Below are 144179 nucleotides of genomic sequence, written 5' to 3' on the forward strand. Positions count from 1 at the left end.
TCAACTCCTAAAATTTATGGTTTTTATCTAATATAAGCAACAATTTTTGCGAATGATTTCTCAACTTTGGAAACTGTTTTCAAATTTATATATTTCTGGACTATTAGTAATACTATTAAAGTTAACTTCTTAATTAGTATTTTTATTTTAAGCTAAAGGTTTTATAGGCTCATAAAAGTCTCAACACATAAAGAATTATAGGAGGTCAAGAGCACTACAAATTGCCTTGTATTCAGTTATTCATTATACTTCAACATTCAATTTATTTTTAAATTTTTAAGAAAACTGCACACTTTCTTAAAAATTTAAAAGAAGTTAAAACTACTCTACTCCCGTTATGACGTCATCACACTTTATTCTCGATTTTTTTTTGCAGATTCGTAACTTTTTTGAGCTAGCTACGTCCCTGAATCACAGTACTGAGAAGTTACAACTATCATATCACATTGGTGAGAAGTTACAACTATCACATCACAGTAGTGAGAATTTACAACTACATCACAGTAATGAGAAGTTACAACTATCACATCACAGTGATGAGAAGTTACAACTATCATATCACAGTGATGAGAAGTTACAACTATCATATCACAGTGATGAGAAATTACAACTATCATATCACAGTGATGAGAAGTTACAACTATCACATCACAGTGATGAAAAGTTACAACTATCACATCACAGTGATGAAAAGTTACAACTATCACATCACAGTGATGAGAAGTTACATCTATCACATCATAGTGATGAGAAGTTACAACATTCACATCACAGTGATGAGAAATTACAACTATCACAGTGATGAGAAATTACAACTATCACAGTGATGAGAAATTACAACTATCACAGTGATGAGAAATTACAATTATCACATCACAGTGATGAGAAGTTACAACTATCACATCACAGTGATAAAAAGTTACAACTATCACATCATAGTGATGAGAAGTTACATCTATCACATCATAGTGATGAGAAATTACAACTATAACATCACAGTGATGAGAAGTTATAACTATACATTACAGTGATGAGAAGTTACAACTATCATATAACAGTGATGAGAAGTTACAACTATCATATCACAGTGATGAGAAGTTACAACTATCACATCACAGTGATGAGAAGTTACAACTATTACATCACAATAATGAAGAGTTACAACTATCACATTATAGTGATGAGAAATTACAACTATCATATGACAGTAATGAGAAGTTACAACTATCACATCAAAGTGATGAAAAGTTACAACTATCACATCACAGTGATGAGAAGTTACAACTATCACATCACAGTGATGAAAAGTTACATCTATCACATCATAGTGATGAGAAGTTACAACATTCACATCACAGTGATGAGAAATTACAACTATCACAGTGATGAGAAGTTACAACTATCACATCACAGTGATGAAAAGTTACAACTATCACATCAAAGTGATGAAAAGTTACAACTATCACATCATAGTGATGAGAAGTTACATCTATCACATCACAGTGCTGAGAAGTTACAACTATCACATCATAGTGATGAGAAATTACAACTATAACATTACAGTGATGAGAAGTTATAACTATCATATCACAGTGATGAGAAGTTACAACTATAACATCACAGTGATGAAAAGTTACAACTATCATATCACAGTGATGAGAAGTTACAACTATCACATCACAGTGCTGAGAAGTTACAACTATCACATCACAGTGCTGAGAAGTTACAACTATCACATCACAGTGATGAAAAGTTACAACTATCACATCACAGTGATGAGAAGTTACATCTATCACATCACAGTGCTGAGAAGTTACAACTATCACATCACAGTGATGAGAAGTTATAACTATACATTACAGTGATGAGAAGTTATAACTATCATATCACAGTGATGAGAAGTTACAACTATAACATCACAGTGATGAAAAGTTACAACTATCATATCACAGTGATGAGAAGTTACAACTATCACATCACAGTGCTGAGAAGTTATAACTATCATATCACAGTGATGAGAAGTTACAACTATAACATCACAGTGATGAAAAGTTACAACTATCATATCACAGTGATGAGAAGTTACAACTATCACATCACAGTGCTGAGAAGTTACAACTATCACATCACAGTGCTGAGAAGTTACAACTATCACATCACAGTGATGAGAAGTTACATCTATCACATCACAGTGATGAGAAGTTACAACTATCACATCACAGTGATGAGAAGTTACAACTACTAAAAAAGTGGTGCTTCGTGTAATATTTTTATCATACAATAGTATCACCTCGTGCAAAAGTGACTCCGACCTTAGTTATTTATTTATCGGCAACAGATGAAAACATGACAAACTTTGTCGAAAGAAGTGTTAATAGCAATACTTAATTTTGAACTAATAGTAAACTGTTTACTGAACGACAAAAAGCGCTCAAAGAGTTTAGTACAAATATTTAGTGTATGAAAAATTATGTCACTTATCATATAATACAAAACAGATACAGTTTAACGTCTTGTCCAGGACAAAGAATATTTTATAAACTCAAAGATTAACTTCTTAATAAATTTTCGTTGGTTTTAAATTTTTTTTTTGTAAAAAATTTTAAGTTTTCATAAATAAACAAATTATACTTAAACTTTTTACAATAAATAATACTGTATAAAATCAACAGTGTTTGTCTGAAAATAAATAAAAATACTAAATAATTTCGAATATAAATTTAAATATTTTATTCTAAAAACATTTAAAACTAATTTTGTAGTTTTTTTGTATATCATACTATCACATCCAACTGCACTTCACATGCGGACTCTACTTTCGATTCAACTAATTAAAGTCTACTCAAAATTATCTAGTAACAATACTATAGTTTATAAATCTGTATATTACCAAACTAATAAATGAATGCAATTCAGTGGAGTTTTGTTTTTGTGTTAGCATATTTAGTAATAATCTTACTTTTGTAAATATATATAACTCTTAAACAATAATTTTATATGCACTCAGAATACTAAATCAATTTAGTACTTAATCTATGAAGGAACGACACAAAATTTATCAAATATCTAATAGTTTATTGTCATGTATAACGACTTTTTAAAAAACCTTTTCTAAATTTTCTACTTCCTAATACTTTTAAACAGTGTCGTTCATTTTGTTGGTTTCTTCATTTGAGTTGTCCAATTTGCTGTAAAGTTACATTAGTAGTTTCAAATTTATGAATAAATGAAAAATGTTTAATAAATTTTATTTGACTTGCTGTAGATTTTTTATTTTTGCATTAGATAAGCTAAATTTATAACAACTAAAATAACAAAACCAAACGGCAAAGTTGAGCAGATAATTTAGTTTTATACATTTTAAAATTGATTTTAAGTGTTTTATATTAAGCTACCATTTGTATATACTGTTGTTTTCATTATCTTGTAGCACAGAAAAAAAAAAAAAAAAGTTTTAAAAAGACAAAATCAGTTAATAAAATCTCAATTTTTATTCAAGCCAATAGTGTACAATTATAATATACACTTGATTATTGGGTAAGCTCTAAGTTATAATCTTTTGCTTGTATATTATTTAAAACATATCAAAAATATGAATACAATAAAAAGCCAAAACTCAAACAAACTTTTAGTAGGACAAACTGTATTTTTCGTGTATTTTCTTCAGGTATTTTACAATTGTACAAAGCATGTAGATGCAGAAAAATGATGCGGCTGCGATTGCATAACCTGCGTGTAAAACTTATAGCTTATAAATTTAGCTTGTGAATTAGAAAGTAGTAAAATCAAAACATAGCAAGTTGTAAGTCCAATGAAGTAAACTTATAAGAGAATGTATACCTAAACATAAGTTTAAAATAAAATTTATCAAGTCTAATTTATTTTTTAAGTTTTAGAACAACGCTGTTTAAAATATCATCAAACAGATAAAAACAATTTGTAAACGTACTTATTAGTTATCTTTAAAATCTTTAGTTTAACAAAAATGATTTTTTTTTAATTTACCTATAACGACCAATGTACAAATGTACGGTGAGATACTTTTACTTTCTTAATTTTTTGTATCAACAGCGTAATTTTTGAAACGAACGAAATTGTCAGCTGATCCGTCTTGGAGGTGTTTGGGCAAGTCCGAGGATTTAAAGCAAAGATGGCCTCTGTCATAGACGTCATTCACAGCAATGTCTTCATTGTATTCGACTTTCATGAAGGTAGGTGAATCTCCTTCATACTCGGTTCGGAAGTCTAAACTTTCAACTTTCTCGCCCGCGTCTTTTGAAACGTCAGATTTGTCACTCGTGTGGAAAACCTCATCAACATCAGTTTCAACATCAGTTTCAATATCAGTTTCAACATCAGTTTCAACATCAGTTTCAACATCAGTTTCAACATCAGTTTCGACATCAGTTTCAACATCAGTTTCAACGTTAGTTTCATAATCAGATTCATAATCAGATTCATAATCAGTCTCAGCGTCTGATCCAAAGTCAGATTCTTCTTCTTCAATTTCAGCATCTTGTTTGATTTTAATGGCATAAGCAAAAGCTTTGCTCAAAGTTATTTGTTTTTGATACATCTTTTCTAAACGAGAATTATTTTCTTTTAAGAGTTTTTTAGCTTGCTCTACACCGATTTGCTCAAGGTTATCATGTTGCGAGTTAGCTTGAGCTTCAGTTTCATAATCATATTCATAATCAGTTTCAATTTCAGACTTAGCATCAGACTCATAATCAGGTTCAATTTCAGTATCAGCATCAGATCCAAAATCAGATTCTTCTTCATCAATTTCAGCGTCTTGTTTGATTTTAATGGCATCAGCAAGAGCTTTGCTCGTATTTATTTGTTCTTGATACATATTTTCTAAACGAGAATTATTTTCTTTTAAGAGTTTTTTAGCTTGCTCTACACTTATTTGCTCAAGGTTATCATGTTGCGAGTTAGCTTGAGCTTCAGTTTCATTATCAGATTCATAATCAGTTTCACTATCAGATTTAACATCAGATTCATATTCAGATTCATAATCTTGTTCACAATCAGTTTCAATTTCAGACTTAGCATCAGACTCATAATCAGGTTCTTCTTCATCAATTTCAGCGTCTTGTTTGGTTTTAATGGCATCAGCAAGAGCTTTGCTCGTATTCATTTGTTCTTGATACAGCTTTTCTAAACGAGAATTATTTTTTTCTAAGAGTTTTTTAGCTTCCTCTGCACTGATTTGCTGAAGGTTATCATGTTGCGAGTTAGCTTGAGCTTTAGTTTCATGTTCAGATTCATAATTAGACTCATAATCAGATTCATAATCAGTTTCAATTTCAGTATCAGCATCAGACCTAAAATCAGATTCTTCTTCATCAATTTCAGCGTCTTGTTTGATTTTAATGGAATCAGCAAGAGGTTTGTTCATGGTTTTTTGTTTTTGGTGCTTAATTTCTATTTGAGAATTTAGTTCATTTACGAGTTTTTTATCTTTTTCTGCACTGTTTGGCTCAAAGTTTCCATTCAAATGTTGCGAATTTGCTGGAGATTCATCGTGAACATCCTTGTTTTTCTTGTTTGTTGCAGAAGAGTCATACTTTGTGTAGTGACTGTAATGAGGTTTAGGTTTTTCACATGTGTAAATTGGTTGGTACATTGTAAATTTATTGTTAATTCTGTAACAAATATTCAGTTAATAAGTTATAAACACTTATAATGATGCAATGAAAGACTTAATAAATTCTAGCATACTGATTACCTAAACTTATTTAAAATTTAAAATTAATCTATGATTTTCATTCATAAAAACGTAGGGTATAGAGCAGGGTTTCCTAAAGTAGACCAAGTGACCCCCTTGGGGCCATGTGCAGCAAAGGGGCCAAAGCGGGGAATGAGTTAAGTTGATAATAAAGCAAAAAAATCGTAAAAATAATTTCTTTAAGTTTAATTTAGATAAAATTTTGATTTAATTTAACCAGATAAAATGTAATTAAAATGCTGTTATAACAAAACATTTTAAACAAACTTATGTGCACGCAACGCACACTTTCACCAAAAGCTTAACATAAAGAATAATTTGGAGCTAAAAACAGTAATAAATTCTTCTAAAAAGTTTCTTTTGAATAGTTTAAGCACTTTTAAGAGATATATGTATGTAAGAAAAATTACTAGAGTGTTAAAAAACTTTTATCTATAGTCTCTTATAGGCTTCTGGTGATAACGTTAAATTACTGACAGGTTAATTTAATATATTCAAAATTAACAATATAATTCTAATGACTGGTTTAGAATTTTAGAAAAATTGCACTTAAAACAAAGTAAAACAACTTGCATAGAATAGACATATTTAAATACTTCAAAAATGTATTTAGTGTAAGTACTTTTAAATATCTGTAGGCTTTTTCTTAGGTGATATAAAATAAGTTAAGAATTTATATGAGTTTATAACAAAATTTAAAGTTACAGAAAAATTTTCAAGTCATTAGAATTTTTTATTTCCTATTAATTTAAAAAAAGATTCATTAGCTAGTTAAAATAGCGACAATCCTGAGCATCGATATGATAGTATCTTTATGACTAGTTTAATATAAAAATATCCCGTTTTTAGCTAATGTAACTTTCAAATGTTATTTTATGATAGTTCCTACAAAAAGATTTTCTTAATAAAACCCTCAAATACTTAACTTTTGTATAAATTAAGAATCTTTTGGAAAATATGACCAATCCTTTTCTATTAACTTGAGAAACCAATTAAGGGTAGCTAAGATAAAATTAATGAGTAACAGTTTAAACTGAAAGTTAAGAAAAGTTTTAATTCTTGTTTTTATTTTTAAAACTAAAACTACACTATATTACACCTGTCTACATATTGAAATTGTTGGCATGTTCTAAATAATGTCAATGCAGGAATTTAAAAGGTTTTTTGAAAAAACTTTCTAGGTTTTTTAAAGGATATTTTTAGGTCTATAGTAATATAAACTTAAATTTAAGTAAAAACTGCCTTAAACAGTAGAACAGCGTGGTACTGAAAGCTACTTTAAATAGGTATTTTAATAAAATGAATTAACGATACATAGTTATTTTTATCTTTATGATTTATTTTTCTTATTTGATCAAGTTTTAATTAATTTACATGTAAAAATTGTTTCAAACTCAAGTTTTCTCTTAGATTCCAGTTTTTTTAACAACTCTGTAAACAGAAGTTAAATTTGAAAATAATAATCATTAATAGTAAATTTTTTTTTATTCTACTATAAATTAAAAAACACAAGATAACCTCCTTTTTCTTGATTATGCTTCAGAAGTTCATGTACAGTGTTAAGTGTTAACCAAAAAGAATTAAACTGATATAAAAACTACTAAAATGGCCTTTTTTCAAAATATGTTAAACAGGACCAGTGAAGTTATTTGCTTAAACTCTGATTTTGATAAAATTCAAGCTCCTTTTTTAACATGATAACAAAACAGGATCATGATTAAAATTTTATAACTTATACAATAAATTAAATAGTATCATGATAATCTAGCTAATTCAAGTTTACAGGAGATTTCTTCTACTTTTAGAATTAGAAGCTAACTTTTTTTTTTCTATTTGAATATTATTAGTTAATTATAAACTTGAGTAGTGTAAGGACTTGTAAATATATTATCTAATATTTCAATAAAATAATATTTTGTAATCTTTGTAACTGATTAAACTTTTGAAACTAAGTTTATTGATGTTTACTTTTAAAAAGATGATAAAAAACTAAAATACAAAATATTTGTATTAGTCTTTAATTTACATTAGTAGTTAATAATATTGATATTATAAGATCTTGAAAAACTTAGTACCTGGATTTTTTAGTTAATGAGTTGATAGTTTTGCAAAATTTAGATACTCTACTTACGTTATTTCAGTTTGACAAAATAATGGTGACAAAAAATAGTTTTTAAATTTTCTGAAAACAAAAAAATAACAGAAAATTTAAATTGAAAAATTTTATTTCCACTTTCATTTCACAATTGATTCTAAAAATTTCTAAAACCTAAATTTTACAAAACTATTAAGTCAAAAAATGTAAACTAAAAATAATATTAAAATAATTTTAAATCTATGCTAGTAAAGGTATACTTATACAGTTCATTTTTAGAAAAGCCCTGAACTTTTTAATAATATTTAATTATTAGACATTTTACTTCACTTACTTATATAAAACAGAAGACTTTAAAATCCTCTAAAGTTATAAACTATCCTATTTTTTCAATTTAAAGACTTTAGAGGTAGATATAAGGTAATATAACCTTAAATTAAACCTTTAAAACTAGCAACTAACCTAACAATTTTCTACTTTGAAAATAATTCAGGTAGACGCAGTTGGTTACAACCTTAAGTAGTGTAAAGACTCCTAAAGAAGTTTCTGTAAGATTGTATAATTTTATTAAATGAATAAAAATATTTTATTTTTTAGTTTACTTTAATTTTAAAACAAAACTCTTAATGTTTATATGAACAAAGATTTGGAGAAAACTGAGGTACCTAAATTCATTAATAAAAATCTATATCAACAATAATGAATTAAATTTAGTTAATATTAATTAGGCAAACATAGTAGCAGAGTACTTTTAATTATGAATACTAAATATTTTTATTAAATTTAACCAATTATTTCTATTACTTTGTTTTTGTCCATATTTTAAGCTGAGTAGAGTATAAATATAAAGTAAGACTAGTATAACTTGAAAAACAAAAATTTTAAAGAAACAAATATATTTAGTTGAAAGTATAAATAACCTATTTAGAATAAACCACTTCTTTTCCAATGTGCTTCAAGTTTTTAAGTCCTTAATAGTTATATGTAAGTAATGTATGTAAGAGAAATGTGAAACAATAAATTCAACTAAAATGTACTTTAATTGAAAAGGCCATTTTAGATTCTAGACAGACCAGGGAAGCTTAGGTCAAAGTTGTTGTCTATTCAGAAAAATAAATATTCAGTTTATATTCAGTTTATTATTCAGTTATTCAGTTTATTACCAAACAGGTTTGCCACACACTCAATATAACTAAGACTAGTTGAAAAAATGAAAAAATTATAAGCTTATTTGGTTTTCTTTAGTAAAAAACAATTTAGTTTTGATAATTATCCTAAATATCCTAAGCAGTTTTTATTGAATATTTTATGTATTAAGTCCTGTTATATTGTACTAGAAAGCAGAATGCATCAGAAAAGTAGTAGCTTACCTATTTACTGAAGTACCTGTAAAAAATGTCTAAAATTTTATAAATTCATTGACTTTACAAGTTTTTTTTTCTTACATGTACTTGAGTTGTAATATTAGTTTCATCTTTAAACTTTAACATTAATTAGTTATAAACTTTATGTTATCTAAAAAGATAAAACTACAACACTTATTATTTAGGAAACGGAATGAGAAGTATCATATCAGCACAGCACCGGATAAACAGACCAGGATAGTGGACATATAAAACAAGTGAAAAAAAGACCAGAAAGTAGAACTTTCAATGGACTGAAATTTTTTAACTGCTTTTTTTTTCGTTTTTTTGTTTATATGGAATAAGAATTAACAAGAAAAAGTAAATAGAAATTAAATGAGTAGTAGTTAGTTAATTATGCATACTAAGATGACTAAGTACCAGTTGAATTGTTAAAATATTTGCAAAATAAATATTTAAGTTAAGTAATAACTATTTATTTTTTATTCAGCGGACCAGATGTTAAAAAATTTAATTATTGGTTTGTTAGAACATTTAAGTTTCACTTGTTAAACGAAAATAGGTAATTAATTTTTGCCAAAATGCCAATCTTGTATGACCATTTTTTAACTGCTTTAAACTATTTGAGAAAAACTTAAAAGTGTTTTATACTTTATTGCTCTCTAAAAGTTTTTTTTAATATTTATTAGTTGTTTTAAGTCTTTTTGAAAAAGATATAAACAGTTACCAGTTATTTAAGTGTTTTATAACTTACCGCATAAAAACTTGGTTTAATATTAAGTTGCACGTTTACTAAGTGACTTATAAAAGTTTTAACAGTAATTTGTATTTTTAAATATTGTGCAAGTACTTCTTTGTGGTTATTTTGTGTAATAGATACATCACTCCAAACTGTCTTGTCTGATTATATAAAGTTGTCTAGAATAGCTTTAAGTATTTATAGATAAAATCCACTGATAAGTATAAGTTAGCACAAAAGTATTTTATATCTATTATCTCCATTTTAAATAGTATAAACGAAAAGTTTCCTGCAGTGGGCCCTAAGCTAAAGCGTGTTAGAAAGTCACTCCGCCTGCAGGAAAAGTATAAACAAGAAGAACAAATTGACAATCTACCCACAGAAAGTCAACCTGACCCAACTGAGACTTTGGATGTTAATAAGTAAGATCCACCCGAATCAAAATCAACCTGGTCAAAATCCACCCGATCAAAATCTACCTGAGTAAAATCAACCCGATCAAACCCGATCGAACAAGTCAGAATCAACTTGAGTCAAAATCCACCCGATCAAAATTCACCAGCTTCAAAATCGACCCGCGTCGAAACAAACACCTCGCTTTATTTATTTCTTTTTGAATCAAATACCATTTAAGTAATTCCCCCAGCTCCTAATTATCAATCTCAAATAAATATCAATTGCAGGAGTAACAGGCACGTACTAAAATATTATGTTTCTGTCTTTTATAACACAGCTTAAAAATAAAGAATTCTAATACAGGTTATATTTATTATGCGATGTTTTTGGAGCTGTTATTTGCATTTTTGCTTGTTATATTGAATATTTGACAAAACTATTTTTGTTTTCTTGATTACTGAATATATTTTTGAACAATTAAAGCCGGCAAGCAGCTTTTTTAAAGAAGTCTAATTTTCAATATAAATATAACTACGAGAGCGAGTAAAAACTAAACAACGTCAGGTTATATATAATAACATTTTATTATCCAAGTATGATTATGTTAAAACTTTTAATTAACTAAAAAATGTCTAATAAAAAATAATTTTGTACGATCTCATTCACAATCGTACGACAATCAATTAAGTCTTACTCTTTTTTAATTATATTATTTAAGAATTAGGAAACTTTTTAAAGTAGTTTTTAAATAAATACGTCACACGATAAGATTTTATAAAAAACTGCGTATTACAAGTGAAAGCTACCATTTCTACTACAACTTAAGTCATTTTATCCAGGAGTGAGCAAACTGCGGCCCTTAAAATGTAAATCTGCGTCCCGCAAAGCATGTTTTTTGTTTAAATGGAATGCGGCCTCGAAAAAAAAAAAAGAAAGCTGCGGCCTGCGAGCATGTAAACTTGGCCTGCTAAACAAAACTATATTTTAAATTAATTTTTTTGACAAAAAGAAGTACTTTTATTAGATTTGTTTTTAAGTTCCTGGGTATAATTTGAAAACCATTTGTTATCTTCACTGCTAAAGCTTAAATATGTGAAAAAAGACATATAGTAGTTCTAGCAGTTATTTTAAGTTTAGATTTCGTTTTTCTTTTCAAATAACAGCATCTTGGAGTGTATACAAAACCTTACGTACTTGGATTGGAGTGTTTCTTTGATTCAGTAATATAACAATGTAATAAGTAATTTTATTTACCATAAAAGTGTTTATGTGTACAAACACTGTGCAAACATTACAGTGTTTTACTAACATGTCAAATCTTTATAGTTTAGGTCTTTGGTTTAACATGTGGTATTAAAAATGTTTGTTTTATAATTGTTTTGTCACTGTATTGAAGTTTGCGAATAAATATTTAAAATAAGTCAAAAAATTTTTACTAATTTTTTTTTGTAATTATTTTGTATAATTGGTATGCTTTTCAATCTTGGCTTTTATTAACTTTCTAACTTTTAAAAACGCTGACTAGTATGATGTAATAGTAACTTTTTTGTTTCAAAAAAGTTTAACCGAGAAAACAGATTAAATAGATTATTAAAGTTTTTAAAGGTTTTAAAAGAAAAATTTGCACTGTTTAAAATGATAATAATATTAATATATATTTTTTTTATAGTTTAGTTAACATAACAAACAACTGATACTTTAAATATGTACTGTGCAATGTATTGAATATATAAAGATTATTTTCTACAACTTAAAAGAAAATAATAACTAAATAAATAAAACTTGATTATATAAAGAATATACAAAGTGATTCAAATCTGTCTTTTGGGTTAAGTTTTTTTTTACAGATGTCGATGAGAGTTGCTTGTAAATAACTACGTAAATTGGCTTTCTACAAAATGCAAAAGGCTAAAAGAAAGAGAAAAAACAACACTTTATGAAATCGAACTAAAATAGAAAATGGAAATCAAATTTTATTAATTGTCTTGTTGCATCACTGTGTTTGTAGTTGATCTTTTATTGTTGTGTATCGTGTAATTTTTTTTTAACACAAATACTCTGACGAATTGCTTATTTCAAGGTTGAAGAGTTAAGAAGTAATGATAACAATGTTGTTATTTTATTTTAATAACATTATAAAAAATAATAAAAATAATGATAGGACATTCTAGTAGATCTAATTCTTAGATTCAAAATAATTAATCTTGTTTTATTGCTTTTATATTTACCTAAATTGTATAACGTATTCAGTCTCAGTCAACATCTTGAACTTAATCTTGCTTGAATTAAGTTGAGGTATTTTTTAGAATTTTAAATTGTGTAAAGTGATGGACTGTTACAGTTTTCAGAAAAAAATTAATAATTATAACATTTAAAACTTTTTTCTTTTAGTTTTTTTTCAGTTTCAGCATTTATTTTTTCTGTTTCTTATGACAATTTACTGTCGATATTACTAACGATGTCACGTTTTTTTTGTAGTTGAGTTGTTTGATGTTTTTGCATTTATTGAGTTTTTCATTTCAAAATTTTCAAATTTGCTGGTAAAATCTTTGTTTGTAATAAAAATTGAGACTTTTTATACTAACTTGAACTGAAGTCTTGTATATTAAAATTTTGTATCTGAAATTAAACTAATAGTTTAAAGTTGTTAGAGTTAATATACAAAACTTGTATGATGGATTCTATAAATAACTCAACTTTTAATAAAGTTAATTAAACCTTTATCTCCATATAAATAAAAATCATTTATGTTTATAGATTTTATATAGATAAAATTTTAACAGTTATTATAGCTTTTATTTGAATTAGATCAAAAGTAAAATAATCATACGTTAAAAGACAGCTTTTAATGTGAAAAAGTATAAGGTGTGAAAAATACATGACAATATAATTAAAAACAATTTTATATTTAATTTTAAGAAGTCATATTAGATTAACATATAATCAATGATATTTTCAAGTAGTAGTAATAAGCTTATACTTTAATATGATTAAACTTAAAGTTTTTATGAATTAAATACATTAAATTATTTTAATATATTTTATGTTTGATCAATAAAAAACATCTACTTGTTTTTTTTGCTATAAAACTGTCAAACTTGGAATATAATTGTTATAAGATGTTATGATCAATGATGCATTAAATGTAGTGGTGCTTTTATAAACTCAATTATCTAAAAGTTTACAAGTGGTCCGTTAGTCTAGTGGTTTGATTGCCTGGAAACCAACGTCTTTGGGTTCGGGTAATTCCGGGTTCGAAGCTCGTACGGGTCACATTTTTTGAAAATTTTTTAATTTTTATAAATGATTTTTTTTAATTTGCAATACTTAAATATTTTTAAAGATATTTATAAAATATTTAGTCTTCATTTTAGAATACATCTAAAGCCAAGCAAAAAAAAAAATTGCCTGTAGATACTAATAAGACTTACACAACTACTTTTTATATATTTTGAATAAATTTTACTTTTTGAGATATGATGTCTTTTCTGGGTGGTGTCACTTTTGCACAAGTGTCACTTTAGCACGAGGGGACACTTTTGCACAAGTGTCACTTTTGCACGGAGGGTCACTTTAGCACGAAGACACTTTTGCACAAGTTTGAAATTTTTTTTTTTTTTACTTTTAGCACTACCTCTAAACTTTATCTTCGGTCGGTAAACTTTAGTTTTAGTTTTTTAAACGTATTTTCTGTTTTTATTTTGATAATTTTTATTAGGTATTTATATTTTTTCTATTATTGTTATCGTTAACCCCTACCATTGGTCAAGTTTTTTTTTTCCTTTTTAGTTTTTTTATAAGTTTATTTTTTCTTTTGTCTATTTTTAATTTTATTTCGTAAGTTTTTCTGTTTTTTTTTTGTTTTTGTTATCAGTGTTACCACTAACCCATACCCTCGGTCGGTAACTTTGTTTTTAATTTATTCTATTATTTATTTTCTATCTTGTTTTTTTTTTTTGATAATTTAGTTTTCTTTCGGTTATAGCATTTATGTTTTTGTTTCTAATGAAAACTAGACTTTTTATAATAACTTGAACTGAAGTCTTGTATATTAAAATTTTGAATTTGAGATTAAATTAATAGTTTTAAGTTTTTAGAGTTAATATACAAAACTTGTATGATGGATTCTATATTTAGTTCAACTTTTAATAAAGTTAATTTCACCTTTATCTCCATATAAACACAAAACATTAATGTTAATAGATTTTATATAGATAAAAGTTTAACAGTTATTATAGCTTTTATTTGAATTAGATCAAAAGTAAAATAATCATACGTTAAATGACAGCTTTTAATTGAAAAAGTATTAGGTTTGAAAAATATATGATAATATAATTTAAATCAATTTTATATTTAATTTTAAAAAGTTATATTAGATTAAAATATAATCATTAATATATTAAAGAAGTATTATTAAACTTATACTTAAATATAATTAAACTTAAAGTTTTTATGAATTAAATATATTAAATTCTTTTAATATATTTTATGTCTAAACAATAAAAAACCTCTTTTTTTGCTCTAAAACTGTTAAACTTGGTCTATAGTTGTTCTAAATTGTTATGATCAATGATGCATTAAATGTAGTGGTGCTTTTATAAACTCAATTATCTAAAAGTTTACAAGTGGTCCGTTGGTCTAGTGGTTTGATTGCTTGGAAACCAACGTCTTTGGGTCCGGGTAATCCCGAGTTCGAAGCTCGTACGGGTCACATTTTTGAAAATTTTTTAATTGTTTAAATGAAAAACTTCTTTAATTTGCAATACTAGAAATATTTTTACATACATTAACAAAACACTTTGTCATCACTTTAGAATATATCTAAATATGTTGATTCAATTCAGCTAGACTTTATCATAAATAAATATATCTTTCTTGGTTAAGTTTATTCACCAACTAATTACAAGAATGATAAAGTTTGTACTAGAAACATAATGAAAGCTAGGTAAATACTTAAACAGTTACAATTTTTAGAAAAATTAATAATTATGACATGTAAAACTTTTTTCTTTTAGTTTTCTTTCAGTTTCGATACTTATTTTTTCTGTTTCTAATGACAATTTACTGTCGATGTTACTAACGATGTCACGATTTTTTGTAATTGAGTTATTTAATGTTTTTGTATATACTGAGTATTTCATTTCAAAATTCTTAGAAATTGCTATATTCTTTTTTTTTAAGAATATTGAGAATTTTTATACTAATTTATACTGTCTTGTACGTTAAAATTTTGTATTTGAGATTAAGTTAATAGTTTTAAGTTTTTAGAGTTAATATACAAAACTTGAATGATAGATTCTATATTTAGTTTAATTTTAATAAAGTTAATTTCACCTTTATCTCCTTTTCAATAGAAACCATTTATGTTAATAGATTTTATATAGATAAAAGTTTAACAGTTATTATAGCTTTTATTTGAATTAGATCAAAAGTAAAGTAATCATACGTTAAAAAACAGCTTTTAATGTGAAAAAGTATTAGGTGTGAAGAATACATGATAATATAATTAAAAACAATTTTGTATATAATTTTAAGAAGTCATATTAGACTAACATATTATAATAAATGATATTTTAAAGTAGTAGTAATAAACTTATACTTAAATATAATTAAACTTAAAGTTTTTATGAATTAAATACATTAAGTTCTTTTAATAAATTTTATGTCTAAACAATAAAAAACCTCTATTTCTTTTGTTTTGCTCTAAAACTGTTAAACTCGGTCTATATTTGTTATAAGATGTTATGATCAATGATGCATAAAATGTAGTGATGCCTTTATAAATTCAATTATTTATGAATTTACAAGTGGCCCGTTGGTCTAGTGGTTTGATTGCCTGGAAACCAACGCCTTTGGGTTCGGGTGATTCCGAGTTCGAAGCTCGTACGGGTCACATTTTTTAAGAAAATTTTAATTTTTTATAAATGATTAGCTTCTTTAATTTTCAATACTATAAATACTTTTACAGATGTTTACAAAACACTTAGTCATCACTTTAGAATACATGTTAGCCTAAGCAAACAAAAAAACAGCCTGTAGATATTAATAAGACTCATACAAATCCTTATTATATTTCAAATAAGTATTACTTTTTAATAGTAAATCTTTAGTTCATGAAAAACATTATAAAAGTTTTTTTGTTGAATTTCGTTTTTCTTTTTACTTAATTTTTTCACTCACATCCGAGATAAAACAAGTTTCTTACTTTTTTTTAACATTTTGTTTGTTTTTAACACTTTAGTTAGTTTTTTAAAACAGTAAATATAACTAAAAAGTTCAAACTATAAAAGGTAATTTAATTTTTTTTTACTTAAGCCTTCGTAAAAGTTTTTGGTTTTGTGACTTTAAGAAAATTGTTTAGCTTTATTTTACTGGTCTTTATAGATTATTTTTACGTTGTTTAGATTAAACAGGATTTTATTTTATTATAAGAATATGTGACTATGATAAAGAAATTTTGCTGTGCGAACAAATGATATGGTGGGGTTCAAATTCTATTCTATACTAATCATATTCCGTCAGTTCAGATTAGAAAAGACCGAAACGGATCACTTTTGCACGAGAGGAAACTTTTGCACAGCGACTCTTTTGCATGAAGGGTCATTTTTGCACGAGAGTTAAGAAAAGTAGAAAAAAAAGGAAACTAAATTATTAAAAAAACTAGATAAAAAATAAAACAGAATAAAATAAAAATAAAAAAAGTTACCGATCGACCGTAAGGGTTAGTGGTAACAGTGGTAACAAAAACAAAAAATAAAACAGAAAAAATTACAAAATAAAATAAAAACTAGACAAAAGAAAAAAATAAACTAATAAAAAAACAAAAAAGGAAAATAAAAACTGACCGATAGTATCGGTTATGGATAACAGAAAAAATATAAATACCTATAAGAGTTATCAAAATAAAAACAGAAAACATGTTAAAAAAATATAAATAAAGTTTACCGATCGGAGATAAAGGTTAGGGGTAGTGTTAAAAGTAAAAGAAAAATATCAATTAAAATTAACCATTTTTTTCTTCAACTTGTGCAAAAGTGTCTTCGTGCAAAAGTTACCCTCCGTGCAAAAGTGACGCCGTGCAAAAGTGTCCCTTCGTGCTAAAGTGACGCTCGTGCAAAAGTGACACCCACCCATCAAAGACATCCTATCTCAAAAAGTAATACTTATTTGAAATATAAAAAAGATTTGTATGAGTCTTATTAATATCTACAGGCTGTTTTTTTGTTTGCTTAGGCTAACATGTATTCTAAAGTGATGACTAAGTGTTTTGTAAACATCTGTAAAAATATTTATAGTATTGAAAATTAAAGAAGCTAATCATTTATAAAAAATTAAAATTTTCTCAAAAAATGTGACCCGTACGAGCTTCGAACTCGGAATTACCCGAACCCAAAGACATTGGTTTCCAGCCAATCAAACCACTAGACCAACGGGCCACTTGTAAACTCATAAATAACTGAGTTTATAAAGGCATCACTACATTTAATGCATTATTGATCATAACATTTTATAACAACTATAGAAGTTGTTATAGTTTAAAAAGTCAAACAAGTTTAAAAGCAAACTGGTTATTTTTATGAATTTTTTAATGTAAATCGGAGGCATTTAACTCAGGGGCGGGCAATTTACGAACAGTGAGCCGAATCCATCCCGCTGACCTAAGTCTACTGTTCATTAGCTCGAACTTATTTTTTAACATTAGTTTTAATATTTCTTTCAGTTTAACTTTTAGTATTGTTTGTTGTGTATTACTGTAACTAAACTTTAATCTTAAAAAAAATGATTAGTTTTTCTGAATTATAAACCGTAGATGACTTTTTTATGTAAATCTGGATAAAAAGGTTACCCATTTATACTCCTACAGGATGCCAAACAAATATGTGCAAATTTGATATTTTTTTCCGAAAATTACTAACATCCTCTTTTAAAATTTATGTTATTCAGACACATTAAAGGATGAAAAAGTAAAACAATTTTTGTGAAATTGAAACATAAAATTAGCAATGAAAAAGACGCACTGGTAAAGCCACTTTATACACCACCAGAAGCAAACACATTATAATATTTTAAAGTTATCTGTTCAAGCATAAAGTTACATATATTAATAAAAGTATAACATAGTAGTTATTTAAGGATTTTATTAATACTTTTTTATGAAGTAAGAAAAAACAGATTTAATTTGAATAAATGAAGAATGACCCCGATCAAAAAGTGTTGCAGCAATTTTGTACAACATTTAAACAGATCAAAACTAATGCGAGTTCTTAATGAATCAAGTTGAGATAAAAAAAAAGATGTGTTAACTTTAATTTAGTTGACTGTACATCAATATGATGAAAATTGAACGGTTTAGAAATTTAGTTCTGAAGTAATAATAAATGCTTGAAATCGGATGGGATGAAAAAAATCTGATATAAAATTGTGATGTGAGAGTATTTGATTTAAATAGGAATAATTGTAGTAGTATACGAACATGAGCTAATTTTACTTAAATTTTAATAAATAAACTGATTGAAAATAAAAATTTGTTAAGACTGTTATGAGTATATGCACTTTAAAAGAAAATGATCTGGTTAATATGAATACTTATTGAAAGCCATTTAAATAGAATTTATCGTATTTGAATTAAGTTTGCTGGAAGTTAATTTGAAAGATACTTAATCAAATTAGTAGCCAAGTTTAGTTTATTTGGTAAAAATTAAGTCGAATGGTAAATGAACGCGCGTTTAGCTAAGTGTGTCCTTATATTATTCCATAAGTGTTTTTTGAAGCCTCACTGAAACAATAAATATTAAAGGCAAAGAAGTTTTAGGTATGATACTTACGTTAAAAATTACGATGATTGACCAACTTGAATATTACGGATGAACAGGGATAAAATTGAACATAGAGAAATTAAAAATTCCAAATATTCCTTTATAAAACTTAGCACACTTAAAACTGTCATTCTCTTTTAAGTTTTATCCTTACTTACATATATATTTTATAACAGCAAGTAAATAAATTGAAGAGGCTTATATGTATAAATTGATTTATAGATAGAACTACATAAATTTGTGAATATATATATACATATTTATTAGCCTAGATAAGTTAACTTAATAGACTTAATGTATGGTCACAAACTTTTCTTTATAGTATTGATATTAACTAAATATTCTAAAGTAATCGACTAACAAAATACTAACTTTTAAAAAATATAATAAAACGTCAAGTATGTTTTTGATATTTATTTACATAAAAATTTAACATTTAAAAACAAAATGAAGTTGAGAACTCAGTTGTCTTGGTTCATCAGCCTGACTTGTTCCATCATAGCTTCCAATTAATAAATTTTAACTCATATTTAACTTAACTCATATTTTATATATACAAAATTATAGAATTTAGTAACTTTAATAGTGAGGGACAATAACAAAAATAAAACTTCATTAACATTGTTTTAATTTACATATACTTCTATAGAGTACAAAACTAAATTTAACTATTCGAAATTCTTTTTAAAGTTCTTAAGTATTCATATCAAAAAAAATAACTAAGGATATATAAAAAAAATTAAAGTAATTAAAAAAGAAAATTAATTATCTCTACTTTGTGACTTAAGTTGGTTTTAATGGCATTTATTAAACTCAAAGCTTAAACCTTTTATTCAGCCTTATTGAAGCTGTTAACTAGTTAGAAATATTAAAAGATTCAATTGTAAGTTATTTATAGTTAAATTACCTGTTGATTTTTTAGGTTCAAACTGGGGAGTAAAGTTTTCATTTGGAGAAACTGTTGATTCATCTTGACTGCCCTAACAAGTTATATTTTATATTCATTATTCATTTTAAGTTCAAATAAAATTACAAGTTAAATTTTTAACGTTTTTTAATTTAAACTCAAAAATAAAATTTATTTTAATACTAAATAAAATAGATGGACTTTTTTTACTATTATTATTTCCCTTTATTTTTTGAAAGTATGATTTTTGAAAGATTTTAGTTCTTTTAATTATAAATAGTATAATTTTATCAAACTATTTGTAGTAATTTTGTTTTGTAGCATTCTATATTATATATTGAAACTATTTCAAAGATAATTAATTTTAAAACTTACATGGTTTTGGACACCAGCCATCATATCGGCATTCATTTGTTTAACCAACTCAATATATTCAGCCAATTTGGATGGATCAATTATCTAGAATTAAGAATAGGATAAAGTTTGCACTAATAGTTATATCCTTCATCTTTTAAAAATATTAAAGATAGTAGTTTAGCTAAAATTTTAACTAATGTTCTTATGTAACAATATTTACAAATATTACTTTTTAACTTACAACAGAATCTTGGGCATTGTTTTGAAACAAGTCGTATGCACTTCCAGGAACTGAGCTTGCATGACTCACAGCAAACAACACAATCAAAACTAAAACTACCTTCATAATTTTTACATTAGTAACTGAAAAATACAGAGATTTTATAGATTAATAAAAACATAGAATTTTTCTTTTAGTTAAATAGCTGATTCAGGTATTAAAATATACTTTATATAGAATTGTAAAAATTTTAAACATATCCTTTAAGTAAAGGTAATTTGATGCATTCAAAAAATATACTTTATAAATTTTTCAGATACAGAATTTTAAAAACAATATTCATATTGTATTCAAGATATTTTCTTTTGTTTACCTTATTGACTTTTGTTGTGTGAATTATACACAGTAAACTTTTTAATAAGAGATAAATTTTTAATTTAACTATTGTTACCCTGAACTATAAATCTTACTCAAAAAACACAACTGAATTTATCTAAAACTTGTTTCTTATAGTAAAAAGAATAAAAAGTAATCTAGCTAATAAAGCAGGGTTTGCAAATATTTACAATTTGAGATATACACTTATGCTTATAGATTAAAATCTTTCACTGTGAAAACGTCATTTCAGGATATAATTTGAAAATTTAAAAATATTATCTTCTAATGTGTGTTTAAAGAATATTTTCTATGCCTATATTTAGATAACAAAAATATTCACTAAAATATACGTAGTTGCTAAATTACTGATTTCTGCTTATTAGCTTTAATTATCACAAACATTCGTTGCACAAGAAATTTTGAAAACTTTTAACTAGAATTATTATATCACGTTAGTAGTTACTTTTATTGTTGTTAGTCATCATTTGCTTATATAAACAGTAATAAATCATAACATCTGAAGAGTTTTTGATTAATTAATTTTACCATTAACTCCCTAGTGTTTACCTTTATTCTGATGATGGTTAATTAATTTTATTAATTATTTTTTCTATACTATATACACTTTTTTTTCTCCCTATATAAAGATCTATGTTTACAGTGAAGCATTGTAGACTGAATGAAATACAACAATTAAAATATTGATAAACAAAAAGTATTGTTTTCCTATTTTCATAAGTACTAAGCACAACAATTAATTTTATTAATTTTTAATTAATTATAATCCTTCATTGAGCTTGTCACTAACTGAAAAAATTAATTTAAATTCTAAGTGGTTTTAAATTGAGAGTCTAAAACTACTCACAATGTTTTTTCACAATTATCAAACCATAAAACAAAACCAGTATGCTAACAAAACATCCAATTAAACTGTTAGCAATCAAATGTGACTCAAATACTTCTCACCTGTGAGTCGCGCCTTTTTTATACACATAACGTTGCGTCATTAACACTCAGACACTAGGTGGCAATGTTTTATTTCTTTATTACTCTTCACTTTTTTCTGAAAATAGCTCGTCAGCTAAAAATAATTTCCTTTTGCTCTTAATTCATTTAGCACTATTTTGTTCTGAGGTTTTACCTTATAAGGAAATGAAAAACTTAAACTACTGATCATATACTGTGAATAGATACAACTGTCTCAACAAAGTAGTGACAATTACAATTATCAAATCACAGTAGTGAAGAATTAAAACTACCACATCATATTTGTAAAGAGCTACAAATATCACATCACAGTCATGAGAAGTTAAAACTATCACATCACAGTGATGAGAAGTTAAAACTATCACATCACAGTGATGAGAAGTTACAACTATCACAAGACAATGATGAGTTGTTACAACTATAACATCACAGTGATGATAAGTTACAACTATCATATCACAGTGATGAGAAATTACAGCTATCACATCACAGTGATGAGAAGTTATCACATCACATCACAGTAATGACAAGTTACAACTATCACATCACAGTGATGATAAGTTACAAGTATCACATCACAGTGATGAGAAGTTACAACTATACATTACAGTAGTGAGAAGTTACAACTATAACATCACAGTGTTGAGAAGTTATAACTATCACATCACAGTAGTGAGAAGGTACAACTATCACATCACAGTAGTGAGAAGGTACAACTATCACATCACAGTAGTGAGAAGGTACAACTATCATATTACAGTGATGAGAAGTTACAACTATCACATCACAGTGATGAGATGTTACAACTATCACATCACAATTATGAGAAGCTACAACTATCACATCAAAGTAGTGAGAAGGTACAACTATCACATCACAGTATTGAGAAGGTACAACTATCACATCATAGTAGTGAGAAGGTACAACTATCACATCACAATTATGAGAAGCTACAACTATCACATCAAAGTAGTGAGAAGGTACAACTATCACATCACAGTATTGAGAAGGTACAACTATCATATTACATTGATGAGAAGTTACAACTACCACAAATCAGTAATGAAATGTAAAAACTGTCAAACTACACTAGTGAACAACTACAATTACCACTTCAAAATAGTGGATAGCTACAACTGTCTCATCAAAAAAGTGGAATTACAATTATCGAATCACAGTAGTGAAAAATTACAACTACCACATCACATTTGTGAAGAGCTACAACTATAACATCACAGTAGTGCTTAGATATATAAAGTTAATTAATTGACACAGTTTATAAATTTTTACATAAAAAATAAATTTATACAGTACGGTAAATTAAAAAGAAATAATAATATTTAAATTTATAAGCTTCTATGAACACTTAAGTATTTATTTAAATATTTTAATGTACGACTTAATACTCGGTTTAGTTAGTAGCTAGTTAAAAATTGAACGATATGTTTTAACTAAATTTGCTTTACTAATAAAGGTCTCAAGTTCGTTTAAACATTCTATTAAAATATTTTATTAGTTATACTTTATTTTTACAATAGTTACAAACAATTAATATTATATTCTGATCCTGCTGTTTTTCCTCTTAAATTTTAGTTAACTTTTACATAAATAGTACTGTAACGATAAAAAAAAAGATTTACCTTAAACGAATATTTTTTCAAGTAGTTAAAAAGTGACTTTGTATTTGTAGTAGTGTTTTATGGAAAATTTCCACCAGTTTTCTTGCACATGAGTAAGTAGTAAAAAATTATCAAAAATAAATGATAAAAACTAACATTTAGTCTAAGCGTTTCGACTAGATAAGGGTTTCCTAGTTTTCTTTTAAAAACTCCCCTTAATAGAAGTTAAAATAATATAGTCAAAAAAAAAACATTAAAAATTCTTAAGATTTTTTATCTTGCTCATTGTTAATAACTCCACAATATCTAGTGTAAGTTTCAAATTATGGCCTTATGGCTCCCCTTTTTATGGCTTGTGGCCGCCTAAATTTTTTCCATAGTATCTTGAGTTTAAGTTCCAAAATTACCATTTCGCCTGTGTCTTTTTTTGCTATTCATCATTATCACCAGATATCTAGTGCTCATTTTAATTTATGACCTCATGACCACCTGTGGCCATTTACTGCCCATGACCCAAAGAGGGCCATTCGGCGCAGTTTGAGTAACCCTGATTAAGATTTAGTACTGAATGCATGGTTACCTATATTAAACCCTAATTAACCTGAACTTTCCCAAAATAAATAAAACCTTAAAAAAATTACTTAAGCTTTTTAATAAGCAAAAAAATTATATGCCAACATTTTAAGTTCTAATTTAAACTATAGTCTTTAAAGCTACATTATGAACTAACTGAAAAGGTCACTTATAAAGTATAATTAATATTAGTCTACATTTACTTACTAAAGACTTTTCTTCCTTTAGCTCAAAACAGGTAGGAAAGGGTAAACAAACTAATTTAAACAGCTAGTAATTGTTTATATATTGAATATGTTATCGAAACAAACCGGTTAAAAATTGAGTACTTTTAATCTAACTCATTTCATTAAAGTTCCAACAAAATAACGATACTTTAAGATATCAGAACAGCTGATTTTGAAAATTTAACTACACTCACATTTAGATGAAAAAATTATCTGTGTTTGTTATGTTTATTTATTTAGGGACGCTTTTATTTTGCACGAAATTAAGGTCAGAGTTAAAGTTAAGGTCTTATTTAGGTTTAATATTAGGGTTACGGTTAAGTAAGGTAAAGTGTTAAAGCTTTATCATGGACCTTATCTCAACCTAAGTTTTAGCCTGTGCTAGACTGACGTCGTGCAGAAGTGTAAATCCGTGCAAAATTGACTTCGTGCAAAATTGACTTAACGCTAAATTGATGCTTAAGGCAAAAGTGGTGCTTCGTGTAATATTTTTATCGTACAAAAGTATCACCTACTGAAAAAGTGACTCCGACCTTAGTTTTTTATTTATCCGCAACAGATGGAAACATGACAAACTTTGTCAAAAAAAGTCTTAATAGAAATACTTGATTTTGAACTAATGATAAACTGTTTTACTGAACGATAAAAAAGCCCTCAAAGAGTTTAGTACAAAGATTTGGTGTATGAAAAAACCTTTCAGTTATCGAGTCATACAAAACAGATACAGTTAAACGTCTTGTATTTTCGTAGGTTTGAAATTTTATTTTATTATAAAAAATTTAAGGTTCTCATAAATTAACAAATTATATTAAAACTTTTTACAATAAATAATACTGTATAAAATCAACAGTGTTTGTACTGAAAATAAGTAAAAATACAAAATAATTTCAATTATAAATTAAAATATTTTATTCAAAAAAAATTATAATTAAACTTATGTTTTTTTTGTATATCCTACTATCATAACTAACTGCACTTTACATGCAGGCTCTACTTTAGGTTCAACTAAATAAAGTCTACTCAAAATAATCAAGGAACAATATTATAATTTATATATCTGTATATTAGCAAACTAATAAATAAATGCAATTCAGTGGAGTTTTGTTTTTGTGTTAGTATATTTAGTAACAATCTTACTTTTGTAAATATATATAACTCTCAAACAATAATTTTGTATGCGCTTAGAATACTAAATCAGTTTAGTACTTAACTTATAAAAGAATGACACAAAATTTATTAAATATCTAATAGTTTATTGTCATGTATAACGACTTTTTAAAAACCATTTCTAAATTTTCTACTTCCTAATACTTTTAAACAATGTTTTTCATTCTGTTGGTTTCCTCATTTGAGTTGTCCACTTTGCTGTAAAGTTACATTAGTAGTTTAAAATCTATAAAAAATAACAAATGTTTAAAAATTTTAATTTGACTTGTTGTAGATTTTTTATTTTTGCATTAGATAAGCTAAATCTATAACAACTAAAATTACAAAACCAAACGGCAAAGTTGAGCAGATAGTTTAATTTTTTACACTTTAGAATAGATATTAAGTGTTTTTTATTAAGCTACCATTTGTATATACTGTTGTTTTTATTATCTTACAGCATAGAAAAAGAAAAAAATGTTTTATGAAGAAAAATGTAGTTAATAAAATATCAATTTTTATTCAAGCCAATTGTATACAAATATAATATACACTTTTTTTATTGGGTAACCTCTAAGTTATAAACTTTTGCTTGTATACAATTTAAAACATATATTAAAAATATGAATACAATAATAAGCCAAAACTCAAACAAACTTTTGGTGGGTCAAACTGTATTTTTCGTGTTTTTTCTTCAGGTATTTTATAATTGTACAAAACATGTAGATGCAGAAAAATGTTGCGGCTGCGATTGCATAACCTGCGTGTAAAACTTATAGTTTATAAATTTAGTTTGTGAATTAGAAAGTACTAAAATCACAACATAGCAAGTTGTAAGTCTAATGAAGAAAAGTTATAAGAGAATGTATACCATAAACATAAATTAAAAAAAAAATTATCAAATCTAATTCATTTTTTAAGTTTTAGAACAACGCTGTTTAAAATGTCATCAAACAGATAAAAAACAATCTGTAAACGTACTTGTTAGTTATATTTAAAATCTTTAGCTTAACAAAAATGACTTTTTGAAATTTACCTATAACGACCAATGTACAAATGTACGGTGAGATACTTTTACTTTCTTCGTTTTTTGTATCAACAGCGTAATTTTTGAAACGAACGAAATTGTCAGCTGATTCGTCTTGGAGGTGTTTGGGCAAGTCCGAGGATTTAAAGCAAAGATGTTCTCTGTCATAGACGTCATTCACAGCAATGTCTTCATTGTATTCGACTTTCATGAAGGTAGGTGAAGCTCCTTCATACTCGGTTTGGAAGTCTAAACTTTCAACTGTCTCGCCTGCGTCTTTTGAAACGTCAGATTTGTCACTCGTGTGGAAAATATCATCAACATCAGTTTCAACATCAGTTTCAACATCAGTTTCAACATCAGTTTCAACATCAGTTTCAACATCAGTTTCAACATCAGTTTCAACATCAGTTTCAACATCAGTTTCAACATCAGTTTCAATATCAGTTTCAACATCAGTTTCAATATCAGTTTCAACATCAGTTTCATTATCAGTTTCAACATCAGTTTCAACATCAGTTTCAACATCAGTTTCAACATCAGTTTCAACATCAGTTTCAACATCAGTTTCAACATCAGTTTCAACATCAGTTTCAACATCAGTTTCAACATCAGTTTCAACGTCAGTTTTAACGTCAGTTTCAATATCAGTTTCAACATCAGTTTCAACATCAGTTTCAACATCAGTTTCAACATCAGTTTCAACATCAGTTTCATAATCAGATTTAACGTCAGTTTCAACATCAGTTTCAACATCAGTTTCAACATCAGTTTCAACATCAGTTTCAACATCAGTTTCAACATCAGTTTCAACATCAGTTTCAACATCAGTTTCAACATCAGTTTCAACATAAGTTTCAACATCAGTTTCAATATCAGTTTCAACATCAGTTTCAATATCAGTTTCAACATCAGTTTCAACATAAGTTTCAACATCAGTTTCAACATCAGTTTCATAATCAGATTTAACGTCAGTATCATAATCAGATTCATAATCAGTCTCAGCGTCTGATCCAAAGTCAGATTCTTCTTCTTCAATTTCAGCGTCTTGTTTGTTTTTAATGGCATCAGCAAAAGCTTTGCTCAAAGTTATTTGTTTTTGATACATCTTTTCTAAACGAGAATTATTTTTTTCTAAGAGTTTTTTAGTTTGCTCTACACTGATTTGCTCAAGGTTATCATGTTGCGAGTTAGCTTGAGCTCTAGTTTTATAATCAGATTCATAATCAGATTCATAATCAGATTCATAATCAGTTTCAATTTCAGTATCTGCATCAGACCTAAAATCAGATTCTTCTTCATCAATTTCAGCGTCTTGTTTGATTTTAATGGCATCAGCAAGAGCTTTGCTCGTATTTATTTGTTCTTGATACATCTTTTCTAAACGAGAATTATTTTTTTCTAAGAGTTTTTTAGCATGCTCTACACTGATTTGCTGAAGGTTATCATGTTGTGAGTTAGCTTGAGCTTCAGTTTCAGGTTCAGATTCATAATCAGTTTTACTATCAGATTCATAATCAGATATAATCTTGATCATAATCAATTTCAATTTCAGACTTAGCATCAGACTCATAATCAGGTTCAATTTCAGTATCAGCATCAGATCCAAAGTCAGATTCTTCTTCATCAATTTCAGCGTCTTGTTTGATTTTAATGGCATCAGCAAGAGGTTTGTTCATGGTTTTTTGTTTTTGGTGCTTAATTTTTAAATGAGAATTTAATTCATTTACGAGTTTTTTATCTTTTTCTGCACTGTTTGGCTCAAGGTTTCCATTCAAATGTTGCGAATTTGCTGCGGCTTCATCGTGAACATCGTTGTTCTTCTTGTTAGTTGCAGAAGAATCATACTTTGTGTAGTGACTGTACTGAGGTTTAGGTTCTTCACATGTGTAAATTGGTTGGTACATTGTAAATTTATTGTTAATTCTGTAACAAATATTCAGTTAATAAGTTATAAACACTTATAATGATGCAATGAAAAACTTAATAAATTCTAGCATACTGATTACCTAAATCTATTTAAAATTTAAAATTAATCTATGATTTTCATTTATAAAAACGTAGGGTATAGAGCAGGGTTTCCTAAAGTAGACCAAGTGACCCCCTTGGGGCCATGTGCAGCAAAGGGGCCAAAGCGGGGAATGAGTTAAGTTGATAATAAAGCAAAAAAAAACGTATAAATAATTTCTTTAAGTTTAATTTTGATAAAATTTTGATTTAATTTAAACAGATAAAATGTAATTAAAATGCTGTTATAACAAAACATTTTAAACAAACTTATGTGCACGCAACGCACACTTTCACCAAAAGCTTTACATAAAGAATAATTTGGAGCTAAAAACAGTAATAAATTCTTCTAAAAAGTTTTTTTGTGAATAGTTTAAGCACTTTTAAGAGATATATGTATGTAAGAAAAATTACTAGAGTGTTCAAAAAATTTTATCTATAGTCTCTTATAGGCTTCTGGTGATAACGTTAAATTACTGACAAGTTAATTTAATATATTCAAAATTAACAACATAATTCTAATGACTGGTTTAGAATTTTAGAAAAATTGCACTTAAAACAAAGTAAAACAACTGTAATAGAATAGACATACTTACATACTTCACAAATGTATTTAGTGTAAGTACTTTTAAATATCTGTAGGCTTTTTCTTAGGTGATATAAAATAAGTTAAGAATTTATATGATCTTATAACAAAATTTAAAGTGACAGAAAAATTTTTCAAGTCATTAGAATTTTTTATTTCCTATTAATTTAAAAAAAGATTCATTAGCTAGTTAAAAGAGTGACAATTCTGAGCATTGATATGATAGTATCTGTATGACTAGTTTAATATAAAAGTTTCCTTATGGTTTTTAGCTTATGTGACTTTCAAATGTTATTTTATGATAGTTCCTATAAGAAGATTTTCTCATTAAAATCTCAAATGCTAACTTTTGTATAAACTAAGAATCTTTTGGAAAAAATGACCAATATTTTTCTATGAACTTGAGAAACCAATTATGGGTAGCTAAGTTATAATTAATTAGTAAGAGTTAAAACTAAAAGTTAAGAAAAGTTTTAAACTCTTGTTTTTATTTTTAAAACTAAAACTTCACTATATTATACCTGTCTACATATTGAAATTGTTGGCATGTTCTAAAAAATGTCAATGCAGGAATTTAAAAGGTTTTTTGAAAAAACTTTCTAGGTTTTTTAAATAAATTTTTAAGTCTATAATAATATAATTAAATAGTAATAATAGTAAAATTTAAGTAAAAAGCTGCCTAAAACAGTAGAACAGCATGGTACTGAAAGCTACTTTATATAGGTATTTTAATAAAAATATTTAATGATACATAGTTATTTTTATCTTAATGATTTGTTTTTCTTATTTGATCAAATTTTCATTGATTTACATGTAAAAATTGTTTCAAGCTCAAGTTTGCTCTAGGATTCCAGTTTTTATAACAATTTTGTAAACATAAATAAAATTTGGAAATAATATTCATTAATAGAAAAACTTTTTATATTTTACTATAAATTAAAAAAACACAACATAACCTCCTTTTTCTTGATTGTGCTTCAGAAGTTCATGTACAGTGTTAAGTGTTCACCAAAAACTATTAAACTGGTATAAAAACTATTAAAATGGCTTTTTTACAAAATATGTTAAACAGGACCAGAGAAGTTATTTGCTTAAACTCTAATTTTGATAAAGTTCAAGCTCCTTTTATAACATGATAACAAAACAGGTTTATGATTAAAATGTTATAACTTAGTAAAACTACGTTTAACAATACACTGCTTAATAAAATTAATTTTGTATTTTGAATAATTTATACAGTAGAGAAATTTCTAGTACCGATGTCACAAAAAAAAAATTAATGTTAAGTTTTATTGAAAGATGAGTTGGAAAAGAAAGAAAATTAAATCAATTTAAATTTAAGTAGAAAATTTTTTAAACACTGTTTTAAATATACAAAATTTTTAGTTTTATAGAAATCCACGTGTTTTAAATTAAAAACTATAACTATCTTTCTAAATCAGTAAAAAAAAATTAAATAGTAACATGATAACTTGGCTAAATCAAGTTTACAATAGATTTCTCCATCTTTTAGAATTAGGAGCTAACATTTTTTATTATTTGAATATCATAGTTGATTATAATCTTGAGTAGTGTAAGGACTTGTAAATACATCATCTAATATTTCAAAAAAATAATATTTTGTAAACTTTGTAACTGATTGAACTTTTAAAACTAAGTTTATTGTTATTTACTTTTAAAGAGATGATACAAAACTACAATAAAAATCTTTGTATTAGTCTTTAAATTACATTGGTAGTTAATAATATTGGTAATATAAGATCTTGAAATACTTAGTACCTGGATATTTTAATTTAATGAGTAGAATAGTTTTGCAAAACTTAAATACTATATTTACTTTATTTTCATTTAAAATTATGGTAACATAAAAATAGTTTTATAAATATCCGAAAACAAAAGAACAGAGTTTTAGGAAAATGTTTATTTCAACTTTTATCTCACAATTGATTCTAAGGATTGATAAAAGTCTAAAAACTTTACAACCTATCAAGTGACAAAATGTAAATTAAATAAGAATATGAAAACTATTTTGAATATATGCTAATACAGGTATACTTATACAATTAATTTTAGAGGAGCCCTGACTTTTTTATAATATTTAATTATTAGAAAATTTAATTCACTTACTTACTTATAAAAAACAGAAGATTTTGAAATCCTATAAAGTTAAAGACTATCCTTTTTTTTTAATTTAAAAACTTTTTAGGTAGACGTAATTTAATATAACCTTAAGTTAAACCTTTAAAACTAGCAACTCACCTAAAATTTTTTCTACTTTGAAAATAGTTTAGGTAGACGCAGTTAGTTACAATCCTAAGACTCCTAAACAGACATGTTAAAAAGCTCTGCTTTGTTTACTCGAGCGTGAAATTACTAACTTAAAACAAACCAAAGTTTATACGCTTTATTGCTGAATTACCATAGTAACTATTAGCATTTTACCAACTCTGCTCCTAAAGCAGTTTCTGTATGATTGTATAATTTTATAAAATGAATAAAAATGTTTAATTTTCTAATTTACCTGACTTTGAAACCAAAATTTCTGATTTTTATATGTAAAAAGATTTGAAATATACTGAGGTACCTAAATTCATAAACAAGAATCTATTAATAACAATGAATGCTTTGTTGAAAAAAAAGGTAGCAGAGTTATTTAAGTTATAATACTAAATGGTTTTCAGCAATTATTTTAATTCTAATTGGAATAACTGTTTTACATATAAAGTAAGACCAGTATAACTTAAACAAGATCAATACTAAGAAAAAAAATTAATATTTTCTAAATACATATAACAGTATAAATAACCTATTTAAGATAACTCACTTCTTTTCCAATGTGCTTCAAGTTCCTAAATCCTTAATAGTTAAATATAAGTAAAGTAAGAAATAGAAATGTGAAAAAATAAGTATAACTAAAATGTACTTTTACTGAAAAGCCATTACAGATTTTAGACAGACTAGGGAAGCTTATGTCAAAAGTGTTGTCTATTAAGAAAAAATAAGTTTAACAAATATAAGTAAAAGTAGTTATTTGATTTGTATATTCTATAAGAAGGCTTAAACTTAATAAACTCTTCTAGCTACAATACTGATAAACAAATAACAACTTCTTCGTTTAATTTTATGTAAAGTTATAAAAAGTAGTATAAAAAAATGATTGTTTGTGCATAAGTTGTTAGATATACTTTCTATTTTTCGTTAACTTTCTTTATGTTTTGAAAAACTTGATCTAAAATTAATTAAAGTATAAATACCTTATAGTTTGTAAACTTTTGAAAAGATATAAAACCTAAAATGATTACAAACTTGAAGTTTAGACTTTTAGTTTAAAGTATTATTCATTAGTAGGATTTGAAAAGTTTTATTGACTAATAACTTATAGGTAACAGGTTGTAAAACTTTGTAGACAATGAAAATAATTATCAGTAAAAATTGTATTATAGTTTAACTTATTTTAGAGAACATTGAGCTCTAGGTTTTATTAATGTAAAACAAATCTACAATAAAAAAAAACAACAAAACGCTAAATTAAACAGCTACATTTAGTTCAATTCTCTTTCTAAAAAATTTTAGTTTTTTTCAGTTTTAAGTTAAAGTAGTTTTTCACTATAAATCAGTTGAGTTTGAAACTTTGTATAAATAATAAATATGTTATAACTATCAAAAATTTCTTTTTTTTTTAATTATGAAGTTTTTAAGTTTTGTTTCAAACACTTAAACTTTATTTTTGAGTATCTTAAGTTGCAAATTAAATTTTCATTTGAAAATTAGCAAAATAAAATATGGCTGAATGTAGTACAGCAACAATTTTTTTTTGACATGTATAATCAAAACTTACTTCGTGTATGTGTTTATTGTAACTTATACAGTAAATGTTATCTCGTAATCATTCAACTGATTATGTATATAGAAAATTAGTCAACTAATGTGCCAACTTACGATGAATGCTTTACAAGCGATAGTTTGTTTTAAATCCTATGGCATTCTCTTTAATTTTTTGCAACTTATTTGTAATGACATGCTTGCTGCCAGCCAAACGTTTTCTGCCTGTTGCTTCAAGTTTAAACTTTTGTTTTCAGATATTATTTATACTAGAGTATTTTTGTGTACAATTGTTTACCAAAAAAGTTTGTTGCAAAAATTAGTTCACAGAATCATTAACTCCACATTAGGTTGCACAAAGACTTGTACCTTTATTATTTTTAATTAGGTATAAAAAGTATTTATTAGTTTAAAAAAACTAAAACTAATTAATACAACCTTCAAGTTACACTAATAAATGTAACAGTGATATTTATAATAAAATTAACTAATAAAAATTTAATTTTGTCCTCTCGTGCAATTTTATACGCTCGTGCAATATAGACAGCGACTCACTTTGTATATATGTACTAAGAAATATTCTTAACGTTTAAGTAGTTTCATACTTAATGTATTTTTCTAATGTTTTAAACTAATTCATCCTTTTATAAAAATGTAAATAAAAGTTATTTTATTTATTTGAGTGTGTTTATTTTAATTTAAAGTAGTGAATGAAAAAATGGAATAAACTTGTTAAATTTGTACAAAGTTGCTACAACTGTAAGCTAATCTGAACTTTTGAACTTTTTTTATGAATAATTCAGGTTGACTGATTTTTTTTTTGCAAAACTTAAGCTAGCTTTGAATTTTTTCTCAAAATTCAGGCTATATTTTTTGGCTTTAAAATGTGTTTTTCTTAAATTAAATTTCTAGTATCTAGCTTTTAAGTCTTTTTATTTAAACAAATAACAAATACTTTTCAAAAACTTGAGTTTTTTCATTTTTAAAATCAAATTAAAATTATTTCTTAGTTTTAGAGTTTCCAAAAACCTGGAATCCTAGAACTTGTCAATTTAGGCTTAAAAACCTGGAGTTATATATTTTTTTAAACCTTAAGTTTTGAACAAAATAACTAAAAATCCTGGAGTTAAAAATAAATTATCTGAAATAAAAAAATTACGAATTGAAACAAAAAATCTGTACCTATATACATTTTTGGTTATCTAAATTTTTTATATTGTTTAAATACACATCATAAGTAATTTTACACAAATTTTTAATGCTATTATACTGTTTAAGACAGTTTTTCTTTACTATAAACTTTGTTTCATAGTGAAAATATACTTAAAACATGCATGTACTTTTGAAAACCTAGAAGGAATTCAGATATCCTTGAAATTTTTATCAAAGACCTTTTGCAAACTTGTAATTTGTAAAGATTATATTAAAAAGTTTTTAAATCTCAGGATGACTTAGAACAGCTCAAGGTCATTTAAAATTGTTAGTGTTTCTGAGTTAAAAATAAAAACCTGATATCTCAAAAATTCAGACTTATTCAGGCTTACTTTTGTCTTAATTAGAAATTTTAGATAAATATATTTTAAATTTTTGGCTTTTTTTACTTTAATATATTTTTTGGACTGAAATAATTAAAATCGTATTATATTTGAAATTAGTCTACATTTTAAAGCAGGTAGAGAGATATTCCGTTTATTACCAAACAGGTTTGCCACACACTCAATTTAAGTAAAACTAGTTCAAAAATTAAAAAATTATAGGCTTATTTGGTTTGTTTTAGTGAAAAACAATGTAGTTTTGATAATTATCCTAAATATCCTAAGCAGTTTTATTGAATATTTTATGTATAAGTCCTGTTATATTGTACTAGAAAGCAGAATGCATCAGAAAAGTAGTAGCTTACCTATTTATTGAAGTACCTGTAAAAAATGTCTAAAATTTTATAAATTCATTGACTTTACAAGTTTTTTTTTTCTTACATGTACTTGAGTTGTAAAATCAATTTCATCTATAAACTTTAACATTAGTTAGTTATAAACTTTATATTGTCTAAAAAGATAAAACTACAATACTTAATGTTTAGGAAACGGAATGAGAAGTATCATATCAGCACAGCACCGGATAAACAGACCAGGACAGTGGGCATATAAAACAAGTGAAAAAATGACCAGAAAATAGAGCTTTCAACTAACTGAAATTTTTTGATTGCTTTTTTTCGCTTTTTTGTTTATATGAAATAGTAATCAACAAGAAAAAGTAAGTAGAAATTAAATGAGTAGTAGTTAGTTAATTATGCATACTAAGATGACTAAGTACCAGTTGAATTGTTAAAATGTTTTTGCTAAACAAATACTTAAGTTAAGGGTGTGCAACGTTTTTATTCAGCGGACCAGATGGGAAAAAATTTAATTATTGGTTTGCCAGAACATTTAAGTTTTATTTGTTAAACGAAAATAGGTAAACTATTTTTGCAAAAATGCCAATCTTATATGACCATTTTAATTATGAAGATTTTTAAATTCCACAAGTTAAACTTAAGGTTTTTTCGTATGCATTTTAACTCCTAGAATATTTAATGTAATTATAGCTCTTCTTGTTCGATTCCACTTAAACTCTGAAAGTAATTTCAGAATGGTTATTTTCTCTGCGGTTCCTAAAGTAAGAATTTACCGATACAAGTAAAATTATTGCTGTGAAATTAAGATTAATGAACAAACTTATAATATTAAAAGCATTCAGAAGCGCAAAAACTTGTGGAAGTTTTCATGGATAAATAAGCAACAAAGCTTTGACAACAAAGCTCAGAAATTGCTGCAGTATGGTCATTCAAATTTTAAAGTTATTTACGTATTATTACCACTAGCAGCGTACTTTAGGGGTACACAGAAATAATTTTTTGCAGTTTGTTGTGCACAGAATTTTATCAGCTTCAACACCACTGAGTTAGTGTGTTGTGGCAGCTGTGTGAAAGACTAATAAAAGAGTTCTTATTGACAACTTATTGTGCATGTTGATTGTAAGTATTCTTTGGATTTTAAGTTAAAGTTAAATTTCATGTTAACTGCTTTAAATTATTTTACTTAAGTTTAAAAGTTTAATATTAAATATTTTATATTTTATTGCTCTCTAAAATTTTATTTAGTATTTATTAATTGTTTTAAGTCGTTTTTAAATAGATATAAATAGTTACCAGTTATTTAAGTGTTTTAGAACTCACCGCATAAAAACTTGGTTTAATTTTAAGTTGCACGTTTACAAAGTGATTTAAAAACGTTTAACAGTAATTATAGCTTTTGTTTGAACTAGATCAAAAGTAAAATAATCATACATTAAAAGACAGCTTTTAATGTGAAAAAGTATAAGGTATGAAAAATACATGATAACATAATTTAAAACAATTTTATATTTAATTTTAAGAAGTCATATTAGATTAACATATAATCAATAATATTTTAAAGTAGTAGTATAAACTTATATTTAAATATAATTAAACTTAAAGTTTTTATGAATTAAATACATTAAATTCTTTTAATATATTTTTTTTATAAACAATAAAATACCTCTATTTGTTTTTATTTGCTCTAAAACTGTTAAACTTGGACTATAGTTGTTATAAAATGTTATGATCAATGATGCATTAAATGTAGTGATGATTTTATAAACTCAATTATTTATGAGTTTACAAGTGGCTCGTTGGTCTAGTAGTTTGATTGCCTGGAAACTAACGTCCTTGGGTTCGGGTAATTCCGAGTTCGAAGCTCGTACGGGCCACAGATTTTGAAAAGTTTTCAATTTTTTTAAATGAAAAACTTCTTTAATTTACAGTACTATAAATATTTTTGTATATAATTACAAAACACTTTGTCATCACTTTAGAATACATCTAAATATGTTGATTTAATTCAGCTAGACTTTATCATAAATAAATATATCTTTCTTGGTTGAATTTATTGACAAATTAATTACAAGAATGATAAAGTTTGTAATAAAAAACATAATAAAAGCTGGGTAAATACTTATACAGTTACAATTTTTAGAAAAATTAATAATTATGACATTTAAAACTTTTTTTTTTAGATTTCTTCTAGTTTCGGTACTTATTATTTCTGTTTCAAATGACAATTTACTGTCGATGTTACTAACGATGTCACGTTTTTTTGTAATTGAGTTATTTGATGATTTTGCATTTACTAAGTATTTCATTTCAAAATTCTCAGAAATTGCTATATTCTTTTTTTTTAAGAAAATTGAGACTTTTTATATTAATTTATACTGTCTTGTATGTTAAAATTTTGCATTTGAGATTAAATTAATAGTTTTAAGTTTTTAGATTTAATATACAAAACTTGAATGATAGATTCTATATTTAGTTTAACTTATAATAAAGTTAATTTCACCTTTATCTCCTTTTCAATACAAAAAATTTATGTTAATAGATTTTATGTAGATAAAAGTTTAACAGTTATTGTAGCTTTTATTTAAATTAGATTAAAAGTAAAATAATCATACGTTAAAAGACACCTTTAATTGTGAAAAAGTATAAGGTGTGAAAAATACATGATAATATAATTAAAAACAATTTTATATTAAATTTTAAGAAGTCATATTAGATTACCATATAATCAATAATATTTTAAAGAAGTAGTATTAAACTTGTACTTCAATATAATTAAACTTAAAGTTTTTATGAGTTAAATACATTAAATTCTTTTAAGATGTAACGTTAAAAGGCTTTAATCCTGGAGATCCTAATAAGCTAAGCTTATCGGAATATATACCACAGATGTTCTTGTGCTAAAACTTTATTTTAACTAACGTCGTTTCACTGCTCTCATTATTAAATTTATGAATAAATATTCAAAACCAACTAACCCTAATAGTAACAAGTTAAGTAATATGCCTAAAACATGTAATTGCCGTAAATTAAATAAAGATAACTGCCCATTAAAAGGTAATTGTTTAATTAAAAATGTAATTAAAAAAGTAAAAGTTGAAAGTAAGGGCCCACATAAAACCTATATCGGAAGTACAGCAGGTAGTTTTAAGGATAGATATGCTAACCATAAACATAATTTTAAAAATATAAATAAAAAATAAAGCACGCGTTTATCGGATTATGTCTGGGTCTTTTTTCACAGGTACTGTAAAAGGCCAAATATGGAGTGGAGTATTGTTTCAAAGATCAAACATGCATCTAACGGAGTAAGTAGAATTTGCCCAACTTGCAATACAGAAAGAGCAGTAATTGCAGCAGAAGATAAAGACCTACTTCTGAATAAGCGGCAAGATTTATCGAATATTTGTCCCCACAACCCACAATTCTACTTTAAATAACACTGTCTACTTATGTACTAATTTATTTCACAACACTCACATTACAATCACATACACTTGCAAGTTTAATACTTCATGTTTTAAGCTGTATAAATTATTGACCAATTTGTTAAATTTATTCTGACGTAACATTTCTGCACAACTCAATTTAATTTTCATTTTAAAAACTTGCCTATTCTTAGAGCTTTTTGAGGTTAGTGCCTACTTTTATTAAGTTTGTATTTTTTGTAGACAATTTTATAATTTCATGTTTTTATCCTAAACTTTGTTTTTAAACCATACAGTTCGTTTATAGTTACTACCTACATAAACACTATACATTATTATACATGCTTTTTCTGCTTTTTTTTTCTAATTTGTGTTAATATTAAATAGACTTCTTAGATCTGTTCTTAAATTTATTTGAGAGCAGTGAAACGCCGTTAGTTGAAATAAAGTTTTAGCACAAAAAATCTGTGGTATATATTCTGATAAACTTAGCTTATCAGGATCTCGAGCATTTAACGCCTTTTAATGTTACATCTTAGTTTCTTTTAATATATTTTATGTCTTCACAATAAAAAGTTATATTTGTTTTTACTTGCTCTAAAACTGTTAAACTTGGAATAAAATTGCTATAAGATGTTATGATCAATGATGCATTAAATGTAGGGATGCTAATATAAACTCAATTATTTATGAGTTTACAAGTGGCCCGTAGGTCTAGTGGTTTGATTGCCTGGAAACCAACGTCTTTGGGTTCGAGTAATTCCGGGTTCGAAGCTCGTACGGGTCACATTTTTTGATATAACTTTATTTTTTTATAAATGAAAAACTTATTTAATTTGCAATACTATAAATATTTTTACATATATTTACAAAACACTTAGTCATCACTTTAGAATACATCTAAATATGTTGATTCAATTCAGCTAGACTTTATCATAAATACAAATATCTTTCTGGGTTGAGTTTATTCACAAACTAATTAAAAGAATGATAAGGTCTGTAATACAAAACATAATGAAAGCTAGGTAAATACTTATACAGTTACAATTTTTAGAAAAATTAATAATTATGACATTTAAAACTTTTTTCTTTTAGTTTTCTTTCAGTTTCGGTACTTATTTTTTCTGTTTCTAATGACAATTTACTTTCGATGTTACTAACGATGTCACGTTTTTTTTGTAATTGAGTTATTTGATGTTTTTGCATTTACTGAGTATTTCATTCTAAAATTCTCAGTAATTGCTATATTCTTTTTTTTTTTTTAATTGAGACTTTTTATACTAACTTATACTGTCTTGGTTGTTAAAATTTAGTATTTGAGATTAAATTAATAGTTTTAAGTTTTTAGAGTTAATATAAAAAACTTAAATGATAGATTTTATATTTAGTTTAACTTTTAATAAAGTTATTTTCACCTTTATCTTTTTTTTTTCAATACAAACCATTCATGTTAATAGATTTTATATAAATAAAAGTTTAGCAGTTATTATAACTTTTATTTAAATTAGATCAAAAGTAAAATAATCATACGTTAAAAGACATCTTTTAATGTGAAAAAGTATAAGGTGTGAAAAATACATGATAATGCAATTAAAAATAATTTTACATTTAATTTTAAGAAGTCATATTAGATTAACATATAATCAATAATATTTTAAAATAGTAGTAATAAACTTATACTTAAATATAATTTAACTTAAAGTTTTTATAAATTAAATACATTAAGTTCTTTTAATATATTTTATGTCTAAACAATAAAAAATCTCTATTTGTTTTTATTTGCTCTAAAATTGTTAAACTTGGTCTATAGTTGTTATAAGATGTTATGATCAATGATGCATTAAATGTAGTGATGATTTTATAAACTCAATTATCTATGAGTTTACAAGTGGCCCGTTGGTCTAGTGGTTTGATTGCCTGGAAACCAACGTCTTAGGGTTCGGGTTATTCCGGGTTCGAAGCTCGTACGGGTCACATTTTTTGAATTTTTTTAATTTTTAATAAATGAAAAACTTCTCTAATTTGCAATACTATAAGTATTTTTACATATATTTACAAAACACCTCGTCATCACTTTAGATTACATCTAAATATGTTGATTCTATTCTGCTAGACTTTATTATAAATAAATATATCTTACTTGGTTGAGTTTATTCACAAACTAATTACAAGAATGATAAAGTCTGTAATACAAAACATAATGAAAGCTAGGTAAATACTTATACAGTTAAAATTATTTTTAGAAAAATTAATAATTATGACATTTAAAACTTTTTTATTTTAGTTTTCTTTCACTTTCGGTACTTATTTTTTCTGTTTCTAATGACAATTTACTGTCGATGTTACTAACGATGTCACGTTTTTTTGTAGTTGAGTTATTTGTTGTTTTTGAATATACTGAGTATTTCATTTCAAAATTCTCAGTAATTGCTATATTCTTTTTTTTTTAAGAAAATTGAGACTTTTTATACTAACTTATACTGTCTTGTATGTTAAAATTTTGTATTTGAGATTAAATTAATAGTTTTAAGTTTTTAGAGTTAATATACAAAACTTGAATGATAGATTTTATATTTAGTTTAAATTTTAATAAAGTTAATTTTACCTTTATCTCCTTTTCAATACAAACCATTTAGGTTAATAGATTTTATATAGATAAAAGTTTAACAGTTATTATAGCTTTTATTTGAATTAGATCAAAAGTAAAATAATCATACGTTAAAAGACACCTTGAAATGTGAAAAATTATTAGGTGTGAAGTATACATGATAATATAATAAAAAAAAAATTATATTTAAATTTAAAAAGTCATATTAGATTAACATATAGTCAATAACATTTTAAAGTAGTAGTATTAAACTTATACTTAAATATAATTAAACTAGAAGTTTTTATGAATTAAATACATTAAATTCTTTTAATATATTTTATGTCTAAACAATAAAAAACCTCTATTTGTTTTTATTTGCTCTAAAACTGTTTAACTTGGTCTATAGTTGTTATAAGATGTTATGATCAATGATGCATTAAATGTAGGGATGCTTTTATAAACTCAATTATTTATGAGTTTACAAGTGGCCCGTAGGTCTAGTGGTTTGATTGCCTGGAAACCAACGTCTTTGGGTTCGGGTGATTCCGGGTTCGAAGCTCGTACGGGTCTTATTTTTTGAAAAATTGTCAATTTTTTATAAATGATTAACTTCTTTAATTTGCAATACTATAAATATTTCTATATATATTTACAAAACACTTAGTCATCACTTTAGAATACGGGAACGGGTCACTTTTGCACAAGCGTCACTTTTGCACGAGCGTCACTTTTGCACGAAGGGTCACTTTTGCACGAGGGGACACTTTGGCACGGCGACACTTTTGCACGGCGTCACTTTTGCACGCAGGTTAACTTTTGCACGAGGGGACACTTTTGCACGGCGAAACTTTTGCACGAGCGTCACTTTTGCACGAGGGGACACTTTTTCACGGCGACACTTTTGCACGGAGGGTCACTTTTGCACGAGGGGACACTTTTGCACGGCGACTCTTTTGCTCGGAGGGTCATTTTTGCACGAGGTGACACTTTTGCACGGCAAAATTTTTTTTTAAATAATTTTTTTTTTACTTAAAATACTTAAAATTTACTTAAACGCAAGTTCTTTTGAATAAATAAAACGTGGTAGTTTTTTAATGAAATTTTAATGTAAAGTTTTTATTTGAAGTTTCACGTAGAACAATATAATAACGTACCACAATTCAATATTTTATAGCTTAATTTAAACAAACTAGTTGAGTACACATTTATAATTTCAGATAAAAACAATTTTGAATACATTATATGAAAATAATTTGAATTTTGTTACTTTAAAAAAAAAAGATAAAATTAATTTAATATGGCTTCAAAGCACGAATTTTGACTATTATTTTTACTTATTGTCTCTTGATGTTATAATTAGCATTATATAGCTATTAAAAAATATTCTAATTTATTTTATTTTTACTCAAACAATTGCTAAAATAATAAAAATGATAACTTTATGAAGTGTAAAGGTATTTCAAATCTTACCTGATGTTTATTTTTATTTTTTAATATAGCTTGAGAAGAAAAAAGCAGTAAAATAGCGCGTTTTTCATGATTTAAACTTAGATTATTTCATTACAATAATGTTTCATGATCATGATAAGCCAATGAGAGAGTAACATTAATTTCCTTGGAGCGTTAGGTTTCTATTTTTGTTGTTAGTCAATGCATTTAAATACTTGATGTTGATCGTTGTACATCAAAACGTAAATAAAATTAAGTTTGTGGTTAAAATTTTGCTTCTTATTTTAACCTATAAATTTTATATCAAGTGATGTTTTTATCTTTGTTATATTAAATAAACTATTTGTGTTGTTTTATTTTTTTTATGTGTTTTCCAGTTTAAGTGGTCTAGATTTTGATGCCTAGGTTCATCATATGGACAATAAACTTGGAACCGTATAGTAACATATATAAAAAGACATAGTTGTTGATTAATATATTAAAATTCAATATAAACTAGAACAATTTACTTACACTTAAAGTTTTTTTAATCCTAGTTTCTAAATAAATTAACTTTATTGTCCTTGGTATGAATCTTTTATAAACAATTTTGTTTTATCTTTTTGTTAGTTTGTTTCTAACATTAACTTTTACTGTTTAAGATTTTAGATCTTTCATTTTTTGCTTTTAATATAGGTATATTATAAAACTTTAGTTTTCAGTTTCTTTTTATGTTACAGACGTGGTAATAGCTAAAAAACTTTTAATTGGCCGGCATGCAAAATTGATTTTCCGTGCGAAAAAGTCATCGTGCAACAATGCTGCCGTGAAAAATTGTCGTCGTGAAAAAATGTCGCCGTGCAAAAGTGACCTTCCGTGCAAAAGATTCGCCGTGCATAAGTGTCACCTCGAGCTAAAGTGACACTCGTGCAAAAGAGTCGCCGTGCAAAAGTGTCCCCTCGTGCAAAAGTGACCCTTCGTGCAAAAGTGACCCTCGTGCAAAAGTGTCCCCTCGTGCAAAAGTGACGCCCGTGCAAAAGTGACGCTCGTGCAAAAGTGACACCCACCCGATTAGTATAGAATAGAATTTGAACCCCATCATATTATTTGTTCGCACGGCACAAGTTCTTTATCATAGTCACGAACTGTTATTATTAAAATTAAAATTAGTTTTGATTTAAAAACGTAAAAATAATCTATAAAGATCAGTATAAAAAAGCTTAACAATTTTCTTAAAGTCGCATAACCAAAAACTTTTACGAAGGCTTAAGTAAGAAAAATTAAATCACCTTTTATAGTCTAAACTTATTAGTTATATTTACTGTTTTAAAAAACAAACTAAAGTGCTAAAACCAAACAAAATGTTAAAAAAAATTAAGAAACTTGTTTTATCTTGGATATAAATGAAAAACTTAACTAAAAAGAAAAACAAAATTCAACAAAAAAACTTTTATAATTTTTTTTTTATGAGCTAAAAATTTACGGATATCATCGTTACATATAATTATTATATTTAATAGAAATGTTTAAGATACCATATCTCAAAAAGTAATGTATTTAAAACTATAAAAAGTACGCGTGCAAGTGTTATTAATATCTCAGGCAATATTTTTTTGTTTGCTAAGCTTTAAATATTTTTTTAAGTGATTACAAAAAAAGAATAAACTTTTGGTGTTTTGTAAATATCTGTATAATTATTTAAAATATTGCATTTTCATTCATAAAAAATTAAAATTTTCTCAAAAATGTGACCCGTACGAGCTTCGAACTCGGAATAACCCGAACTCAAAGACTTTGGTTTCCAGGCAATCAAACCACTAGACCAACGGGCCACTTGTAAACTAATAAATAATTGAGTTTATAAAAGCAGCACTACATTTAATGTATTATTGTTCATAACATTTTATAACAACTATAGAAATTGTTATAGTATAAAAAATTAAACAAGTTTAAAAGCAAACTGGTTATTTTTATATAGATTTCTTAATGTAAACAGGAGGCATTTAATTTAGGGGCAGGAAGTTTACGACCAGTGAGCCTAATACATCCCGCCGACCATTAGTCTTCTACTTATTAGCTTGATTTTTTTTTTTGAACATTTCTTTTAATATTTCTTTTAGTAATTTTTTAGTTTACAGCTATGCTTGTTGTGTGTTACTTTAATTAAACTTTACCTGAAAAGAATTAATTATATTTTTAGTTTAATTTTTCTGAAATACTAAACTGTAAAAGACTTTTTCATGTAAATCTTGATAAATGGGTTACCCATTTATACTCTTACAGGATGCCAAACAAATATTTGCTCATTTGATATTTGAGACAACAATTCAATTTGCAGTATATTTTATTTTCTGTGAACTAAAAATTTTTCAATAGTTCTTGTAGATAACTAAATAGATTTTTGTAAAATAGTAAAGTTAATAATATTGTAAGATCATGCGTCATTGTAGGTAAATAAAATTACATGTACAAGGCGATGCTAATATAAAGTTGTTTAACAAAATTTTAAGTATAAAGCTTACGTACTAGAAATTGAAAGTATTAATAGCAATTTTAATAAGAAGAAACCGACTTATTTAAGCTTTCTTAAAAATAAAATTAAATAAAAAAAGCAAAAATTAGTGGCGAAATTACAATAATTATACAAATTAGAGTTATAAACAAATTTTTGTTTGCATAAACTTGGCTTATTAGTTTTTATAAATATAGACTCTAAAAAACTTAAATGATACATTTTACGTCCTTTACAAACAATTGAAAACATATTATCGTTATAGTTTTTTGCGTATTGTAAATTATTTAACAAATGTTCACCTATTGCCGATTGACTTTTTATTGGCTTATTAGTCCCATAGATCATCTAGTTTCTTAAGGCGTTGGTCACGTGTTGGTCCCTTCTTATGTGAAATCGTTGCGAAGTTCTCCCAATATACTCACTATCACAGTGGCATTTGTATTTATAGATTATATTGCATTTTTCTGGATCAGGAGTGAGATCTTTAATAATTCCGTTAAGGGGTTTTCTGGTGGAATGAGTAATTTTTAAATTAACTGCCCCAAAAGTGTTATCTACGGTTTCTAAAACTTGGTTTTCAAAAAGCTTAGCTTCTCTTCCTAAATATGGAAGTCTTAAATATACTACACATTTATTTTGTAGGGCCGTGTTTTGTAGGGCTGACAAGCTTCGCGGTAGTCCTATTAATTGTTTTTTCAATAACTTCTAAAGGGTAACCTAAGGAGCAAAAAATACTTATAATGTTATTGATTTCTTCACTTAGTTTCACATTAAAATATATTTAATGTGCTCGAAAAACTATGCACGATATTAAGTTGGTTTTTTGTGAGGTGGGCAGCCATTTTCTGCAATTTTTTTAAGCAGCCAAGTTCTAGTAATATTTGCTTAGTGCTTTTAAAAGAATAAAAAAGGGTTACTACTTAACTTAAATAATTAATTAACTTTACCGCAAGATCAACAACAACAACAGCATCCGAGACAGCCTACGACCGCTTTAAGTAACTTAACTATAAATAAGAAATATATTTTGGAGTTTAGATATTGAAAAATAAACGACTTAAAATATTTTTTAGTACAAATTGTTAACATTTATAAATAAATTAGTGTTCTAATACTTGAAGCTCCATTAAGCTGTTCATAAGTTTTAAGCGTAAAACGTTTTAATTCGAAAAGTTTTAGATAAATATTACGGTTGTTTGTATATAGCAGGTGCATTTCTAGAATTTTTCAAAGGGGGTTCATAATTTTTTTGTTCTTAATTTGCCGCTTAAGTACGCATTTCTTAGGTATGCACTGCCAGTTAAATACGCAATATTTAGCAGAAAAACTCTGTGTTTTAAATACTTTTTTCTACTTAGAAATAAAAACATATAAGTAGTAATAAAAAAAAATATTAATTTTTTTATTGATTATCCTGTATTAGAGTTAGATAAATTAAAACTAAAAGAGCCAGAAAAATGTTCTGAACTTACAAATTTTGATTTAAATGTTAGTATAGATGGATTTCTTACAAATTTTCTTCTAAATTTTAAACTCTTTACATTTATATACCTATTTATAATAAAAACATTTTTTTAAGTAATTTAATCTATAAAAATTTAAATTTCACTTTAAAAAAATGTTTAGACTTACAAATTAAATTAAGATATCTTTAAATTATAATACTTCAAATGCTTGCTTGATGGTGCAGGGATTCTAATGATGTTTTGAAATCTCTCTGAGTTAAAAATTTCAAAAAATCAATAATCAACTTTGTGGTCACGAGATATACAAAAATAAAACAACTTAAATAAAAATATTAAAATACCATTAAATGATAAAAGAATGAATTGCCAAGTGGTGTAGTGGTCAAAAGATGATTTTGAAAACTCTCTGAATTGAACTTTTCAAGGTTTAAAAGATTCACACAACATTATTATATACAATCAAATAAGTAAAAAAAAAACTTTAATGATTATATTGGATATTTTTTAAGTAAAATTGTACTTACTAGTTGAAAAAAAATACTTAATCAAAAGTTATTTACACTAAGTAAAAATTTCGAATGGAAACTAAAAGCATCTTAGTAAAAAGTTCCCAGAAAAAAATGCTACTTTAAAACTTTTACCTATTATCACGTCACAATTAAAGTTTTATTTTAAATCTATTTCAGCTGGGCAAAAACGAGCATTTTTTGTTACGGAAACATATAATCTTTTAGTGTTATAAATTTACCATTCATTATTCAAAGTTTATCAAATAACTAAAACAAAGTCAATGAACTACGTTTTTAGTGATATTCTAAGAATTTTTTTGCTTTTTTCTTTTCTATTTTTTCAGGAGTTCACAGAAAACAGGAAACCTGTCAAAACACGCCCCTGGTATATAGTAAACTTTAACAACACTGTTAAACGTAGATGTCATTTTTGTCCCAAACTTGTAGCCATATAAAATATGCTTTTTAAGCCGATTCATTGTAAATAAAACTTAAATGAGTTTAGTAGTACTTAATGTTACACTTTTTAAAACTAGTAATCTACAAAATCCTAACTAAGACTTTTTTTTACTAAAATTTGAACGGATTCTAATTTTATAATGTCCTGGACATAACCTTAAAAGGTGTCTTAGATACCGTATCTGTGCCCCGTAGTGTGCGACTCGATAAACAAAAGGTTCTTTTTGCACCAGGTATAAGGACCAAGTACATTGATTGTCTTTTTTTTCTAAAAATTCAACAAACTATATTAGCTTGATGTTATGGAACGAACAGTCAAGCTTGTAATTAGTAAAACCTAAAATTTAAACTAAAAAAGTTAGAAAAATTCTTTTTTACTTGAAATTAAGTTCGATTTTTTTATTCGTAAATTTCTTTATAGTTGATTGTTATAAAAAAATTCTTAATTTACTGAAATGTAGAGAGTAAACTATACAGCTTATTTAAATAAAAATGTGTATATTTTATAACTTATTACCAGGTTTCGGTGGCAAAAAAATTGCGACATTTTTTAAGTATAATAAAAAAGTAAAGGTCTTTTTTTTTTTGCAACCGAAACTTGGGAGTATATAAATTATTTAACATGCTTATTTTAATCTATTAATGTAAATTTATATAAATTCACAAATTTGTCAAATTGAAACAAATTTGATTTTACCGAAATGAGTAACAATTCTTTTTTAAATGTTATTAAATGTAGCAAAAAAGTTGAACAGCGCTTTTAATAGAACAAGTAAAGATATTTTTTTCAAGCAAGTTTTAATAATTAATAAACATGTTTTTATTATTATAAACAAAATTATTTAAAAAACAATTCTTTAATATTGAAAATTTATTTACTTTGCCAATCGTTATTACTGAATATATAAAAAATTCAAAGTGCTACTAAAAGATAGAAGATGTCTAAAATTTAGTTCTGTTAAAAAATGTTAAACTATGTCTTTCGTTTAAATATAGCACATCTTTTTAAATTAAAAAAACTTTTGCCTAGTCTTGAAAATAATAAGATTAATCACAAAAATTTACTATTTTAAATAATTAACAATAAACTTTACCTCAAGATTTACAACAACAGCATCCGAGACAATCCTACGACCAGTTTCGTTCTTTTTAGGACGAAACCGGTCGTAGGTTTGTCTCGGATGCTGTTATTGTTGATCTTGAGGTAAAGATCATTGTTTATTATCGATTTCATAAAACATCTCAACTTTGTTGTTGATGGCCAAAATAAATACTGGCTATTTTAAATAAGAAATCGGATATAGTATTCAAGTAAAAGTCGAGTCGACTATAAGTCTGCAAATCTTTTTTTTTTTTGGTATTGTGCAAAAATGTTTGGTATTTAAAAGTATAAGTTTAGAAAATATAAACATGACAAATGTAATAAAAAGCAATACCGTATTTTTGAAGTGCAAGTTCAAATTAAGCTGGGAATATTGAAGCATACAACAATTTAAACAAAGCAAGACAAAATAAAATATTCAATACAATGGTATACTGGAGATTTAACAACGAGCTTGTAGTCAGCAGTCAGCGCGTTGTAAGATCAAAGCCTCGTAGCGTCAGATTTGTATGATTGATTCTTTACAGTTGAAATTGCTGATTACCTAAGTTTTACAAGTAATAACTTACTTTGCTTTTACCAAAAATAACAACATATTTAAAATTTTTGTTGAATTTGAATTTATTAATTTACATTGTCGGACACAATTATAAAAGTTGAAAAAGAGCATTTTAGTTTGTATTTTCAGTTTTGTATAGTCCATTTCTCTTCTATTAATTTATATATAAGTATGTATGTTTTTACTTACTTTTTTCTTCAGCGCTGTTAGTGGTTACTAGTAAGATACTCTACATCCTAAAACTTGTTTTGTATATAAGTTGAAATTGCAGAACTTAAAATTTTTAACAAAACAGAAACAGAAATAAAAACTAATCCTAACCCTTTATTGAAAAAAAATCCTGGTGACTGGTCATTTGGCAAACACTCACAAGCTTAAAATATCAACACCAAAAACCACAAAGTGTGGGAAAATTATGGTAAGAATCCCCAGGTAAGACTCACTCTACAACAAAAAACATATCAACAAGAAAAGAAAAATGTGAATGCTCACAACAATGATCAATGGTTAGGTGTGGAGAAAGACCTTTCGGTCATCTAGCCTCACACCATATAAGTGTAAATAAATTTGATAAGTTTTAATTAAAACTGATATAATTTAAAGAATCAACAATCTAATCATGTGATCATGGCCACCAGTGTGAGCTCACAATTAGCTGTTGCAAACTCAAATAAACCAATATCTAATTTAAAGTATTAAGTTCTATAAAAAAAAATAGAATAAAGAAAAAGCTGTAGTAAGTAGGAAAAAGAGATACTGTTTGTATTTGAAAAAAAAATCAATTATATAATCAATAGAATAATAAGTATTTTATAAATTTGTTAGTTTTAACTTGACATAAAAATCAAAAATAATTAATTTGTATCAACTTTATTTTTTTACCTCTGTTTGCTAATAAAAAAAAAAACAAAAAAAAACTGTCTTAAATCCAAAACAGTTACAAAAAGATCACAAATAAAATAAATTAACAATAAGTAAAATTTATTTCAATAATTTATAACAATCACTCTTTTTTATATCAGGACATTCATAAAATAAAAGACCCACACATCTCAATCTGATGCCCATATAACATGAATCAAATTTCAACACAAACAAAACATACATACAGAAGCACTCTAGATCTACTCCTTGTAGTTATTTAACAAAAAGGTTTTATATATCGATTTAAAACAACAATTTTTAAGTTTTTAAAAGTTTCAGGGACACTAGACCAAAACTTGGGATCCAAATACCTATAGCAGTTTAGGTCAAGTCTTGTTCTAGGTCTTTTGGTAATAAAATTCATTTTCTTTAAAAATCTTGTGTTGTGTGATTGAACGGAGCTAGCAAGTGTAAATCTATTGTGCTCTACATCAAACCCTGTTATAGTATTACATATCAACTTACAAGTTTGTAATTTATACACATCATTTAATTTTAGCACTCCAGTATTTTTAAATAGAGGGTTTGTTGTGGTCAAGGCAGGCACACAACAAACATACCTGATTAATCTTTTATGCATACAAACAATTGGTTTTAAGTAACAGTCAGCATCACCACCCCAAGCAGATATACAGTATTAGGTATGTGGATAAAACAAACTATAATATACCATTTAAAGTATTGTAATTGTGTTTAAATGATATATTAATTTTGAGAAAACATAACAACTCCTAGACAATTTTGATTTTAGAGAACTCAAGTATTTCTTCCAATTCAGCTTATCATCTAACAACACACCCAAATATTTTACACTATCACTCTGCTCAATAAGAAAACCATTATTTATTACATTAAATTCACAACTTTTTGAAGTTTTATTTAAAAGCAAAACTTTTGTTTTTGAATAATTAGTAAAAAGTTAATTAACTCTAACGGATTCCTTATTAATAACTTTATTTAAATACTCAGGATCACTATGTTGGTAGCTTAAGCAGGCATCATCAGCAAACAATCTTCATATTTATCTCAGTAGAGGAAAAAATATCATTAGTATACACAGGAAACAACAAAGGTCCCAAACAAGAATCTTGTAATATTCCTTATTTCCAATAAAGTTACTGCACATACAAGTTGTTAGATTTGTTTTCAAACCCTCTTCTAGTTCTTACATTGATCCTAATCCATTAAGGCCATAGGGGGGGGTAAGCCATGTTTTTACAAGTTGATCTTAATTTATGCATTATTTTCTAAGCTTCAAGATGCTTTTTACCATTAAAAAAATTAATTTTTTTTTTGACATATCACCAGTCAAAGTTGGGCCGCAAAAAAAGTTCCATATGGGAAGGAAAAACTAAAACAGCATCTAAAAGAATATTTTATTTAAAAAATATCTCCTCCTACATTTTTCGAGCAATCTTCTTCAAACTTTCACAGTCTAATGTTTATATAATATCAAAAAAAATCTTTACTTTTGACTTGAAAAAAATTTCAGTATAAACATATTATTTGGAAAAAAAAAACTTTTTTATTTTTGTTATTAAATTTTAATTTTTTTTAGTTATTTAAAATTCATAAGTAACATTTTTTCCTTTTAATAAAAGGAACATTTCCTGAAAATTTTAAAATAATTGCTTGAAAACTGAAGGAGGAAATAGATTTTTGGTGATTTTTAAAATTTCTGAAAAAATTGACCCTAAAAATTTTTTGGTCTATATGTTTGTATCAGAAACTTTTTACAAAAAATTAAATATCTCAAAAGTTAAATGATATTTTTGAATACTATAAAAACTGGCTTGAAGTTTGTACTAAAAGCTTTCATTTAAAAGCTAAAGTGAATTTTTGTAAAAAAAATGTTGGATCCCCCTATAGCTTTAAACACACACATTCAAATATTTATACTTTTTCAAGTTTTATTTTTATTGCCCTCTAAAAATAACTTTATATTAGTTTTTAGTAAACACCTTTATGATATAAGATACTGAAATCCAAAAGATGATACTAAAAAAATTAATTATAAATAAATATCAAGTTTGATGTTAAATTAAGTATCAAACTAAAAAATGTGTTCTGCTTTAGTATAGCCAAAATCTAAAAGTGAGAGAAAATCCCTCAAGTCAACTGTTAACCAATGCTACAACAAAAATAAAATCAGTAACTAACAATACAACTCTGTTATCACTTACATGTCATCAAAGTGAACTAACAATCATTTGCAGTAATTCAATGGCCTATACTTTTCATAGCAGGGCTGCCACACATCCAGGATAACTCAGGATGGTTTCAAATTTTGGAAAACTCAAGATGACTTAGGACAGCTCAGTACAAGTCAGAATGTTTTTTTAACTCAGGCTGACTCAGGATAGACTTATTCTTTTATAAATTAATAAAAAACTCAGGATAGTTTTAGATTTTTTTAAAAACCTCAGGATAATTGAATGACATTTAGTTACAATATTTTGTTACTTTATAACCAATACTCTTAAATAACTTAATTTATATTAATTTAAAAAGTAAGAAACCTTTTTATAATTTGAAAAATCCAGGATGGATCAGGCCAGTTTAACTTAAGATAAACTAAATACTTAAGTACTTAATAATGTAAAACACAACTTTATATTTATTTTTTTATAGATTTTTATTTTTATTTACATACATTTTTAACAATGAAATAAAAATTTTACTTCAACAAGTTTTTACATAGGTATACCATTCCTACAAAAACTTGAACAGATGAGTGTTTTTTGTTTATATTAAAAGTAGAACTTGTTTTAAAAATGTAAAATAGTTTATATTTTGCTTTTTAGATTAAAAATGTTTAAAATTCATCGCTCAGATAAAAATGAAAGTGTGAAAAAATCAATTCAAAAAATTTTAGATCCTAAAAAAGATGTTGTAACCAGACTAAAACATCTAAAATTAATCCTTGGTAAGCTAATAATTGTACTTATATGTATTTTTCATATTTTATTAGTATTTTCTTAGTGACATATAAAACCAACTAAATATAATGTTTACAATAGAGTAATACTGCTTAATATATTGTGGTTGAATAAAAATTAAATTGATCAGATTTAATTTTTTCATCCTGTTGTATTATTAACTAAGTTAAGCCACAACGGGTTTCCTTTTTTTATACAACATGTTCTTGTTGTAAATTGTTTTAGCTATCATAAACTTATTTTAAAATTTTTAAAATAAACAGTTGCTGTAAGACTTTATTCTTGTTGGAAGTTATGTACTTTTACAATTATTAGCCTCTGAATTTTTTCAATTTAAGTCTACAAATCTAGAACATAAAGGAGTCGAGAAAGAAAAGTTTGTATTTTGATCATAAAATGTTAAAAAAACTACATCCAACCTTACCTTGATCATGTGTAAATATTTTTACATCAGCTAAATAATTTTTAAGTGTAAAACATTTCAGAACAAGGAAACGAAGATGAGATCTACCAGGTTTTTCACAAGTACTCCTCACACGTCTATGCAATTTTCCACGAAAATTTCCTGATCACTGAAGCCAACATCAGGCAAAAAGGACGTTAGTACTTCAGTTTGTTGTTATATGTTTGGTTTGATGAAATAATGTATGATTTGTAATTTATACAAAAGCAATAAAAAATGTATGTTTTAAAGTTTTTATTTTTTTTCATAGCAGTCTACTCTAATTTGAAAATAGTTTTATTTATAAATATTTAATTTTTTCAAGTTGTTGATAAATATTAAAGTTGATTTTAGTGTGTACTGCAATCTAGTTGGTTCTTAAATGCAATGTAATATTATTCATTCTTGTTAATGATTTTCATATGAAATACATCTTTTTGAATTTTTATGATTTTGTAAATGATAATTCAGTTGTAAAGCGTTTGGTATTTGATCAAGTTTTTTGTAATTTTACTTAAATTTAGCTCATCGAGCTCAAAGGGACGAACTATTTGGCATTCTTGCTGTATTTGAAGTGAGTATTTCAAAATTAATTTATTTTGCAATCTTTTTTTTTTAACTGCAACAAGTGATACAATATTTTTAAAGTTTAATCAAACTCAGATTTAAAGTCTTTAATTAATGTAATTTTCAAAGTATTGTTTTTACTAATGTCTTTTAGATATGTTTTTAGGGTTGAATACTTAGTGACTGGTAAACATTTTTGTTAAATAAAACATTATAGAAATAAATGTGTCGATATTGTATATATTTGAAGTTAATATATAAATTTTGAACTTAAAAATAAGTAGTTTTTACAGACAACTTTTAAATTTAGAATATGTAAATATCATACTTAAACATTTTTCTTTACTTTTAAATTAAAAAAAGTATACATTATGTGTTCTTAAATAAAAGTAGTATATCTATGCAAAAATTTAATTATAATGTTAAATTTATATATTTTATCAACAGCAACTGTTTTTAAATTAAATAGCTTAGTACATGGCGTTTTCAAAATAAAAATAAAATTGTGGTACTATGATTTAGTTTAAATCTTTTTACCAACATTTTTATTTAGTAGACAGTCAAGGTAGACTTTCTGACATTAAGTTTTGTTCAATTTAAGAAATAATTTTGAAGAGTAATTTATTGTCTAGTTATAACATACTAAATATTATTAAGGTATAAAAATACAATAGGTTTGAACACACGTTAATAGTATTTGATTGTATAAGTATTACCACATATATGTTCATATGGTTGCCAGTAATAAGTTTTGAAATAGATCACATTGGACTAATAAAGTTTAAATTTTCAAAATTAGTACTTAAATATTAATTAATTTATTAAGTTAATTATATGTATATAAATATTGATAAATAAATGATCAATAGTAGAGGCTCAATTATCCTTTGAAATTTTTTTATTTTCAAATTCTAACTGAGTAATTATTTTTCACAGCAAATATTGATAAACCTACCTGATCTTATCCGTTCCAGATGGCAATATCAAAGCATTGGTCAGTTTTGATTTTATTTCCATGTGATTTTTACAGAATTGTTTCAACAAGTTCAACTTATTCTAGTTAAAACACTATTCATAAAAACTAACTATCTATTGTAACCAGATTATTGTCAAAATTGTTCAATATATTTAATTGTTTATTTTTATTAAAACCAAAAAATTTTCAGACAACATAATCAAGAAACTGCTCCACTTTCAAAACTCCTTGAAGGTGAGTTGCAACAGTTGTTATTTTATTTACAATATCAAAAATTTCCATAAATTAAACATTCTCTATTTCAAAAGTTTTTTTGGTTTCACTTTACAGTTTGAAATATATTTTGAAATAATTTTTTTTGCTACCGAATTCACTGTCAACAGTTTTAACAAACAAACACAAAATCTGAGTTTTTTAAAGTTGTTTACCTCAATGCTCATTCCAACAATTTTTCCAAAGTTTTCCAAATTCCCACAATTTAAAGTTGTTTATATCACATTCCCACAATTTTTCAGGTTCGCAAGGAGGGGCTGCACCTGTTCCTGCTGTGGCTGAGGGCGCTGCAGGACCGGGCCCTCCCCCACACCCTCCTCATGTTCGCGTGCCTCGTTCCGGGATTCCCCTCGCCCGAAGATGGCAACAACAAGAAGTACTCCCTCGAGTGGCTCGTATCAGTGCCCTTCACCGAGGACTTCAGTTGGTTGATTTTTTGCACTTTGAAATAAATTTTCAACCAAATATTTTTGTTTTTCGATTTGATAAACGGTTGATTGTGATGATGAGCTTAGGATGGCATTGTTTGGTTAATTTATTCAAAGCTTTTTTGCTTTCTTTTTCTTTTAGTTTTACTATATTTGTAAGCTGAAAATTTTATTTATTAATCAAATCATAGAAGTTACTTTATAAACACAAGACTAATTTAACACTTTATAGCGTCTTTATCAAAAAAAGGTAAAAATTTTAGAAATCGATTTTTTCATAGTAACGTCATAAACATTGTTTATTAATTTTCTCAAGGTCATATAAAGTGTTTTCAATTTTTTGAAAATATAAATAACTGAAAGCGTGAATTATTCCAACATCATAATTTTTGTATATTAATTTCAAGTTTGCCACATTCGTAATGAATTAAAAAAAAATCAAACACGTTTAGAAAAATCTTATAGATATTATTCGTTATGATAACTCAAATATTTAGTATGCTTTTGTTTAGGAATAATAAAATCAGTTAATGAAATTTAAACCATTAATGTTATTATTGTTGTCTCTAAACGTTTAAAAAAGTCAAAACTTAGAAATAAATTACTAAAATAACCTAATATCAAGTGTAAAAATCTAGTAAAAAAAACATAACAGAGAAAGTTTTAGTCGTTATTAAAGTAGAATAATTTGCATTATATTCTTGTACTACTTTTATTCTTTTCAGAACAAAGTAAATTAATTATTGAAGAAACTGCAACATTTTAAAACATTAAAAAGCATCCTAGAAATAAAAAATTGATGTTTAACACAATTTATTTTAAATGTTTTATATATATATACTTATAAAAAGTGCTGTTGATCAACTATAGTTATGAGATGGATTTTTTATAACAAAAAACAAATATTTATACCTTTTAGTTATTTTTGATAAAAAAATCACAGACGGGGTTCAACCGGCCGACGTGTCGTGTTTGGTCCCGAAACATTCGGGAGAAAGTCTCGAAGATCCCACGAAGTACTTTCTGGACATAATGCTCGAATACATGGTCACAAAGGTTTGTATATTTTTGAATTGTACATATGATTCAATGAATTGCAAAACGTGAGATTTCAAAGTTGTTTTTTTTTCAAGTAAAGCGGGTTTTTAAGCAAAAATGCGATATGAAGGTACTATGAAATTTTTAAACCACTTGTAAATGTTTTATACCACGAGCGGTTTAATATCAAAAGAAATATTTGCTACTACGTTACGTTTATTATGTTTTTCAATTACTTAATATCAAAACAAAGTAAGTAGTGGTTAGTAAAATTATGTTCGAAATTCGCAGTGCAAACTGCTGAAGTGGAAGAACGGGGAATGCCACGCGGAAAGCTTCTCGTTTTTGTGGGATTTGTTCAAAAAACACTACTTGAAGGCGGCCTTTCCCACCTTCAGCTCGACCACCGACATTTACAATCCCGTGTTCGGTTTGTTGAACAATACTTTTATTTAATTTGTTTCAACGTTTTCTTTCGCTCTGTTTTATTTTCAAAAGCTTCGTCAGTGAAAACTCTGCGCGCTAGACTAACAAGCTGTTGCATACATTACACTTATACGCATATACAGATACACATTCTACTGTTCAGTACTGTACTTGTCGGTAAAAATAAGAAAATAAACAAATTGCTAATAAGATATAGCATATAGTTTGTTTTATTTTTGTAACTTATTAAATTTTACGCCTATATGCATATTCTACTGTTCTTAAGGCTTGATTATACTTTTTAGTCTACAAAATACTTGTCCGTACTGATATTAAACAATTGCTAAGTGAGATATAGCGTATAGATTGTATATTTTTTGCAATTTAACAAATTTTCTGTGCACAGTATTTAATTTTTAAGGAACACTGTATTATATCACACTGTTGTGTTTATTTTTAAGCAATAAAGCGTTGACTAACGCATTTACTTTAAGTGAATAAGTTTGTGTAAAATAAAACAAATTTTCACATAAATGTTTTTCAGTAACGATCAAAGTCCACTAGTTGTGGTGAAAACTATTTTTACGAATCTACATCTAAATGATATAGTTTATTTTATATACGTCTATCACAAAACCTAAATAACATATATCACTCTAACTTTTTAGTAGAAAGTTCTAAAATATGAAAACTATAACAATATTTTACCGATAGTAAATGTACACGACTTTGCAAAGCTAGTTAAATTTAATCCCTGCATAAACAAATCCCAACAATAGTCTGAATACTTTTTTATGCTCAAACTTAAAACATAGTTCTAAAAAGACCAACATTTTGATAGAACACTTTTCAACAACAACTTAAAAAACGTTGTTTAAAAACAAGTTAAAAACGCTCATATTTAAAATAAAAATACCAATTATTCCAACAGAACTGCCCAAACCACGAAAGCCGGTCAACTACAGCCTGACGGTGAACGAGGACGGAATAATCGGCCACAAGATGGAGCTGTTGGGAGAAAGTTTGCTGTCAGCCCGGGTGTCCATCATAAAGTGGCTCGTCCATTTCACGTCGGCCGCTGCGGTGAACTCCGACGAGTCGTTCAGCATGGCCAAGTTGAGCGGGTTTGTTTGAAATATTTAGACGGTATTTATAAATAGATTTATGCAAATTATATATTTTATTTGCGACCGGTTTCAGTGGCAAGAGATTGCGACCTTTTCAAGCAAAAAATAAAATATTAAACTGCATATAACAATGTTAGTTATTTATACTGTTATTTAAAATCTTTACTTCCCAGTAAATTGAGCATTCATTTTTATTGGCAAATAACTAAACAGACGATTTTTATAGAAAATATATTTTGAAAAGTTTGAATGGTTAATTTTGTTAAAGTAGTCATCGCGAGTTGCTTTTAAAATGTTTTTTTGTGCTTCTTTCAAAAAAGACAGTTTAAAAGCTAAACATACTAAAGTATTTAGAATTAAATTCCCCTTTACTTATGTAGATTTTAAAATTTGTTAAAGCAATAAGCGTAATTTAAACTTGCTAAGATAAATATAACGTACGGTTGATACACTTTAGGAATAACTTATTTTTCATAATTGAGTGTTTAAAAAGTTACTTAGCTCTATTTATTTGTAAAAACTACTTAAAAAAATCAAGTTTGTATTTTCTTAAGGTTGTAACACTAATACGCTTGCATTAAACAAGTTTTCATTTCCTGTTTTGTTTTAAACACATTTTTTCATAGCTTTACTTTAAACTCATAAAACTTTATAACATTTTTAAGTTCTCAGTTAGTGCATGAAAAATTTTGATATTGTCAGCGTTATTGTTTACAAGAACTCACAACGTATATAATTTGAGCAAACTTTTATCAAGCGCTTAAGTGTTACTTGTAAAGTGTTACTTTCTCATTTGTTACTTTTCACATCGGTCGATTGTGACGTCACGTAGGAACCAGCAGACGCCTCCGGCGAACGTGATGAAAATCCACCAGATGGTCCTCAACCAGATCAAAGAGCTGGGCCGCAGAAGGTTTCTGTTACGTCATAATAGAGCATTGTGTTTGTCGGTGTCATAAGTAGCTGTCTTGTGATTGGTTGATTTCTCTGAGCTTTGTAAAATATATTTTTAGTTAAAAGAAAATTTAATAGTTGTTTAACTTAAAGCCATTTTTTTAAGACTCGTTTATTTTCGTTTAAGCCACAAGTTACAGTTGTAGCAATAACTCAATTGAAAATTTCATGTTTTTGAAATTTTTGATAATTAAACAAAATTTTATATTTAGATAAACTATTATAGTTTTAAAAGCTCAGTGATGTCAAATTTTTGTGGTGTCTTTCATGCATGGTGTGGTATTATTGCAGTTTTGCGAATAAAATAAAGTTTTGGTGTAAATGTATTTATGGTTTTTGGTTTTAAATATTTAGTTTATATCTATTGTTAAGTTCTATTTTTTACTTAAGAAATTTCATATTAGTTTCATTTTTACGAAAGTTATAAGTTATTTTAAATGTTTAAAAAAAAACTTTTACTTTATAAACTACTTATAAACTTTTGAAAATTTCCCTGTTGTTTTTTACTCTGTGCATGAAAATACGCTGTTGCAAGTTTAAATTTTGCATTCACCTACTAAAAACTATTTTATTTAGTTCAACGAGTTACGAGATATTTGAAAAGTTGTAGTAGTATTTGAAAAGTTGTTGTAGTATTTCAGAACTTTAAATACTAATACTTGTTACAAATCATTTTTACACAAGTAAAAAGCTGCTTGAAAAAAAGTAGAATAAAAAAATTAGTGTTTTGATGATCAGTGTAAGTTTTCAAACTTCATGTCACATTTTCTGTACAACCTATCATTTGACACTTAGTTTGGTAACTTCGTTTCATGCCTTCTCATCACTTCGTAGAAACTTTTTTTTTTGTGAACAAAAAGAAAATGCTAGTTTTGATTTATTTATATTAGATTGCCGCATGGGTTTGTTTCAATTATGTTTTACACATTGTTTGAATTAAAATAATTTTATGCTCTTTACCTCATATTACTTACATTATATTTGAATCTCGACACATCATATTCCTATCTGATAGCGCAATGAAACAGTAAACTAGTGAAAATGTAGTTAAAAAAGGTTTAAAACATTGGATACATGCTTATGATTTTGGGTTGAATATAATTTCGTTTGGTCAATATCGAATTTAGTTTTGTTTTTGTCAGTTTATTCTCTATTTACATTGAAAAGTATTAAACTATAAGTAGTTAAAATTATAAAAGTTTTAGTACTTATGTATAAGTAGTTTATTTTAACTTGCTAAAAGTTAGTTACTTTAACATCACTTCCAATTCATTAGAGTATTTATGAGAAACAAATACTTCTATTTCCAAACAGATTCCAACTTTGTTATAAAAGTAGTGCTATGAAATTATTAAATTTGTTTGATATACTATTGTTTGAGAATTTTCACCTGAGTGATTTGTTGTTTAAATATATATTTTTTCAAAATTTATCATTAAAAATAGCCATTGTGCATTTACCAAGTTATTTAAGTTGAATAATTTGTGGTGTTTACAAATAAAGAAATTTTATTTTTAATTGTAGCTTGTGATGTATGATATTTTTTAATTAATAAAACTAAATATTTTTATTGTCCGCCAAGTTTTTTAATGTACTGAATAAAGTTAAGAATTTGTTTTTTATCTCTGTTAATTTTTTTTTATAACGCTATACAGTCATCAATATTAAAAGCATCTCTTCAACAACTAATCATTTGCAACTCACACAAATAATAAAATAACACAGTATTAGTTTTTTTCACGTCAAATTTATTACTTTATAAGATATAAATTCTTAACTTTATTTTTATTAAATGTAACAAAGTTTTTAAAATTGTTAAAATAAAAGTTCTTTTTTTATTGAAAAAAAAGGGAAAATTTTGGAGCAAAAAAAGGCCCCGAAGCCGCCACTTTGGTAAAAAAGAGCATTATTTGTAGACTTTTTAAACTAAAACCAGTTTTACTTTTTTTAGCCTGAAAAAAATGTTTTCTGGCAATACAGATGAAAAATTACTTGATGTTTTTTCTTATTTATTTAATAAAAAAAAAACTAACTCAGCGTTGTTGAGAGAGGAGAAACTCCGTCGACGACCGCCTCCATAACGGACCACAGTGACGTCACAAGGAAGTTGTCGCCGCAAGTGACGAGTGATGACGACATAATGACTCCTCACACGCCGTCGTCGTTCTTCATGGAAAAGGTTGATAAACTTGAATAATTTTAAAACACAAATTTATTTCGTTGTGTTTTGTTTTATGTTCTAATTTAACAAAAGGGTTGATCATGCCAATTCGATTATCAGACCACAAGTTTCGGTAGACTGAGACCGGTTTCGTCCTTATTAGGACTCATCAGTCAGTCACAACCGAAAAACTTGTAGTCGTCAATCTACAAACGGTTTATCATGCTTTCGCATGAAGCAACCATTTGCTGGCATTGATTAGTGACGTCAGCATTGTCTTTGCCGTGCAACGTTTAAAACATTGTCCACTAGGTCTGATGATCGAATTGGCATGATCAACCCTTATGTTAAATTTGAGCTTGTCTCACGGCAAACGGAAGTCCGGACTTGTTCTGCAGACTTTCGCCGATTTTGTTGATTGTTTTATGTTCTGTGCAAGGTTGCCAAAAAACCTGAAGTTTGACAACTTAGGTTGAAAAAACTGGAATTTCGACCAAATCCACTTAAAAACCTGGTATTTTAAACTATTTTTACTTGTTGAATAGTGAAATTTAAATTTGACACAAAAAGTCGATCATATACATAATTCTATTTGTCATCATTAATTTATCTTTTTAATTTGAAAACACTTTTAAAGTAGTTTTACAGTATCTTTTCAATGTTAATTTAAAACAGTTTTTTACTTAAAATAGACCAAAAAAATTGTACTTTCGAAAACCTGAAAGAAATTCAAAACACTTGGGAAGAATTATAGAAAAACATTTGGCAACCCTGCTACTGTTTTATATTGTATTTGATTATTCAAAATTTAAAATTGATCGTTTGCTAATAAGGAGCCTAGCGAAACAAGTTCACTGGAGTATATAATAATAACAAATTTAAACAGTACTATTTTTTCATTTAACTAACACATGTCTTTATAGCTCCGTTGAAGTGTGTTAACTTGTTAACACACAGAAGCATGTGTCAGTTTTAAAAAGAAAGATAACTGTTTAAATTTGTTATTACATATTATGTTCATCAATACGCCAATACATTGATAAATTAATAATTTTATAATATAGTTAAATTTGGAAATTTTTTCTTGAATTGTTTTCCTTGAATTGAATACATAAAAGTTTATTTCATTGTGCTTTTATTTTGACATTGTTAAATTTTTTTACCTTAAGAATTAACAATTGCTATTTCCATATTACGTTGTACACAGTTATAAAGAAATGTAAAGTTTAAAACTTCAACAAATAATAACAAAACTACGTTTTGTTCACGCAATAATAATGATTTGAAAACAACTTAATTTTCTGAACTCTAATCAGCATCCATTTATGCAAAAAGAAGTACTTGATGCACATTAACTCATACATGTTCGCACAGGTGCCCAGCATAGCGAGTCTGTCCAGTTTGGACGACAGGCTGCGAACGTGCGCGCACCCCGAAAGCGAAATCGTCAAGAAAGTTTTCTACTCGACCAGGGAGAACGTCAACTGCATCCACGAAGTTTTCAGACAGGTTTTCGGAGTTGTTGAAATTTAAAGATACTGATTTTTTCAAGGAATAACCTGTAACTTGTGTTTTGTTAAAAATTCTTAACTGTGATCTTGAATGTTCCAGCAGTTTTACAGGCGTGATATGTATACGGTTTTACAAATCGCGGTCTTACTTTTACACTCAAAAAGCTTAACTTTTACATTTATTTTGTTTATGCGATTGCGAAATTAACTTTTACGTTTGTTAAACTGCATTCAACTGAAACGTAATTCGCTTATTTTATGAAACAGGCCTTTCTGCTTCCGCTGACGGAAAGTGAAACAATTACAAAAGTGGCCAGTCTTTATACTGAGTGGATAAAAGTTTGTTTGTTTTATATGTGACAAATAAACTTTGTTTTTATTAATTTGCAAAGTAATTGAACAGATTCGTTCAGTATCATTAATAAAAAATTAAGATGGTTTTTTTTTAGGAATTTAATTTTTATAAGCTAATGTTTGTTTTTTCAATTTATCTAGAAGAACAAAGAAAAATAAAATTACTCATGTTTAAAACTTGATATGATTTTATTATGGTTTTGTATTTAACTCTCTGTTTTTAGGCTCAAAAAGAAAAGCCTGAATGCGTTCCAGTTTTTATGGAGGAACCACAGGAGTTTTCAGAAGGAATTGAAAGCGCCGGTTGTGAGAGAAATAAAGTTTGTATAAAAAGTAGTAGATTCTATATGATTCAATGTAGAAAAGTATAATCGTAGATCTGTAGGAGGTGAAATAAAAAAGTATTGGATTAAGTTTTTTGAGCAACGATTTTAATTTTTTGTATTTTTTAATTAAACTTTCTTTTTGTTTATTAGTTAATTGTTGTGTATTTTCAATGTGTTTCGTTAACATATTTTCATTTACATTCAAAAACCTTCTCACTATTTCTTTGTTTATGTTTTAAGCATGCTCTTACCACTTTATTTTGTCAGGAAGATTACTTCCGCCTCCGAAACGCGTCATACCAAATCGGTCAAAAGTGCTCGTTGCTGGACAGTGATGACGTAATTATCAGTTGTTTTTTTTGTGATGACGTAAATATCAGTTTTTTTTTGCGGTGACTAACACGTGAATGCATGCGCTAAAAATCATGTTGTTCGTGTGATTTGTAGTCTAGTGGTGATCATAATATCAGCTAGTCGTCAAATTAATTTTCCTTAACAAACCTGGTGTAATTTTGAAATTTTAATAAAATCAGTTGTAACAAAAATAGTTGGGTTATTTAAATGCTAATGTGATGTTTTGCACTGCGTAGTTTTAAAGATTGAGCTTTTGTTGCGGATTCTCAATAGTTTTTATTGCATGCATGGTAGTTTGTATTGTGGTGAACTAATTGAATGTTTTACTCGGAATAAATATAGTTTAGTTTGAAAAATTATAATTTAAAATATTTGTTAATAAACAACTGTTTCAAAGTTGTACAACTCTTTACGTTTTTTTTAAATAAAATAAAATTTGTATTTCAACATTAACAAAATCGTAAATGTAATAGTTTAATATTTTTGATTACGAAAAATAGGAACTAATTTTTTGTTAACGCGAAAAAACATCAATATATAATAAAATTATTCAAAAAGCATCACGCTAATGGAATTTCCACATTCTGAATTTTTAACCATCTATTCTACGCAACACACTTTAGTTTTAGTTATGCTTCAACTAGTTTCATTGTGTTTTCATATATGACCTTTATCAGTTTCAATAAGCTAACAAAAGCTTTTCATGCTAAAAAGATACAGCTCGCACCATGGTTTTATCCGTGAGAAAAGAAAAAAAAGGAAAGTTTTGTTTTTTGCCTTTTTCAAGCATTATTTTTGTGCTTTATTAATGGCACGCCTGATCAGTGCCGAAATTTAAAATTTTGATATCGCAATTGATTTGTACTGTACCATTGTACTTAGTACACCTATATAGTATTTATATTTATATTACTCATCAATATTTATCAAATATTCCTTAGTAATATTAATCATATATCCCTCAGGTGCGGGCGGGCAAGCAGGCGGTCTACCAAATTTTCATCACCAACTCGTCGAACGTTTTCCTCGTTTCCCCGCCTCCTCACGCCGACACAATCATCGAAGACCAGGTTTGTGTTTAGTTAAATGTGCAGTGTTGACGTTTAGTTCTGTAAAAGCTCTGAAGCTAAACAGTCCATTGATACATGATAGTATTATTAATTTTTTATATATCTAGGTTCGCAAAATTTGTGCAAGTTTATGAAGAATGGTTTTAATTTAATCTGTAAATTTTTCTGATACTCAACAGCGTTTAAATATATTTTAACTTTAAAAATAAAGTTTTAAAAACAAATATTTAGCTTTTCAGTTAAAAATACAGTATACTACCGCTTAAGTACACACTTTTTTTGGTACGCACCCCGCCTTAAGTACGCACTTAAGTTTTTCCAGATTATTATATGTTTTCCAGGTAGAATGGCCAACTTGCTGAGTTAGCCGGAGACTTTCACAACTTTTAAACTAGGGTGAGTAATCCTGAGTAGTCTAAGTGGCCTGAGATTGTGACAGTCCTGTTATTAAATGTTAATAAACTAAATACTTATGTAGTGGTTGCAGAAAAGTGAAAAGAATAATGATATCTGACCTGTAATGCTATAAAATAAATAAATCTAGATTACAAAGTTAAAAAAACTTACAAATTCAACATAGTTAAATCATAATTAAATATAAATGTACACACATAGATGTTTTGAAAATGTTTAGTAAACACAATGTAGTTTGGTCTTTCCCTCTAACAAAACAAAATATGGAAAATATGGCTTGATTATATTTTTATATCATTGACTGACATTGTCTTTCTATAATAAATGTATGTGTTAATTATGTAGAAACTTATAGAAAAAAAAACATTTTAAAATCTATTAAAAAATTGTGCAGATTAGAATAATGTATTAAATTATATTTAAAATAAAAAGACTTGTTTATTTAGCTAAATTTATTTGGTGGCTAGTTGTAAGAAAGAAAACAAACAACTAAATTTCATGTTATACTATGTCGTCAAAAAGTACGCACTACCCGTGCTAAGTACGCACTTTTTGGTCGGGTTCAATTTGCGCACTTAAGCGGTAGTCTACTGTAGTTCCAACGCCAAAAAACGCTGGAAAAAACTTTCATCCTGTGTTTTAAAAACTGTACAGGCTATCAAGCTGCAAAAAATAAATTTAATGTTTTTAATTTCGCAGGTGACCATTTGCAAGCAGATATTGTCTTCTTACCGCCACCTAGTGAACAACACCCACAACCAGCCGCTGAGCAAGCCCACGTGGTGGCAGCTGCTTAGGGTCCTGCTGCACATAACGACCGTCATGCTTCCCCCCAACGACTCCTGTCGCCATGGCAACGACCTGATAGTGCAGTCCAACCTCGCCTCGGTCATCTACCAGGTAAAACAAAAGTTCTGTTTTTTTAACAGCTTTTTAAAGTGATTAAAAACAAAGTTGAAGTTATTACTGAACTTATATTTGATCTTGAAAAAATTCTAAAATATTAGTGTTTTCAGTTTTTATTGAATATAAAAGGTAATAAACTTAAGTAACCAGTAAATTGTTTAATAGTTGGTTTGAAAAAAATGTTTCGTGAAAAAGTGTTTTGTAAAAGATAACCAACTACCAAGGAACAATTAATAGTGTAACAAAGTTAAAGAAAGTACATTATTTCTATATATGTTCTCACACTTAATACGATGCAGACGGTGATAGTTTCGTGGATAAAAGCTTCGTTGAACGTCCACGTTTCAAGGGTACTGTGGGACCAAATAGTCACCGTGTTTCAGCGGAGGACCAACTGGAAGGACTTGATAGTCGAGTGGTCGGTTAGTTGAAATCTACTGGTTGTTTTTGTTTGTTTAAAGGTCGCCATACTTAAATTTTTGTAGTTGCAATTGTTTCCTATACTTCAATCTTTTTGAATCTGAAGACATGCTTTAGTTGGCAATAATATTTGGGTTAATATGAAAAAAAGTTAATTGCTATTTGTGAAAATACTGCCAAGTTGTTGAATGAATAACTATTTCACTTACAAAGCGAACTTATACTGTTAATATATATTTTTATTTTTAAAAACAGCATTTAATAAATTAAGCTTATTCCCTACATACTATATAGTAAGTTGTATGAAGTATTACTGCATTTGATAAAATAAACTCAGAAAAATATGGACGTCATCACCCGTATCAACGCAAAGCATGTCTACGGTGTCGATTTGCAAAAAATTGAGGAAGAATCAAACAAAAGAGAAAGAAAAACCGGGTAATTATTTTACTGTTACTATTATTATTAAAACTTTTCTTTTCGCTTTTATTAACCTCTATATGCAAAGTCTTGTAAAATATTACAACAATAGTTTTTAAGCGACATTGTTCAACAGTTTTTTTCATTTAACATTTTAGTTTTAAGTAATTTAAGTAAAATTTTAAGTTATTAAAGATAATTAATTATGTTAAATAATATTATATATTATTCATTTTTGTTTCCAACCAAGTACTGACAGCATACGCGGACTGCGCAACAAGCGCAGCGCGCCGGCGCAGAAAAGCACGGAAGCGAAACAGCAAACGCGACCGAGCGAGCTGAACTTGGAAGGGGGGAGCGTGAGGAGCAGGGGGAGGAGCAGGACGCTCCACCAGCAGTTCAGCGTGGGGAGGAGCATGGAAGTTCTGGAGGACAAGCCGCAGAAGAAGGTGGCGAGGAAGCCCAGGTCCCTGTCAAGTTAGTTTTTCGATTGAAAGTTTTAAAATGGTTGTTAGGAGTTGCGAAAGTAGATGATTAGTAAATTTCTTTTTTCACAATAAATGTTAGCTGTTTTTCATTGGTTTTGTTCAACAGCTTTTAATTATATTTCAGTATATCACGGTTGCCAAAAAATCCTGGAATCCTGAAAAAACCTGGAATTTGAAAAAATTAGAAAAGACCTGGAATTTCTAACAATTTTAACATGTTAAGTATAATAAGATTTCATTTTGACACGAAAAATCTATCGTATAGATGACATTTTTTGTTATCATCAAAAATTTTTTTAAGAAATAAATTTAAAGAAGCTTTAAGATATCTTTACAATGTCGTTATACACGTTTTTTACCTTAAACTTAATTTTAAACTGAAAACAGACCCAAAAACTTGTAATTTAAAAAACCTGGAAAAATTTACGAAAACATGGAGTAAATTCACCAAAAACATTTGGCAACCCTGAGTATATACTATATTCAATTGTAGTGACAGTGTTACTGTTACACATTTTTACTTTTCACCTTGTGCGTCAAACGATATCATTACTTTTCAGCGAACGCGCAAATATCGGTTTCGCCCTCCGAAGAAGTTTCCCCCTCGGCCACCAGCCCCGCCAGCAGCGTTTCCTCCAACCACCCCCACAACAAGTTTGTCGGCAGGGTGAAGGAACTGAGAGAAGATTGCAGGTTTGATAAAGTGTTTGTTTGTTATCAGGGTATAATAAGGGTTGCCACTTTACTTAAAAACCTGGAAGAACCTTGAAAAACCTGGAATTTGAAAAAAAAAACTGGAAAAATCTAGAATTTGAAAAAATTTCTGATGTTTAGTAGTAAAATTTCGATTTGACTCAAAAAATCTAACATATAAATAAAAAATTTTTGTCATCAACAAAAACTATTTTTATTAAAAACATATTTAAAGTAGCTTTACAGTATCTTTTCAATGTTTTTATACTATTTAACAAAGTTTCTTTTCCTTTAACTTAACTCTAAACTATATATAGACCCAAACATGTGTACTCTTAAAAACTCTTAAAATTTTTGAAAATAACGAGTGGCAACCCTGTTATAATACTTGTCAGTTTAAACAGTACAATTTTTGGTTACGCCGCAGAAACCTTGTTAGAGGGCTGTAATCTTTTGAAGAACAGCGGTTTAAAATAACTAAATGAACACAAAGTTTGAATCTTAAACTGTTTTTTTTGTAGTTTAAGCATCATTATTATTTATTGAGTTAATTGTTTCAAGTGAGAACTTTTTTACCGTTAAACATATGTGCTCAAGTAAAAACTAATCATGTAATGACTCATATAGTACATTTTCGTTTCTACTTTTGCAAATATAATTTTACCCCTGTCTTTTTAATTTAAACTAACAAGATGTAATGTTCATGTTTGAAATTTATACAAAACTCAAACAGCTCAATAGCGTCTTCATGCGGAGAAGATAAGAAATCAATAAACAGTTTGTTGGACGCGGACAAGAGATCAATAAACAGCTGCAACTTGGAAGACAAGAAGTCTCTGCACAGCATTGATGAAATGAAAGGTTCGAATTTCACTTAAACATATTAATATTTAAAACTAACCACTTTACATTAAAAGCGTATTTCATTTGTTGCACTGCTACTTGAAAGAAAAATTTTTGCTTGTTGATGTTGTTAATTTTAAAATTTCGTTTCGCTATTAAACAATAAAGCAGAATTGTTAAAGTATGTGTATAAATCCAAAAATATTGCAAGTATTTCAATAGTTTATACATTAGTATTTAAATTAAGTAGGTTATTTTTCTTCAATTACTGCATAACTACTTGAATGGTTATTTTTTGTACTTATTTCTAAAGAAAATAATAAAACAATACACATATTACTTTGTTCTAACGAAAAGGCTATCAAACATTATTAATTAGTCAATAGACAATGACTTTTATTGTGAAGTGATACTTTTCGCAATTGAACAATATAGCAGAATTTTTATGTATTTTAATAAATATTGCATGAAGTGAGCGAGGAAGTTGACGAGTTCGACGAGCTGGTCAACGAGCGATTGAAACCTCGAAGAAAAAGTGCATCTCCCGCCACCACTACTTCCACTGTGAGAATTGTTTTAATATATTTGAAAACCTGTGCGGAAGTCGTATTGTTTTATAATGTTTTATTTTTGTAAAAGTATTTGAAATTTAAAAATAATTTTATGTAGGAGTACAAATTTAAAAAACTTTTATGCCATTTTGTAAGCTTGACGACTTTAGTTTACCAGAGCTTTTTAGAAGATTGCTTATAGTACACTCAAAAACCTAAATTCAGAAAAAAGTTCATTAATCTTGTTATCATCAGAACTCGGTGACGTCATCGACGAGAGACGAAGAGCTGACGTCAGAAGCCTACTGGAAACAGATCACCAAGACAACCGCGCGCCCCCCTCACAGTCAGTTGAAAATCTTATTTGCACAACTATTTTTTCATTAAACTTAATAAGACAACCTTGCAACACGGAAATATATAAGTGTGTTTTTATTAGTGATGTACCGGACCCACAATTTCGGGTCCGGCCGGACCCGGATCCGGACTTTTTTTTCAAATTAGAATCCGGCCGGAACCGGATCCGGACTTTTTTTTCAAACTAGAATCCGGCCGGAACCGGATCCGGACTTTTTTTTCAAATTAGAATCCGGCCGGAACCGGATCCGGACTTTTTTTTCAAATTAGAATCCGGCCGGATCCGGATTTCAGACAAAAATGGCAATATCCGGCCGGACCCGGACCCGGATAGTGAGTCTGGGTACATCACTAGACTATAAACTAGCCTGAGTCAGAATGAGGTTTTTAAAAACTGAAAAAAAAAAGAACTTTAATCTAATAATAAGTAGAACAGCTAGCCACAAGGTTTACAAATTTAGGTGTTATTTACAATTAAAAATCTGAAATCAAGTTCTTGAACAAAATACACTAGAAAATTACAAAATATTGAAAACTGGATCAGTTCAAGCTCATTCAAAATCTAAAAGAAAACTAGCCTGAATTTTATAAAAGACTAAACTAGCCTTAGGCAGTCCAAGATTTTCTAAAATTCCTAAAAATTTTCAAACTAGCAGTGTTGCCACTGTTTAAGTCAACAAAACTAGCTAGAGTGAGTATAAACCAGCCTGAGTCAGAATGAGGTATTTAAAAACTGAAAAAAATACTTTAACCTAATAATCAGTAGAACAGCTAGCAAAGGTTGACAATTTGGTAGTAAAGTTGTGGACTGATTGTGGTACACTTAACTTATTAGTACTACCCATCATAACTAAATCCTACCTTATTTAATTAATATCTAAAAAGTTCTAAATTCTAACTGAGACTATTTTCTATAATCAGACACGACAGTTTTGAGTGATGAATCTTTTATATAAAACACAACAAGAAATACTAGCATATACAAAACTATTAATTAATTTGGTAACACTTTAAAAACTGGAAGCTATTTAAATCTATATCAAAAGACTTAAAACAATAAACTAAAAATTAAATAAAACTTTTAGTAAACAAGAAACTGTAAAATTTTTAATTAACTATTAAACTATAAACCTGGCTTAAATATTTATACAATTAAACACCAGTTGAAATATTCACTTTTAAAACAAAACACTACTTACAATAAGCATTCACAAAAAAGTTCAAGATACTTTGTTGCTTCAAGCTGCAAAGCAAACTAACTAACTGCTTACATATAATCTGCCTGTCATGTTCTGATGTTTTGTTGCATCAGTATATACTTTAAAACATTTCGTCATATGATTCTCATTAGCTCGTACATTCAACCGTATTTACTCTAAATATTCTCTGAGCTCAAATTTAAACAACAAATAATGCAAGTATTCATTCCAAAGTTTTCAATTTTACAACATATATAAAGAGTTGCATTTCTGAAATGTTTATTTCATAGTTTAAATGTATACAAATGTAAATTAGTCACGTGTACAAAATGAGCCAATCACGGTAGGTGTTTAATTTTAACTGACAAAAATGACTCTTATTAATTTACACAGGGTTTGTTTTTGAAAAAATACTTTTCAGTATGCTCTTTTATACTAACAAGATCCGGGTCCGGCCGGATCTTTGTTAGGATCCGGCCGGACCCGGATCCGGACTTTTTTTTCAAATTAGAATCCGGCCGGAACCGGATCCGGACTTTTTTTTCAAATTAGAGTCCGGCCGGAACCGGATCCGGACTTTTTTTTCAAATTAGAATCCGGCCGGATCCGGATATCAGACAAAAGTGGCAATATCCGGCCGGACCCGGACCCGGATAGTGAGTCCGGTACATCACTAGTTTTTATTCTCAACATTGACTTTTACAAAGTCATTTTTAGTCCTTTACCCGTCTTTAATTGACTTGATTTCATTTATAAAAAAGCCAGAGTTTATAAATTTTCCTATAATAGTTTGGTTGATTTTATTAAAAACATGCTAACGATCAAATGATTTAAGCATAATAATATGCAATCTAACGATCAGAATAAAGAAAGTTTAATATAAAGCTCCTTACAGTCACAACAAGTAATAAACTGTGGTGAAAAAACTCACAAATAAAAAGTATAATATTATAAGCACGCTTTATAATTAAGATTTATTTTCAAATGCAGCCGTGATTTTTGATTATATTTAAATCTAGTTATTCAGCTATAGAAATAAAAACAACTTAATAATAAATAAAAAGTTAACTTGAATAAAATTTCTAAAATATTTATAACTTTACACTAAAAAGTATACTAAATATAAAAATAATTTATTTAAAACTTTACCAGCAGCTTACAGCTCGTAGTTGCTCAGCATAGAATAATCGCTTTACAAAAATTAACGCGCCAATTTTTTCTTTTTTCTCCCCACCCGCAGCCTCCCACATGACGTCATCAAACCTTCCCCCCGCCATCCCCGCCAGAAGGTTGCCCGTGGGCAGCTCGGTCGTCATAGTTACCAGGGACCCGGTTGCCGTCGAGTCGTCGCCGGAAACCGAAGAGATGTCGTTCAAGTCGGCCAAGAGCTCACCGCAGACGGACGAGAATTTTTCACCGCCAGGCGGCGATGGCGAGCCGACGTCACCGCGAGTTTCTATTGGTTGGTTCTGAGAGTGGAAAGCACTCGGCATGGTTCTCACTGAGCATGATTGTAAAAATATATTAGCTTTGTCTTTATTTGAAGCGTGTTTCGATTAATACCTGGCTTGACTTTAATATTGTGTTGTACTAATTTCTTAACTATTATAGATTAGTTATGAGTCACTCGTAATTACCAGGCTCATAACAGTTTGTTTTGATAATTTTGTTTGTTTTTTAAAACTACTTTGAAATTATAAATGTTTAAATTTTTTGTTAATAATGATTTTGCCTTGTTTTTAGATCACTGTTTGTGTGATTGCACCACGCAATTTAATTTTTAAATGTGTGCTTGATCACTTACTTGAGTAGATGCACTAACTTTGAATTTATGCTAATTGACTTTTATTGCATGCATTTAAAATGATTTTATAATTAAAGATGGTTTAAATTAAATTGATATTGCTTGTTTGAATTATATTTTGTACCTTTTATCGTGATTTTTGATATTATACCTTTTATTGATTGTAAATTTTTATTAGAATAATTGATGAAAATTATCTTTATTTAATATGTTACTTTATTAATCAGTTTTATTTAATGGATTTATGGTTTTAAAATACTTTTTTTTTCAGATTATCATTTAAGAATGTACCTTGCTACAAATTTATCTGTCAACAAAGTATATATTTTCTGAGTTTAACTCTTTTCTTGTGTTTTTAATTCTGAAGTTGTATATTGTTGTAATAGTTTAGTGTGAAATTTACTGTAATTTTTCTTAGCATGCCTCTATCTATATAAATAAGGTTAAATATATTGAAATAATTTTTAAATAACTAATATGAAAAATTATTAGATTGTTGTTGCTTTAAATTTTTTTAAGTTAAATTATTTTAGAGTAGTTAGTAATTAGTTCAACCAATTTTAAAATCGAGTGTGTTTTATAACTAGTATCGTGAGTATTAATAAGTAGTGCAAAATAAACAACTAACATTTAGTAAAAAGATATTTTATTTACGATAACAATTGTAGTTGTTTTGATTTTTAGTTTGTAGTAATTTAAATGAAATTATTCAGTTATGCTGAATTAATTATTTTTTGTCGTAGCAGTAGTATGAAATGTGTTGTAGATAAATTTCGCAAGTACTAACAATGTATTGTAGATTCTGCATAATGCACTAATCAACGTACATACTGTACTTAGAAATCATTTAACTACACAAACTAATTTGTAATGTTTAAATGTTCAAATTAAAACATTATATACAATAAGTAACAAACAATAACAGACAGCCTGTTCGAAGCGGAAGGTTTGAATGAAGATAAGACAAGCACGCTCAAGGCTCCCACGTCTGATGCTCCTGTTGAAAATAACGACAAGTTAGTTCAATATTTTGCTATCTACTAGTTTTATAGATCTGCAGTTGAATGAGTGTGATGCGAAGGTAGTTTTGTAAAATATAATAAAGAATTGGTTAGAGAAAAAATCGGTCCCATACACAACCACCATCAGATTACTGTATTTGTTTTTATTGGAATCCGTATTACTTGGTTATTTGTACATAAAAGATCAAAAATTAAGTCAATGAGATTGTCTCCTAAAAGTTAACGATTCTTAAAACGTAGAACTGAAGCTTTAGGCTTGTTACCTACAAAAAAATTGATTGTTTGATTTAGTTTTAACAATTTTTGTTCTTCAGAAGAGTTCAAAGTAGTCTAAACTTGTATATTTTATAAAAAGTTTTTGCATTCATATGGCCAGATTATGAAGTTTGTGAGTAGTTAAAACATGCTTCAAGTACTTTTCTCTCAGTTTCAACTTTATATATTCTATCTGCGTACAAGTTAACTTTATTTTTCAGCCAAAAAGAAACCGAAGAAGATCTATCTTCCCCAAGCAAAGAAGTTCCGCCTGAAATCAACGAGGAGGAGAAAACGGAAGAAAGTGGGGAGAATTTAACCTCGGAAGCAGCAGCGCCACCCAGTGTCGATTCTCCCACCAGCCCGCCGACATCTCCCGCCAAAAAAACGGCGCCAAACTTCGCCTGCAGCACCCCGATGGCTCAGGGCGGCAGAGCGGCGGAAGCGGCCAGTTTCGACGACGGCAGCGGCGATGACGTCACAGAGGAGCAATCGACCGTGACGTCACTGAACGACGACACGCTGACGCAGCGCATGGTGCTGGGGAGGGGGAGGCGAGTGAACAGGGAGCAGAGGTCGATTCTGAGCGGGGGCACGAAGCAGGGGTGGACCAAAGACAACGCAGGTCGTTTGTTTATTTTGATATATGAGGTTTTGTAATATTTTCTTAAATTGATGTTTTAATTGTTTTTGTTATATATGTAACATTTTTATCGTAGCTTTTAATTTTTGTTCTAATTTTGACTTTAGTATCTTTAGATTTTGTATGATCATGTTTAAGTAAGAGTTGAGGTTTTAAATATGACTTTTTTTATTAAAGTCCATACATGCGCTTCTTTTGGTGAAGCGAAAAGAATATTTTCAATTCGTTGCACTAAACAATCACGCGGTAAACTTTTTCTGATTCAAAATTTAATTTTTTTTTTCAAACAGTGGTGTTGTGGAGAAGACTGCTGGGTATTCTGGGAGACGTCAACCTGATAGAATGCGAGCAAGCTCACAAAAACGTTTTTCAATACCTCAACAAGATGTTCACCAAGTTGTATCAGGTAATTGAATGCTGATTAGTTTACATCAAAATAGTATCGGCTTGAATGTAGCTTTAATGTATTTATAATATATAAATATGTAGAACTAAAATACACAAAATAAACTTTTGCTTGGGACAGCTGTTTCTGCGTTTAATATACGTTTAAAAGCTATATATTAAAGCTATAAATATATAAATATATAAATATATATATATATATATAGATTTAATATATAGCTTTAATGTGAAGACTGAATGTTTATTCAAAGTTGTTTTCACGTTTGTTTGCTTTTTAAGTTTTAATACAGCGTGTTTTGAAATTAGCGTAAATATTTTAAGTCGATGTTTTTTAGCAAAACAAAAAATTCACTACAATTTAAAATGTACGACTTTGAAAGATTAAGATAACATTTTACTGTTTCAAAATTTGTTACTTATCAAATTATGTCATAAATACTTTCGCTGTCAAAAAGCTTACTTAACTGTGGGAATGAGAGTTAATAATTAACTAATATCGTGCTGTTTATCGCTTTCACATCATTGTATTTAATGTGGTTGTTCGAGATAGCACTGTTTTCAAACGGAAAACGCTATGTTATGGTTAAAATAATTTGTTCATATACTTAGCTACCATTTTTTTAATGTAAGTACGTTTAGACTAAGTTTTAAAAAGTTTTATTTTCGAAAGCTTTGATATACAAAGTGTTATACAATACATGAGCTTAGAAAGTTAAGAACATTATACAAATAAAAACTTGACTTTTTAAACGTTTAATGAGAAATTTTTGAAGTAAAAAGTTAATAGTTGAGTAAATTAAGTTTAGAAAGTCTAAATTAATTTCTTAAAGACAGTTGAAAAAAGAAAATTTCTTAAAGCTACATTATTGCAAAAATAACAAAGTTTGCCGTCTTTATTGCAGTAAAGGTAGTTGAGCACTAATAAGCAATGTTTGGTTGTTATAAATGGAAAAAAGTGTAAGGCTGCTCAATTTTTAAGTTGTGTTTAAATAGCTCTTTAAAAGTAAAATTATAAAGCAGCAATCAAGTTATACAAAAACATATACTTTTTAATTGCTGTTTGTGAAAAATTCATTTTTTTCAAAATTTGTTGTTAATATTGTTTTTAAGAATAGTTAGTGTACACTGAAATTGTTTTATTTGGCACAGAAAATATAGTAAGGTGAAAAATTATCATACAATTAGCATTTTTTATGTCTTTTCCTATTATAAAAAATAATTACAACATTAGTTTTAAATTGTTAACATGTTATTTAGGACAGTCAAAATACAAAATAAAACTTTATTACTAGTATAAAATAGTATTTTTATTGTCTAGTACAGCACTGAATTTGTTTTCCGGGAATTTAAAAAAGGTTGAAGACCACTGGTTTCAAATAGTATATTTAATACACTTGATTTTATATCCTTCTGACTTTTATTTTGTTTATCCAACAAAACAAACGTTATGACAGAGCAACCAAGCTATTTAAACCCAAAACACATTAAAAATAAATGAAGAAAATAAAAAAGAAGCTGTTCAACCACCACAAACCGCACTCGCCCACTTGCAACGACCTCGTTTCCATAGAAACGCCTACCGAAGACGTCATAAACCCCAACTACGTCGAGCCCGAACACTCTGCCCCTCCCCCCAAACCCGACGAGCTTCACCCCCCGCCTCAACCGCAAACATTGTTACGTCACAAAGGTTCGGGCGATTCACTTTTGGCGGGAATCAGCAAGAAGTTTTCCACTTCGGTGAGCAACCTCACGGAGGAAGTGCCCAGGAGGAGGCCTCCCCGCCCCTCCTCCGTCTATGACGTCACAAGAGACGAGGGCCACCAGTCGCTGGGCAACCGGCTGTTCAACAGGGTGATGCACCCGGGTAACCACGGTAACCATGGTGACAAGGAAAGGGTGAGAGCGGTGAACTACAGCGAGATGGACCCCGACTCCCAGATAGCCGACATGTTTTTGGAGCATGTGAGAATTTTTTGCAGGATTTTTAAGTTCTGTGTAAATCGAAATTTAACATTAATTCTGTTTACAAAAAAAAAGAGTAAAAGCTGGTCAATATATCTTCAATAAGTTTGAAGCTCATTTACTTATTTTGCTTAATAGTCAGTACAATTAGCCAAAAAGTATAAAGTAGTTATTACATCGTAATAAAAGTGTAATAAAACTGTATACTATATATTTACGCATAACATAGTTGTCATAATTTCCCAAAATTGATGGAGCATGAATTTTTAAGTTAAAACAAACAAACCCTAATTCAGTACTTGAGTAATTTTTCTCTAACAACGCTAACGCATAGTAGAACTATATTTTAATATTACCTAAAGATTACAAAATAATTATTTATATCAGCTGTTGTGTTTTGTCAATGTTGGGTATAAGTTTTGATTTTTTTTATACTAACTAGAGTTTACACACATGCATATATATATATATATACAACAGATGCGGCAGAACATCGGAGTGTCGTTCAACGACGAGCAGCTGTTCGAAGAAAACTATCAGCTCATACCCCCGTTGAGAATCGTCGCTCCGTGGGCTTTCAAGGTTTGTGTTTATTTTATTTCTAATTTTGAAATTTTTTGATGTCGGTTTATCTTTCGACGAGGGTTTGCACACACGCAGACTCGAAAATGAAATAGAAGTTTTTTGAAAGTTGCATCTTCGTTTTTTGAATTTAACATATCAAATATTTTTTAATAAGCTATTTTTCTCTGCATATAAAATTTCTCAACACGTGATGGTTTAAAGTCAAAGAAGTAAAGTTAATAAAAAAAAAAACGACTTATGAAAAAGTGAAATATTATAATAAAGTATGACTCATGCGCGCTTAACAAAAGATTTGCTTTCCTGACTGTTTTTAGTTGGTCTATGAAAAAGTAAACAGATAAGGAAACATATTTTTGAAATTTTTTGTAGAAAGTTTGAAGTTTTTATTAAAATAACAAATATTTTTTAATGATGTTTTGAAGTTATTTAGTTAGATTATTTCACAATAAAATATTTTGTTTGACTAAAATTTTAGTTATATATGAAGATTAATAGTATAGTGAAATAATATTTTTATAACAGACTTCTTTAGAACATTAAGAAAATTAAAATATTAAAACTATAATAAAATATCTATAGAACTTTTTTAGAAAACAGGTGAATATAACATTTTTATTTTAAAACACTAAATTTTTTAAACTTACAAAGCTGTGTTCCAATGCTTCAAAGTTTTTGGACAATAATATATTTTAAAGGCATTTGTGTACTACCTTTGTTTGATTAAAATGGACAAAACTAAAGTACTTTACAAAGTAAGTTATGTACTTTGCGGTACAGTTATTTAATCAAAAAATTTTAGATGTCGTTAAAATAAACACTTGAAGTAGTAGAAGAGTATACTTGAAATGACTAAAGTTTAGTTAAAAAAGTTGAGTTGTCAAAAACCTCTAACATTCTTTGATAATAATAAATATGTTCTAAAATGTCTTAAAAAATGGCTTTTATAGCTTCTTTGTTTGAGATTCGTTTTATTTTTTAACTTATAAAGCTTACTTTTTTTTTGACAACTAACAAGCAAACATATAAGTTTTGAAAAAATCTCAAATTCAATAAAAAAGGCGTATCATTAAAAACTCCGAAAATTTTTTTGCAGACTTTAAACTTTCAGACGTAGTTACAAAAAATACTCATTAAAAGTAAATTAAACAAAAATATACAAATAATATAAAACCAGAACAAGTTTATGAAACAATTTCCCAGGCCATTATGAGCTTGCCGGAGAGCCACAAGGGCGAACAGCCACAAGAGAAACAAAAATAACAACACAAATAACATAAAAGCAGAACAAATTTTTTATGCTTTGCTTATGAAACAGTTTCATATTTTGTTTTTACCTAGGCAATAATGAGTATATACTCCAAAACTTATATTGTAGTATGATGGTGTAGGGTGTTGATAATAACGTTGAAAACTCTCCGAGTTAAACGTTGCAAAATCAAAACAGGTGGTTGACAAACTAATGTTAATATTTTCCCAGGCGATAATGAGCTTGCCGGAGAGTCACAAGGGGGGCAAGTTGTGCGCTTACAAGCTCATCTGCAAGATGTCGCTGTTGAGGAACCAGGACTTGCCGTGCGAGCAGGATCACCTGTCACAACTGTTCTACGTCATTCACGAGGGACTGAATTCCAACGATCAGGTTCGTATCAAGTAAATATATTGCATTTGTGTGTGATCTGGTAATGTGTTTAGTATTTGAATTGATTGAATTCCAATGATCAGGTTTATTACTTTTTATAAAAAAAGTTATGTGTTTTTATAGTAATAAAAAACTTACCAAAAAAACTTACATGTTCAACTTTCAAGTTTGAATATATAATTTAATTGATGTTTATTTACAGGAAGTGATAAACGAAATAGTGCGAAATTCCAGTTACTATTTTTCGAGCGATCTGCCATCCAAACTTCTGTTGTTGCTGGATTTCATTTACGCCTGTCACACTTATTCTTCGGCGGAAAATAAAAAGGTAAATTTTATTGTTTTAAACTATAAGTTGACTTGTAAAAATTGTTGTCATCTAAGCTTGTTTTTTAATGCATAAATTTCAAAAACAAATAATGACATGAGGTTTTATTTCTCTTCAAAATATTTGCGAACGTTTTCACGAAGCTATTTAGTCATTTCTAATAGAACTTTCTTGTTTGGGCAAAAAATACAAAAGTATCCTCATTTTGTAGTAATTCAACACTCAGAATGCCACACACTCAGAACAACTCAGGCTAGTTTTTTTTTAATGTGCTTTTGAAAACTCAGGCTACGTTTTTGTTAGACTTTTAATGAGTTTAAGTTGATAAATCTTGAATATTTTGATATTTTTTTAGTTATATTCTATTTTAATTTAACTTTTTTGGTTTCAGTTGTTAGCTAATTTTTACTATACTGCTAGCTCTACTAAATTAAATATAACAAAAATATATCAAAGTTTTTTGTTAACATAAAAAATGAAAAAAAAATGTTTACACTTTACAGTTTTGCTCTTATAGTTCAAAAATAGGTTTTAAGTATATATGTGATGGTTTCCAACATCTTGAAAAAGTCTGCACATTATTTCACTGATAAATTTAGTGATAACAGTAGACCATGAAGTTTATATGATCTGCATACATTTATACTTGTTTTGTGAAGTCCGTGGATGGTAAGAGTGGCTCTCCACGTTACGTAGGTGCCAAATATAAACTTATTATAACAGATTAAACCTTTATGGGACTAGCTGTGTGTATAACCTTAAAGCTGAGAACGTTTGCTTTTGTTAAAACTTTTAGATCAGGACTTGAGATTTATAAAAGATTATGATTATTAAGCATATGTATAGAATAACTTTTTACTTCATACAATTTTCTGTGCACCATAAAATATATAAAGTGCGCACTAGCTTAATTTAACTGCTGTGAAAACTTGAGGTTTTCTGATAATCTCCTGCTAGTTTTTTAACTCAAATAAAGGCAACCCTGTAGATTTTTGTGTTTTAATGAAAAATTTGAAAACATTCTAATATCAATTAAAATTTTACAACTTAACTCTGCACTTTACCTATTTCAAACTCTTTTGAATATAAGGCCTGTGCAATCTTTTTACAGTATAGATTTACTTATATTCACAAATAAGAAAAAAAAAACAGTTAATAACTTTGATTACTTGAAAAAATAATATAGCAACTAAAGCTTTCGTAATAAAATTGTGAAATTAGTAACTTCAAAATTTTAAATTAATACATAGAGCTGAAAAATGTTGTACTATAAATAACCCAACAGCTACAAACCTACACAGTTTGTGATCACAAGCTGTTTTTTAATCAAAAACAATGAACATCTTAAACTTACTCATTGTTCAAATCAGAACAACAACCAAATTATTTCCAACACAGCAACAACCTGCACAGTTTACAACCACATGTTTTAATTAAAATAGTTAATATCTTAAATTTATGCTGAGCTTATTGAAATCTTAACCTTATAAATAACAAAGTTGTAACCAAACACAGCAACAGCCGAGGGTGGAGGCGCAAACGTTGCTGGGGTCGACCGTGTGCTTCGTCAACCTGTACAGCGACATACCGGTGCTGCGGCCCAGCAAGCACGAGCCTGAAGTGATGAACTGCGCCAACCTGAAGCAGTACATCGTCGAGAGCCTGATCACGTCCGCCAAGAAGGAGCCTTCTTCCAAGGCGCGGTGCATCGCTCTCTCCAGCATCGGTTTGTTGTGTTTTAGTTATAAAAAGCATTAAAGGTGTGTAGTAAATGCGTTTTAATAATAGTTTTTTTTACAGTTTAGATCTAGTTGTAATTTTTTTTTTTAGTATTTTTTGATTTTGATTTTTTAGCGCGTTCGTAACTTGATCTTGAACCGGGCACTCAAGCATATAAATGTTAGGAACTCATGCGAACAAATGCTTTAGTTTAATTGACAGAGATAAATAAGCTAAATATTTTTATTGAATTTTGTTGATAAACTCTTATGGTTTGATATCAAATTGAAGACGTTACAAAACAAACCAGTGTTACTATTTAAGTAAGCAAGCACTAAAGTACAACTTAAACAAACTATTTGCAACTATTTTTATTATGAAGCAAAATCAAATACCATGCGAATTCAGCCAGTTTTGTGTTGTAATAACCCGTACTTAATTCAGTTTCAAACACTACACCATCGAATTATATTGTGCCGCTAACATAGTTTTACAACACAGTTGCCAATTTAACAATGAGCGCATCGCCACAACTTAGTTTGATCCAAAGAAGCGCCTTTATAAACAATACTATCTTACATGCAGCGGTCCTAAAGTTTTTTTTTTTTTTGCGAATAAACTTGTCGAGAACAAATGCATGGCAATCTAGGAATAAGAAAACAAAGTAGTTGAAACTGCAAAATTGAGCTTTGACTAAAGAAAATTATTGCAACCTGTTGTATACCTAATGTTTTTTGCTCGCGTACGGCACAGTTGCCATAATTACACGGTTGCCACATTACCTGGAATCCTGGAAAACCTGGAATTTGACAATTTAGGCAAAAAAAGCCTGGAAAAACCTGGAATTTGAACAAAAAACATAGAATTTTATAAAATTTTAATATGTTCAGTAGTAAAACTTTAGTTTGACTCAAAAAATTTATCATATAGATAAAAAAAAATTGTTATCACCAAATTTTTTTACTTAAAACACATTTTAAGTAGCTATACAGTATAATTTTAATCTTTTTTATACTATTTAACACAGTTTCTTACCTTAAATTTAACTTTAAACTAAAAATAGACCTAAAAATGTGTACTTTTAAAAACCTAGAACAAACTTTGAAAAAACGAGTGGCAACTCTGTAACCACCCCAAGCATGGAGCAGAACTTGTAACTCAAATCTATACACAGGCATCTGGTATAGAGTGACTTATATTACTAAATATATAATTTCTACATTTTTAGTAGTAAAATTTCGATTTTACACAAAAAATCTATCATATAAATAAGATTTTTTTATTTAAAAACACATTTAAAGTAGCTTTACAGCAGGGTTTCCCAAAGTGGGCCAAGTGGCCCCCTAGGGGGCCATGAGTAGCAAAGGGGGAAGAGGGGGGGCCATGAGCAGTAAAGGAGCCACAGGGGGGCCATGAGGCCATAACTTGAAACTTACACTAGATATTCTCGAGTTTCAGATGAAGAGCAAAAAAAAAGGTCTTACGTGTACTATATTGTAGTTTATGAGTAATCTATATGTTGAAGGGGGCCATTACTTTTTCAAACTCTTTAAAGGGGGCCATTAGCAAAAAAGTTTGGGGAACCCTGCTTTACAGTATCTTTTCAATGTTTTTTATACTATTTATCACAGTTTTTTACCTTTGACATAACTTTAAACTAAAGATAGACTCAAAAATGTGTACTTTTAAAAACCTGGAAGAAGTTTGGAAAACCTGGAAAATTTTTTGAAAAAACGAGTTGCAACCCTGCGTACGACACAATTGCCACAATCACCCCAAGCACGGAACAAAACTTGTAACTCAACACTGCAACTCCACAGGCATCTGGTTGTACGAGGAGCTGTCGAACGAGGAGGTGACGGAGTACAAGCGGGTGAAGGAGGCCATCAACGTGCTACTGGTCAGCCTCAAGTTCCAGGACCGCACCATCGCCATGTTCGCCGTACAGCAGCTCCACCTATTGACTCACGTTTGCAACAAGCTGATGAGCAGCATGCCGTTGATTCCGCCCAGGATCATCGACGTATGTTTGTTTTGAATTTAGGTTCTTTAAATTATATACGTTTATATTTTACAACTTTTAAATTATTTATTTTTCAACGTTTGATGTTCGTTAACTCTTCGCAAGTACAAGTTCAAAATTTAGGTTTCTATACTTTGTACAAGTTTGGTAAAAAGTACGAACGCTTTTCAAAATGATTCTTTTTGCTCGAGTACTGTGTGTCTAAACTAAATTTACATTTTAAGTTGTTTTTTATATTAGTTTCTAATTATTTCGGTTTTTTACAACGAACGGTTCAGGTGATGGCGTTGACGGCTTCCGACTTGTTGAATGTGAACGAGATCAAGAAGTCGACTCCGGGCCAGCAGCTGATAACGTCCATGTTCATGTGCTTGCTCGACTGGTGCATGGTAGTCCCCCTGAACGTGCTTGTCGAGGGTCAGGGCGAAAAGAGCGGCAAGCGGTTGATCAGAACCGTGTTTAAAGTTAGTTGTAAATTTTGAAAGTACTTTATTGTTTTTTTTTTGTTTCTGTGCAAAAGCTAGTAAAACATTAAATTTCAAACAATAAAACATACACAATAATGGTCAATACAAAATAATCAAACGTATAAAACATACAAGAAACAACAATAATGGTCAATTTTGAAAATACCTCAATAACTTTAATTAGCAACAACTACATAATATTTACACGTTTATGACGTCAGGCGCTTCAGACGGCCTCTTGCGGCAAGTCTTCGTTGTTGCGTCACAGAACGACCCACAGCTACACGCTGCTCGACTTGAAGTCCACGGATTTCGACCCGTCCATGGAGCTGAAGCAGACGGACAAGCAGCTCGGCTTCAAGTCGTCGCCCATGAGCGACGTGAAAGCTAACAACAGCGGTTCGGGTTTGTTGTTTGTAAATATTTAGTCACCTTCTAAATCGCATTTAATCATTGCCAGAAAATAATTGTTTTCACTTTAAGATGGTTCTGCTTTTTAAGCATTAATATCAATTAAAATTACCTTTATGTGTTATATAATTTGAGAACAGTGAGGTGAGAAAGATACTAATTATTAAAAGAATAAATTCCAAGTATTTTTAAATTTTCCTTGAATTTTATATTACATTATTATGCAATTAAAAAAGGGATTACGGCGTAGTAAGAAAGATACTAGTTGTTAATAGTAGAAAATAATTTTTTTTTTTGAATTTTTTTGAATATATTACAAACCAACCAGCACCGGATAAGGCGATCAGCCTGGCGGCGCAGATCGTCCTCACCCACCTCACAAACCACCTCGGCCACTTCCCGTTGAAGGAGGGACCCTGCGTCCTCTCCAGCCGACTCTGCGAGTTCCACGACGTCACCGTCGCCACGGAGGAGGAGGGCGTTGCCAAGCAACTGGACGACCTCAGCCCCTTGTTGTTCAACTCCCCTAACGTGCAGGTTGCGACTGATTGTTATTATTTTGAATATTTTATAAATTATTTACTCGAACAAAGTAAATAAATAAAAAATTGAAATAATAATTTACACTTTTTTATAAGGTTGGGATTAGATTAAAACTTTCAACAATTAAAATCATTAAAAGTATAAAACACATTTTTTACTATCTTAAAGTAAATTTTTGAATTTTTTTTTTTTTACTTTTAATTTCAGTTCCTGATATACAACAACTCGTGCCTGATGTCGATCGTGGAAATTCCCGCGCAAAACACCGACGAAACGACGTCACAATCGAGCCGTGACGTCAGGATAATAGTTAGGGACGAGGGCGGGAAGCACGCTTGGAACGCCACGCTGCTGCACGGAATCAATGACGTCATGGAGAAATTGCAGCCCGGTGAGTGAAAAAAATATTGGTGAAAAATTAAAAAAAAATGCATTAAATTATTGTTAATTTTGATTAGTGAGTCTTTTTTTGCTAAACACTTTATTTTTAATATCTGTTTAGAAAAGTAGTATAATATTTTTGCAATATTTTAATATCATAGTATATAGTATACGGGTAGGTGTCAAAAAAACACGAAGGAACATTTGCACAAAGTGTTTTACTTTGCACGGGTTGAAACTTTAATTTCTTTTCTTTTTCTTCTACTTTCACTGTTACCCCTTACCCTTAGTCGATGTTTTTTTGTCACTGTTATCCCTTACTCTTGGTGTTTTTTTTTAATTTATTTTACTACCATTGTTACCCCTAACCTCACCCTTTGTCGACAGTTTATTATTATTATTATTATATTTAATAAGTTTATTTTGCTTTATTTTCATTTTTTACTCTTGTGCAAAATTGTCACTCATACAGAATAGCCCTTTCGTGTGCATATTTGACTTTTCGTTTAAAAGTGTCTTCCTGCATATTTGACCTGTCTCCATACACTTAATGCACCTTTTATTAAACGTCGTTGAAAATAAATAATTCCTAATATGAAAGAAAATTTATTTTTTTAGGCATTTTGTTTTCAGAAGCTTATATAAATGTCGAAATTTTGTTATAGTTTAGATAATCTCATAAGTTTTGCATTAAGGACTTAAATCACAAAATTGATCTAAAAAAAACTTAAATTTTGATAAGTTGGAGATTGTTATTTTTTTACAGTAAAAGTCGAGAGCTCCCCTGTAAAAGAAAAAGTTCAAGAAACTGCATCTTCACTTAAAGTTGAAGAAAAAGTTGACGAAGAAAATCAACCGGTTCAGTTGAGTTCCATTCAGGATCCGGATTTGCCTGGAAAACCTGATAAATTAGACAGAGTTAGTTTCATTTACAATTAACTTGATTCTGTAAATATATGGTTATGATTTAAATGAGTTTAAAACCGGTTTACAATAGTATAGAGTCAACTTATCAGTCTTATTTTTAGTATATTGTGATTTATTAAGATAGTTGTTTACGCTTATTTTTGAATCTAAATGAAGTTACCTTTAATTGAAAAAATTCCAAAAATTAGTTGTTAGTTATTACATTAGGTTAAACTTAACACACAAACAGTTCTTAATTCATTAGTGTATTAAACAACTATTTATGTCGTTTAGCGGACATAAAGTCTACAAAAAAACAGAAATAATCACATACGTTTGATAAAACATTTTGTTTTGATAGTTAGGTATTTTAAATAAATACTGGGATTCAAAATATTATTTTTTATTGTCTCTACTTTTGATTAGTTTATTTGTAAAATATTGTTGAAAAATTTACTTTTTATTCTATTTTTACTCCGTTTAAGTATGCATTGCAATTTTTATATATATTAAGAGTTTTTTTGTGCTATTTCGTTATTTGTTGACTTCAGGGGTAATTCGAGTAGTAAGTATCATTTACTGCAAAATTACAACAATTTTTCTATCTAATTAAGTTTTGTTTTATTATTTCTTATTTCTCAGTTGTTGCGCTACATCAGCGCTACGAGCCCCGAATGCCGAATAAACTTCCTCGATTTGAACGTTCCCGCCAAAGTGCCTTGCTACTTGACGGAGGAGATGCAGGACAACATGGTCAAGTCCACCACTAGACACCATGACATGCTCATGCAAAAAGTTAAACAGCAAAACTTGCTGGAAAGGTTTGCTTGTAGTTCTTTGTTCTTTTCACTAGTTTGCTTATTTTTATTACTGTTTAGTGAAACTATTAAAAAAAAAAGTTGTAAAGTTGTATGATATAAAGTTTTCCAATGTTATTTACTTAGTAACATTTAATTTCATGAGTTATCGATACGATTTTTTCTATTTCTAAACTTTTATTTTTTTATTAAAAAAAGAATAATTTTTCTATTTGTATTAATGTAAATGAATTTCGTTAAAACTTTTTTGTGTTTTACATAACCTGATAAAATAGTTTATATTTAAGAGATGTTAAAAGTTATATAAAACTACTATATTTTTTAACGATCTATATTGATTTTTTTTGATATACATAACTGTTCTTTTTTACATTAAATTTTTATATTTTGATAATAGCTTTACTTTAAAAACTCCAACAATTGCCCTATTTAGTTTCAACCCAACTTTATAGCAAACTTTATATGCTGTTTTAACTTAGAAAACACTCTTAACTTGTTCAGTTCGCGAGCGAAACCCTGCCTGCCGCCGTCGCCAACCCAAAAGCACGACGACAAGTTCCAACAGGCCCGGATGTTATTGAGCCAGATGGGCTTCCTTTCGAGAGAGTCACGTGACAGGGTGGAGCTGCTGAAGAAAAACGAGAGACTGTTGAGGGACCTGAGGAACATCGACAACGCTAAATGGTGTTTAGTTTGTAAATAATATTAACTGCGTGTTTTTAGTATATTGAACAAAATTTATATAAATATCAGGATTGCCACAAGGTCAGCAAAAGTCAGGAAAACCTAAAAAAACTGACAAAAGTCAGGAAAAGCCAGGAAAAATGAGGGTTTTTGAAAAAAGGTCAGGCAAAGTCATTTCTGTAAATCATTTCTGTGAAAACGCATTCAAACTGCATATTGTTAATTTTCATTAAAAATACTTAGTTCTTTGTTCAAAAAATGAAACTAATGTTTTAAAATGAATTATAAGCAATTTAATCCCGATTGTTCATAAGTTTACCCAATTATGGTCAACGCAAACTTTAAACCTTTTTTGAGTCTTAACGAATGCTTATAACCTTTAAAATTGTCTTGAGCTGTATTTCATGAAATAAGTTTTAACTAACATATTTAACAGCCGCGAAACGCACAAGATAGCGGTGTTGTACGTCGGCGAGGGACAGACGGACAAGCAATCGGTTCTCTCCAACAACTGCGGCAGTCAGCTTTACGAAAAGTTCGTCGCCGGCCTTGGGTGGGAGGTTTGACTTTATAATTAGTACTTTATACAGGGTTCGTGCGCGTCAGGCTAAATCAGTTTTTTTGAAAAAAGTTGAAAAACGTCAGGCTAAATCAGTTTTTTTATTTAAAAATTTGAGAATCTCAGTTTTTCTCAGTTCAAATGCTTGAATTTTTTTTTTTTAATAATTGAGAAATCAAAAATCTTTTTAAGATCAAGTTGAGATGTAAACTTATTTCTAAATAAATATTTAGTTATTTGTAAAAATAAATGCTTAACACCTTTTGTTGAATCTCTAAAAACAATTTAAGAATCTTCACAATTTTGTTTTGCGTAGATTATATACGTCATAATTATAAAAATTTATAAAAAAATACAGTTTAAACATTACAGTTTAGTTCAACAACTTAGCTGTTTGTTTGAATTTGTTTACATCAGCTATGTATTTCAGAGCTAAGTTGGTTGAACTGTTTTAATTTCTAATTAAAGGCTTTATACCAAATACTTTTTAGATTAAAACTCTTAGCAGTTTATTCATATATTTTACTGTATATTTAAAGTTATTAGAGATATTCACAACACTAAAACTTAGCTTAAATATATAAGTACTAAGTTTCGTGGGAGTACAAATTTTAGGTACAATTAATTTTTCTTTACAAGAAAAAAAAATACAGGTTTTTTATTAATTTAAGTGTAAGCTTTTCAAATCTGATACGACATCAACAATCACTGTTTTTATTTAGAGTTTAGGGTTTATAGTTATGTATCAATTTTAAGTATTAGTCAAAGTACTACAATAAAGAATTTTTACTTATTTTAATACTCGTGTAAGCGTTTAATTTTAAATTTTAATAAAACACAACAATGCACGTTGTTTTATTATAAATCTTCTGGTTATAATGTTTTTACTTAGTGCTTAATTAAATTGAACAATTGTGTGTAGTAATCTATATTACATTATTAAACTAGTAATAGATTAAATATAACCCTTATTTTAAAGCTTATCACTGAATTTGTTATCATAGGGCATAGGGGATCAATCACCTTTTTCAAAATTCAGTCTTATTTTATTCTGTTGTGCCTAAGCTACGAGTTGCTTTTTGCAGACTATTAAAGATCAAAATATTTTTGAGATGAAGCTGGTTGAAGTCGGAGACTACAATAGTACTATTCAAGACCCCTCAATACCAAAAATGACTTATAAAGGGGATTTTCCTTACATTTAAAAAATGTCAGGCTAAATTGGTCTCAGTCAGGCTAAATGAAAATAAATTCGCGCACGAACCCTGTTTATATTTAGTTAATAAACAAAAAAAAAAGTAACAAGTTTTATTAAATCTAAGTTTAAGTTCATTTATATTTTTCAGTAATAGTTAATTTGTCAAAACCAAGTATAAATAAAGTTGTTTTAACACTCAACTAATTTAAGTTGGGTACACAATTTAGATCTTTAGATTAATAAACACTTATTAATGATTCTGAAGAAGTAAAAGCATGCTACTTATTTTAACAACCTAAATGAATTTTACCGCTTAGGTTGATTTGGAGAAGCACGTGGGGTTCGAGGGACGTTTGAAGAAGGACAAGTTGTGCGGGAGGAGTGCGCCCTACTACGCCACCTCGCAGCTGGAAGTAATATTTCACTGCGCCACCAGGTTCGCCTCCGCAGACGAGAAGGGAAGGCACACCAAAGTTTGTTTTGTATTTTTCTCAGCTAAGAGTTACGATTATATTTTTGTTTTGTAATTTTGCTGAAGACAGGGTTGCCACAAAACCTTGGGTCCTGGAAAAACATGGAGTTTGAGAAGTTTTGAAAAATAACCTGGAAAGACCTAAAGTTTTGAACAAAAATCACTAATAAACCTGGAGTTTTAAACAGTTTTTAAATGTTAAGTAGTAATATTTTGGTTTGGCACAAAACATCTATCATCTAAATAAAATATATTTTCATTATGAAAATAAATTAACTAAAAACGCATTTAAAGTAGCTCGACAGTATTTTTCAATGTTGTTAAAACAGTTTTTAACCTTGAAATTAACTTTAGACTAAAAATAGACCCAAAAACGTGTACCTTCAAAAACCTGAAAGAAATTTATTAAAACCCATTGGCAACCCTGAGAAGAGTTAAAATTATTTTTTGAATAAAAGAGAGTTTTAAATCCAGAGTTAAATTAAAAATAGTTGTAGCTTTAATTTTTTTTTTAATTGAGGTTTTAAAAAAATTTAGATGTTTTTAAAACTTGTTTTTACTAAAGATTCGTTATTTTTAACTAAACTGTAAAAAAGTACTTTTATAAAGAAAAGTATTCATATACAGCCACGTTACTATAATGGAGTGGCTAAACTGTTTATAAACTTGACCAAAACTAGTTTTACAAACATTTATTTTTCCAGTTGAAGCACATAGGAAACGACGAAGTGCACATAGTTTGGTCGGAATGCAACGAGCAGTACCAACCCAAGCACATAATTCCCACCGATTTCGCCGACGTTGTCATCGTCATATACCCGATCATGCACGACCTCTACACCATTGAAATCATCAAGAAGCCCGAGGTATGAAAAATTTTGCAATAAATTAAAAGTTCTGCTTTTATACTGTTTATGTCAGTAATTATTTTACACACTTTTGTTGTACTTGTACTAACAGTCCTCATACATTTTTTTACGTTAAAACATGTCAACCTTGCTTTGAAAAAGTAACTTAACAACCGTCAACAGCATCAAAGATTTGTTGCATCTCATTTACCGCAGCATTTCACTCAATAAAATAAACAACAAACAATTTTTATGCAAACTTCCAGGTGCCCAACTTCGGTCCTTTGTACACGGGGGCGATAGTGAACGCCAGGATACTGCCCGTGTTGGTGCGAGAAACCGCCATAAACGGTGGCAGGGCTCAGCGGAGGTCCATCACCTACTACCAGCACTAGTTTGTTTTTATTAATTATTACCAGCACTAGTTTGTTTTCAATTGTTAACATGTACATGGAGATTTTTTAGTTTTTTAATAAAAAGTTGCATTGAGTAAAACTTTGCAAAAAGTGCCGTATTCTTATTTATAAAAAGTCCCAAAAAAACTACAAAGTAACGCAAGTTATTAATTTTTGGAACCATTTTTAATAAAGTTCAGTGTTTACGGTTTTTAAACTTTTTTTAATAATCGGAGCAGTCAGTTTAAAAAACTAACAATCCGAAATTTAAACTGTTCAAAATTTTAAATAACAATTAGCAAACATTTATATAAAGACCAAAGAAATTGTACCTCACAGTCATAAGACACTCAATGAAAACTGATTTGTTTAGTAAATAATTTTTTACACTGACAATATTCAATTAAAAATTGTCTTAAAACATTGTTATTTCCACCAGCTATGAGACGAGGGCCGGATATTTGAAGAGCATAATCGACGAGTATTCGTGCGATTCGACATTCGAAAATTTCGCGTCTTCTCTGTTCAACCCCAACATACAGACGACCCACAACACCAACGTCAACAACAACAACTTCGCTCATCCGAACAACAAGTTCGCTTATCCGAACGAAAAACCATCAGGTTTGTACGTTTTTATTTAGTATTTTAGAAGGTGTTTAGGTTTAAGTTGGTAAATTTTTGTGAGTTTTACTTAAAAATTTATACTTTGCTTAACAGTGTTATTTGCTTTTTGAATTACAAAATGTTTAACCGATTAATTTATATTAAATACAACTTACTTGTATAATCTACAAAAAATAAGTAATATTCAGCACACAACTATAATACTTATTTGGAAAAGTTGTTAACACTTTAATTATGTGTATTTAATCAATTTTCAGCAAGCTTGTCCAGCAGTAGCCAATCAAATTCCTCCAACGAAAAACCTCAAATTGTTATAACACAACCCGAAGTATCTTGATGAATGTTTTTTCCTGACACGTGTTTGAATACTTTGTTTGCCGTTCAATTTTATTCTGTACTTTTTATTGCATTTTCCAAGCGAAAATTTAAAAGTATATGAAATAGGTCAGTCGCATTTAAGTTTTTAATTTTTGAGAATCATGTTTGTATTATGTTTTATTTTAAATACCAAAATTTCATGAAAAGTGTGTAGACTTAGTTTGTTATAATGACACTCTTTAGTATTTTTGTTTTATATTATTTTAATTTATATGAAAATAAATATTATTCTAAACTTTTTTAAACTTAATCTAACTAACAAAATATGTGTTTGTTAGTTTTAGTAAGTATTAATTTTAACTTTGTTAATATATTATCTTCACTTTACATTAGTGAAGAAGGTTGCCATTTTTAGAATAAAAACTATTTTTCATTTTAAACTATTACATACAGAAAACATTAATTAGCATTCTGCAAATAATACTTGAAACATTTATATTGACATGTGTTGAAAAAAACTTTTTTTATTTATGCAAATTGATACCAAAAATAGCTTAATAGATATTAAATTATATACGAAAATATATTTTACAGTCAATTCATAATTCGATGAAATCGTAACGCTTTTTAATGACATTATTTTATGTATTTTTACAAACAGTGGCAGCGTTTAAATAAAAAATTTGCATGAAAACATATTTAGTTCTTACTGTTTTACCATTAACAACACATTTAATTGTCTAGATTATTTTTATTAAATTCTAATTAACATGTGTAAAGATAAAACAGTTTACTTACTTTTGGTTTTGTATACTTTTTTTTTTAATATTTTAAATAGTCTTTAAAATTTGCATTTGCTACTTTGCAATAAGTGTAGTTTTGTATATAAAAATTTTTCTGACCACTTGTTTACAATTTGAAGCTGTCAGCTTTTACCTCTTTACTGAATATTCAGATGTGTCAATAGATCATATTTTTTCGTTGTATTTTGCAATAATTGTTAAATGTTAATAAGGTTCGATTAAAATACGATATGCTAAATTAAAATTTTCAAATGTGATCTTTTGTCTATTTGTGCTACTACTTAGATAAATTGTTGACCTGATTTCTAAAACTTTTCAAAATGCGTGTATTTTGAAAACTTGTTTAAATATTCTTTAATTGAGTTATCCTTATTGCATTTACTAAAAATTCTGAGAAAATTTGTTTTTTATTATCATTCCTGCTTTGCCATTTTTTTACTCGTTTCTGTTTTTCCACTGAAATCATTAAAGTTAACATTTTAATTCTATTTAAACCAAGTAATTTTTTTATAACAAGTTTAGGATAAAAATAAATGCAAGTAATCTAAATAACGTACAATAATAATCAAGTTAAATAAAAGGTTAAAATGTATTATTATTCAAAATACGAAAACTATTTGATAGCAAATTTAACCATTGAAGTGTTTTAAAGTTATTAACTCAAGTTTACTTAAAATACAAGACTTTAGTTCAAGTTAGTATAAAAAGTCTCAATTTTCATTAAAAACAAAAAAATTTACCAGCATTTTTTTTGAATTTTGAAATTAAATACTCAGTAAATGCAAAAACATTAAATAAATCAATTACGAAAAAAAACGTGACATCGTTAGTAACATCGACAGTAAATTGTCATTAGAAACAGAAGAAATAAATGCTGAAACTGAAAGAAAACTAAAAAAAAGTTTTAAATGTCATAAATATTAATTTTTCTGAAAACTGTAATAGTCCATAATTTTACACAATAGAAAATTCTAAAAAAGACCTCAGCTTTATTCAAGCAAGATAAAATTCTAAGAAGTTGACTGAGACTGAACACTTTATACAATCTAGGTAAATATAAAAGTAATAAAACAAGATCAATTATTCTCAACCTAACAATTAGACCAACTAGAATATCCTGGTATTCTTTCTATTACTACTTATAAATTTATTTAAATAAAATAACAGCATTGTTATTTTCATTACTACTTAAATTTTTAACCTTAAAATAAGAAATTCGTCAGACGATTTGTGTTTAAAAATTTTTAACACGATACACAACAATAAAAGATCAACTACAAACACAGTAATGCAATAAAACAATAAATAAAATTAGATTTCCATTTTCTATTCTAGTTCAGTTTCTTAAAGTGATGTTTTTGCATTTTGTAGGCAGCCATTTTACGTTGTCATTTACAAGCAACTCTCATTGACATCTGTAAAAAAACTAAGCCTAAAAACAGATGTGGGTCTTATATATTTAGTTCATTGCACAGCACATATTTAAACTATCAATTTATTGTTAAGTTAACTAAACTTTAACAAAAAATATATTATTATATTCATTTTAAACAGCGCAATTTTTTTTAACCCTTAAGTACTTTAATAATCTATTAAAAGTTTTCTTGGTTTAAATTATTGAAACAAAAAAGTTACAATCTGTTACATCAAACAAGTCAGTGTTTTTAAAAGTTAAAAAATGTAAAAAAGCCAAGATTGAAAAGCTTTGCAAATTAAACAAAATAATCTAATAAATAATTTAAAAAAAAAAGTGTTAGTAAATAGTTTTTGATTTTTTCAAAATGTTTATTTACAAATTTCAATATAGTGATAAAACAATTATAAAAGAAACATTTTTATAACCATATATAAACCAAAGACCTAAGTTATAAAGAATTGACATGTTAGTAAAACACTGTAATGCTAGCACAGTGTTTGTACACATGAAAACCTTTATAATAAATAAAATTACTTATTGCATTATCAACTTACTGAGGCTAAGAAAAACTCCAATCAAAGTACGTAAGCTTTTGTATAAATTCCAAGTTTGTTTGAAAGGAAAAGCAAAATCTAAACTTAAAAAAAAAAAACTGCTAAAACTACTATCTGTCTTTTTTCACATATTTAAGCTTAAGCAGTAAAGATAATAAATGATTTTTAAATGATACCCAGGAACTTAAAAACAAATCTAATAAAAGTACTGTTTTTTTGTCAACATAGTCAATTCTAAAAATATAGTATTGTTTAGCGGGCCAATTTTACATGCTCGCGGGCCGCAGATTTACACTTCGAGGGCCACAGATTGCCAACCCCTGAATAAAATGACTAAAGTTGTAGTGGAAATGGTAGCTTTTACTTGTAAAACGCAGTTTTTTATAAAATCTTATCGTGTGTAAAATCTTATTTTAGCTTTAATATTTATTTGTACGGATTAAAGATCATAGATAATATTGAAACCTTTATATCTTTATATCTAAAAAATATGAGTTAAATTTTAATTAACAACAAAAATTTTGCGAGCTAAAATTTTATTCTAGAAATGAAAAAAAATTGTATAATATCTACATTACCAACTTATAACTTAGTGCCTGTAACCTAAAAACCAAAATACAAATTTACACTTGCATTAAAAAAAGTTTTTATCACAATTTCTACCAATTAACTTATTTATTTTAAACAGATTGTGGATCCAAACAATCTAGAAGCTATGATGGAACAAGTCAGGCTGATGAACCAAGACAACTGAGTTCTCAACATCATTTTGTTTTTAAGTGTGAAATTTTTATGTAAATAAATATCAAAAACATACTTGACGTTTTATTATATTTTTTAAAAGTTAATTTTTATTTAGTCGATTACTTAAGAATATTTAGTTAATATCAATACTATAAAGAAAAGTTTGTGTCCATACATTAAGTGTATTAAGTTAAGTTATTTAGGCCAATAGATATATCTATACTTATTCACAAATTTATATATATCAACCTATAAAACAATTTATACATATAAGCCTCATTAATTTATTTACTTGCTGATATAAAATATATATGTAAGTAAGGATAAAATTTAAAAGATAATGACAATTTTAAGTGTGCTAACTTTTATAAAGAAATGTTTGGAATTTTAAAATTTAGAAATTTTTCTATGTTTAATTTTGCCCTTGTTCATCCATAATTTTTAAGTTGGTAAATCATCGTAACTTTTAACGTAGGTATCATACTTAAAACCTTCTTTGCCTTTAAGTTTTATTGTTTCAGTGAGGCTTTAAAAACCACTTTTGGAATATTACAAGGACACACTTAGCTAAACCCGCGTTAACTTCCCATTCGACTTAATTTTTACTAAATAAACTAAACTTGACTACTTTTTAATTTGATAAAGTACCTTTTAAATTAACTTTGAGCAAACTTAGTTCAAATACGATTAATTCTATTTAAATGGCTTTCAATAAGTATTCATATTAACCTGATCATTTTGTTTTAAATTGCTTATACTCATAATAGTCTTAACAAATTTCTTTCAAATCAGTTTATTTATGCAAGTTTGAATAAAATTAACTCATGTCTGTATACTACTACTCTGATTACATTTCAAATCAACTATTTTCACATCATCATTTTTTATCCGATTTTTTTCATCTCATCCGATTTCAAACATTTATTTTTACTCCAGAATAGATTTCTGAATCGTTTAATTTCTATTATATTGTTATTAAAGTAAGGTTAAAACATCTTTTTTTTTTTCATTTCAACTTCATGCTTTTAGCACTCCCATTAGTTCTAATCTGTTCTACAGTTGCACAAGTTTACTGCAACATATTTTGATCAGATTCATTTTTCATTGACTCAAATTACATCTGTCTTTTTTTAGTTCATAAAAAAAGTATAAACAAAAATTTTAAATAACTATCATGTTATACTTTTATATATATATAACTATATACCTTTACAGATAATTTAAAAACATTATAATGTGTTTGCTTCTGGTAGTGTATGAAGCTTTGCCATTGCGTCTTCTTCATTGCTAATTTTATGTTGCAATTTAACAAAAAATGTTTTATTATTCAATCCTTTAATGTGTCTGAATTACAACACATATTAAAATAGGATCTTAGTAATTTTCGGAAAACAATATAAAGTTAGCACATATTTTTTTGGCATCGTGTAGGAGTATAAATGGTTAACCTTTTTATCCAGATTTACATGAAAAAGTCTTTTACTGTTCAGTAATTCAGAAAATAATTAATCTTGTAAAGGTAAAGTTTAATTAAAGTACTATACAACAAGCATAGCTGTGTACTAAAAACTGAACTGTAAGAAATATTAAAAGAAATGTTGAATAAAAAAGTTAAAGTTAATGAACAGTAGACTTATGGTCGGCGGGATGGATTCGGCTCACTGGTCGTAAATTTCCCGCCCCTAAATTAGATGCCTCCGATTTACATTAAAAAATCTTTATAAAAATAACTAGTTTGATTTAAAACTGTTAAACTTGGTCTATAGTTGTTATAAGATGTTATGATCAATGATGCATTAAATGTAGTGATGCTAATATAAACTTAATTATTTATGAGTTCACAAGTGGCCCGTTGGTCTAGTGGTTTGATTGCCTGGAAACCAACGTCTTTAGGTTCGGGTAATTCCGAGTTCGAAGCTCGTACGGGTCACATTTTTTGAGAAAACTTTAATTTTTATGAATGAAAATGCAATATTTTAAATACTTATACAGATATTTACAAAACACTAAAAGTTTTTTATTTTTGTCATCACTTTAAAAAAATATTTAAAGCTTAGCAAACAAAAAAATATTGCCTGTAGATATTAATTACACTTACACACGTACTTATTATAGTTTTAAATACATTAATTTTTGAGATATGGTGTCTTAAACATTTCTATTAAATATAATAATTATATGTAACAATGATATCCGTAAATAATGATATAAATCTTTAGCTCATGAAAAAAATTATAAAAGTTTTTTTGTTGAATTTCGTTTTTCTTTTTAGTTAAGTTTTTCATTCATATCCGAGATAAGGCAAGTTTCTTACTTTTTTTTAACATTTTGTTTGTTTTTAACACTTTAGTTAGTTTTTTAAAACAATAAACATAACTAATAAGTTCAAACTATAAAAGGTAATTTAATTTTTCTTACTTAAGCCTTCGTAAAAGTTTTTGGTTCTGTGACTTTAAAAAAATTGTTAAGCTTTTTTATACTGGTCTTTATAGATTATTTTTACGTTTTTAAATTGAAACTTATTTTAATTTTAATAATAACAATTCGTGACTATGATAAAGAACTTGTGCCGTGCGAACAAAAAATATGGTGGGGTTCAAATTCTATTTTACACTAATCATATTCCGACAGTTCAGATTAGAAAAGACGGAAACGGATTACTTTTGCACGAGCGTCACTTTTCCACGTGCCTCACTTTTGCACGAGAGGACACTTTTGCACAACGACTCTTTTGCACGATGGGACACTTTTGCACGAGCGTCACTTTTGCACGAGAGGAAACTTTTGCACGAGCTTCACCTTTGCACGAGCGTCTTTTTTGCACGAGGGGAATCTTTTGTACAGCGACACTTTTGCACGATGGGACACTTTTGCACGGCGACTTTTTTGCATGAAGGGTCCTTTTGCACGAGAGTAAAAAAAAATAAGTAAAAATAAAACTAAATTATTTAAAAAAAAAAACAAGATAAAAAATAAAATAAAGAATAAATTTAAAAAGAAGTTACCGATCGAGGGTATGGGTTAGTGGTAACAGTGATAAAGAAAACAAAAAATAAAACAGAAAAACTTAAAAAATAAAATTAAAACTAGACAAAAGAAAAAAATAAACTAATAAATAAACAAAAAAGGAAAAAAAAAAATCTCACCAATGGTGGAGTTAGGGTTAACAATAAAAGAAAAAAATAAAAATACCTAATAAAAATTATCAAAATAAAAACAGGAAATATGTTAAAAAAATCATAAATAAAGTTTACCGACCAAAGAATAAAGGTTAAGGGTAGTGCTAAAAGTAAAAAAAATAATTAAAGTTAACCTTTTTTTTCAAATTGTGCAAAAGTGTCTTCGTGCAAAAGTGTCCCCTCGTGCTAAAGTGACGCTCGTGCAAAAGTGACACCCACCCAGAAAAGACATCATATCTCAAAAAGTAATATATATTTGAAATATAAAAAGTACTTGTATGAGTCTTATTAATATATACAGTCAATTTTTTTTGTTTGCTTAGGCTTACATGTAATCTAAAGTCATGACAAAGTGTTTTGTAAATATATGTAAAAATATTTATAGTATTGTAAATTAAAGAAGTTTTTCATTTACAAAAAATTAAAAAAATTTCAAAAAATGTGACCTGTACTAGCTTCGAACTCGGAATTACTCGAACCAAATGACGTTGGTTTCCAGACAATCAAGCCACTAGACCAACGGGCCACTTGTAAACTCATAAATAATAAAGTTTATAAAAGCATCACTACATTTAATGCATCGTTGATCATAAAATCTTACAACAACTATAGACAAAGTTTAACAGTTTTAGAGCAAATAAAAACAAATAGAAGTTTTTTATTGTTTAGACATAAAATATATTAAAAGAATTTAATGTATTTAACTCATAAAAACTTCTAGTTTAATTATATTGAAGTTGAATTTATTACTACTATTTTAAAATATAATTGATTATATTTTAATCTTATACGACATCTTAAAATTAAATACAAACTTGTTTTTAATTATATTATCATGTATTCTTCACAGCTTATACTTTTTCACATTAAATGCTGTCTTTTAACGTATGATTATTTTACTTTTGATCTAATTCAAATAAAAGCTATAATAACTGTTAAACTTTTATCTATATAAAATCTATTAACATAAATGTTTTGTATTTATATAGAGATAAAGGTGAAATTAACTTTATTAAAAGTTAAACTAAATATAGAATCCATCATACAAGTTTTGTATATTAACTCTAAAAACTTAAAACTATTAATTTAATCTCAAATACAAAATTTTAACATGCAAGACTTCAGTTCAAGTTAGTATAAAAAGTCTCTATTTTCATTAAAAACTAAGAATTTACCAGCTATTACTGAGAATTTTGAAATGAATTACTAGTAAATGCAAAAACATTAAATAAATCAATTACGAAAAAAAAACGTGACATCGTTAGTAAGACCGACAGTAAATTGTCATTAGAAACAGAAAACATAAATGCTTAAACCGAAAGAAAACTAAATTATCGAAAAAAAACAAGATATGAAATAAAAAATAGAATAAATTAAAAACAAAGTTACCGATTGAGGGTATGGGTTAGTGGTAACACTGATAACAAAAAAAAAACATAAAAAACTTACGAAATAAAATTAAAACTAGACAAAAGAAAAAATAAACTAAAAAAAAAACAAAAAAGGAAAAAAAAACTTGACAAATGGTAGGGGTTAAGGATAATAATAATAGAAAAACTATAAATAACTAATAAAAATTATCAAAATAAAAACAAGAAATATGTTAAAATAATATAAATAAAGTTTACCGACCGAAGATAAAGGTTAGGGGTGGTGCTAAAAGTAAAAAAATAATACTAATTGAATTTAACTTTTTTTTTCAAGTTGTGCAAAAGTGTCTTCGTGCAAAAGTGACGCCATGCAAAAGTGTCCCCTCGTGCTAAAGTGACGCTCGTGCAAAAGTGACACCCACCCAGAATGACATCATATCTCAAAAAGTAATATATATTTGAAATATAAAAAGTACTTGTATGAGTCTTTTTAATATCTACAGGCAATTTTTTGTTTGCTTAAGTTTACATGTATTCTAAAGTGATGACTAAGTGTTTTGTAAATATCTGTAAAACTGTTTATAGTATTGCAAATTAAAGAAGTTTTTCATTTATAAAAAATTGAAAATTTTTCAAAAAATGTGACCCGTACGAGCTTCGAACTCGGAACTACCCGAACCCAAAGACGTTGGTTTCCAGGCAATCAAACCACTAGACCAACGGGCCACTTGTAAACTCATAAATAATTGAGTTTATACAGCATCACTACATTTAATGCATCATTGATCATAACATCTTATAACAACTATAGACCAAGTTTAACAGTTTTAAAGAAAAAAAAACAAATAGAGGTTTTTTATTGATTAGACATAAAATATATTAAAAGAATTTAATGTATTTAATTCATAGAAACTTCTAGTTTAATTATATCTAAGTATAAGTTTACTATTACCACTTTAAAATATCATTGATTATATGTTAATCTAATATGACTTCTTGAAATTAAATCTAAAATTGTTTTTAATTATATTATCATGTATTTTTCACACATTATTCTTTTTCACATTAAAAGCTGTCTTTTAACGTATAAATTTATATGATAATTTTTAATATAATTCAAATAAAAGTTATAATAACTGTTAAAATTTTATCTATATAAAATCTATTAACATAAATGTTTTGCATTTTTATAGAGATAAAGGTGAAATTAACTTTATTAAAAGTTAAATTAAATATAGAATCCTTTATAAAAGTCTTGTATATTAACTCTAAAAACTTAAAAATATTAATTTAATCTAAACAGCCTTTGTAAAACTTTTTGGTTCTGTGACTTTGAGAAAGTTATTAAATTTTTCAATACTGGTCTTTACGAATAATTTCTATCTTTTCTAATTAAAACATAATTTTAATTTATTAATAAGAATACGTGACTATGATGAAGAATTTTGTGCGAACAAATAATATGGTGGGCTTAAATTCTATTCTTTACTAATCATGTTCCGACAAAGATTAGAAAAGACGGGAACGGATCACTTTTGCACGAGAGAAAACTCTTGTTCAGCGACTCTTTTGCACGATGGGACACGGTACATGACTCATAAAGGATTTTATAAACACTAATTTAAGTAACTTTTGGTAAACAAAAAATTTACTAAAGCTACTTTTGTTATAGTTTAATTGTCTTCATTAGTTAAGTTATTAAAATTTTAAGAAATATTTAAAGAACTTTTTTACAAGAATTTTGGTAGTTAAGTTTCAGAAATATTTTCATTACTCATCTAAGTAAAACAATTTATTTATTTAACAAACTTTGTTCGTTCCTTTTTTAACTAATGAACACAAAAGTAATAAACAAAGCTAAAACGTTTCTAACTAAACACTGCAAAAGAAAATTAAAAATGGATTCAACTTTACATATGAAATGGATCCAACTACTATCAAACACTGTAAAAAGTCACAAACAAGTTGTTTGTACTTACGTTAATAGTTTGTCATAATACGCTTAAGACACTGCAAGCAGTGTATGTAATTCATATTAAACCAATACATTTTATTAATCTATTCTTTTATTGCAAATAACTTTTAAATTATATTCTTCATATTGGTGTTCCTGACTTAAACTACTTAATAGTATTGATTTTTAAATATGTTGCATGAATTTATTTTTGTGTTACTAATTTATATTTAATCTTACACTATGCACATCATTAAACACAGTAAACTTTTTTTTCAAAAAAAAAAAAAATCAATTTTTTTTTAATTAATTATGGCGTTTGCCAGACTATGCTGACAACATTGCATGAAGAGCAACTCTTTTTTTCTAAATAAAGTACAACTAACTTTTAAAACTTTATATTTTATACTAAACTATCTGATAAACTTTATTATAATTTTCTTTGTTCATTTGTTTTTATTATATTTCAACAGAAAACTATTTGCTTAGTTGCTTTAATCAAGGTGTAAGCACATCTTAAAAGCTTTACTTTTTATTGTGATGGTTTCAAAAAAGCTGTATTGTTATAATTTGTATTTTAAATGTTCTTTGACATTATTTATGATACCTATTTCTTTAAGCTTATATACAATTTATAATCTAGAACCGTTGCAATCGAAAGTCAGTTTAGCAAATGACGGTCTTACAAAGTCTATTTACAGACTTATTTGTTTTTCTTTAAGAATCATTGAATTTCTAAATTTTGTTGGTTTGACAAATGTTTCTATTAAAGTAATCACTACTTAAACTATAGTGAAGTATTGATATTAAATTATTAAAAGAACTAAAATACTGAACTAATTAAAAAATAATTTTACTCAGCTTACTTATATATGTTACAAATAATGTTACTAGGGTAGCATTTAATTTTTATTTATCAACTTTCACTTATACTAAAGTACTTCATTCGTTAACTTCTTTTTAATTTTCACTTCCATATTACTAGTAAAAAGCTACTTAATATATCATCTTTAAAATACGTATTTTTTGACAATATCTTGGTGTTTTCAAATCTTTACATATTTGTAAACTTTACTTGATATATTCATACTCTATTGTTGTTTTGTTTTTGCGCTGGTTTAATAAGAAAGAACATCTTTAATTATGTTCTCCAGTATTTGAACATAAATGTTAAAAAAATACTCAGTTAGGAAGCTACTAAAAAATCAAAATCTCTGCACAGTACATCAATTAAGAAAAGTTTTTGTTAACACTAAATTAAGTAGCTATAAGTAAACAAAAAAATTTACTAAAGCTACTTTCGGTTACATCATTTCGTTAAACGAAAAAAAATTGATGATTTTTATTTTAAAGTTAAGATAAAGCAGAACTGCATAAGAATGGATCCAACTATTATTGATCACAGTAAAATTTGATAAAAATATATTTTTATAAAATTAAATGACTTGTTAGTTACTAAAAGTTGATAAAACTATCAAAAAGATCTTTAGAAAGAACTAAGATAAAATAGTTGAAGACTTAGAAAATAGTTGTCTGTAAAAAAATTAAAGAAGTAAACTGCACAAGCATCGTTGTTGTTATCAAAAACGAAGAAATTTTTTTACTACTACTTGGTATGCCTTAGTAACAAAAAAGCTAATATTTTCTTTAGTTTTTTTCTAAATAATCTAAATTACAAAGAAAGGTTTTAATTTTATAGTGACATCTATAATATATTTTATTTTTACAATTTATTTTATAAAACTAACAGTTTTAAATAGATAACTATATCTTAGAAACCATTGCCACCTAGTGTGTGAATAACAATGATGCAACGTTATGTGTATAAAAAAGGCGCGAGTCACAGATGAGAAACATTTGAGTCACATTTGATTGCTAACAGTTTAGTTAACATACTAGTTTTGTTTTATTGCTTGTTGATTATGAATAAGCATTGTGAGTAATTTTAGACTCTCAAGTTAAAACCACTTAAAATTTAAATTAATTTTTTCAGTTAGTGACAAGTTCAATGAAGCACTATAGTTAATTAGAAATTAATAAAAAAATAATTATTGTGTTTAGTACTTATGAAAATAAGAAAACAATACTTTTTGTTTATCAATATTTTAATTGTTGTATTTCGTTCAGTCTACAATGCTTCACTGTAAACACAGATCTTTTTTTAGGGTACAAAAAAATTGTATATTGTATAGAAAATATAATTATTAAAATAAATCAACCATCATCAGATTGAAGGTAAACACTAAATAGTTAATAGTAAATTTAATTAATCAAAAACTCTTCAGATGATATGATTTATTACTGTTTATATTAGCAAATGATGATTCAACAACAGAAAATAGAATCAACTAAATTGATATAATAATTGATAGTTTAAAAGGATGGCTGGTTGTTTTTTGATTGTCAAGAATGTAATCCTTATTTTATATATACCTATGATAGTTCACCTAATTAAAGTATTAACTAAATTGTTTATTATTTTAAGGATTTGTTAACAAATAAGACTTTGTTCATTAACATTAGATAGAAAATGAATATGCTTAATAAAGTTTTAAAATAAAAATAAGTTTTAGTTTTTCTTTAGTATTTTATGGTAGCATAAAATAAGAAAATATAAGAAAATAATTTAGGAAGTTTAGTTTTTGTAAAGAAACATAACAATAGTATAAAAAATCCTAAGCTATTTTAAATAGTTTTAATTAAAAAGTTTTATTTAAGAAAATTTTAAGTGACGAATAAAGTGTTAACAAGTTCGATGTTTTTATTAATTTAGGTGTAAACATTCATACATATAAAGTTGTTAAAATGTTTTATAAACATTTTTTGGACAAAACAAACTCGTATCAATATATTAATAGCATTAATTTACAAAATTTAATTTATTTTTTAACTAACGACGAATTAATTATGTGTAAAAACTTTCAAAACAATGAAAAAAATATATTAGAAAGTATTAATATTTTTTGTTCTACTATTCACTGTATATTCTTAACCCTTGTATATAGCAAACGAGGTCAAAAAATCCTTTTATTCATATTCTTAATCAAAAAAAGTTTATTGACAAATTTGACTTAGTGACTTACTAAAAACTTAGTTTTGCTATTTGTATAAAATTTAAATATTTAAATTCCTGACTGAAAGAACAATTCTAATTCGAAATATACTGACGTCAATGATACATTAAACAACGTTGTTTTACTGTTGTTGTATAATATCAAACACATTTACTTAGTAGTTGTAACGTCCCATAAATCTTATTTTTAAGTCGTATAATCCAATTATAATTAGAATTTATACCTATCTCATATATAGTTCAGCCCATAGATCGAGTGATTAGATTATGATATTTTTTTTTAATTATGTGACATAGCAGCATCAACAATATGTTATTACAAACATAAGTTTAGTTTTTTGTATAATACCTACATCTAAACCTATATTTTAACCAATGGTTGGTAATTAGTTTTCTTTTTTCTAGTCGTAAAACTCGACCATGAATTTTTTTACAGTAATCTGCACACAAGATATTTATAATTTCTTTATTTATTTTTTTAATGTTTGTGACATCAACTATACACAACAACAAATATCGTTTCGGTATTTTTGTATATAATCAAATACAGAATTAATGAAGCATGGTGATGTAGCAGATTGATTTGTAAGTCGTACAAAACGACTATACCTAAAATTATAATTTTCTTATATACCGTTTGCAGCTAAGCATTTTGACATTCAAATTTAGACAAACGTAACAGACATAATAGTTAAAAAAATAATTTTTTTTTACAATTATAGTATGCTACAAGTTAACAACAACTACTTCTAAATTATTGTTAAGAGAATAAAATTTATTATTGTTATATAATACTTTCAAATTTATTTTAAAACTCAAATAGAATTATGACCATAGATGTATGTTCGAATTAAAATATGTTTATCTAATAAGTCTAACTTATTTCTTGAAATGGCTTTTGTTAAATACAACACAAATAATAAGTTGTAACTAAAGTTTTCAAAATAACTTTAGTATTTTTTTTCAAAGCATTAAAATAGGTTTTCTTTTATTTTTAACTATTTAAGAAATATACCGTGAAATTTTGTTTCACAGTTAGATGCAAATACCCTTTTCAAAATATAATAAAACTATTATTAATATAAATTAATAGCATAAACTAAAATAGAAAAAACTTTAAACATAATAAACAAACGTGAATATAGTATAAAACTAGTGCTTAAATAACAACTTTCAATTTTCTATCAAATAAATAATATATATCGAAGTTGTTAAACATAAGTACAAAAGATTAAGACTTTAAATAACTTTTAAAAATAAAGTTGACAAATACTTTAAACCCATGTTTATGTGCTAAAACTTTAAATACGTTTAGAAAATTGTATAAATATAGTTTAATGTAAGAGTATATAATGATTTAAACAAGATGATAATTTTGAAGATTGTTAACGGGGTTATGTTGTCAAAAATAATGTAAATCTTATTATTTACTAACTAATTAAAACTAGTTATTTTATATAATAACTTTTTAGAATATATCTAACAACTTATTGATGTAATCAAATTTAAGAGCAAACATCAATTTATAGTTTTACTTGGTATTCTAACAATGCGAGTAAAAAACAATTTCAATTCAGTTAAGTTGTTCCAACTCGTAAAATATGCAATGTAAATTCTGACGTGTGTTCAATTAGTATGTTGGATTTAATGTAGATCGATTTCATCTGCCTTAACACTTTCAAGTTTTAAAACATTATTATTTTGAACTACTTAATCATATTTCAATATAAAATGTCAGTAAATAACAGTCAACATTAAAGTGAGCATAGTTACAAAAATTTCATTAACTACTTAAACCAAAGTTAGCCTCTAGTAAGTATAAGCGGGTCTGACAAAAAAGGCAAGGTTATTTATAAAGATGCTAAAAAAGTACTAAAAAATGTTATACCGGCTTATATTGCGTAATATTCAATTAACAATATAAAATAGCTCACATAAATTAAATTTCATACTTTAATAAAATAAAGATACAACCATTGTATACTTTAATTTTAATTGTAAAAACAATTAGTAATATTTTTATTGTTATTCAGATTATTTCCTATTTACATCACTAAAATAATTTACAAACATGAGCTCGCTATTGTTATATTATATAAAAGGCATTTTAATTTAACTCAGTTGTAAATATGTATTTTAATTGTACTTTGTACTAACTTCAGAGTCATTCAAGGCGACTATAACTTCTTTTAAATTTATGTTTTTTATAAGTTACTTTTAGTTTTAATTAATAACAAAGATTAGCGAAAAAGCTATAAATCTTTTAATAATATGGAGTACTTAGTACGAGTATAATACTAGCTTTAAGTATCTTAGTCTTTTTATAAAATAAAAATCTATAAGTCTAATCTTTTAAAAATTTTAAATTAAAAATAAATAAATAACACAAAAATTGAATTTTATTGAACTTTTATGAAAATTTTTTTGTGTATGTAAATGTTCTAAAAATCATTTTAATTTAGATCAATAACTTCTACCTAATTTTTCAAAAAATAGTTACTTCACACTATATTAAAATTAAAAAAATTAAAACACTTAAAAGCAACTTAATATTTGTCACTAACAACAAATGAATTTACTAGATAAATATATATAAACTTTTAAAAAAGATACTATAGTCATGATAGGACTTTTGTTTAGATTGTGTTATTATTTTAAGTCAATTATTAACTTTAAAAAGTTTACTAAGTTTTTTATTTCAGTTAGTTTAAAAGTTTTAACAAATGTATTCAGAAACAAAGTTTACCTATGTGAATTGTTATTAGTTTATAAAAAAATTTAAGTTAATTATTTATGGTTGAGAAAGTCTGAAAAAGTAATGAAGTTAGTGAAACCTTAACAATAACTTAAAGTATGACAAAATGTTTTGTATATCACTATTTTAAAAAACTATTAGTTATTAAATGCTAAATAAATTAAATCTTGACGTCATTCAATCAAAACCCAAACCTTAATTTACAGCCGTTCTATATAGTTAGCTGAAAATACGATTATTAACCGGCAAGGTTGAGACTAAGTTGTAAGTCGTGCAACACGACTGATTAAAACAAATAATTAAAATTATTATTAGAAAAGCTGTCAAACATACTTCGATGTAAATTGTATGATTTGAATGAAATCGTAAAGTTACAAATTAAAATAAAAGAAGCAGCAAATTTAGGTAATATTAACAAGTGGTTTGCGAAAGTTTGTATTGATAGGATGTTAATTTATTAATATATTTAGGTTACATAAGCATTAAGCACAAACCATGCATAGTTTAATCTTTTTTTTTTATAGTTTAATTAAAATTTTCGAAAAATTCGGAAATTTGGTTTCTTAGAAATTGGACAAATAGACACATTATGTTTATATATTAATTTTCTAAAAAAAGACGTAAAAAATTGTTCTTCATTTCAGTAATAAAAAAACCATAACTGTAAGCCTTTTTGACTGAAACCTAAACAGTTTGTTTTTCCTTTTCTTAAGGAGTGCTTATTCATTTAAACTATTTTAAAAACTAAATAACCATATAGTTTTGGACATTTTTTTCAGAAAATTTTTATAATAATTTAGTTTGATGCATCACGTTAATAAAACTGTTTTGTTAAGTAATAAGTTGGTTACATGACAATTTAAACTCGGACAACTCAAACTCCGAAAATTCAAATTCTTAAAAAAAATATTTAAGATACTATATCTCAAAAAGTAATATAATTTAAATTATATATACATATATATATAAGTAAATCTTATTAAATATCTACAAACATTTTTTTATTTTTTTTTAAATTTAAAAAGAAATTTAAGATATTTTAAAATTACTAAAAACAACTATGTTTTTTACTTTATTTAAGCCATATATCAAAAAATATTTAATGTTTTCAAAAAATAATAAAGTACCTTGTAGATATTCATAAGACCTACATTTATATTTTCAATATTTGACAAATATGCATTACTTTTCTAGTCGTGGTCCTTTCAACTATTTTTAAAGAGTTTTAATTGTCCGAATTCGAATTGTCCGAATTTGAATAGTCGTTCACCGTAATAAGTTACTTGAGTATTATTAGCTTGCAGATTAAAATTATTTATAGTTTTTTTTCGATTTTCAAAACTTCAGAATTCAAAAACATTTTTTCCTCTTCACTTTAATTTTGAAATATTTACTCTAAACATAATCCATTTTGAAATTACAATTTTAATCATCCACTGTTTTAAGAGTTCTAAACGTAATTCTTTCTTAATAATTTTACACAGCGTTTTGAATTTCATTTGAATTTAAATTGTACAATTTTAATTGTATTAAATTGTAAAATATTGTCTTAAATGGTTTTTTAATAAAAAAATGCCTATAACATATAATATTAATTCTTTTTTCTATTAAATAAGTTATACAGTCAGATTACAACATACATGTTTTATCGACCGCTATAAACCATTTAAATGACAAAAATTCTTACAATTAAGTAGGTAAAATTAGTAATAGATTTTATTACAGTAAATTATCACAAACATCATTTTACATGTTAATGTATAAAACACAGTATTTTCGTCATTGTTTTGTTTACTTATATTATTTGCAAGTCGTACAACTCGATTATAATTTACATTTATAACTATAGACTAGAAACTAGTACAAAGTTTTTAACAAAACTAACTTGTTTCTATAATGACATTAACTCGAAAAACTATTCACTTTATATTTTTATTAGGTAACACAGATTGTGGTTTATTGCTGTTTTACTCACTCTTTTAAAGTCTGTAGGCGGCACTGTTGTCTTTAAAACTTAAATTAATTGTTTCTTTGCTTTACAATAATCTTATTGACTAAAAAACTTGTTTATATTTTAATAAAAAATATTTTTGTAATAGCTAAATAGTAAAAAACTCTGTATATCTCTAAATACCTATTTACTTTTTAATATCAGTATTCAATAGTTTAATAGTTTAAAAAAAATGTTTAATTAAGTGTAATTATCCATGATAATCTTTTAACATGGAGCAAATTTTTAGTATAAGTTTAAAAGAATAAAATTCAATAAACAGATATAATTTAAATTCTCAATGCAGGCGTACTTTAAATCTCAGTATAATTTGTGTTTTAGTCAAAGCTAGTTACTATATAAAAGAAAATATAGTTTAAATCACATATATTTTATCATAAACGCAAAAATTGATCGAAAAATAATTAATTCGGACCGAGATTTCATTTTTAATAAGTAATTACAACGTTTGTAGAAATGATATTAATAAAACAATTTATTTAGATTCCTTATTTCAAGATATATAGATATATAATACAAGTTAAATTACTATTCTGGATAATACTGATATTTTAGTTGTTAAATTAAATGAGTTTGTGAAACAAAACTTAAACCTTATCTAGTATTAAGTAAATTATCAAGCAGTCTGATTCTATGGACACACTCTTTATAAAAGGTTTGTGCTTTATTATACTTTTATGTCTAAAATTATTTATGTTTGTTTTATATTTTTTTTAGAAATTTCTATTGCTACTTTACATGTTATTCAAATGTTACTAACTAAGTATAAGTGTACCGCGTTTTCATTGGGTTTATTTTTTTTTTTTTTTTGAATTTGTAGTTAGTATTTGTGAACAAATAGTGACGTCTATTGATACCACTTTGTTTTCAAAATGTAACGAAAATACAACTAAGTTTTTAAAAAGAGTGATATTCAAATAATTAGTTTGTGTTTTGATTGAAATTACCAATAATAAAGACCTTTGAAAAAGTAAATTTTTACTTATAATCTTAGCTGAAATTCTGTATATTACAAAAACTAACTTTCTGCTTTTTAAAAACTCAGACATACACTTAGAACAAAACTTATTTATTCACGATCTAGTAAAACATTTGACCATTAACATTAAATCATTGAACTTAAGAAAACAGTATAATATTCTAGTTTAGTTTATTTGTTTCCAAAAAAAAATTCTATTGAAGTGAAGAATTAAAAATAATCGAGTTTAGTTACACATATGTAGTACTATTAAATTAAGATTTCTATCAAAATATCATCCTAAAACAACTGTAGAACTTGAAAATATGTTTGAGCTTTAAGCTTCAAAATATAATTTAAATAAACAATTAAATTTCTATTAGATGGTGCTGAGTTAACTATCTTTTCGAAACGTACTAATGCTGAGACTCACCAGAATTAGGTCAAGCATCTAAGAAAGGATTTTCATGCAATATGGACACCTGATAGATTTTTCCAACCACTCATCAAGGCATTTGCGATGGTAAAGTTGTCCGCACTGCAGTTTAAACACTTTACTTTTCACTTTGAAATCTCCCAGACAGATGCTACATTCTTTTTGTTTTTCTTTATTATTAAACTTGACAGCTGGGAAATTTCTAAGGTGCTCAGAATCGACAAAATTTCTATTGTGAGCATTTAGTCGGTTTTGTATTTTGTTTTCTTCGACGGCTTCTCGGAAATCTTCGTGGAGACCCAACATTGGATCAACTGTTTTCGGTTGACAAATTCCATCTACAGGTAGTATATTTCCAATTTCGTCTGTTTGATCAAACGCATCTATTTCATCATTTAATTTTTCCATGTTTTTCTGGTCGACAAACATTTGTGGATTATCGTAATTGAAATAAACAAAGCTAGTCTTCAAACCTGGTTGTCCCGGATTGAAAAAATAAATCGATTCCAATTCAATTACACTTTTCCAACGTTCGCAAAACGAATAAAATTCAGACATAATTTCATCGTACTTGCGTTGAAATGAAAGATCAGTAGGATCATCACGAACATCAACTAGAAGACTGAACAAAAAACAGCAGTAATAGACCACGATTTTATAAAATCGGGAGGTATACTCGTCTTTCAGTTCCTTTGCTTTGTCTAATTTTATTTTTTCAGCTTCAACTACGCAGCTCTTTTTCGGCCTCTTACTTACAGCACTCAATGCGCTGTTTTCCATGCTTCGCTTACTCATGTTTTTTTTTTATAGTATAGAATGTTAAATCTGAAATGACAGAAGCAGTTAGATAATAGTGACTTGCAACTAAAATTTTTACAAAGTTTATTTAATACACAATCACACATTTAGGTCTTCTTCAATTGCTCAGTGCAGGAAAAGTGATAATACAAAGTATCGCAAAGTAAACTTAATATCAATAGGTTAATATAACTAGGTTAAGAATTATATTTACCTTGTTTTATACTTTATTTTAAGGGTATACATAAAAACTATTAAGTTTATTAAAAAACAGTTGTGGTTACTGTAATCATTATTTTCTACTTAGTTACTTAAACGGATATTAATTTGTCTTCAATCTTCAATCAAGCAAATATCGTAAATTTACCGCCCGTAAAATCTGTTTGCCCCAAAAAGTATTTCTGCAATTTGAAAATATTTAGTTATTTATAAACTAAATCCTTATTAACTCCTGCAATTAGTTACATTTTCTACTATAATTGAGTTGTTCATGAAACTCATTAACTTTAACTAAAAACATAGCAAACTTACACTCGCTGCATAGAAAACACTTGTTGCTGTAAACAATAAAATTTAAAAAAGGTGTTTATTAAAAACAACAGTGAATATTTTTGTTAGGTTAAGATTTATCAAATGTTACCTAGTAAAGTGCTTCAATGAAAATAGCATATTATGTTTTATTTTATGAGAAAAACATAAAATTGTTTACAACTATTATGCTATGATTTAAATTAGTTACACAGTTGTTAAATGAATAAACACGATTTGATTTAAAACGATAAAAAAATCAAAACTGGACTGGTATTTTGAAAAAAAATCCCGAGTTAGTCTGAGTACATTAATTATCTCCTAAGACTAAGTAATACTATTAATTCTGTTGTTTAATTGAAAATATATTTACAAGTATAAATTATCTGTTTATCAGTTTAAAATAGAGGTAGATGTTTTTTTAATTTAAAGCCAAGATAAATTTAAAGATTTTATTGATTTAAGACTCCTATTAGACAACAATCATTCTAAAGTATTGAGAAATTTAGTCATTTTTTTTGACAAAATAACTTTATAAAACAATAGTTTCAATGTTTTCGTTGTTAAAAATATGTTTTACAGAACTTAGTAGCCAAATGATAGGGCTAAACTAATACATATTTTTTTTCGAGTCTGAATTTACCAGGTTAGTGCTAAAGCTGAAAATTAGCGTTGGCTATTTTGGCTTTTTCGGTCCTCGTAAAATTTTCTATATATTTAAAAAACATTTTAGTGAATTGATTTAGTTCTTCAGTGTCTATGTCTTTTTTTATAAACTTAATATTTTTGAATTTAATTTTATTTATAAAAATATGGTGTTATAACTAAAAAACATTTCTAGACCCTCTAAAGTTTTTATGTTATTGCAACATAATTAAAAAAAAAAACGTTTAAAGTTCTTAACAAAAAATACTATAACACTGAGTAAATTTAGATTTTCTTAAATAAATTTTTATTGACAGGATAGGAAGACCATAATTAAATAACATAACTGAAAAAAAATAGACTGCAACTCAAAATATAATAAGTTTATTATAAAACATACACACTAAAGAATAATGTTAATTTAATTAACAATATTTGATAAAATATTAAAAAATATATGTATATTTGTAATAATTTATTAGGACCAAAAAAAGCCAAAATAGGTAACTCCTATGGGCTTTAGCAGACAACCAATAAACCAAGGCTCGTAGAAAAATTGTTTTATTTTAGTCCTATTATTTAGCAAATAAATTCTATAAGAAACTCTTTTTGACTTTTCTGTTTTCAAACTTTTGATTCTAAAAAATAATATTACCTGATAAGTTATGACAATTAACGTTGACAACTAAAAAATTTATAAACGAAACAAAACTATTTTCAAACATGAATAAAATTATTTAATCTGTTTTAAAATAAAGAATATAACTTTATTAAAATTATCATAATATTAAGAAAGCTACTGTAGATCAAATAACTTAGTAAAATATTTCTAAAAAATTTAAGCCTAAGTATGAACAATTTTCCTAACAGTCAAACTGAAATAGATATAGACACTAAATATTAATAAATAAACTAAAAACAAAAGTTTAAAATACTAAGCATTAAAACAAAAAAGCTGTGTAAGATAAAAATATTACTTAAAATACCCTGAAATGTAAAACAAAAACCAAACATATTTGTTTTTTTTAAAGTATAAACTAGCCTGAGAAAGCCTGTATTTGAATAAAACTATCCTTAGTAGGTTGAATTTGTTAAAACCACAAATTTCTTTTGGATTTACTATTTTTCAAATGTAAATCTAACTCACAGGTTTATTAAATGTGTTAAACCAATATACAAAACAATAAAAGTTACAATAAATACATATGAAGTCAATGTTTAACAACAAACATATTTGCAATACAACATTGAAGTAAATATTAAAATCATCAAAACTGTTTAGAGTTCACATAAAAAATAAAACTAATTTCAGTGAACAGAGAAATTTTGATAAATATGAATTTAGTTTAAAATCTTTAAATAATATTGTTTTAAAGCTTAAATTACTTGTATTCGTCATCAATGTATAATCTTTAGCCTCAAAATATTTTTTTTTATTTTAAGTTTTTTATGTTTTTTTTTTCTCCAGAAGTTCTACTTTAAAAATTTACTCTTGGCTTCATGGAAAAGATTAATATAGCCTTAAAAATGTTACATAAACTCGTCACTAATCAAAAAGAAATAAATAAAAAAAATAAAGATAAATTAAGTTGTCTTTAAAAATTTTTTGAAAAAATAAGAGCTTGTCTTATGTAAAAAATATGAGCATAGTATGCCCTATAATTAATTTTATCAAATAATTCCAATATGATTTATAATATCTAAAATAGTAAAAAGAATTTTTTTTAAATCTACACTTTAAAAAAAACTTAATTTTAAAACTAATAGTTTCTGTCAAAAATAAACCTCAACAATAAAGAACAAAATAATTGTTATGTTTTCAAATTTTAAGTCTATAAAAATGATTTAAGTTTCTTTTTTTAAATAGATTGTCATTACTATTAGTTGTATTCCAACTTACAAGGAAATAAATATATATAAAATTACTTTGGTTTCAATAATTTAATTTTTTTTTTTTATTTTACCAAAGTTGTTACCATTTTTTAAAAATGACCAAACTGAGAGTTCTTATAATTGTGACCAAAACTATACATGATAAATGATTATGGTCAGTATAGAAAACCACAAAATAAGTAAACAAAAAAAAACATTTTTGAAAACAAAAAATGCAAGTTATTAAACTTTCATAAAAAAAGGAAATATACAATTAAGTTAAAAAAGTTGTAAATATTCAAAAAATAATATTTTCAGCCAAAATATGTTCATTCTTTCTATCAATGAAACTATAAAGATATAAACAGTATATAAAAAAGTAAAAATACATATTTAGGGTACTAAGTTTTAAAATAAAAAAAATTTAAAAACAATAATTTAATATCCTGAACTGTGAAAAAAAATTAAAATTATTTTATTTTCAGTATAAACTAGCCTAGGAAAGCCTGTATTAAAATAAAACTAGCCTTAGTAGCTTGAATTTGTTAAAAACACAAACTTTTTTGATAAAACTATTTTTCATACATAAATCTAACTTACAGGTTTATTGGAACTGTAAAATACACAAAACATCAAAAGTTAAAATGATTTCACATAAAGTCCGTGTTTAACAGTTAAAAATATTTGCTATCAATTAAGTAAATCTTAAAGAACTGTTCTGAGTGCACATAAAATAACAAACTAGTTTTAGTGACTTGATTAGTTTTAAGTATTTAAAACTTTATTTTATTTCAACTATTTCAATTAAACTGACTTAAACAAGGTTGCAAAATGCTTCTAGCAAATCTTCTCAAGGTTTTCAAAACTTCCTCATGGCTTTTAAAAGTACATATTTTTGAGTCTATTTTAAGTTTTAAGTTTAGTAAAAAGTAAAACGATGTGTTAAATAACACAAAAGCATTAAAAAAAGTTCTATAAAGCTATTTCCAACGTGTTATTTTTTTATAAAAAGATTTTTTGATTATGACAAAAAAAAGTTTATCTATAAGGTAAATTTTGTGTTTCAAGTTTTTTGTGTGTCAATTTTTCTACTTAACATGTAAATACAGTTTAAAGTTGCAGTTTTTTTAAGGTCTTTTTTCAAAATCCCTCAAATTCCAGGTTTTTTCCAGGATTTCAAATTTTTGGCAACCATATTCTTAGTTAAATTACTTATCTTTATTATTAAAATATAAACTTTAGCCTCATAAATAACATACGTGATATTAATTTTTTTAATATTAATTTTGTACTAAAGTTTAACTGTACAAATATACTCTTGGTTTTTTTTAATACATTAATAAAACTTTTGAAATATTACATAAACTGGTCACCAATCTATCATGTTTAAGATAAAGAACAATTATAGATAAAGAAAAAACTTTATACCCTTTTTCTGTATTTTTCTTTAAAAATATTTAAATATCATTCCCTTTCATTCTTAAATAATATTTTTCTTTTAAATAATGTAGCATAATATTTAATTTCTATTTATTTGAACTACATCAAGCACTAAGCAATGTGATCCTTAATAGATAAAATGGCTTCTAATGTTTGTTTCTTGTAAATTTAACATTCAAAGTTCAAAAATTATCCAAAAAAGCACAAGCTAATTTATTATCGTATAATTTTTTTTAACTTTAATAACTTAAATTTTAGAGGTATTTCAAGCCTGATGGTACGTGTTTCGAAGTTCACATCCTGATTACTTTTATATAATGAAAATGATTAAGTTATCAATGCTTAGTTACAAGCATAGTATTGCGCATCATAGATAATTAAAAAAAAAAGTTAAACTTTAAAAAATTTGCCATAATTGTTTAATATTTTATATATTTTTATTCATTTATTGTATTTATTATAAGAATTTTTAAAAACACTATCTTTTTAAATATTGCAGTTTTTGTAGTAAATATTGAGTAGTGTTTTGTATTTTGAATAAAAGTTAATAAAAAACTTAAGATATAAGATGTTTTTTATTCAAGGATCTATAAGCATTGTGTTAAATTTTCTTTTATACTTCTTGTTTAATTAGCAAATAATAATATTTTGGTAAAATATATTTAGTTTAGAAACGTGATGACAAGAAATAGTATTTTTGATACAGGTAAAACCAAATACTATTTATACTTACGATACATATAGTTTTACAGCGTTTCAACGTATTTAAATGGTTGAATATTGAATATTTACTTTTAATGGTTTTATCGAAATATTTTCTTAAGATTTTAGCTAAGTTTTGTACGTAAGCTAAGTCAAATAATAAATACTAATAATGACTTAATGAAATTTGATTTTTAACGAACTTAGAATTATTATAACAGTAACAAAAAGTATTTTCTAGTAAGTTTTCAATGTGAGTTCCTGTTTTTCTTACTATAAAGACAATGTTTAATTTTATTTTTTTATTTTAAATATGTTGAATAAAAAGCAGGTTATGTTTAAACTAACAAACTGTTTGATATAATGCATACAATCGCTTACTAAAGCCACAAATCGAAGTTTTCAAATATTTTGTAACATATATACTTAGAGATTATTATTAAAATACTACGAGGAGTTGTTAAAAGTAATTTTGTTTGCAGTATTTAAATTGAACTAATAATATTAAAGGTTTTTTTTTAATATTTCTGTTTATGAATAGTTGTGTTTTGTGAAATATTTAGTTTAATGATCCAGTAGTAACCAAAAGATTATGCAGTATAACAATTTTAGAAAACTTTGTATTAAGAATCTAGATTAAACTAAGTTTGTTAAATATATGAATAATGATCTTTCAAAACTCTTTGTTTTATATTTTGAGGTTTTAATAGGTTTAAAAATATCGAAAATATATACAAACTTAGTAACTTCTGAGTATTTGATTTATTAACTTTACTTACTGATGTTTTAAAATGATTCAAAAACTAGATATACGATTAGAATAAATAAAATGACCATAAATCTTTGACTCGAATAAAAATTTAAAAACGTCACAAACGTGGTATTTTTATTTCGTATGTCTTACACTTCTAGTATATATAGAAAAAACTTTTATACAGATATGGTTCTACATAATTATCTATTATTTTAAGCTGTTTTTTTTTTTTAATTAGAATTCCACTACTACTTCAGCTGTGCTGGTGGCTTGCTTACTCCTTCGTGTCTGTAACTTTCTTGTAATTGAAACAAAATACCTGAACAAAGAATATGTTTGACAAAATAATTAATATATTCCTCATAAACCTACATCACAAAAGTCAGTATGAAACAAATTATTTCAACAATTTTAACCAGAAACGTTAATATAAACTTATAGTTCAACTATAAACAAATACTATTTGGTTCTTTTGTTTTTGAATACCTGTAAAACACGTTACAAGCTTTAACCTACAAAACCGAAATATAATTTTATTCTTATCTATTTAAATTTCATCGCGCAAAAGTTTCTTCGTGCAATTTTGTCCCATCGTGAATATTTGAAACCAACTCTAAATTTACGGCAGTTTGTAATTTGTCTGCGAATTGCATTTTGTTTAGAGCAAAACGATAAATGTATAAATAAATATGTCTACTTCTTAACAGATTTAGATTAAAAACTTATAGTTTTATTGAAACTTTAGAAATATTTAATTTTTCGGTTTTGAATTTTATTTTAACAATTTAATGATTACTTTTAACTTAAAAAACTATTTTACCGACTAAATGCAATTGAAACAGGAAAATTTTGTGTTACAAAACATTTAAAACCCTATGTCCATAGCTTAAGTACGAAGTAAATAATTCAATTTATATTGACGAGCAAACATTGTCATAGAATTTGTTCGCTTCTTTTAAAGTTAGAACTGCAGAAACATTTTATTGGAAAAAAGCAAAAGCAGCTGTGAATTATAATAAAAAACATATTGTATTCAAATTATATATTTTAAGAGGTATACCACGTTTACAACGGTTCCAAAAGGAAAACATCGATATGGCTGAATAAAGCATTGAATTTTGAACCTAACTTTATATACATATATAATTTCGCAGCTAGTGTTTGCTGTTAGCTAATGACGTCAATAAGGTACAAAAGTTTATTTTGCGCTGCATTTGTAGCCTTTAAATTTTGTTCGTAGGTACAATGAGTGCGATATAAAAATGTGGCAAAAGTAACGGCTAGTTTTTATATAAATATTTATTTCTATCTAATTAAGTTGATAATTTATTTTGACATATAAGATTAACTTCAATGACAGCTGAGCAATGACTGAAAAATTTAAATTTTAGTTAAACATTTTAGTTAAGAAACGATAATTTTATACAGTTAAATGTTTAATCAATAAATGAAAAATATATTGAAACAACTAGTTGTATACAAAATATTTTATTATAATATATAAAATATTAATCGTTCTTCAAACTTACAGTTTCATTTGAAAACTTTAACCCTTTTAAAAATTTGTTAGTTATTTTAAAAATGTCTTAGTCTTTAGACAGCTATTAAGTTTTTCATTGTTCACATAAGTAAGATATGAAATTAAAACGTTAATGTTTTGTTTAAATTTACAAAACGTCATTGTATCTTTATAATCTGGTAATTAATGTTTATATGAGTCTTTTTATGTCATAATCAAACTACACGAAAATGAAAAGTTTGAGTAGTTAATTCTTTTTAAACGAAAAAATAATAGATAAGTAGAATACTGTTTATAAATATATTCATAACAAATACTTCTTTGAATATAGTGCATCTAAAATTTGATTGTTAATAATACTATTTTCATATATTACATCAAAATTTATTTTAATCAATACATGATCTCAAATTACATCAACAAGCAAATTAAGAAAATCAGTAGTTTTATTAAGTTTATTCGAATTTATTTAATGCAAAATAAATCATATTGTTAGAATACATTTAATTTTGAAGCATTATTAAGTACACGTAAGTTATGATATGGTTTATTTGTAAAATTAATTATTTTAAAGTTTTTATTACCAAGCATAAACCCGTAAAAAAAGTTTGTTTAAACATTATTTCATATATAATATTTTTTACTATAATAATTCTAAATAATGTTAAATTATTTTTTTTATGAAAATACTTTGTTTTTTTGAAAATTATTAATAAAGTACTTTTTCATTTCAATTCTATAAAAGGCGAAAAAAAGTTTAAGTAAAGTACTTAAAAAAATGTTTTTTTTTTTAATATAGACTGATTTTTAGAATTTTGTTTTTTAAGTCTTTCTAATACTAAGCAATACCTGCAAATTAAAAAATAAGTATTTTAGTTAATACTTTTTAAAGTGCATTTAATTAATTCTTAAACGACATCGATGGAAAATTTATTTTCACATATCTAACTATTTATATTAGTATAGTTTATATAGTTGCCAAAAATACGGCTGTGTCAAACTCGACTAATAATAGTTCGGGCTAAAATAAAAAAAGTGCAGTTATATAGTTAAAAGTTTAAGTCTAACTCTTGCGATTAGATTTTACGTAAAAAATAACTAAATAAATTTTAAATAAAAATCTTAAATAATGCATGGTTTTTGAATATAAGAATAGTACAAAAGTAAATGAAAACAACTAAAAATGTTTCTTGAGTAGCTTTAGTTTAGAGTTTGTATAATAAGTGCTTCGCCTTTTAAATTACTTTTGCTTTCAAATTAAAAACAAAAACTTTATCTTCCTCTCAACTTACTAGTTAATATTAATTTTGTTTTATTGAACTTTTTTAAGCTTAAGACGTTTTATAACATTAAAAATTATTCTTACTTTGTCTAAATTAAACATGTGGTAGCTTTTTAGACTCGACAAGTTTTGTTAGAATATTTAATCAACAAATTTTAGAACAAAGTAGTTTACTTTATACTAAACAGCTAAATTAATAAAAATTAAACACGGAACGGAAACATTAAAAAAGTTTAAAAAAAATATTTTATATTAAGACGCTGATAATCAAAAGTTGTATTTATTTTATTGACGTCAGTAGCTTTCATTCAAATTTTTACTTAAGTCTTAAGTTTATATTCAGTATAACTTTTTAGGCGTCAAGTATGGAAATTTATTTTGAAACCGTTGAAGACGCGGTAAACCGATTCTAACAAAATAATTTTTTTCATTTACGAGCTGCAAGCTTAATAAATAAAAATAAAACTACAATAATAGTTTTCATAAATGATATCTTTAAATGAATAATTTTTAGTTGTTATTAACGTTCATCATCAAGTATACTTAACTTTATTTGGTCTTTCTACAATATAACTTATTTATATTTGTTATTGCTATAATAATTACATTTTTATTCTTAGCTTTAAATTTATTTAAAAGTTCAACAGCTTCACTAACTAAACTAAATTGAGAAAATTACTGTCGTCAAACCTTAAAAAACTAAAACTAAATACAAAAACGAAACTTCAAGAAATACTTAACCCCGAATATTTATCGAATTTAAAAACTCGCAAATAAAAACCATAAATTTTAGAGTAAAAAGATATAAAACTCTCAAGCAGACATGTTAAAAAGCTCTGCTTTGTTTACTCGAGCGTGAAATTACTAACTTAAAACAAGCCAAAGTTTATACGCTTCATTGCTGAATTACCATAGTAACTATTAGCATTTTACCAACTCTGCTCTCAAGCTTTGTAAAACGTGTTGTGCAAAAAAGTGAAGATAAAGGACCTTTTTACATGTTATTCTTGTTAAAAGATTTTTAACAGAGCTAATAGTTCTAACAGAGCTAAATTTAATTAACTTGAATTTCAAATAAACATTTCAGATACAACCGATGAAAGACAGATAGTACAATAAAAGTAGGAATTTAAAAAAGCAAAATATACTAATTTACTAAAAATCAATGTTCTACTTGATTTTTTTTTGTAGTTTTCCCTTTCAATAAGGATTTTTTTGTACTCTATGAATATGAATTAACATAAATAAAATTTTAAAATTAACTTTTTTATATGGTAAAAAACAACTGTACAAAATAAATTCAGCTACATTATTTTGAAGTGGGAAAGGGTCAAAATTGCACGAAGACAAAATTGCACTAGGTTACCAAATTGCACGAAGATACTTTTGCACAAAGATTATTTAAACAAGGTTCAATTTTGCACAAGTTACAATCTTACTCAGAAGATAATTTTTGCACGAGAATAAAAAAACTAAAAAAACTGAAAGATAGATTAAAAATTTAAAAAAAAGTTACTGACCTAGGTTAAGGGTTAGGGGTAACAGTGATAGAAATGTAAAAATTTAAATTAATAATAAATTTCGTTATGATAAAAAAAAAATTAAAAGTAATTTAATTATAAGGAAAAAAAAAGCTACCGACCAAGGGTAAAGGTTAAAGGTAACAGTTACAGAAAAAAATGTTTAGTTAAAATAAAAAAATTATAAAAAAAAAAAAAAAATTAAACCCCCTGCAAAAATGTCTAAGTGTAAAAAAATTTCCTCGTGCAAAAATGTCTCAGTGTAAAAAAAATTCTATCATGCAAAAGTCTCTTCGTGCAATTTTGTTACCTTATACAAAAATGTTTTCGTACAAAAGTATTTTCGTGCAGTGGGTCATCGTGCAATTTTGTACGCTCGTGCAAATTTAAAGGCTACCCTTCTAAATTATAAGTTAAAAGCATAGTTTTGTCTTTAAGTATAAACACTATTGTTATTAAATTTGAAGCTAAAAATCTATTTTAATAAATACTTCTTTATACCCGTAAATATATAGATTATATTTAAGTTTTGAAAAACTTTTTAAACATTTATTTAGCTTTGATCAGGGTTCCCACTTACTCAGGGAAACTTAAGGATTTTTTTATTTTTAAAAGTCTCAAAGTATTTTGTTTTTTTCATAAAAACATTGGGAGACTTAGGGCAGTTTTAAAATCTTATAGAAATCTCAGGATAGGCTCATTAAATACAGGCTATTTCAGATCTTTGCTAAATCTTGCAAGCAATCGAGATAAAAATATTAGTGACCACCTGGAAAACAGTACAGTATTTGAATAAATACAGCTACAATACAGAATGAAATACTTGAATGTGTTCTTCAAAATTATAAAAACAAAGTTACTGCTCAAGTCAGTGAAGCACTTTTTAAGCTATAAATGCTGATGAAACCACATACTTTTCTGTCCAAAATCAACTATCCTTAGTCATCAGATATATACAAACTACAAAGTTGTAGAAATATTTTGGGGCTTTTTCCAACCAGACATAGTCAATGCTGATGGAATGGAAAATGTTATTCTCACAGAGCTGGTAAATATTTTGAAAGGAGGTGAAAAGAAAGTCACACATATTTATGATGGTGTTTCACTCATGCAGGGAAGGATTTGAGGGATGCATGTAAAAGTAAAGCAAGTATATGAAAACTTACTTCATTCACTGTGCTGCTCATCAGCTTAATTTAGATGGAAGTGAAAGTTAAGCGTCTTAATATTTACGTGTGTGAAGTTAGAACTTTATATTTAATTTTTTAGTTTGATATTCAGTTATAATTTTTTTTGTACCAATGTAAGTTTTTCTTTAAAATTTTGAAGTTTGTTTATAAAGATATTTTGTATGTAGATATTTTAATTTACTTTTCAAGACTATTTAGGCATTCCATTTTTGTTAAGTTGAATATTAGTAAAAATAATTTTCTTAATTTAGTGTTTTGTCTTAAACTTTCAAGAAACATTTAAGCTAAAAGAAATATGATTATAGAGAATGTGTTTTAAGATACAAACTAAGTTAGTTTTATCTAAATTTTTCTATTATTTTTAATTTAACAGCTTTCTTAACAACTAACATTCATAAGTGAGCAAAAAAAAATTAGTTGTTTAACTTAATCAATTTTTTTTAAATTCTTTTATTAGATTAAATTTTCAGTTTTCATTTGTTGTTTAAAAAATTTGTTTTTTCAAATAATTTTTGAAAGTACTTTTTTTTTGAGATTTCCTATTTCACATTGGCAAATAAATGTAGTTGTTTTAGAAAAAGTCTTTATCTAACATAAAAAATGTTTTAAAATAGAATTTTTTTTTCTGCACAATCTAAGAAAATACCACACAGCGCCAATGTTTAAATCATTTTTTTAGATATTTAAAACTTGTTAAGAACTTTTGAAACATTCTCAATAGTTATTGACGCTATTAACTAAGTACATAATGTTAAGGAAAAGTTTTTGAATTTGAAAAATAAATCTGAAAGCTAAATAAAAGCTTGATTTCTTAATAAGCAATGTGATGCTTGAGTAACTTTGTGGCTTCTTGCTTATTAAACTCTTAGAATTATGTTAGGAACTTGATAACTACCTTACAATTTATTAAAAACTACTTGAACTTGAAAACTTAATTGCAAATAATCGTTTATTTAGTATTTAGCGTTCAATTATCATAGCAAAAATAACATTCTGACAACCCTGCTAGGTGTTTTTTAATATAAACAATTTTGGACCAATTTTGTATCTAAATAGTACTTTTATGTCTTACCAATATACTTTTTTTTAAATTAAGTCGAAGTTAATCATTATCAAAACCTATCATAATGATATATTCTAATTTAAAATGTTGACTTTTGCTAAAAACTTTTGAGTTAAGTGTTTTTTTGTAGTGCAGCTTTTCATTTTATTCAGTAAATTTTTACATAATGATGACAATTATTGTTATTTTAATTTTTTTAATTATGTAATGTTGGGCTTAGGCATCAAAATCTAAGCCACTTTAATGGGATACAAAATTAGAAAAAAACTAACAAAATGGATAATTTGTTTTTAATTGCCAAGGTTAGAAGAATATGTGAAAAGTTTTTAATAAATTTTGAAAGTTATCCCTGTAATATGACCTTACTATACTTAATAGTTTTTATATTTTTAACTTACATAATTGTTGTACTTTAAAATAAATTTGTAGAAATTTGAATGTGAGCTTTAGTTTAAACTTTTTTTTAATTTATTTAAATCAGTTCTAAATATGTATTAATTTTATTAGAGTTTTCAAAAATCTAAAATATGAATAAATATAACGAAAATTATGTGGCAAAAAAAAAAACAATAATTTTGTACAAGTATAATTTGACCAGTTCTTTTTGTTTTTAGAGGTGTCAAATAAATACTATTAGTAGGTAAACTGCATAACTATATATATATGTAATACACTTACAAATAAAAAACCTGCACATTTAAATTTAAACAAAAACAGAAAAATGAACTGTACTAAAATAATTAAACTTCACTAAAAAAACGGTTTAAAAAAAAGTTATTTAGAATATTTCCTATCAGAGTAACGAGGGTTACTTAGGGTCGAATAGTTTTTTTTTGCAATTTTAAAATATGTCCAAACTTTAGCTCTAATTATGTTACTTATCTTTAAAGCTAATTTAGTTTTTTTTTAAGAGAACGTCACTTTGCCTTTAATTTTAAAATAAAATTCATTGGATTGGGTTTGAATTTAGTATTGGTGCCCCTACAAAACTTTTTTTTTATTTAAATTATTATTTTTTTAAATAATTAAAGATTTTTTTTTTCATTTACGGATTAAACTTGAATTTTTAAGATGAACTTTTTTTTGATTAAACTTTTTTTATGACATCCTAAAATAAAATTTTCCAAATTATTCAAATTTAACATGTGCTTACTGCAAATATATAGCATTAATCGAACAGTTTTTGTTTTCAATATTATTGTTTAACTAAGTTTCTACTAAGAAAATATTAATTTTTTTTATTTTTTATCATTATATGACCTATACAAATTTTACATAAATTCATAGCACTTGAGATAAAAATCCTCAAATTATGTAATTTTATGTAAAATTTGTACGGGTAATATAATTTTAAAATTAGAAAAATTGATTTTATCTTAATTTAAAACTTAGTTAAATAACAATATTGAAAATATAAATTAGTTGATAAATTTTATATATTTGTAGTAAAGCTATAATTGATTTAAATATTTGGGGTATTTGGGGTATATATAAACAGATTTAAAGAAAAAAAAATTCCAAAATAAAAATCTTAGTTTAATAAGTAAGTTATAAAATAAAATAAAACTTTGTTTTTTTTTCCGATAAAAGCTAAAATAATAAAAAGAAATTAAAAAAAAAACCTTAATTTTTTATTAGTTTTTGTTTTTAAAAATAATCAGAAATATTAGTTATTTTGGTAGGATGAGGCTTTAGCGATCAACAGAAAACTTTATCTTTAAAATCTAAAACATTATTAGGTTATTAAAAGCAATATTTTTAAGCATGTTTAAATACTTATGTGAAAGAAAAAAAAATAAGTTTTATAGTAAATTGTTTTAATGATTTTGAATCTTAATTAACTTCTTAATTTTTCATATATAGATTATTTATTTACAACGAATTTTAAAAAGATAAAATATAAGTAATTTTTTCAGTTATTTTTTTTGTAGATTTTGCAAGCCATTTGTGACTATTTTTATCCAAAAATTTTAAATTATTGTGTGTATTGGACTGAAAAAAAGAAAAACTTTATGCAGTTTATTTTGTTTTAAATTTATAAAATACTCTTTCTAGTAAAAAAGAAACAGAACTAGCTTACTTATATCTTTATGGACATTTAACTTAATTTACATTAAATATAGCTAGTTTACGAAAGAGATAGACCATTTAGTGGTGATTTTTCTAATTTATGTTTTGGAAAAAATCAATTGTCACTATAAATAACTTATAATGGTTTAAGCATTAAAGTACAGAATATATTTTTAGGCTAAAGTAGCAAAATTAGTTTCAATCAAGTACTATAATGTAAAAAAAAAATACTACACTTTAAACTAATGTCCTGATAAATTAGTCAAAATAACATGTTCGGGTTTTAAAGTACTTAGAACTTACGATAAAAACAACATTAAAAAAATGACATCTTAAAATAAAAAAAGAAATTTGCCTCAACATAAACCGGGAAGTAAAATAACTTTAAACAACAATATATAAAATAAACACAGTTTAATGAAAAGTAATTTTTGCAATATTTTATATTTGAAAGCATTTTTGCACCGCTATTTTTAAGTACTAGCTAAAATAACAATTGATTTTATCGTAACTTTTAAATAAAATATTTACGAACAACTACTCAATTACTACAAACAGTTTCAACTACGTAATCGGTATTTAGTACTTAAAGGCAGATAAAATTTTAATAAAAGTTGTACTTGTTTAGTGTACTAACACATTTCAACTTACACGATAGCTATTTAGTATATATAACTATCTCTACTATGGACAAAGAAATATCAAATGTTACTAGTTTCAGCGCTACTGATGTTTGTGAAGCTAAAAAAAATCGTAAAAAATTAGCTGATAATCGAAATGACAGTTCAGTTCAAACCTTTGCAAAACTGTGCAACGAAAAAATATCAAACAATGTTAACAGAAAATTGTTGAACAATTTCAATGCTTACGTTCAATCAAGTTAGTATTTTTTGTCAATTACTTTATCAAACTTGTCCTGAACGAGACGTTAAAAGTTGTCCGTGGTGTGCAACTCGATATCCGTCAGGTTTTTTCGTTCACCAGGTCCTACGACGAAATACTTTGAGTGATCTTTTATTGTCGTTTAATAAACAATTAATGAAGACTTTTGTAAATACTATTTTTTATTTACGAGCTATTTTTTTTTTATTCTAAGGTTAAGGTAGAACTTTAATGATGAAAATCAAAACTTAAAGTTTATACAGTTTAACAGTTCGCAAACTAAATAAAGTTTTTAATAAGTTCCACGAGTTCAAGTTAACAAGGTTTGGTCATACCCATTTGATCATCGAACCACAAGCCTTCGATAAACTGAACCCCGAGAGTTCTTATTGAAACTTTCCATTCAATTGCAAGGAAAAAACTTATACCCGTCAATCTAAAAATGTTTTATAAGGTTTTCGCGTGAAGCAACCGTTTGTTGGTAAAAATTAATGACGTCAGTATTGTATTTGATCAAGTTAGCACATTGCCGACTATGCAGCTGTCTAGTGCAATAGCTAATATAATAAACTAGCTGCAGATTGACTGCTTCAAGTTTTTTAGTCGCATCTGAATAACGAGTTTCAATAAGAACGAATCCAAGTCTCAATCTACCAAAGGCTTGTGGTCTTATAAGAAACCTCGTTTTGTCAAACCTTGTTTATTTTGGCTTGCCACAGGGCGTAAACTGTGTAAACTTTCGTAGATCTTTTCTTGTATCCATAAAAAAAACATCTTTGTAACTTGTTAAATTTCAGGTAAACCTAAACTAGAAGGCAACAAGTTAACTCAAGTTTTACTGATGAATAAAATTTTTTTAAACGATAAAGCTGCACGTATGATAGTTAGTCACATCAAGGAGATAATTAAGTACGTAGCTATTGATAAACATCAATTTATTGCTACTTTCTAACAATTATTTAGCTTTTATAACTTGTTAGATATTAAAAATGAGACTTTAGATTACATTCACCGTTGGTTTACAGTTATAGCTAAAACTGAAAACTTTCAACAGCTAGATTTTAAAAGCGTCATGAAAATACTGTCTAGTTCTGAACTAAACATTTCTTCAGAATACGAAGTTTTTTATGCATCAAACTTTTGGCTGAGCTGTGAAAGTTTTAACAGATGTGAGTTTGCAAAACAAATGTTTTTAAAAACTCGGTTTCCATTAATGTCCGATCATGTGACTAAAAGTCTTTTGGAACAGGACAAAGATTCAAACAATTTTTCTTTTTTTCATAGAAACAAGGAGTGTCTTGTGTTTGTAGAAGAGGTACTTAAAAACAAGAAAAATTTTTACAGAAAAAAGTCAAAAATTTATCACACAAACAGATATTGTAACAGCAGCAAGTTTAAAATAATATTATGTGGTGGGCATAATCATAGAGCTTCAAAACCAAATCTGAACATGTATGATTTTGAAGCAGATAACTTCCAACAAGTTAAAAAGTATACTCGAAGTATACTCAATGAATGGAGGATTGATGGTGCTGTTAGTATCAGAAATGAACTTTACTTTCTTTTCGTTAAACAAAACAATGAAAACGCATTTGGAAAACATTCAGTTGCTACAAAAACGTGGACAGACTTACAACTATATTATGATGTACGAGTAGTTAGTTACTGTATGTGCCCGTTTGTAGATAGTATATATTTTATAGGAGGATGTTTTTATGACGAGATTGGTATTGATGATGAAAGTAACTATAAAATTGGAAATTCTTGCGTAGTTTTTGACACAACTACTGGAAAATGGAAAGAAATTGCTAAAATGGAGGATTTTAGAATACGTTCTGCTTGCACAGTTTTCGAAGGAAAAGTTGTAACTTCTGGTGGATATAGTGAAAATGGTAATCTTCGCACAGTTGAAGCTTACGACCATGTCGCTGATAAATGGTCATACATGCCAAGTATGATTAATCAAAGTTACTCTCACGCCATGATAGCTATAAGCAACAAGTTGTTTGCACTTGGATGTGGTGAAAGTTGTGACATTTGTGAAGTTTACGATTCTACAAGTAACCAATTTGTGGTTTTTAAAGGTCCTTCTGGGTTTTATAGGAACTACCACCATCATGTTATTCCAATTGGTATGAAAATTTTGGTTTTTAAACGTTCAACAAAAATGGCAATTTACGATGTAGATCAAAAAGAATGGTCTGAAGACACCTTTGAAGCTAAAATGCATATTAGTGGATTTTTTTGTTTAAGAATACCAAGCTTAGAACTTTGACGTTTAAAATTTTTTTATGAACGGTCTATAAAACCTTCTGGTTTTACAATGCGTATAAGTTAAAATTATTTTTCAAAACAGCCTAGCTCAAACTTTTGATCTTAAATACTTTTCTATACTTGGAAATACTTATTTAAGAAATATATAAAAAAATGTATTGAAATTTTTTATAAATGTTGTATAAGTTTTATATAATGTATTTTTTTTTTTAATTCTAATTTCTTTCAATTATTTTTTTGAATATCTGTAATAAAGTAATATAAAATTAAAAGTAGTTTAGTTTTTTTTAGTTGCTCATATAAATGATTTTTAAAGTTGGGTATTTTTTAGTTAACCACTAGATTAGGGTTTCCAAAGTAGGTCATTACAAAAGTTAAGGGGGCCATGTAGTCATAGTTTGAAACTTACATTAAGTATTCTCGAGTAGACGATGAAGATCAAAATAAAGTTTTGTAACAGTAGTTTAATTAGATATTTTTATTGGAGACCCATAGATTTTTGTTATTTCTTTGAAGGGGGCCATTTGAAAGAAAAAATTAGAAACTTTGATTAAAATATATATCTCGAAATATCTATTTTATAAAATAGGCTTATACAGACTCCGTTTATTAAAAACTTTGTATGTCTGTTTAAACAAAACTATGAATTTTAACACAAACTTTAGTTTTTTTTTAGTCATTTTAATCATAAACTATAATACGTTATATTACCGACTAAAAAGTTTTAAATATTTTTTTAGTTTAAATCTAGTGTATTAGATTTGAACAATGTTTTATTACCCAATTTTTAGACTTTTCAGGGTATTTTAGACTTTTAGAGTTAAAGTTTAATATCTTTAAATTATAATTGAATCGTTGCCTGATGGTGCTGGGATTCTAATAATAATTTTTTAATCTTTATGAGTTAAAAATTTCAAAAAATCAAGAATTAACTTTTTAGCAAACAGATATACAAATATAAAATAACTTATATATAGTTATTAAAATACCATTAAATGATAAAAAAACAAACTATCATGTGGTGTAGTAGTCTAAAGATGATTTAGAGAACTATCTGAATTGAACTTTTCAAGGTTTAAAAGCTTCAAACAATATTATTAAATAAAATCAACTAAGTAAAATAAAACTTGATTAATTTTTCGGACATTTTTTAAGTAGAATTGTACTAAATCAAAAGTTACTTACATTATAATACATAATCAAAAGTTATTTACACTAAGTTACAATTTATAATGGGAACAAGATCATCTTAGTAAAAAGTTTCCCAGAAATCAAATAAAACTTTAAAACTTATAACTATTATGACGTCACAGTTAAAATTTTATTTTAAATTTATTTGAGCTTGGCAAAAACGAGCATTTTTTGTTACGAAAACTTATAATCTTTCAGTGTTATAAATTCAACATTCATTATTCTAAGTTAATCAAATAACCAAAGCAAAGTCAATAGTCAACGCTTTTTGTAAAATTCTAAAAATGTTATTTTCTTTTTTCTTTTCAGGGGTTTCACAGGAAACAGGAAATCAGTAAAACCACGCCCCTGGATTAAACTATAAAAGTTTTTGTTGAAACTATAAAATAGAAAGTGTAAACTTTAATATATATTAAAATCTTTAGAAAACCAAAATTAAAAATAGACTAGTCGGAATATTTCTAATACAACTGTTTTAAAAATTTATGAATAGCCATTTCGTTTTTTTATCGTAAGTTATAAAGTAGTTTACTAAAATGGAGTCAACTTATATTGTTAACAAAAGTGTAAAGTTTTATTTGCTGACTATATTATCGAAACATTTTCAAATTAAATAACTTAGATACTAAGTCCCTCAAAATGTTGAAAGTTAAAGAATACATTTTGCTATATAATTTCTTCTAATTTTATTCTACAGTTACAACTTTTCAAACTATGAGATTTAATTTACTGCACTTTAACAGTTTGTTTTTGTTTTCGATTTCTTTGAGTGAAGAGTAAAAATTATTTAAACTATAATTTTAATTTTAAGCACTACTGACGTCACTTAAAAAGTCAATAATATCAAGTAGAACATATTGTGACACAATTTTTGTAAATAATATGTTAAAGTATGAGCATTATGTTGTAATTTGTTTTTTAATTTTCAGTTTAAGATTTTAAATGTTAAAGACAATTAATTTTTACAAATAATTTTTTTCTTTTACTAGTTTGTAAATTGTGGTTCAACCGAAAAACAAACAATGCAATAGTTTATTTAATAATTGTAATGACAATATGTGAAGTATTTCATAACAAGTTAAGGAATTATACTTTTTTATTTACTGAAAACGTCTTTATTTAAAAAATTACATACTTGCAATTTTACATAGTCAAATTAATGATGTTTTTTGTTATTTTATATTTTTGTACTAATTTATTTAGATTTAGCAGTTTTCTAAATAAAAGAAAACTAATGTGTTATGAATAAAATATCTTTTTCATTTAATGCTGTATTTTGTTTTAAGGTAAAATCAAATGAACTCAGTTTCTTAATGTTTTATTTTGAATAACATAAAAAACATATAAAGATTTATGAAAAAGTTTCAACTTTGCAAACCAAAATAACTAACTGTTTGTTATTTCAATAACGTTTTAAACACAAAGTTGATTTAGGTTATAAATACAAGTAAAAAAAGAAAAAAAAAACTTAATGAGTATAGGTAGTCAAATATATTTTTACAACTATCGTTGTTTTCAAATAATCTATGTCTGCTTTTAAAATTTCTCATATATATTATATTTTTTAACGTAATTCAGTCGATTTTGTTAAATATTTTTATCAACGACCCATAAAATAAACTAGATTTTATATTTTAAGTTCTGCATTTAATAAAAATATAAATAAGTATTCTAAAACAACAAAAATTATTCAATACTATTCTCGATTGATTTAATTTATTTGTAAATTAATAATTCATTTTTGTATAAAACTTTATGTTTATATATTTTTACAGGTTCTCTATTAAGTTTTTAAATCAATACAAATCTTTATTATGCTAAATATGTTGTTAGTTTATACTATTGTTGATATTGTAAGGGCGCTTATATAAGTTCAAAGAGTATGATAATTAATTTACCGCGTTTCTAACGATTTAAAAGAAATCAAATTTCTGTACAAGCTCCGGACTACTGTGTAAGCACTTACTGAATCTATTTATACAATCTTAATAATAGAGTAATTGTGCTAATTATTGACGTCACTCTAAAAAAAATTAGTTAGATAACCAAAATGGACTTAATTTTAAAACAAACATTATACAAGAAATTAAAATTTTTATAGAGTTTAAGTACCACTAACTAAATAGTTATTTGATATTTTCTACAAATAAAGCTCGTGATCTAAATTTAAATTAGTTCATATTGTAAATTATTTTAAGCATAAAGTCACTTATAAAAAAAAAGATATATCTTTTTTAAGGCTTTAAAACGATACAAGAAAATATTATTTAGTTATTATTATTTTTTTAATCCAAATCTAAAATTTTAAGCGTTTTTTTTGTTAATAAATATAAACAACTTATCGAAAATATAACAAATCACAATTAAATGTTTTTTCAAAAAAAAAAAAACAAAACATAAAATATCAACAAACTTTTATGACTTTTTGTTTATGTAGTATTCATATTAAATTTTATGATGCAAATACGTTAAACTTTACCTTAGAATACAATTTAAAGATATTTTACGTAAAACATAAAAGGTAGTAGAGCATAAATTTTTTGAAAATATAGTAAGCAAAAGAAGATAAATATGTATGACTTATCTTACTTGACTAATTTAATTTATGTTAATGTTAATACAGTAAATCAACAAACTTGAAATTCTTTTGTAAAAATTCTTTCTTTTTCAGTTTTTTCTTTTTTTTTTATGTCATTATTTGTTATGCTGACTGTTTTTTTTCTCATTAATAATATTGTTAAGAAATTATATGTTAAATCATAAACTGTAAATTGAAAGCATTTATAGTTTATTTTATAATTATATTTAACTGTATTACATTCTATTACTACACCCAATTACTTTTTTTTCTCGATTTAAGTATACTTGCAAATGTTTAAAAAACATACTACACAATGATTTTTGTCTGACTTGAAAATGTTTATATATTCCTAACAGTATTATTAATTCAATAAACATACATTATTAAATATCGTCATTTATTTAAAAAATAGGTTTAGGTCATAAAAAATTTACTACAAATTTTCAAATAAAACTATTATTCACATCTATAATATATGATCTACATAAATGATTTCAGTGAAGTTAAGTTTGAAACCGTTGAAAACTCGGTATTTTTTACATATTTAATTCCTGCTTTTATGTTTTATAAAAACTATTCTTGTTCAATACTGAAGTAAGTTAAAACATATTTTTTATACGAATAAACGTTTTCCGATGGCGCAAAACGTGGAAAATTACAATATCAAGTTAATGAAGTTAGATTTGAAAAATATTTCAAACTTTTTTAATAACCGAAACTTTACTAATATTATTTTTCTTCGTACTTATTAATTTTTTTTTAATAGAACACTAAAGCTAAATACAATTTATATATTTATTAAATAGTACATCAGTTTGTTAATAATTTTTGTTCATACCTTATACCAGTGACGTAGCGTGGTGTATTTGTTTCGGGTAAACAAAATTTACTCATTGCTAAAACAATCTACTATTTAAAACTTTTTTTTTCAAGTTGTACAAAAACTTTATTCAATGTAAATCAAAAAGCTTAAATACAAAGTTTAGCGCGTTTGGTAGGTTAGAAATTTGTCAACAAGATTTGTGTTTACAACTAATAGAGGTTACTGAGTTCTTAATAAAATAAAGTAGTTAAAGATGGTCTGTATATTAATAAAGTAAATAACAAAGCAATAAGTTGTTGTGCATTTTTTATTGATGCGTAGTCTAACATAAAATAATTTAAGATATTTTACAACCAAAGAGTTTGCCTTAATAGATTTTGACAAGTATGCTTATTAATGTGGTTTAGAAACACTTACTATATTTATTTTAAAGTAAGATAAAGAGTACATAAAAACTGTTTTAATCTTAAATAGCTAACACAACATTCATGTTTTGTGGCGGTGTAAAATGTTTGATAAAGCAAAAAAAAAATCTTTAAGGTTTTACTTTGAACTTATCTTGAGTTAAAAAATTACTTGAATACTTTTTCAATTAATATTGAGTAAATATGAGAATTATTTAAATCATATTATAAATATTTTCAGCTATTATTAGTTTGAACTTTGACTATTAAGTTTTAATGATTAATTTATTTTTAGTTTAACAAAACTAAATTTGAAATTTAGCGATTTAGTTAGGTTAACTAGTAACAGCACTGTTAATAAATGATTACATGTAAGTAATAAATTTTTATATTAAGTAATTTTCTAGAACATAAACCAAAATTATGTTTTTACTTACATTGTTTTAAACTATATTTGTCCACATTTTTTGCTATATTTTGAATGTTTAGTTAAAATACATAATAAATAGAACTTTAATACACTTAGAAAAGTTCTTACTTTAATAAACCTAACATCTATTAAATTTAAATATGAAAAAACAAAATTATGTATTTTTATACTGTCTGGTGACGTCAGAAATTTACACACAAACTTTAATTGATATCTAAAGTTTATATTAAATTCAAATCCAAAGAGTTAGGTTTGTAACAAAACTAGCAGTTTTAGTTAATATTGAAATCAAATTTTACATAATCATCTTTTTTTAAAATCAGCGTTTTAAAACCGTTAAAAGCGAAGTAAATAAAAAATCTTTAGTAATAACTACTAACTCCATGATTGAGATATAAAAGTGCATGTACAATCTAGTTACGGAATTTGATCATATTTTATTTTATGATATCAGAAATACATAAAATTCAAAAATATTTTACTACAAACATTAATAAAGTTAAATTTGAATGTTTTTTATTTTATTTCAGTATAACTCTAAGCTTACTCTTCACAAGCTATTTTTACATAACAATTAGCTGCTAATTTTTTAAAATTACCATGTTATTTGCCTTTTTTTTTAGTTGTGGTATTATACGAATTAGTAAAATAAATTGCTCTTTGTGTTGTAGACTTCTAGTCTCGTTTTAAGATTTAAGAATTTGTACGTAGCTTTGTTAACAAAGCAGTAAAGATATCTAAAAAAGTTTTAGTCACCAATAAAGATTAAAGAATTACTTCTTAGGATTTTTTGTATAATTTTAATTTTTTTTGATGTTTAAAAGTATAGCAACTCTGAAATAAAAAACGTAATAAACTGCTTTAAAAGAATAAGACTTAACAATTTCTAAATTTATTAAGTTAGTTTAATATTCTAAACTGTCCTAAAGTAAGCTTCAATAAAATATTATCACAAAGGTTTTTTTTTAATTGTATTACTAATCATAAGTCTAATTTCTTACTAATCGATGACTGAGATGTTTTTTTTGTACTAAGGTGTTAGCAGTTTATTTATTATTTCATTCCAGTTTTTGTTCAACAAATTATAATAATAATATATTTGACTTTATGTTAGGGTCGAACTCGTTTTTTCTGTTAGTCACATTTAATTCCTGATAATTTTTTACTACTTTGATATGTTTATATTTGTTTTCACTAATAAAGCACCTCAATTATATTTTTTATAGTTTTTTATGATTTAGTGTTTTTATAAGTTATACTTACATTATATACAATAATTGGTTTTGAAATTGAAATTCTAGTTTTTATTTTTGATATTTATCAAGACTACAAAGTTTACGTATTAAAGTGAAACAGCCATTCTAATAAAATATTTTTTGTATTAATTTGAAACATTAAAAAACTTACTAAAATTAACGTGTTAAGCTAACTTGAAGTCAAAAAACTAAAAAAAATGACTAAAACTCAATCATACTAATTGATTACTAAAAAAAAACTTGAACGTTTTATAATTGATAACAAATAAAAATATTGACTTTAATTTTAAATTGATTTCTTTATGTTGAAATTGTGTAACTCACTATTTTTTGATAGTTTAACTTAGTTTTACTTAATAAATTTTTGTTCTTAAAAAACTGCAGTTAGTTTTGTTTTCTTACTCTGTTTGTGTAAAACAAAAATCTTATTAAACATCGTAGACTTATTCAGCATAATTTACCTTGTTTTAAAATCTTAAGTTTGTCTCAATGTATTAAAAAAATATTATCAACGTTAATAAATAAATTAACTTGAAATAGTTTAAACTGCTTTGTAAATTTAATTATTTAATCATTCTATAACTTATATTAAAACTAACTTAATTAAATTTTATTTGAAGGATAGCATAAAAATTAGTTGTTAGAATAGTTATGTTTCTTATAATGAATGGAGAAGGAACAACAAAACCATTTAAACGGTTTTTAAAGTAGTTACGTTGGGTTGTAACTGCAAAAAAAAAAACGAAATCAAATATGCTTTTTTAACAATTTACTTTTTTACAGAGTTTGAAAATTGAGCTATAAGTACCTATATGTAAATTAATGTTATATTTAAGGCTCATAAATATTTTTCAAATACAAAACTTTTTCAAATGGTGTAGATAAATTACGCTTATGTGCACAAGGATAAATTTTTCAAAATGAACTAAAAGTAATTTAATGCTAAATAACTTTTTTATCAAAAGGATTTCCAGAAGAAGATTTTAAAAAAAGTTACCTTTTTATGTGCAAAATAACACAAATAAAAACTTACGACAAGAAGTATGAAGATCTGCAATTTATTCGAAAAATATTAACTTATATATATAAAACTTTCATAATTTATAATCTGTTTTGATCAAGAATTTATTTAGAATTAAAACCTGTATAGTACGTTAGGAACAAAATATCTTTTAACGACTGTTATATCTACATAAGCAACAAAACGAATATGTATGACACGAGCCAATGCAAAAAAGAAATGAAAAGTTTTAATTTCTTAAGCGCGGTCGGAAAAAAAGAACTTGATAAAAGATATTATTACTAAGTTTTAACATTCGACGTCTGATAATTATTTATTTGCTGCGATACTTAAACTCTTTACTTAACATTTATATTTAAAACGTGAACACATTACTTTAAATATAAAATAATTATGCTCATTATTTTCACACACAAATCTTTGTTCTAAAACTAAAACGTTCAAATTTTACTATGCTAAGAGAAATCAACACATAATGTAAAGATTTGTAAATATAGAGGTAATAGTCTTTGCAGAAAGAAATAATTTTGTGCAGTTTATACTCAAAGTAATCATGTATAGGTATGTTTGTATTTAGTAGCCGTACTTAGTATACTTTATAACTTTCATAGTTATTGATATATATATATATAGAAATAACATACACAAAATAAACTTTTGCTTGGTACAGCTGTTTCTGCGTTTAATACGCGTCCTCAGCCAAGTTTTATTCAATGAAAAGCAAACTTGTAAGTACAGCAATAAAATTATACAAAATTAGGTATTACGTAATAATAGATAGTTGATTTTAGACAAAATTATTAACAGAGTTTTTAGATAAATTGCTTTCTATAATGTATGCAGCCAGTTTGTAATTCGTTTCTTTTGTTTAGAGATTCAGATTTCTTAACTTTTAAAATTTCGATTTTTTCCGCATTGCACAATTTACATCCGTTTTTTAAACTGTATTTATTTTTCGTTCTTGTTAATATTTCCCACTGAATTTTAAAATTAACTTCGTTATTTTTTAATTTCCAAATGTACTGCGATAAAGTTGTCGTATTTTTATGTTTTTCGTGTTTGAAGCTGTACTTGTACTTTGTGTAGCGATTCTTGAACGATAGTCCAGTCGAGCCTACATAAAACTTGGTCTGGTTATCAGTTATGACTGTCGCTTTATATATAACATTTTCCATCAGGCAACTTTCATTTACCGGGCATTCTTGTTTTTTGCAGTCACACATTCGCCTCTCTTTGTACTGCGTGTCTAACATCTTTCGATTATGTGCCATTATAAGTTGTTTCATGTTTGGCATGCAGGAGTAGGACACTTTTAGTGTCTTCCTGTTAAAAACTTTACAATATGGATGGTTTTCAGTAAAGTTATTGTCCACAATCTCTAGGAAGCGCTTCCCAACCCGTGTTGCCACACTTTTGCAGAATGGAGCGTTGAAATATAAAAAATTTCTTCTCCTTCTTTTCTTGTTGTTACCCTTCTCGTTTTTGTGGCTATAGGCTAACTCGTGATCATATCCACTTTCTCTTATAGCTTCCTGGTATTGTTGGGTTGTTTCCTTAAAAATGCTTTGACTGCTAGAAATCTTCTGGAGGCGGTTGTTCACTGCAACCGGTATGTGTTTTAACACATGCTCTTGATGGTTTGACTTGCTATTCACATAAACCGTATGCGCATTTGGTTTTCTATACGGCTTATGGCTTTCATTTTGAAGATCTAATGTTACATCTAAGAAGTCTGTTACAAACAGATTGGCTTCGATGGTGACATCAAAACCAATGTTTTTAAAGACTTTTCTTAGATGTTTGACTTTTCTCTCCATATCTGGTCCCGGTAGGATGTCCACCACTGCTAAACCATCGTCACGGTATATATATATATACATATTTTTAGTTAATTGATTTAAAAAATATTTTAGCATACTTGTTAGATTGAGTTTAAAAATGAATTACATTTATGTATTATTAGCTCAACTTATATATTCTAAACGAGAAAATACTATTATAAGGAGCATAGTTGTTTTTTTTATCTTAGAGTTTGCAACCAAACGTATTTAAAATAAAAAAATGAATTAAATACTTGGCTCATCTTTTTATTATTAAAACAAAAACTAGTATTAAATAGCTACATAAAATAATCAGTTAATTTTTTTTTATTTTTAACTTTTTGTTAAATTTACTGTTACCTAGGTAAACTAATCATCTAAATAAAAGTTAAGTGGTATGCTTGATTGAAATTGTGCTTTAAAATCAAAAAGCAAATTTAATATTAACTTTTTACAATATTTAAGATTTCACTACGCAAGTTAGTATAGAACTTTTAATTAGTATTAATAGTATTTAATTCATCCTTTTTTTTTTCTTTAATAAATTAAATTTTTGGAAGTTATACATTTTACAACGGTTTCAAATTCACGTTGGTTCGAAAGTTTTAAAAGTGATATAAACTACGTATATTAATGTAAGTGTTAATACAATTTTTTTTTTATTAAATGCCTAAATCTCTGTAGAAATTAAATGTATCGAAAACCTTTTTAGTGATGCGCAACTGCATATGAGAGATAAATGTTGGTCTTCTTAAATTTGTTTTAAAATGTTAGATGGAATCAAACTTGTTAAGCTCAAGACTAACTATAATATTAAAAGAAAAATATATACCTGATTTTACACCAAGTGTGTTAAATGAAATAGGTATTTTAACCAAGATGGTTTCAGCATTTTAACTTGTGGAAGAATTAACAAAACTGACAACTTTAGGCTAACAACTATGATTTTATAACTTTTTATTTATTATTTTATGCAAACGAGTTAATGTAAAATTTAAACTTAAAATTAATAAAATATAAACGATATACATATCCTTACTCATAACACTAAAGATCTTAAATACATAATATTACCTTGATTTTTAACTTACCAAAATTTGCAGCAAAAAAAAAGCAAAAAATAACTTTAATAAATAGAATCTAAAGAAAAATTTATTTTAGCTGATCGAGTGCACTTTAATTTTGAAACTAATAGTTTAAAAAAAAATAATTATGTAAACACCAACAGTCAATAGTTTTATTTTACGTTTTATAAACTAACAAACATATCATCAATATTTACACAAGTAGCTAATTTTTTCTTTTATTAATCGAAGTAAAATGTCTTAAGTCTTAGAAATAAATAAAAGTTTAATTTCATCAAATATAAAAGGAAAGCTTTAAATAAATATCATTAACTGCTAAATAAGTTTATTACACTTAATTATTTTTGATTTATTTATTTCTTTGTCTAACATAACAAATTAGCATTAAAAAAATGGAGTTTGAAAACAAACTCAAATTAGTTTTGTATTTGAAAGAAATCCAATAATACATACGAATATTAAATACCGCGTTTTCAACGGCTTGAAATTAAAACTAGTGAAATGTTCTAATATACTTAAAAGTTCTTAATCTTTATATTTTGATATAAAACTAACACTTGCGTTGAAATTTTAACGTAATAAAAAACAACTAAAAGAATACATAACTATTACACCGCATAGTAAAACAGAAAAAGTTAAAATTAAAACTTAAGTTTTTTGTATTTGAAAGCACTACAATAATGCATACGTAAGAAAATACCGCGTTTTCGACATTAATTAAAATTAATAGTCTGTTAATGCATTTTAAAGTTCTTTATTTTTTTACAATGTAATATAACAAACACTTGTTTGAAATTTCAACGTAATAAAAAAACAACTAAAAAAATATAAGACTATTATACCGCATAATAGAACAAAAACAAAGTATATACACATTTTTTTGAGCAACTATCTCCAAATAAAATATTAAGAAAAGCACAAACTCTTGTCAAAATTTATGTTTGTGTTAGATTTTTAATATATTCTGTGTTTTATTCAAGTTTTTTAATCCTATTAACAAAACAATGTTTTACTTGTTAAATTGTTTTGTTAATAATATTGAATTATTAAATATAATAAGTTTACTTATTATTTAGTCAAGATTTTAATGTGAATTACAAAGTAAAAAGTACATAATGAACTAAATTTACGAAATTATTACGCACTTAAATCATTTATAACTTAAAACGCTTTCTAGCCGCGTTTAACAACTTACAAATATTATAATAAAAGAGTTAACATTTCTTCTTAAAAGCGAGCTTGGATAAATATTAAAATATTAAAAAAAAAATTGTTATAATTTCTTAGTGACGTTAATTAGTTACAACATTTTTTATTAAGTTTTCGAGTTTACTTCTAAAATAAATTGAGAAGAAATAAAATTATTTCAATACAACTTTTGTACAAAATAAGTGGACAACGGACGATTTCCACCCTTACCTTAGATTAATATATAACTAAATTATTTCTACAATTAATCAAACTTAGTGTACGCGACTATTATCATAGGTTAATCATATTTTTTACGATTGCAGCTATAAGCCGTAAAAATATTCAAAGTGCAAAGAATACTTGTCTATATTCTATAAATATCTTTTTTTTTTATTCGTAAACAGTTTGCTTTTATTTGTTGTTTTCTCTAGATTATTTAAGTATTAAAACATACTAACTTTTCAAAAATATTTATTTATAATAAAACGATGCCAACCTGTTTTGTTTATATTCTATCTCTTCTAACGTAACACATTTACTAACTGATAAATCTCCACTTTCGGTTTTGTTAAAAAGTTTTCATGTCCGATGTTTAACAAGTAAAAGCAAACTTAATTAAACAACTATACTTCATCTAAAATATCCGTATATTGTCGATCAATTATAGGATATGAAAATTTTTAATGTTTTTAACTAAAATTATATAAAGTAAAAACAGTTTAGATTAAAAAATATCACATGTCCAAACAAAAAATTTCTCTATATATTCATAGCATTATTTATACATTAAGTGCCGCACTACATAAATACCAATGTTTTTTGATAAAATGTCAGTAAAGCCCTATTAACAAGCTTTGAGGAAGTATGTAAAGAACTTTCAATGAAAAAAGAAATTGAAAATTTAATGGAAAAATTTTTATTTTCTCTTAAAATTTTTAAGCGCTTTATTATTATAAAGTACTTATAACAATTTGTTATAATTTTATAGTTAATAAAATAAAAACAGATATTTAACAACTAAAACTTTCTTTGAAAACTAGGGAGGAGTATGTTTTTGGTAACCAAAACAAAAAATAAATTTCGTTGTTAGCCTGGTTTTGTTGGTAAGAACTGAGCTCAAAATTATCTTATAAGTTGAAAAAATTGAATCTTCTTTAAATAATTAATAATAAAAGTCTTAATGTTTTTATTTATAATATTCAGTTTGAAAATGTTATAGTTTAAATAAATGAAACGATAAATAGATATTAAGTTAATTTTCATTAACGCAATTTTATTAGAAACAGTAAAATATAGATTTATTTGTCTCTGATTTTTTTTATAATTTCAAAATAATAATTACAATCTGGCTGTTACATATTTACTTACACCACTTATATTAGATGAAATTTAATTGCTTCATTGCAAAGTATAAATATTCCTTGATGACATAGAAAGTAATAATACTAAATTATTTTAAAATTTGTTTATGAAAATTAAATAAATATGAGCTAGTTTCTTTGATTTTTGGTTCTACACTGAATACGTCACAATAAAATAAAACATTTTTGCTACAAAACTGATTAGATCGACACGACACTAAACTGACTTTTAATCCATATGGATGCTGTAAGAAACTATTATGTTTTTAATTTTGATAAAAAGCTTCTTTACTGCCTAGTAAATTTCTAGATTATAGAAAAAAAAAATTTATTGGTTTTTTATATTGATTTCTATAGTTCTTAACTCGAAATTGAAAGGAATTAAATTTTTTATTATGTTAGCAGTACTAATTTACAATATAACTTTGATTAAACACAAATAATTTAAAATTGACATCTGTACTTAACGTTTTTAATTCAAATAATTTATTACATTGAATAAAAAACAACCATTTTAAAATAAGTGAAATAAACATTGTGGTGGTTTAAATATTTTATAATTTCCTAATTAAAAAATTGTTTATAATCTTATACTAAGGGATATGGAAACACCAGTTTTTAAGTATACTACTTCTTTTTACGCAAACTTAGTTAGTAAGTTCTGATATTAAATTGGTTAAAAGCTTAAAAACTAATATAAAATTATTATCATTGATACTAAAAATCAAGTAATAAAAACCATAATAATTAGCTTAAGTTTTATTTCTGCTTTTAAAACTTAACCTGAACTATTTGGAAAGTAACTGATGAAAGCTGAACATTAATGTTTTGATGAAATCTTCTTTTATGTTGTTTAACATTTTAATTATTTTGAAGATTTATTAACTTCACATATGAACGAGCATAAGTATTCCGAAACTTATTTATATGAAACAAATAAATTTATAAATCTAAGCAGTTAGAAATATTACAAAATGATTTATTTGTGATGTTTTTAGTAAAAAACACAATTATAAGCGTACTTCATATAAATAAAAACATAGCAGGTTAATAATATGTAAATTAAAATCCTCTTTAATTTTTCACGGCTCATTGCCGCA

The 144179-nt window shown here is 26.5% G+C and overlaps 1 protein-coding gene across 2 annotated transcripts; it reads left to right on the forward strand.

The window, feature by feature from the left end:
- Positions 1-52670: 52670 nt before the first annotated feature.
- Positions 52671-92349, forward strand: LOC145832018 (ral GTPase-activating protein subunit alpha-1-like). 2 transcript variants are annotated; one of them, XM_082939385.1, is made up of 45 exons: positions 52671-52797; positions 53296-53409; positions 53777-53826; positions 54756-54813; positions 54986-55029; positions 55311-55491; positions 56440-56552; positions 56826-56964; positions 57892-58084; positions 61079-61220; positions 62577-62711; positions 62981-63052; positions 63292-63387; positions 63661-63732; positions 64713-64817; positions 65931-66131; positions 66437-66559; positions 66895-66995; positions 67237-67454; positions 68026-68158; positions 68892-69019; positions 69474-69565; positions 69808-69898; positions 72349-72570; positions 73838-73928; positions 74411-74814; positions 75123-75238; positions 77683-77784; positions 79265-79426; positions 79629-79754; positions 81270-81480; positions 83294-83496; positions 83775-83960; positions 84185-84368; positions 84703-84911; positions 85125-85308; positions 86065-86216; positions 86847-87025; positions 87524-87706; positions 88143-88266; positions 89781-89936; positions 90640-90801; positions 91050-91177; positions 91618-91802; positions 92063-92349. In XM_082939385.1, the coding sequence occupies exons 1-45, from the start codon at positions 52683-52685 to the stop codon at positions 92140-92142; spliced, it is 6465 nt and encodes a 2154-aa protein (XP_082795511.1). In that variant the 5' UTR covers positions 52671-52682; the 3' UTR covers positions 92143-92349. The 2 variants fall into 2 exon arrangements, with proteins under 2 accessions (XP_082795511.1, XP_082795509.1); XM_082939383.1 differs by lacking the exon at positions 63661-63732 and having other exon boundaries at positions 52680-52797.
- The last annotated feature ends 51830 nt before the right edge of the window (positions 92350-144179 follow it).

This window comes from Thalia democratica, chromosome 3 (genome assembly GCF_965202585.1).
Source record: "Thalia democratica chromosome 3, ktThaDemo2.hap1.1, whole genome shotgun sequence".
NCBI lineage: Eukaryota > Metazoa > Chordata > Thaliacea > Salpida > Salpidae > Thalia > Thalia democratica.

What these genes read in the sequence shown, in the direction of transcription:
- LOC145832018 (XM_082939385.1), top strand. Translation starts at nt 52,683, where the DNA reads ATGTTTAAAATTCATCGCTCAGATAAAAATGAAAGTGTGAAAAAATCA. An exon ending in CATTTACAATCCCGTGTTCG is followed by an intron (nt 56,965 to 57,891) that starts GTTTGTTGAACA and finishes TTATTCCAACAG; the next exon opens with AACTGCCCAAACCACGAAAG. An exon ending in CCGGTTGTGAGAGAAATAAA is followed by an intron (nt 63,388 to 63,660) that starts GTTTGTATAAAA and finishes TTATTTTGTCAG; the next exon opens with GAAGATTACTTCCGCCTCCG.